Genomic DNA, 140,037 nt, shown 5'->3' on the forward strand with positions numbered 1-140,037 from the left:
GGGACCCACGTGCTTCCTCTCGAGTGGAGACGGGTATGTCGGGGAACTTCTTGAGTTGCAGCAATGGTGTGAAGGACCCTTTGAAAGTTCCAGTGGTTAGACGTGATTAGCCTCGAGAAGCCTCAGCGGAAATGGGCCTCATCTCGCCTGCAGGTCAAAACCTCGTGGATTTTCTCGAGTTGCGGCGGGTGCTCTCGACTTACGACGGGGACCTCAGGGACCCGCTCTGGTGGCCTCAGGAAAGGCCAGTCCCGATGCGAGTTCCTCGGGGGCCTCTCGGGATTCCTCTCCCGTCGATGCCGGGGCCTAAGACCTTGTGTGGAGTCGGGGCCGGAACCTGAGGATTCCTCTCCAGTGCTGACATGGATCTTGGGGTACTTCTGGAGTCTCCCCAGGGGAGTCAGTCCTCGTCTCGAATGCGGGCATGCACTTGCGCTTTCCTTCAGAGAGGTAGCAGCAGTGTCACGCAGTCCGCCGCGTGGATCAAAGGATCTATGATTTTCCCTCGCGTCTTTCCCACGAGGCTTTCCCACGAGGCTTTCCCACAGGGCTGTCCCACGTGCACACGTGGTGGAACTCGATCCTCGGCTTGAACGTCAAGGCAGTGCAGGGAAAACAGGTTCCTCTGGAATGGACTGACACATCTGGGGGACTCTTGGAATGGTGGCACGACCCTGGAGTTCCTCTCGCCTTTCCTGTGGAGAGCGCCTCCTCTTGAGATGCGACGGGAACGCCGGGAATTCTTTCCCTATGAAACAGGGAAAGGATCCCTCATCTCGAGCTAGGAGGCGGAAACGGGGCTCCCCTGGATGTGTGCGGGACCCACGTGCTTCCTCTCGAGTGGAGACGGGTATGTCGGGGAACTTCTTGAGTTGCAGCAAGGGTGTGAAGGACCCTTTGGAATTTTCAGTGGTTAGATGTGATTGGCCTCGAGAAGCCTCAGCGGAAATGGGCCTCATCTCGCCTGGAGGGCAAAACCTCCTGGATTTTCTCGAGTTGTGGCAGGTGCTCTCGACTTACGACGGGGACCTCAGGGAACCGCTCTGGTGGCCTCAGGAAAGGCCAGTCCCCATGGGAGTTCCTCGGGGGCCTCTCGGGATTCCTCTCCCGTCGATGCCGGGGCCTAAGACCTTGTGTGGAGTCGGGGCCGGAACCTGAGGATTCCTCTCCAGTGCTGATATGGATCTTGGGGTACGTCTGGAGTCTCCCCAGGGGAGTCAGTCCTCGTCTCGAATGCGGGCATGCATTGCGCTTTCCTCCAGAGCGGTAGCAGCAGTGTCACGCAGTCCGCCGCGTGGATCAAAGGATCTATGGTTTTCCCTCGAGTCTTTCCCACGAGGCTTTCCCACAGGGCTGTCCCACGTGCACACGTGGTGGGAGTCGATCCTCAGCTTGAACGTCAAGGCAGTGCAGGGAAAACAGGTTCCTCTGGAATGGACTGACACATCTGGGGGACTCTTGGAATGGTGGCACGACCCTGGAGTTCCTCTCGCCTTTCCTGTGGAGAGCGCCTCCTCTTGAGATGCGACGGGAACGCCGGGAATTCTTTCCCTACGAAACAGGGAAAGGATCCCTCATCTCGAGCAAGGAGGCGGAAACGGGGCTCCCCTGGATGTGTGCGGGACACCACGTGCTTCCTCTCGAGTGGAGACGGGTATGTCGGGGAACTTCTTGAGTTGCAGCAAGGGTGTGAAGGACCCTTTGGAAGTTCCAGTGGTTAGATGTGATTGGCCTCGAGAAGCCTCAGCGGAAATGGGCCTCATCTCGCCTGGAGGGCAAAACCTCCTGGATTTTCTCGAGTTGCGGCAGGTGCTCTCGACTTACGACGGGGACCTCAGGGACCCGCTCTGGTGGCCTCAGGAAAGGCCAGTCCCCATGCGAGTTCCTCGGGGGCCTCTCGGGATTCCTCTCCCGTCGATGCCGGGGCCTAAGACCTTGTGTGGAGTCGGGGCCGGAACCTGAGGATTCCTCTCCAGTGCTGACATGGATCTTGGGGTACGTCTGGAGTCTCCCCAGGGGAGTCAGTCCTCGTCTCGAATGCGGGCATGCATTGCGCTTTCCTCCAGAGCGGTAGCAGCAGTGTCACGCAGTCCGCCCCGTGGATCAAAGGATCTATGGTTTTCCCTCGAGTCTTTCCCACGAGGCTTTCCCACGAGGCTTTCCCAAAGGGCTGTCCCACGTGCACACGTGGTGGGAGTCGATCCTCGGCTTGAACGTCAAGGCAGTGCAGGGAAAACAGGTTCCTCTGGAATAGACTGACACATCTGGGGGACTCTTGGAATGGTGGCATGACCCTGGAGTTCCTCTCGCCTTTCCTGTGGAGAGCGCCTCCTCTTGAGATGCGACGGGAACGCCGGGAATTCTTTCCCTCCAAACAGGGAAAGGATCCCTCATCTCGAGCTAGGAGGCGGAAACGGGGCTACCCTGGATGTGTGCGGGACACCACGTGCTTCCTCTCGAGTGCAGACGGGTATGTCGGGGAACTTCTTGAGTTGCAGCAAGGGTGTGAAGGACCCTTTGGAAGTTCCAGTGGTTAGATGTGATTGGCCTCGAGAAGCCTCAGCGGAAATGGGCCTCATCTCGCCTGGAGGGCAAAACCTCCTGGATTTTCTCGAGTTGCGGCAGGTGCTCTCGACTTACGACGGGGACCTCAGGGACCCGCTCTGGTGGCCTCAGGAAAGGCCAGTCCCCATGCGAGTTCCTCGGGGCCTCTCGGGATTCCTCTCCCGTCGATGCCAGGGCCTAAGACCTTGTGTGGAGTCGGGGCCGGAACCTGAGGATTCCTCTCCAGTGCTGACATGGATCTTGGGGTACTTCTGGAGTCTCCCCAGGGGAGTCAGTCCTCGTCTCGAATTCGGGCATGCACTTGCCCTTTCCTCCAGAGCGGTAGCAGCAGTGTCACGCAGTCCGCCGCGTGGATCAAAGGATCTATGGTTTTCCCTCGAGTCTTTCCCATGAGGCTTTCCCACGAGGCTTTCCCACAGGGCTGTCCCACGTGCACACGTGGTGGGAGTCGATCCTCGGCTTGAACGTCAAGGCAGTGCAGGGAAAACAGGTTCCTCTGGAATGGACTGACCCATCTGGGGGACTCTTGGAATGGTGGCACGACCCTGGAGTTCCTCTCGCCTTTCCTGTGGAGAGCGCCTCCTCTTGAGATGCGATGGAAACGCCGGGAATTCTTTCCCTACGAAACAGGGAAAGGATCCCTCATCTCGAGCTAGGAGGCGGAAACGGGGCTCCCCTGGATGTGTGCGGGAACCACGTGCTTCCTCTCGAGTGGAGACGGGTATGTCGGGGAACTTCTTGAGTTGCAGCAAGGGTGTGAAGGACCCTTTGGAAGTTCCAGTGGTTAGATGTGATTGGCCTCGAGAAGCCTCAGCGGAAATGGGCCTCATCCCGCCTGGAGGGCAAAACCTCCTGGATTTTCTCGAGTTGCGGCAGGTGCTCTCGACTTACGACGGGGACCTCAGGGACCCGCTCTGGTGGCCTCAGGAAAGGCCAGTCCCCATGCGAGTTCCTCGGGGGCCTCTCGGGATTCCTCTCCCGTCGATGCCAGGGCCTAAGACCTTGTGTGGAGTCGGGGCCGGAACCTGAGGATTCCTCTCCAGTGCTGACATGGATCTTGGGGTACTTCTGGAGTCTCCCCAGGGGAGTCAGTCCTCGTCTCGAATGCGGGCATGCACTTGCGCTTTCCTCCAGAGCGGTAGCAGCAGTGTCACGCAGTCCGCCGCGTGGATCAAAGGATCTATGGTTTTCCCTGGAGTCTTTCCCACGAGGCTTTCCCACGAGGCTTTCCCACAGGGCTGTCCCACGTGCACACGTGGTGGGAGTCGATCCTCGGCTTGAACGTCAAGGCAGTGCAGGGAAAACAGGTTCCTCTGGAATGGACTGACACATCTGGGGGACTCTTGGAATGGTGGCACGACCCTGGAGTTCCTCTCGCCTTTCCTGTGGAGAGCGCCTCCTCTTGAGATGCGACGGGAACGCCGGGAATTCTTTCCCTAAGAAACAGGGAAAGGATCCCTCATCTCGAGCTAGGAGGCGGAAACGGGGCTCCCCTGGATGTGTGCGGGACCCACGTGCTTCCTCTCGAGTGGAGACGGGTATGTCGGGGAACTTCTTGAGTTGCAGCAAGGGTGTGAAGGACCCTTTGGAAGTTCCAGTGGTTAGATGTGATTGGCCTCGAGAAGCCTCAGCGGAAATGGGCCTCATCTCGCCTGGAGGGCAAAACCTCCTGGATTTTCTCGAGTTGCGGCAGGTGCTCTCGACTTACGACGGGGACCTCAGGGAACCGCTCTGGTGGCCTCAGGAAAGGCCAGTCCCCATGCGAGTTCCTCGGGGGCGTCTCGGAATTCCTCTCCCGTCGATGCCGGGGCCTAAGACCTTGTGTGGAGTCGGGGCCGGAACCTGAGGATTCCTCTCCAGTGCTGACATGGATCTTGGGGTACTTCTGGAGTCTCCCCAGGGCCGTCAGTCCTCGTCTCGAATGCGGGCATGCACTTGCGCTTTCCTCCAGAGCGGTAGCAGCAGTGTCACGCAGTCCGCCGCGTGGATCAAAGGATCTATGGTTTTCCCTCGAGTCTTTCCCACGAGGCATTCCCACGAGGCTTTCCCACAGGGCTGTCCCACGTGCACACGTGGTGGGAGTCGATCCTCGGCTTGAACGTCAAGGCAGTGCAGGGAAAACAGGTTCCTCTGGAATGGACTGACCCATCTGGGGGACTCTTGGAATGGTGGCACGACCCTGGAGTTCCTCTCGCCTTTCCTGTGGAGAGCGCCTCCTCTTGAGATGCGACGGGAACGCCGGGAATTCTTTCCCTACGAAACAGGGAAAGGATCCCTCATCTCGAGCTAGGAGGCGGAAACGGTGCTCCCCTGGATGTGTGCGGGACCCACGTGCTTCCTCTCGAGTGGAGACGGGTATGTCGGGGAACTTCTTGAGTTGCAGCAAGGGTGTGAAGGACCCTTTGGAAGTTCCAGTGGTTAGACGTGATTAGCCTCGAGAAGCCTCAGCGGAAATGGGCCTCATCTCGCCTGGAGGGCAAAACCTCCTGGATTTTCTCGAGTTGCGGCAGGTGCTCTCGACTTACGACGGGGACCTCAGGGACCCGCTCTGGTGACCTCAGGAAAGGCCAGTCCCCATGCGAGTTCCTCGGGGGCCTCTCGGGATTCCTCTCCCGTCGATGCCGGGGCCTAAGACCTTGTGTGGAGTCGGGGCCGGAACCTGAGGATTCCTCTCCAGTGCTGACATGGATCTTGGGGTACTTCTGGAGTCTCCCCAGGGGTGTCAGTCCTCGTCTCGAATGCGGGCATGCACTTGCGCTTTCCTCCAGAGCGGTAGCATCAGTGTCACGCAGTCCGCCGCGTGGATCAAAGGATCTATGGTTTTCCCTCGAGTCTTTCCCACGAGGCCTTCCCACGAGGCTTTCCCACAGGGCTGTCCCACGTGCACACGTGGTGGGAGTCGATCCTCGGCTTGAACGTCAAGGCAGTGCAGGGAAAACAGGTTCCTCTGGAATGGACTGACCCATCTGGGGGTCTCTGGGAATGGTGGCACGACCCTGGAGTTCCTCTCGCCTTTCCTGTGGAGAGCGCCTCCTCTTGAGATGCGACGGGAACGCCGGGAATTCTTTCCCTACGAAACAGGGAAAGGATCCCTCATCTCGAGCTAGGAGGCGGAAACGGGGCTCCCCTGGATGTGTGCGGGACACCACGTGCTTCCTCTCGAGTGCAGACGGGTATGTCGGGGAACTTCTTGAGTTGCAGCAATGGTGTGAAGGACCCTTTGGAAGTTCTAGTGGTTAGATGTGATTGGCCTCGAGAAGCCTCAGCGGAAATGGGCCTCATCTCGCCTGGAGGGCAAAACCTCCTGGATTTTCTCGAGTTGCGGCAGGTGCTCTCGACTTACGACGGGGACCTCAGGGACCCGCTCTGGTGGCCTCAGGAAAGGCCAGTCCCCATGCGAGTTCCTCGGGGGCCTCTCGGGATTCCTCACCCGTCGATGCCGGGGCCTAAGACCTTGCGTGGAGTCGGGGCCGGAACCTGAGGGTTCCTCTCCAGTGCTGACATGGATCTTGGGGTACTTCTGGAGTCTCCCCAGGGGAGTCAGTCCTCGTCTCGAATGCGGGCATGCACTTGCGCTTTCCTCCAGAGCGGTAGCAGCAGTGTCACGCAGTCCGCCGCGTGGATCAAAGGATCTATGGTTTTCCCTCGAGTCTTTCCCACGAGGCTTTCCCCCGAGGCTTTCCCACAGGGCTGTCCAACGTGCACACGTGGTGGGAGTCGATCCTCGGTTTGAACGTCAAGGCATTACAGGGAAAACAGGTTCCTCTGGAATGGACTGACACATCTGGGTGACTCTTGGAATGGTGTCACGACCCTGGAGTTCCTCTCGCCTTTCCTGTGGAGAGCGCCTCCTCTTGAGATGCGACGGGAACGCCGGGAATTCTTTCCCTACGAAACAGGGAAAGGATCCCTAATCTCGAGCTAGGAGGCAGAAACGGGGCTCCCCTGGATGTGTGCGGGAACCCACGTGCTTCCTCTGGAGTGCAGACGGTTATGTCGGGTGACTTCTTGAGTTTCAGCAAGGGTGTGAAGGACCCTTTGGAAGTTCCTGTGGTTAGACGTGATTAGCCTCGAGACGCCTCAGCGGAAATGGGCCTCATCTCGCCTGGAGGGCAAAACCTCCTGGATTTTCTCGAGTTGCGGCGGGTGCTCTTGACTTACGACGGGGACCTCAGGGACCCGCTCTGGTGGCCTCAGGAAAGGCCAGTCCCCATGCGAGTTCCTCGGGGGCGTCTCGGGATTCCTCTCCCGTCGATGCCGGGGCCTAAGACCTTGTGTGGAGTCGTGGCCGGAACCTGAGGATTCCTCTCCAGTGCTGACATGGATCTTGGGGTACTTCTGGAGTCTCCCCAGGGGAGTCAGTCCTCGTCTCGAATGCGGGCATGCACTTGCGCTTTCCTCCAGAGCGGTAGCAGCAGTGTCACGCAGTCCGCCGCGTGGATCAAAGGATCTATGGTTTTCCCTCGAGTCTTTCCCACGAGGCTTTCCCACGAGGCTTTCCCACAGGGCTGTCCCACGTGCACACGTGGTGGGAGTCGATCCTCGGCTTGAACATCAAGGCAGTGCAGGGAAAACAGGTTCCTCTGGAATAGACTGACACATCTGGGGGACTCTTGGAATGGTGGCATGACCCTGGAGTTCCTCTCGCCTTTCCTGTGGAGAGCGCCTCCTCTTGAGATGCGACGGGAACGCCGGGAATTCTTTCCCTCTAAACAGGGAAAGGATCCCTCATCTCGAGCTAGGAGGCGGAAACGGGGCTACCCTGGATGTGTGCGGGACACCACGTGCTTCCTCTCGAGTGCAGACGGGTATGTCGGGGAACTTCTTGATTTGCAGCAAGGGTGTGAAGGACCCTTTGGAAGTTCCAGTGGTTAGATGTGATTGGCCTCGAGAAGCCTCAGCGGAAATGGGCCTCATCTCGCCTGGAGGGCAAAACCTCCTGGATTTTCTCGAGTTGCGGCAGGTGCTCTCGACTTACGACGGGGACCTCAGGGACCCGCTCTGGTGGCCTCAGGAAAGGCCAGTCCCCATGCGAGTTCCTCGGGGGCCTCTCGGGATTCCTCTCCCGGCGATGCCAGGGCCTAAGACCTTGTGTGGAGTCGGGGCCGGAACCTGAGGATTCCTCTCCAGTGCTGACATGGATCTTGGGGTACTTCTGGAGTCTCCCCAGGGGAGTCAGTCCTCGTCTCGAATTCGGGCATGCACTTGCGCTTTCCTCCAGAGCGGTAGCAGCAGTGTCACGCAGTCCGCCGCGTGGATCAAAGGATCTATGGTTTTCCCTCGAGTCTTTCCCATGAGGCTTTCCCACGAGGCTTTCCCACAGGGCTGTCCCACGTGCACACGTGGTGGGAGTCGATCCTCGGCTTGAACGTCAAGGCAGTGCAGGGAAAACAGGTTCCTCTGGAATGGACTGACCCATCTGGGGGACTCTTGGAATGGTGGCACGACCCTGGAGTTCCTCTCGCCTTTCCTGTGGAGAGCGCCTCCTCTTGAGATGCGATGGGAACGCCGGGAATTCTTTCCCTACGAAACAGGGAAAGGATCCCTCATCTCGAGCTAGGAGGCGGAAACGGGGCTCCCCTGGATGTGTGCGGGAACCACGTGCTTCCTCTCGAGTGGAGACGGGTATGTCGGGGAACTTCTTGAGTTGCAGCAAGGGTGTGAAGGACCCTTTGGAAGTTCCAGTGGTTAGATGTGATTGGCCTCGAGAAGCCTCAGCGGAAATGGGCCTCATCCCGCCTGGAGGGCAAAACCTCCTGGATTTTCTCGAGTTGCGGCAGGTGCTCTCGACTTACGACGGGGACCTCAGGGACCCGCTCTGGTGGCCTCAGGAAAGGCCAGTCCCCATGCGAGTTCCTCGGGGGCCTCTCGGGATTCCTCTCCCGTCGATGCCAGGGCCTAAGACCTTGTGTGGAGTCGGGGCCGGAACCTGAGGATTCCTCTCCAGTGCTGACATGGATCTTGGGGTACTTCTGGAGTCTCCCCAGGGGAGTCAGTCCTCGTCTCGAATGCGGGCATGCACTTGCGCTTTCCTCCAGAGCGGTAGCAGCAGTGTCACGCAGTCCGCCGCGTGGATCAAAGGATCTATGGTTTTCCCTGGAGTCTTTCCCACGAGGCTTTCCCACGAGGCTTTCCCACAGGGCTGTCCCACGTGCACACGTGGTGGGAGTCGATCCTCGGCTTGAACGTCAAGGCAGTGCAGGGAAAACAGGTTCCTCTGGAATGGACTGACACATCTGGGGGACTCTTGGAATGGTGGCACGACCCTGGAGTTCCTCTCGCCTTTCCTGTGGAGAGCGCCTCCTCTTGAGATGCGACGGGAACGCCGGGAATTCTTTCCCTACGAAACAGGGAAAGGATCCCTCATCTCGAGCTAGGAGGCGGAAACGGGGCTCCCCTGGATGTGTGCGGGACCCACGTGCTTCCTCTCGAGTGGAGACGGGTATGTCGGGGAACTTCTTGAGTTGCAGCAAGGGTGTGAAGGACCCTTTGGAAGTTCCAGTGGTTAGATGTGATTGGCCTCGAGAAGCCTCAGCGGAAATGGGCCTCATCTCGCCTGGAGGGCAAAACCTCCTGGATTTTCTCGAGTTGCGGCAGGTGCTCTCGACTTACGACGGGGACCTCAGGGAACCGCTCTGGTGGCCTCAGGAAAGGCCAGTCCCCATGCGAGTTCCTCGGGGGCGTCTCGGAATTCCTCTCCCGTCGATGCCGGGGCCTAAGACCTTGTGTGGAGTCGGGGCCGGAACCTGAGGATTCCTCTCCAGTGCTGACATGGATCTTGGGGTACTTCTGGAGTCTCCCCAGGGGAGTCAGTCCTCGTCTCGAATGCGGGCATGCACTTGCGCTTTCCTCCAGAGCGGTAGCAGCAGTGTCACGCAGTCCGCCGCGTGGATCAAAGGATCTATGGTTTTCCCTCGAGTCTTTCCCACGAGGCTTTCCCACGAGGCTTTCCCACAGGGCTGTCCCACGTGCACACGTGGTGGGAGTCGATCCTCGGCTTGAACGTCAAGGCAGTGCAGGGAAAACAGGTTCCTCTGGAATGGACTGACCCATCTGGGGGACTCTTGGAATGGTGGCACGACCCTGGAGTTCCTCTCGCCTTTCCTGTGGAGAGCGCCTCCTCTTGAGATGCGATGGGAACGCCGGGAATTCTTTCCCTACGAAACAGGGAAAGGATCCCTCATCTCGAGCTAGGAAGCGGAAACGGGGCTCCCCTGGATGTGTGCGGGACCCACGTGCTTCCTCTCGAGTGGAGACGGGTATGTCGGGGAACTTCTTGAGTTGCAGCAAGGGTGTGAAGGACCCTTTGGAAGTTCCAGTGGTTAGACGTGATTAGCCTCGAGAAGCCTCAGCGGAAATGGGCCTCATCTCGCCTGGAGGGCAAAACCTCCTGGATTTTCTCGAGTTGCGGCAGGTGCTCTCGACTTACGACGGGGACCTCAGGGACCCGCTCTGGTGGCCTCAGGAAAGGCCAGTCCCCATGCGAGTTCCTCGGGGGCCTCTCGGGATTCCTCTCCCGTCGATGCCGGGGCCTAAGACCTTGTGTGGAGTCGGGGCCGGAACCTGAGGATTCCTCTCCAGTGCTGACATGGATCTTGGGGTACTTCTGGAGTCTCCCCAGTGGAGTCAGTCCTCGTCTCGAATGCGGGCATGCACTTGCGCTTTCCTCCAGAGCGGTAGCAGCAGTGTCACGCAGTCCGCCGCGTGGATCAAAGGATCTATGGTTTTCCCTCGAATCTTTCCCACGAGGCGTTCCCACGAGGCTTTCCCACAGGGCTGTCCCACGTGCACACGTGGTGGGAGTCGATCCTCGGCTTGAACGTCAAGGCAGTGCAGGGAAAACAGGTTCCTCTGGAATAGACTGACACATCTGGGGGACTCTTGGAATGGTGGCATGACACTGGAGTTCCTCTCGCCTTTCCTGTGGAGAGCGCCTCCTCTTGAGATGCGACGGGAACGCCGGGAATTCTTTCCCTCCAAACAGGGAAAGGATCCCTCATCTCGAGCTAGGAGGCGGAAACGGGGCTCCCCTGGATGTGTGCGGGACCCCACGTGCTTCCTCTCGAGTGGAGACGGGTATGTCGGGGAACTTCTTGAGTTGCAGCAAGGGTGTGAAGGACCCTTTGGAAGTTCCAGTGGTTAGATGTGATTGGCCTCGAGAAGCCTCAGCGGAAATGGGCCTCATCTCGCCTGGAGGGCAAAACCTCCTGGATTTTCTCGAGTTGCGGCAGGTGCTCTCGACTTACGACGGGGACCTCAGGGACCCGCTCTGGTGGCCTCAGGAAAGGCCAGTCCCCATGCGAGTTCCTCGGGGGCCTCTCGGGATTCCTCTCCCGTCGATGCCAGGGCCTAAGACCTTGTGTGGAGTCGGGGCCGGAACCTGAGGATTCCTCTCCAGTGCTGACATGGATCTTGGGGTACTTCTGGAGTCTCCCCAGGGGAGTCAGTCCTCGTCTCGAATGCGGGCATGCACTTGCGCTTTCCTCCAGAGCGGTAGCAGCAGTGTCACGCAGTCCGCCGCGTGGATCAAAGGATCTATGGTTTTCCCTCGAGTCTTTCCCATGAGGCTTTCCCACGAGGCTTTCCCACAGGGCTGTCCCACGTGCACACGTGGTGGGAGTCGATCCTCGGCTTGAACGTCAAGGCAGTGCAGGGAAAACAGGTTCCTCTGGAATGGACTGACCCATCTGGGGGACTCTTGGAATGGTGGCACGACCCTGGAGTTCCTCTCGCCTTTCCTGTGGAGAGCGCCTCCTCTTGAGATGCGATGGGAACGCCGGGAATTCTTTCCCTACGAAACAGGGAAAGGATCCCTCATCTCGAGCTAGGAGGCGGAAACGGGGCTCCCCTGGATGTGTGCGGGACCCACGTGCTTCCTCTCGAGTGGAGACGGGTATGTCGGGGAACTTCTTGAGTTGCAGCAAGGGTGTGAAGGACCCTTTGGAAGTTCCAGTGGTTAGACGTGATTAGCCTCGAGAAGCCTCAGCGGAAATGGGCCTCATCTCGCCTGGAGGGCAAAACCTCCTGGATTTTCTCGAGTTGCGGCAGGTGCTCTCGACTTACGACTGGGACCTCAGGGACCCGCTCTGGTGGCCTCAGGAAAGGCCAGTCCCCATGCGAGTTCCTCGGGGGCCTCTCGGGATTCCTCTCCCGTCGATGCCGGGGCCTAAGACCTTGTGTGGAGTCGGGGCCGGAACCTGAGGATTCCTCTCCAGTGCTGACATGGATCTTGGGGTACTTCTGGAGTCTCCCCAGGGGAGTCAGTCCTCGTCTCGAATGCGGGCATGCACTTGCGCTTTCCTCCAGAGCGGTAGCAGCAGTGTCACGCAGTCCGCCGCGTGGATCAAAGGATCTATGGTTTTCCCTCGAGTCTTTCCCACGAGGCTTTCCCACGAGGCTTTCCCACAGGGCTGTCCCACGTGCACACGTGGTGGGAGTCGATCCTCGGCTTGAACGTCAAGGCAGTGCAGGGAAAACATGTTCCTCTGGAATAGACTGACACATCTGGGGGACTCTTGGAATGGTGGCATGACCCTGGAGTTCCTCTCGCCTTTCCTGTGGAGAGCGTCTCCTCTTGAGATGCGACGGGAACGCCGGGAATTCTTTCCCTCCAAACAGGGAAAGGATCCCTCATCTCGAGCTAGGAGGCGGAAACGGGGCTCCCCTGGATGTGTGCGGGACCCCACGTGCTTCCTCTCGAGTGGAGACGGGTATGTCGGGGAACTTCTTGAGTTGCAGCAAGGGTGTGAAGGACCCTTTGGAAGTTCCAGTGGTTAGATGTGATTGGCCTCGAGAAGCCTCAGCGGAAATGGGCCTCATCCCGCCTGGAGGGCAAAACCTCCTGGATTTTCTCGAGTTGCGGCAGGTGCTCTCGACTTACGACGGGGACCTCAGGGACCCGCTCTGGTGGCCTCAGGAAAGGCCAGTCCCCATGCGAGTTCCTCGGGGGCCTCTCGGGATTCCTCTCCCGTCGATGCCAGGGCCTAAGACCTTGTGTGGAGTCGGGGCCGGAACCTGAGGATTCCTCTCCAGTGCTGACATGGATCTTGGGGTACTTCTGGAGTCTCCCCAGGGGAGTCAGTCCTCGTCTCGAATGCGGGCATGCACTTGCGCTTTCCTCCAGAGCGGTAGCAGCAGTGTCACGCAGTCCGCCGCGTGGATCAAAGGATCTATTGTTTTCCCTCGAGTCTTTCCCATGAGGCTTTCCCACGAGGCTTTCCCACAGGGCTGTCCCACGTGCACACGTGGTGGGAGTCGATCCTCGGCTTGAACGTCAAGGCAGTGCAGGGAAAACAGGTTCCTCTGGAATGGACTGACCCATCTGGGGGACTCTTGGAATGGTGGCACGACCCTGGAGTTCCTCTCGCCTTTCCTGTGGAGAGCGCCTCCTCTTGAGATGCGATGGGAACGCCGGGAATTCTTTCCCTACGAAACAGGGAAAGGATCCCTCATCTCGAGCTAGGAGGCGGAAACGGGGCTCCCCTGGATGTGTGCGGGACCCACGTGCTTCCTCTCGAGTGGATACGGGTATGTCGGGGAACTTCTTGAGTTGCAGCAAGAGTGTGAAGGACCCTTTGGAAGTTCCAGTGGTTAGACGTGATTAGCCTCGAGAAGCCTCAGCGGAAATGGGCCTCATCTCGCCTGGAGGGCAAAACCTCCTGGATTTTCTCGAGTTGCGGCAGGTGCTCTCGACTTACGACTGGGACCTCAGGGACCCGCTCTGGTGGCCTCAGGAAAGGCCAGTCCCCATGCGAGTTCCTCGGGGGCCTCTCGGGATTCCTCTCCCGTCGATGCCGGGGCCTAAGACCTTGTGTGGAGTCGGGGCCGGAACCTGAGGATTCCTCTCCAGTGCTGACATGGATCTTGGGGTACTTCTGGAGTCTCCCCAGGGGAGTCAGTCCTCGTCTCGAATGCGGGCATGCACTTGCGCTTTCCTCCAGAGCGGTAGCAGCAGTGTCACGCAGTCCGCCGCGTGGATCAAAGGATGTTTGGTTTTCCCTCGAGTCTTTCCCACGTGGCTTTCCCACGAGGCTGTCCCACGCGCACACGTGGTGGGAGTCGATCCTCGGCTTGAACGTCAAGGCTGTGCAGGGAAAACAGGTTCCTCTGGAATGGACTGACACATCTGGGGGACTCTTGGAATGGTGGCACGACCCTTCAGTTCCTCTCGCCTTTCCTGTGGAGAGCGCCTCCTCTTGAGATGCGACGGGAACGCCGGGAATTCTTTCCCTACGAAACAGGGAAAGGATCCCTCATCTCGAGCTAGGAGGCAGAAACGGGGCTCCCCTGGATGTGTGCGGGACACCACGTGCTTCCTCTCGAGTGGAGACGGGTATGTCGGGGAACTTCTTGAGTTGCAGCAAGGGTGTGAAGGACCCTTTGGAAGTTCCAGTGGTTAGACGTGATTAGCCTCGAGAAGCCTCAGCGGAAATGGGCCTCATCTCGCCTGCAGGTCAAAACCTCGTGGATTTTCTCGAGTTGAGGCAGGTGCTCTCGACTTACGACGGGGACCTCAGGGACCCGCTCTGGTGGCCTCAGGAAAGGCCAGTCCCCATGCGAGTTCCTCGGGGGCCTCTCGGGATTCCTCTCCCGTCGATGCCGGGGCCTAAGACCTTGTGTGGAGTCGGGGCCGGAACCTGAGGATTCCTCTCCAGTGCTGACATGGATCTTAGGGTACTTCTGGAGTCTCCCCAGGGGAGTCAGTCCTCGTCTCGAATGCGGGCATGCACTTGCGCTTTCCTCCAGAGCGGTAGCAACAGTGTCACGCAGTCCGCCGCGTGGATCAAAGGATCTATGGTTTTCCCTCGAGTCTTTCCCACGAGGCTTTCCCACAGGGCTGTCCCACGTGCACACGTGGTGGGAGTCGATCCTCGGCTTGAACGTCAAGGCAGTGCAGGGAAAACAGGTTCCTCTGGAATGGACTGACACCTCTGGGGGACTCTTGGAATGGTGGCATGACCCTGGAGTTCCTCTCGCCTTTCCTGTGAAGAGCGCCTCCTCTTGAGATGCGACGGGAACGCCGGGAATTCTTTCTCTACGAAACAGGGAAAGGATCCCTCATCTCGAGCTAGGAGGCGGAAACGGGGCTCCCCTGGTTGTGTGCGTGACACCACGTGCTTCCTCTCGAGTGCAGACGGGTATGTCGGGGAACTTCTTGAGTTGCAGCAAGGGTGTGAAGGACCCTTTGGAAGTTCCAGTGGTTAGATGTGATTGGCCTCGAGAAGCCTCAGCGGAAATGGGCCTCATCTCGCCTGCAGGTCAAAACCTCGTGGATTTTCTCGAGTTGGGGCAGGTGCTCTCGACTTACGACGGGGACCTCAGGGACCCGCTCTGGTGGCCTCAGGAAAGGCCAGTCCCCATGCGAGTTCCTCGGGGGCCTCTCGGGATTCCTCTCCCGTCGATGCCGGGGCCTAAGACCTTGTGTGGAGTCATGGCCGGAACCTGAGGATTCCTCTCCAGTGCTGACATGGATCTTGGGGTACTTCTGGAGTCTCCCCAGGGGAGTCAGTCCTCATCTCGAATGCGGGCATGCACTTGCGCTTTCCTCCAGAGCGGTAGCAGCAGTGTCACGCAGTCCGCCGCGTGGATCAAAGGATCTATGGTTTTCCCTCGAGTCTTTCCCACGAGGCTTTCCCACGAGGCTTTCCCACAGGGCTGTCCCACGTGCACACGTGGTGGGAGTCGATCCTCGGCTTGAACGTCAAGGCAGTGCAGGGAAAACAGGTTCCTCTGGAATGGACTGACACATCTGGGGGACTCTTGGAATGGTGGCATGACCCTGGAGTTCCTCTCGCCTTTCATGTGGAGAGCGCCTCCTCTTGAGATGCGACGGGAACGCCGGGAATTCTTTCCCTACGAAACAGGGAAAGGATCCCTCATCTCGAGCTAGGAGGCGGAAACGGGGCTCCCCTGGATGTGTGCGGGACCCCACGTGCTTCCCCTCGAGTGGAGACGGGTATGTCGGGGAACTTCTTGAGTTGCAGCAATGGTGTGAAGGACCCTTTGGAAGTTCCAGTGGTTAGATGTGATTGGCCTCGAGAAGCCTCTGCGGAAATGGGCCTCATCTCGCCTGGAGGGCAAAACCTCCTGGATTTTCTCGAGTTGCGGCAGGTGCTCTCGACTTACGATGGGGACCTCAGGGACCCGCTCTGGTGGCCTCAGGAAAGGCCAGTCCCCATGCGAGTTCCTCGGGGGCCTCTCGGGATTCCTCTCCCGTCGATGCCGGGGCCTAAGACCTTGTGTGGAGTCGGGGCCGGAACCTGAGGATTCCTCTCCAGTGCTGACATGGATCTTGGGGTACTTCTGGAGTCTCCCCAGGGGAGTCAGTCCTCGTCTCGAATGCGGTCATGCACTTGCGCTTTCCTCCAGAGCGGTAGCAGCAGTGTCACGCAGTCCGCCGCGTGGATCAAAGGATCTATGGTTTTCCCTCGAGTCTTTCCCACGAGGCTTTCCCACGAGGCTTTCCCACAGGGCTGTCCCACGTGCACACGTGGTGGGAGTCGATCCTCGGCTTGAATGTCAAGGCAGTGCAGGGAAAAGAGGTTCCTCTGGAATGGACTGACACATCTGGGGGACTCTTGGAATGGTGGCACGACCCTGGAGTTCCTCTCGCCTTTCCTGTGGAGAGCGCCTCCTCTTGAGATGCGACGGGAACGCCGGGAATTCTTTCCCTACGAAACAGGGAAAGGATCCCTCATCTCGAGCTAGGAGGTGGAAACGGGGCTCCCCTGGATGTGTGTGGGACACAACGTGCTTCCTCTCGAGTGCAGACGGCTATGTCGGGGAACTTCTTGAGTTGCAGCAAGGGTGTGAAGGACCCTTTGGAAGTTCCAGTGTTTAGATGTGATTGGCCTCGAGAAGCCTCAGAGGAAATGGGCCTCATCTCGCCTGGAGGGCAAAACCTCCTGGACTTTCTCGAGTTGCGGCAGGTGCTCTCGACTTACGAAGGGGACCTCAGGGACCCGCTCTGGTGGCCTCAGAAAGGCCAGTCCCCATGCGAGTTCCTCGGGGGCCTCACGGGATTCCTCTCCCGTCGATGCCGGGGCCTAAGACCTTGTGTGGAGTCGGGGCCGGAACCTGAGGATTCCTCTCCAGTGCTGACATGGATCTTGGGGTACTTCTGGAGTCTCCCCAGGGGAGTCAGTCCTCGTCTCGAATGCGGGCATGCACTTGCGCTTTCCTCCAGATCGGTAGCAGCGGTGTCACCCAGTCCGCCGCGTGGTTCAAAGGATCTATGGTTTTCCCTCGAGTCTTTCCCACGAGGCTTTCCCACGAGGCTTTCCCACAGGGCTGTCCCACGTGCACACGTGGTGGGAGTCGATCCTCGGCTTGAACGTCAAGGCAGTGCAGGGAAAACAGGTTCCTCTGGAATGGACTGACACATCTGGGTGACTCTTGGAATGGTGTCACGACCCTGGAGTTCCTCTCGACTTTCCTGTGGAGAGCGCCTCCTCTTGAGATGCGACGGGAACGCCGGGAATTCTTTCCCTACGAAACAGGGAAAGGATCCCTCATCTCGAGCTAGGAGGCGGAAACGGGGCTCTCCTGGATGTGTGCGGGACCCCACATGCTTCCTCTCGAGTGGAGACGGGTATGTCGGGGAACTTCTTGAGTTGCAGCAATGGTGTGAAGGACCCTTTGGAAGTCCAGTGGTTAGATGTGATTGGCTTCGAGAAGCCTCAGCGGAAATGGGCCTCATCTCGCCTGGAGGGGAAAACCTCCTGGATTTTCTCGAGTTGCGGCAGGTGCTCTCGACTTACGATGGGGACCTCAGGGAACCGCTCTGGTGGCCTCAGGAAAGGCCAGTCCCCATGCGAGTTCCTCGGGGGCGTCTCGGGATTCATCTCCAGTTGATGCCGGGGCCTAAGACCTTGTGTGGAGTCGGGGCCGGAACCTGAGGATTCCTCTCCAGTGCTGACATGGATCTTGGGGTACTTCTGGAGTCTTCCCAGGGGAGTCAGTCCTCGTCTCGAATGCGTGCATGCACTTGCGCTTTCCTCCAGAGCGGTAGCAGCAGTGTCACGCAGTCCGCCGCGTGGATCAAAGGATCTATGGTTTTCCCTCGAGTCTTTCCCACGAGGATTTCCCACGAGGCTTTCCCACAGGGCTGTCCCACGTGCACACGTGGTGGGAGTGGATCCTCGGCTTGAACGTCAAGGCAGTGCAGGGAAAACAGGTTCCTCTGGAATGGACTGACACATCTGGGGGACTCTAGGAATGGTGTCACGACCCTGGAGTTCCTCTCGCCTTTCCTGTGGAGAGCGCCTCCTCTTGAGATGCGACGGGAACACCGGGAATTCTTTCCCTACGAAACACGGAAAGGATCCCTCATCTCGAGCTAGGAGGCGGAAACGGGGCTCCCCTGGATGTGTGCGGGAACCCACGTGCTTCCTCTCGAGTGGAGACGGGTATGTCGGGGAACTTCTTGAGTTGCAGCAATGTTGTGAAGGACCCTTTTGAAGTTCCAGTGGTTAGATGTGATTGGCCTCGAGAAGCCTCAGCGGAAATGGGCCTCATCTCGCCTGGAGGGCAAAACCTCCTGGATTTTCTCGAGTTGCGGCAGGTGCTCTCGACTTACGACGGGGACCTCAGGGAACCGCTCTGGTGGCCTCAGGAAAGGCCAGTCCCCATGCGAGTTCCTCGGGGGCCTCTCGGGATTCCTCTCCCGTCGATGCCGGGGCCTAAGACCTTGTGTGGAGTCGGGGCCTGAACCTGAGGATTCCTCTCCAGTGCTGACATGGATCTTGGGGTACTTCTGGAGTCTCCCCAGGGGAGTCAGTCCTCGTCTCGAATGCGGGCATGCACTTGCGCTTTCCTCCAGAGCGGTAGCAGCAGTGTCACGCAGTCCGCCGCGTGGATCAAAGGATCTATGGTTTTCCCTCGAGTCTTTCCCACGAGGCTTTCCCACGAGGCTTTCCCACAGGGCTGTCCCACGTGCACACGTGGTGGGAGTCGATCCTCGGCTTGAACGTCAAGGCAGTGCAGGGAAAACAGGTTCCTCTGGAATGGACTGACCCATCTGGGGGACTCTTGGAATGGTGGCACGACCCTGGAGTTCCTCTCGCCTTTCCTGTGGAGAGCGCCTCCTCTTGAGATGCGACGGGAACGCCGGGAATTCTTTCCCTACGAAACAGGGAAAGGATCCCTCATCTCGAGCTAGGAGGCGGAAACGGGGCTCCCCTGGATTTGTGCGGGACCCACGTGCTTCCTCTCGAGTGGAGACGGGTATGTCGGGGAACTTCTTGAGTTGCAGCAAGGGTGTGAAGGACCCTTTGGAAGTTCCAGTGGTTAGACGTGATTAGCCTCGAGAAGCCTCAGCGGAAATGGGCCTCATCTCGCCTGGAGGGCAAAACCTCCTGGATTTTCTCGAGTTGCGGCAGGTGCTCTCGACTTACGACGGGGACCTCAGGGACCCGCTCTGGTGGCCTCAGGAAAGGCCAGTCCCCATGCGAGTTCCTCGGGGGCCTCTCGGGATTCCTCTCCCGTCGATGCCAGGGCCTAAGACCTTGTGTGGAGTCGGGGCCGGAACCTGAGGATTCCTCTCCAGTGCTGACATGGATCTTGGGGTACTTCTGGAGTCTCCCCAGGGGAGTCAGTCCTCGTCTCGAATGCGGGCATGCACTTGCGCTTTCCTCCAGAGCGGTAGCAGCAGTGTCACGCAGTCCGCCGCGTGGATCAAAGGATGTTTGGTTTTCCCTCGAGTCTTTCCCACGTGGCTTTCCCACGAGGCTGTCCCACGCGCACACGTGGTGGGAGTCGATCCTCGGCTTGAACGTCAAGGCTGTGCAGGGAAAACAGGTTCCTCTGGAATGGACTGACACATCTGGGGGACTCTTGGAATGGTGGCACGACCCTTCAGTTCCTCTCACCTTTCCTGTGGAGAGCGCCTCCTCTTGAGATGCGACGGGAACGCCGGGAATTCTTTCCCTACGAAACAGGGAAAGGATCCCTCATCTCGAGCTAGGAGGCAGAAACGGGGCTCCCCTGGATGTGTGCGGGACCCACGTGCTTCCTCTCGAGTGGAGACGGGTATGTCGGGGAACTTCTTGAGTTGCAGCAAGGGTGTGAAGGACCCTTTGGAAGTTCCAGTGGTTAGACGTGATTAGCCTCGAGAAGCCTCAGCGGAAATGGGCCTCATCTCGCCTGCAGGTCAAAACCTCGTGGATTTTCTCGAGTTGAGGCAGGTGCTCTCGACTTACGACGGGGACCTCAGGGACCCGCTCTGGTGGCCTCAGGAAAGGCCAGTCCCCATGCGAGTTCCTCGGGGGCCTCTCGGGATTCCTCTCCCGTCGATGCCGGGGCCTAAGACCTTGTGTGGAGTCGGGGCCGGAACCTGAGGATTCCTCTCCAGTGCTGACATGGATCTTAGGGTACTTCTGGAGTCTCCCCAGGGGAGTCAGTCCTCGTCTCGAATGCGGGCATGCACTTGCGCTTTCCTCCAGAGCGGTAGCAACAGTGTCACGCAGTCCGCCGCGTGGATCAAAGGATCTATGGTTTTCCCTCGAGTCTTTCCCACGAGGCTTTCCCACGAGGCTTTCCCACAGGGCTGTCCCACGTGCACACGTGGTGGGAGTCGATCCTCGGCTTGAACGTCAAGGCAGTGCAGGGAAAACAGGTTCCTCTGGAATGGACTGACACATCTGGGGGACTCTTGGAATGGTGGCACGACCCTGGAGTTCCTCTCGCCTTTCCTGTGGAGAGCGCCTCCTCTTGAGATGCGACGGGAACGCCGGGAATTCTTTCCCTACAAAACAGGGAAAGGATCCCTCATCTCGAGCTAGGAGGCGGAAACGGGGCTCCCCTGGATGTGTGTGGGACCCACGTGCTTCCTCTCGAGTGGAGACGGGTATGTCGGGGATCTTCGTGAGTTGCAGAAAGGGTGTGAAGGACCCTTTGGAAGTTCCAGTGGTTAAACGTGATTAGCCTCGAGAAGCCTCAGCGGAAATGGGCCTCATCTCGCCTGGAGGGCAAAACCTCCTGGAATTTCTCGAGTTGCGACAGGTGCTCTCGACGTACGACGGGGACCTCAGGGACCCGCTCTGGTGGCCTCAGGAAAGGCCAGTCCCCATGCGAGTTCCTCGGGGGCCTCTCGGGATTCCTCTCCCGTCGATACCGGGGCCTAAGACCTTGTGTGGAGTCGGGGCCGGAACCTGAGGATTCCTCTCCAGTTCTGACATGGATCTTGGGGTACTTCTGGAGTCTCCCCAGGGGAGTCAGTCCTCGTCTCGAATGCGGGCATGCACTTGCGCTTTCCTCTAGAGCGGTAGCAGCAGTGTCACGCAGTCCGCCGCGTGGATCAAAGGATCTATGGTTTTCCCTCGAGTCTTTCCCACGAGGCTTTCCCACAGGGCTGTCCCACGTGCACACGTGGTGGGAGTCGATCCTCGGCTTGAACGTCAAGGCAGTGCAGGGAAAACAGGTTCCTCTGGAATGGACTGACACATCTGGGGGACTCTTGGAATGGTGGCATGACCCTGGAGTTCCTCTCGCCTTTCCTGTGGAGAGCGCCTCCTCTTGAGATGCGACGGGAACGCCGGGAAATCTTTCTCTACGAAACAGGGAAAGGATCCCTCATCTCGAGCTAGGAGGCGGAAACGGGGCTCCCCTGGTTGTGTGCGTGACACCACGTGCTTCCTCTCGAGTGCAGACGGGTATGTCGGGGAACTTCTTGAGTTGCAGCAAGGGTGTGAAGGACCCTTTGGAAGTTCCAGTGGTTAGATGTGATTGGCCTCGAGAAGCCTCAGCGGAAATGGGCCTCATCTCGCCTGCAGGTCAAAACCTCGTGGATTTTCTCGAGTTGCGGCAGGTGCTCTCGACTTACGACGGGGACCTCAGGGACCCGCTCTGGTGGCCTCAGGAAAGGCCAGTCCCCATGCGAGTTCCTCGGGGGCCTCTCGGGATTCCTCTCCCGTCGATGCCGGGGCCTAAGACCTTGTGTGGAGTCGGGGCCGGAACCTGAGGATTCCTCTCCAGTGCAGACATGGATCTTGGGGTACTTCTGGAGTCTCCCCAGGGGAGTCAGTCCTCGTCTCGAATGCGGGCATGCACTTGCGCTTTCCTCCAGAGCGGTAGCAGCAGTGCCACGCAGTCCGCCGCGTGGATCAAAGGATCTATGATTTTCCCTCGAGTCTTTCCCACGAGGCTTTCCCACGAGGCTTTCCCACGAGGCTGTCCCACGTGCACACGTGGTGGGAGTCGATCCTCGGCTTGAACGTCAAGGCAGTGCAGGGAAAACAGGTTCCTCTGGAATGGACTTACACATCTGGGGGACTCTTGGAATGGTGGCACGACCCTGGAGTTCCTCTCGCCTTTCCTGTGGAGAGCGCCTCCTCTTGAGATGCGACGGGAACGCCGGGAATTCTTTCCCTATGAAACAGGGAAAGGATCCCTCATCTCGAGCTAGGAGGCAGAAACGGGGCTCCCCTGGATGTGTGCGGGACCCACGTGCTTCCTCTCGAGTGGAGACGGGTATGTCGGGGAACTTCTTGAGTTGCAGCAATGGTGTGAAGGACCCTTTGGAAGTTCCAGTGGTTAGACGTGATTAGCCTCGAGAAGCCTCAGCGGAAATGGGCCTCATCTCGCCTGCAGGTCAAAACCTCGTGGATTTTCTCGAGTTGCGGCGGGTGCTCTCGACTTACGACGGGGACCTCAGGGACCCGCTCTGGTGGCCTCAGGAAAGGCCTGTCCCCATGCGAGTTCCTCGGGGGCCTCTCGGGATTCCTCTCCCGTCGATGCCGGGGCCTAAGACCTTGTGTGGAGTCGGGGCGGGAACCTGAGGATTCCTCTCCAGTGCTGACATGGATCTTGGGGTACTTCTGGAGTCTCCCCAGGGGAGTCAGTCCTCGTCTCGAATGCGGGCATGCACTTGCGCTTTCCTCCAGAGCGGTAGCAGCAGTGTCACGCAGTCCGCCGCGTGGATCAAAGGATCTATGATTTTCCCTCGAGTCTTTCCCACGAGGCTTTCCCACGAGGCTTTCCCACAGGGCTGTCCCACGTGCACACGTGGTGGGACTCGATCCTCGGCTTGAACGTCAAGGCAGTGCAGGGAAAACAGGTTCCTCTGGAATGGACTGACCCATCTGGGGGACTCTTGGAATGGTGGCACGACCCTGGAATTCCTCTCGCCTTTCCTGTGGAGAGCGCCTCCTCTTGAGATGCGACGGGAACGCCGGGAATTCTTTCCCTACGAAACAGGGAAAGGATCCCTCATCTCGAGCTAGGAGGCGGAAACGGGGCTCCCCTGGATGTGTGCGGGACCCACGTGCTTCCTCTCGAGTGGAGACGGGTATGTCGGGGAACTTCTTGAGTTGCAGCATGGGTGTGAAGGACCCTTTGGAATTTTCAGTGGTTAGATGTGATTGACCTCGAGAAGCCTCAGCGGAAATGGGCCTCATCTCGCCTGGAGGGCAAAACCTCCTGGATTTTCTCGAGTTGCGGCAGGTGCTCTCGACTTACGACGGGGACCTCAGGGAACCGCTCTGGTGGCCTCAGGAAAGGCCAGTCCCCATGCGAGTTCCTCGGGGGCCGCTCGGGATTCCTCTCCCGTCGATGCCGGGGCCTAAGACCTTGTGTGGAGTCGGGGCCGGAACCTGAGGATTCCTCTCCAGTGCTGACATGGATCTTGGGGTACGTCTGGAGTCTCCCCAGGGGAGTCAGTCCTCGTCTCGAATGCGGGTATGCATTGCGCTTTCCTCCAGAGCGGTAGCAGCAGTGTCACGCAGTCCGCCGCGTGGATCAAAGGATCTATGGTTTTCCCTCGAGTCTTTCCCACGAGGCTTTCCCACAGGGCTGTCCCACGTGCACACGTGGTGGGAGTCGATCCTCGGCTTGAACGTCAAGGCAGTGCAGGGAAAACAGGTTCCTCTGGAATGGACTGACACATCTGGGGGACTCTTGGAATGGTGGCACGACCCTGGAGTTCCTCTCGCCTTTCCTGTTGAGAGCGCCTCCTCTTGAGATGCGACGGGAACGCCGGGAATTCTTTCCCTACGAAACAGGGAAAGGATCCCTCATCTCGAGCTAGGAGGCAGAAACGGGGCTCCCCTGGATGTGTGCGGGACCCACGTGCTTCCTCTCGAGTGGAGACGGGTATGTCGGGGAACTTCTTGAGTTGCAGCAATGGTGTGAAGGACCCTTTGGAAGTTCCAGTGGTTAGACGTGATTAGCCTCGAGAAGCCTCAGCGGAAATGGGCCTCATCTCGCCTGCAGGTCAAAACCTCGTGGATTTTCTCGAGTTGCGGCGGGTGCTCTCGACTTACGACGGGGACCTCAGGGACCCGCTCTGGTGGCCTCAGGAAAGGCCAGTCCCCATGCGAGTTCCTCGGGGGCCTCTCGGGATTCCTCTCCCGTCGATGCCGGGGCCTAAGACCTTGTGTGGAGTCGGGGCCGGAACCTGAGGATTCCTCTCCAGTGCTGACATGGATCTTGGGGTACTTCTGGAGTCTCCCCAGGGGAGTCAGTCCTCGTCTCGAATGCGGGCATGCACTTGCGCTTTCCTTCAGAGCGGTAGCAGCAGGGTCACGCAGTCCGCCGCTAGGATCAAAGGATCTATGATTTTCCCTCGAGTCTTTCACACGAGGCTTTCCCACGAGGCTTTCCCACAGGGCTGTCCCACGTGCACACGTGGTGGGACTCGATCCTCGGCTTGAACGTCAAGGCAGTGCAGGGAAAACAGGTTCCTCTGGAATGGACTGACCCATCTGGGGGACTCTTCGAATGGTGGTACGACCCTGGAGTTCCTCTCGCCTTTCCTGTGGAGAGCGCCTCCTCTTGAGATGCGACGGGAACGCCGGGAATTCTTTCCCTACGAAACAGGGAAAGGATCCCTCATCTCGAGCTAGGAGGCGGAAACGGGGCTCCCCTGAATGTGTGCGGGACCCACGTGCTTCCTCTCGAGTGGAGACGGGTATGTCGGGGAACTTCTTGAGTTTCAGCAAGGGTGTGAAGGACCCTTTGGAATTTTCAGTGGTTAGATGTGATTGGCCTCGAGAAGCCTCAGCGGAAATGGGCCTCATCTCGCCTGGAGGGCAAAACCTCCTGGATTTTCTCGAGTTGCGGCAGGTGCTCTCGACTTACGACGGGGACCTCAGGGAACCGCTCTGGTGGCCTCAGGAAAGGCCAGTCCCCATGCGAGTTCCTCGGGGGCCTCTCGGGATTCCTCTCCCGTCGATGCCGGGGCCTAAGACCTTGTGTGGAGTCGGGGCCGGAACCTGAGGATTCCTCTCCAGTGCTGACATGGATCTTGGGGTACGTCTGGAGTCTCCCCAGGGGAGTCAGTCCTCGTCTCGAATGCGGACATGCACTTGCGCTTTCCTCCAGAGCGGTCGCAGCAGTGTCACGCTGTCCGCCGCGTGGATCAAAGGATCTATGGTTTTCCCTCGAGTCTTTCCCACGAGGCTTTCCCCCGAGGCTTTCCCACAGGGCTGTCCAACGTGCACACGTGGTGGGAGTCGATCCTCGGTTTGAACGTCAAGGCAGTGCAGGGAAAACAGGTTCCTCTGGAATGGACTGACACATCTGGGGGACTCTTGGAATGGTGTCACGACCCTGGAGTTCCTCTCGCCTTTCCTGTGGAGAGCGCCTCCTCTTGAGATGCGACGTTAACGCCGGGAATTCTTTCCCTACGAAACAGGGAAAGGATCCCTAATCTCGAGCTAGGAGGCAGAAACGGGGCTCCCCTGGATGCGTGCGGGAACCCACGTGCTTCCTCTCGAGTGTAGACGGGTATGTCGGGGAACTTCTTGAGTTGCAGCAATGGTGTGAAGGACCCTTTGGAAGTTCCAGTGGTTAGATGTGATTGGCCTCGAGAAGCCTCAGCGGAAATGGGCCTCATCTCGCCTGGAGGGCAAAACCTCCTGGATTTTCTCGAGTTGCGGCAGGTGCTCTCGACTTACGACGGGGACCTCAGGGACCCGCTCTGGTGGCCTCAGGAAAGGCCAGTCCCCATGCGAGTTCCTCGGGGGCCTCTCGGGATTCCTCTCCCGTCGATGCCGGGGCCTAAGACCTTGTGTGGAGTCGGGGCCTGAACCTGAGGATTCCTCTCCAGTGCTGACATGGATCTTGGGGTACTTCTGGAGTCTCCCCAGGGGAGTCAGTCCTCGTCTCGAATGCGGGCATGCACTTGCGCTTTCCTCCAGAGCGGTAGCAGCAGTGTCACGCAGTCCGCCGCGTGGATCAAAGGATGTTTGGTTTTCCCTCGAGTCTTTCCCACGTGGCTTTCCCACGAGGCTGTCCCACGCGCACACGTGGTGGGAGTCGATCCTCGGCTTGAACGTCAAGGCTGTGCAGGGAAAACAGGTTCCTCTGGAATGGACTGACACATCTGGGGGACTCTTGGAATGGTGGCACGACCCTTCAGTTCCTCTCGCCTTTCCTGTGGAGAGCGCCTCCTCTTGAGATGCGACGGGAACGCCGGGAATTCTTTCCCTACGAAACAGGGAAAGGATCCCTCATCTCGAGCTAGGAGGCAGAAACGGGGCTCCCCTGGATGTGTGCGGGACCCACGTGCTTCCTCTCGAGTGGAGACGGGTATGTCGGGGAACTTCTTGAGTTGCAGCAAGGGTGTGAAGGACCCTTTGGAAGTTCCAGTGGTTAGACGTGATTAGCCTCGAGAAGCCTCAGCGGAAATGGGCCTCATCTCGCCTGCAGGTCAAAACCTCGTGGATTTTCTCGAGTTGAGGCAGGTGCTCTCGACTTACGACGGGGACCTCAGGGACCCGCTCTGGTGGCCTCAGGAAAGGCCAGTCCCCATGCGAGTTCCTCGGGGGCCTCTCGGGATTCCTCTCCCGTCGATGCCGGGGCCTAAGACCTTGTGTGGAGTCGGGGCCGGAACCTGAGGATTCCTCTCCAGTGCTGACATGGATCTTAGGGTACTTCTGGAGTCTCCCCAGGGGAGTCAGTCCTCGTCTCGAATGCGGGCATGCACTTGCGCTTTCCTCCAGAGCGGTAGCAACAGTGTCACGCAGTCCGCCGCGTGGATCAAAGGATCTATGGTTTTCCCTCGAGTCTTTCCCACGAGGCTTTCCCACGAGGCTTTCCCACAGGGCTGTCCCACGTGCACACGTGGTGGGAGTCGATCCTCGGCTTGAACGTCAAGGCAGTGCAGGGAAAACAGGTTCCTCTGGAATGGACTGACACATCTGGGGGACTCTTGGAATGGTGGCACGACCCTGGAGCTCCTCTCGCCTTTCCTGTGGAGAGCGCCTCCTCTTGAGATGCGACGGGAACGCCGGGAATTCTTTCCCTACAAAACAGGGAAAGGATCCCTCATCTCGAGCTAGGAGGCGGAAACGGGGCTCCCCTGGATGTGTGTGGGACCCACGTGCTTCCTCTCGAGTGGAGACGGGTATGTCGGGGATCTTCGTGAGTTGCAGAAAGGGTGTGAAGGACCCTTTGGAAGTTCCAGTGGTTAAACGTGATTAGCCTCGAGAAGCCTCAGCGGAAATGGGCCTCATCTCGCCTGGAGGGCAAAACCTCCTGGAATTTCTCGAGTTGCGACAGGTGCTCTCGACGTACGACGGGGACCTCAGGGACCCGCTCTGGTGGCCTCAGGAAAGGCCAGTCCCCATGCGAGTTCCTCGGGGGCCTCTCGGGATTCCTCTCCCGTCGATACCGGGGCCTAAGACCTTGTGTGGAGTCGGGGCCGGAACCTGAGGATTCCTCTCCAGTTCTGACATGGATCTTGGGGTACTTCTGGAGTCTCCCCAGGGGAGTCAGTCCTCGTCTCGAATGCGGGCATGCACTTGCGCTTTCCTCTAGAGCGGTAGCAGCAGTGTCACGCAGTCCGCCGCGTGGATCAAAGGATCTATGGTTTTCCCTCGAGTCTTTCCCACGAGGCTTTCCCACAGGGCTGTCCCACGTGCACACGTGGTGGGAGTCGATCCTCGGCTTGAACGTCAAGGCAGTGCAGGGAAAACAGGTTCCTCTGGAATGGACTGACACATCTGGGGGACTCTTGGAATGGTGGCATGACCCTGGAGTTCCTCTCGCCTTTCCTGTGGAGAGCGCCTCCTCTTGAGATGCGACGGGAACGCCGGGAATTCTTTCTCTACGAAACAGGGAAAGGATCCCTCATCTCGAGCTAGGAGGCGGAAACGGGGCTCCCCTGGTTGTGTGCGTGACACCACGTGCTTCCTCTCGAGTGCAGACGGGTATGTCGGGGAACTTCTTGAGTTGCAGCAAGGGTGTGAAGGACCCTTTGGAAGTTCCAGTGGTTAGATGTGATTGGCCTCGAGAAGCCTCAGCGGAAATGGGCCTCATCTCGCCTGCAGGTCAAAACCTCGTGGATTTTCTCGAGTTGCGGCAGGTGCTCTCGACTTACGACGGGGACCTCAGGGACCCGCTCTGGTGGCCTCAGGAAAGGCCAGTCCCCATGCGAGTTCCTCGGGGGCCTCTCGGGATTCCTCTCCCTTCGATGCCGGGGCCTAAGACCTTGTGTGGAGTCGGGGCCGGAACCTGAGGATTCCTCTCCAGTGCTGACATGGATCTTGGGGTACTTCTGGAGTCTCCCCAGGGGAGTCAGTCCTCGTCTCGAATGCGGGCATGCACTTGCGCTTTCCTCCAGAGCGGTAGCAGCAGTGCCACGCAGTCCGCCGCGTGGATCAAAGGATCTATGATTTTCCCTCGAGTCTTTCCCACGAGGCTTTCCCACGAGGCTTTCCCACGAGGCTGTCCCACGTGCACACGTGGTGGGAGTCGATCCTCGGCTTGAACGTCAAGGCAGTGCAGGGAAAACAGGTTCCTCTGGAATGGACTTACACATCTGGGGGACTCTTGGAATGTTGGCACGACCCTGGAGTTCCTCTCGCCTTTCCTGTGGAGAGCGCCTCCTCTTGAGATGCGACGGGAACGCCGGGAATTCTTTCCCTATGAAACAGGGAAAGGATCCCTCATCTCGAGCTAGGAGGCAGAAACGGGGCTCCCCTGGATGTGTGCGGGACCCACGTGCTTCCTCTCGAGTGGAGACGGGTATGTCGGGGAACTTCTTGAGTTGCAGCAATGGTGTGAAGGACCCTTTGGAAGTTCCAGTGGTTAGACGTGATTAGCCTCGAGAAGCCTCAGCGGAAATGGGCCTCATCTCGCCTGCAGGTCAAAACCTCGTGGATTTTCTCGAGTTGCGGCGGGTGCTCTCGACTTACGACGGGGACCTCAGGGACCCGCTCTGGTGGCCTCAGGAAAGGCCTGTCCCCATGCGAGTTCCTCGGGGGCCTCTCGGGATTCCTCTCCCGTCGATGCCGGGGCCTAAGACCTTGTGTGGAGTCGGGGCGGGAACCTGAGGATTCCTCTCCAGTGCTGACATGGATCTTGGGGTACTTCTGGAGTCTCCCCAGGGGAGTCAGTCCTCGTCTCGAATGCGGGCATGCACTTGCGCTTTCCTCCAGAGCGGTAGCAGCAGTGTCACGCAGTCCGCCGCGTTGATCAAAGGATCTATGGTTTTCCCTCGAGTCTTTCCCACGAGGCTTTCCCACAGGGCTGTCCCACGTGCACACGTGGTGGGAGTCGATCCTCGGCTTGAACGTCAAGGCAGTGCAGGGAAAACAGGTTCCTCTGGAATGGACTGACACATCTGGGGGAGTCTTGGAATGGTGGCACGACCCTGGAGTTCCTCTCGCCTTTTCTGTGGAGAGCGCCTCCTCTTGAGATGCGACGGGAACGCCGGGAATTCTTTCCCTACGAAACAGGGAAAGGATCCCTCATCTCGAGCTAGGAGGCAGAAACGGGGCTCCCCTGGATGTGTGCGGGACCCACGTGCTTCCTCTCGAGTGGAGACGGGTATGTCGGGGAACTTCTTGAGTTGCAGCAATGGTGTGAAGGACCCTTTGAAAGTTCCAGTGGTTAGACGTGATTAGCCTCGAGAAGCCTCAGCGGAAATGGGCCTCATCTCGCCTGCAGGTCAAAACCTCGTGGATTTTCTCGAGTTGCGGCGGGTGCTCTCGACTTACGACGGGGACCTCAGGGACCCGCTCTGGTGGCCTCAGGAAAGGCCAGTCCCCATGCGAGTTCCTCGGGGGCCTCTCGGGATTCCTCTCCCGTCGATGCCGGGGCCTAAGACCTTGTGTGGAGTCGGGGCCGGAACCTGAGGATTCCTCTCCAGTGCTGACATGGATCTTGGGGTACTTCTGGAGTCTCCCCAGGGGAGTCAGTCCTCGTCTCGAATGCGGGCATGCACTTGCGCTTTCCTTCAGAGCGGTAGCAGCAGGGTCACGCAGTCCGCCGCTTGGATCAAAGGATCTATGATTTTCCCTCGAGTCTTTCCCACGAAGCTTTCCCACGAGGCTTTCCCACAGGGCTGTCCCACGTGCACACGTGGTCGGACTCGATCCTCGGCTTGAACGTCAAGGCAGTGCAGGGAAAACAGGTTCCTCTGGAATGGACTGACCCATCTGGGGGACTCTTGGAATGGTGGTACGACCCTGGAGTTCCTCTCGCCTTTCCTGTGGAGAGCGCCTCCTCTTGAGAAGCGACGGGAACGCCGGGAATTCTTTCCCTACGAAACAGGGAAAGGATCCCTCATCTCGAGCTAGGAGGCGGAAACGGGGCTCCCCTGAATGTGTGCGGGACCCACGTGCTTCCTCTCGAGTGGAGACGGGTATGTCGGGGAACTTCTTGAGTTGCAGCAAGGGTGTGAAGGACCCTTTGGAATTTTCAGTGGTTAGATGTGATTGGCCTCGAGAAGCCTCAGCGGAAATGGGCCTCATCTCGCCGGGAGGGCAAAACCTCCTGGATTTTCTCGAGTTGCGGCAGGTGCTCTCGACTTACGACGGGGACCTCAGGGAACCGCTCTGGTGGCCTCAGGAAAGGCCAGTCCCCATGCGAGTTCCTCGGGGGCCTCTCGGGATTCCTCTCCCGTCGATGCCGGGGCCTAAGACCTTGTGTGGAGTCGGGGCCGGAACCTGAGGATTCCTCTCCAGTGCTGACATGGATCTTGGGGTACGTCTGGAGTCTCCCCAGGGGAGTCAGTCCTCGTCTCGAATGCGGGCATGCATTGCGCTTTCCTCCAGAGCGGTAGCAGCAGTGTCACGCAGTCCGCTGCGTGGATCAAAGGATCTATGGTTTTCCCTCGAGTCTTTCCCACGAGGCTTTCCCACAGGGCTGTCCCACGTGCACACGTGGTGGGAGTCGATCCTCGGCTTGAACGTCAAGGCAGTGCAGGGAAAACAGGTTCCTCTGGAATGGACTGACACATCTGGGGGACTCTTGGAATGGTGGCACGACCCTGGAGTTCCTCTCGCCTTTCCTGTGGAGAGCGCCTCCTCTTGAGATGTGACGGGAACGCCGGGAATTCTTTCCCTACGAAACAGGGAAAGGATCCCTCATCTCGAGCTAGGAGGCAGAAACGGGGCTCCCCTGGATGTGTGCGGGACCCACGTGCTTCCTCTCGAGTGGAGACGGGTATGTCGGGGAACTTCTTGAGTTGCAGCAATGGTGTGAAGGACCCTTTGAAAGTTCCAGTGGTTAGACGTGATTAGCCTCGAGAAGCCTCAGCGGAAATGGGCCTCATCTCGCCTGCAGGTCAAAACCTCGTGGATTTTCTCGAGTTGCGGCGGGTGCTCTCGACTTACGACGGGGACCTCAGGGACCCGCTCTGGTGGCCTCAGGAAAGGCCAGTCCCGATGCGAGTTCCTCGGGGGCCTCTCGGGATTCCTCTCCCGTCGATGCCGGGGCCTAAGACCTTGTGTGGAGTCGGGGCCGGAACCTGAGGATTCCTCTCCAGTGCTGACATGGATCTTGGGGTACTTCTGGAGTCTCCCCAGGGGAGTCAGTCCTCGTCTCGAATGCGGGCATGCACTTGCGCTTTCCTTCAGAGAGGTAGCAGCAGTGTCACGCAGTCCGCCGCGTGGATCAAAGGATCTATGATTTTCCCTCGCGTCTTTCCCACGAGGCTTTCCCACGAGGCTTTCCCACAGGGCTGTCCCACGTGCACACGTGGTGGAACTCGATCCTCGGCTTGAACGTCAAGGCAGTGCAGGGAAAACAGGTTCCTCTGGAATGGACTGACACATCTGGGGGACTCTTGGAATGGTGGCACGACCCTGGAGTTCCTCTCGCCTTTCCTGTGGAGAGCGCCTCCTCTTGAGATGCGACGGGAACGCCGGGAATTCTTTCCCTATGAAACAGGGAAAGGATCCCTCATCTCGAGCTAGGAGGCGGAAACGGGGCTCCCCTGGATGTGTGCGGGACCCACGTGCTTCCTCTCGAGTGGAGACGGGTATGTCGGGGAACTTCTTGAGTTGCAGCAAGGGTGTGAAGGACCCTTTGGAATTTTCAGTGGTTAGATGTGATTGGCCTCGAGAAGCCTCAGCGGAAATGGGCCTCATCTCGCCTGGAGGGCAAAACCTCCTGGATTTTCTCGAGTTGTGGCAGGTGCTCTCGACTTACGACGGGGACCTCAGGGAACCGCTCTGGTGGCCTCAGGAAAGGCCAGTCCCCATGGGAGTTCCTCGGGGGCCTCTCGGGATTCCTCTCCCGTCGATGCCGGGGCCTAAGACCTTGTGTGGAGTCGGGGCCGGAACCTGAGGATTCCTCTCCAGTGCTGATATGGATCTTGGGGTACGTCTGGAGTCTCCCCAGGGGAGTCAGTCCTCGTCTCGAATGCGGGCATGCATTGCGCTTTCCTCCAGAGCGGTAGCAGCAGTGTCACGCAGTCCGCCGCGTGGATCAAAGGATCTATGGTTTTCCCTCGAGTCTTTCCCACGAGGCTTTCCCACAGGGCTGTCCCACGTGCACACGTGGTGGGAGTCGATCCTCGGCTTGAACGTCAAGGCAGTGCAGGGAAAACAGGTTCCTCTGGAATGGACTGACACATCTGGGGGACTCTTGGAATGGTGGCACGACCCTGGAGTTCCTCTCGCCTTTCCTGTGGAGAGCGCCTCCTCTTGAGATGCGACGGGAACGCCGGGAATTCTTTCCCTACGAAACAGGGAAAGGATCCCTCATCTCGAGCAAGGAGGCGGAAACGGGGCTCCCCTGGATGTGTGCGGGACACCACGTGCTTCCTCTCGAGTGGAGACGGGTATGTCGGGGAACTTCTTGAGTTGCAGCAAGGGTGTGAAGGACCCTTTGGAAGTTCCAGTGGTTAGATGTGATTGGCCTCGAGAAGCCTCAGCGGAAATGGGCCTCATCTCGCCTGGAGGGCAAAACCTCCTGGATTTTCTCGAGTTGCGGCAGGTGCTCTCGACTTACGACGGGGACCTCAGGGACCCGCTCTGGTGGCCTCAGGAAAGGCCAGTCCCCATGCGAGTTCCTCGGGGGCCTCTCGGGATTCCTCTCCCGTCGATGCCGGGGCCTAAGACCTTGTGTGGAGTCGGGGCCGGAACCTGAGGATTCCTCTCCAGTGCTGACATGGATCTTGGGGTACTTCTGGAGTCTCCCCAGGGGAGTCAGTCCTCGTCTCGAATGCGGGCATGCACTTGCGCTTTCCTTCAGAGAGGTAGCAGCAGTGTCACGCAGTCCGCCGCGTGGATCAAAGGATCTATGATTTTCCCTCGCGTCTTTCCCACGAGGCTTTCCCACGAGGCTTTCCCACAGGGCTGTCCCACGTGCACACGTGGTGGAACTCGATCCTCGGCTTGAACGTCAAGGCAGTGCAGGGAAAACAGGTTCCTCTGGAATGGACTGACACATCTGGGGGACTCTTGGAATGGTGGCACGACCCTGGAGTTCCTCTCGCCTTTCCTGTGGAGAGCGCCTCCTCTTGAGATGCGACGGGAACGCCGGGAATTCTTTCCCTATGAAACAGGGAAAGGATCCCTCATCTCGAGCTAGGAGGCGGAAACGGGGCTCCCCTGGATGTGTGCGGGACCCACGTGCTTCCTCTCGAGTGGAGACGGGTATGTCGGGGAACTTCTTGAGTTGCAGCAAGGGTGTGAAGGACCCTTTGGAATTTTCAGTGGTTAGATGTGATTGGCCTCGAGAAGCCTCAGCGGAAATGGGCCTCATCTCGCCTGGAGGGCAAAACCTCCTGGATTTTCTCGAGTTGTGGCAGGTGCTCTCGACTTACGACGGGGACCTCAGGGAACCGCTCTGGTGGCCTCAGGAAAGGCCAGTCCCCATGGGAGTTCCTCGGGGGCCTCTCGGGATTCCTCTCCCGTCGATGCCGGGGCCTAAGACCTTGTGTGGAGTCGGGGCCGGAACCTGAGGATTCCTCTCCAGTGCTGATATGGATCTTGGGGTACGTCTGGAGTCTCCCCAGGGGAGTCAGTCCTCGTCTCGAATGCGGGCATGCATTGCGCTTTCCTCCAGAGCGGTAGCAGCAGTGTCACGCAGTCCGCCGCGTGGATCAAAGGATCTATGGTTTTCCCTCGAGTCTTTCCCACGAGGCTTTCCCACAGGGCTGTCCCACGTGCACACGTGGTGGGAGTCGATCCTCGGCTTGAACGTCAAGGCAGTGCAGGGAAAACAGGTTCCTCTGGAATGGACTGACACATCTGGGGGACTCTTGGAATGGTGGCACGACCCTGGAGTTCCTCTCGCCTTTCCTGTGGAGAGCGCCTCCTCTTGAGATGCGACGGGAACGCCGGGAATTCTTTCCCTACGAAACAGGGAAAGGATCCCTCATCTCGAGCAAGGAGGCGGAAACGGGGCTCCCCTGGATGTGTGCGGGACACCACGTGCTTCCTCTCGAGTGGAGACGGGTATGTCGGGGAACTTCTTGAGTTGCAGCAAGGGTGTGAAGGACCCTTTGGAAGTTCCAGTGGTTAGATGTGATTGGCCTCGAGAAGCCTCAGCGGAAATGGGCCTCATCTCGCCTGGAGGGCAAAACCTCCTGGATTTTCTCGAGTTGCGGCAGGTGCTCTCGACTTACGACGGGGACCTCAGGGACCCGCTCTGGTGGCCTCAGGAAAGGCCAGTCCCCATGCGAGTTCCTCGGGGGCCTCTCGGGATTCCTCTCCCGTCGATGCCGGGGCCTAAGACCTTGTGTGGAGTCGGGGCCGGAACCTGAGGATTCCTCTCCAGTGCTGACATGGATCTTGGGGTACGTCTGGAGTCTCCCCAGGGGAGTCAGTCCTCGTCTCGAATGCGGGCATGCATTGCGCTTTCCTCCAGAGCGGTAGCAGCAGTGTCACGCAGTCCGCCCCGTGGATCAAAGGATCTATGGTTTTCCCTCGAGTCTTTCCCACGAGGCTTTCCCACGAGGCTTTCCCACAGGGCTGTCCCACGTGCACACGTGGTGGGAGTCGATCCTCGGCTTGAACGTCAAGGCAGTGCAGGGAAAACAGGTTCCTCTGGAATAGACTGACACATCTGGGGGACTCTTGGAATGGTGGCATGACCCTGGAGTTCCTCTCGCCTTTCCTGTGGAGAGCGCCTCCTCTTGAGATGCGACGGGAACGCCGGGAATTCTTTCCCTCCAAACAGGGAAAGGATCCCTCATCTCGAGCTAGGAGGCGGAAACGGGGCTACCCTGGATGTGTGCGGGACACCACGTGCTTCCTCTCGAGTGCAGACGGGTATGTCGGGGAACTTCTTGAGTTGCAGCAAGGGTGTGAAGGACCCTTTGGAAGTTCCAGTGGTTAGATGTGATTGGCCTCGAGAAGCCTCAGCGGAAATGGGCCTCATCTCGCCTGGAGGGCAAAACCTCCTGGATTTTCTCGAGTTGCGGCAGGTGCTCTCGACTTACGACGGGGACCTCAGGGACCCGCTCTGGTGGCCTCAGGAAAGGCCAGTCCCCATGCGAGTTCCTCGGGGCCTCTCGGGATTCCTCTCCCGTCGATGCCAGGGCCTAAGACCTTGTGTGGAGTCGGGGCCGGAACCTGAGGATTCCTCTCCAGTGCTGACATGGATCTTGGGGTACTTCTGGAGTCTCCCCAGGGGAGTCAGTCCTCGTCTCGAATTCGGGCATGCACTTGCCCTTTCCTCCAGAGCGGTAGCAGCAGTGTCACGCAGTCCGCCGCGTGGATCAAAGGATCTATGGTTTTCCCTCGAGTCTTTCCCATGAGGCTTTCCCACGAGGCTTTCCCACAGGGCTGTCCCACGTGCACACGTGGTGGGAGTCGATCCTCGGCTTGAACGTCAAGGCAGTGCAGGGAAAACAGGTTCCTCTGGAATGGACTGACCCATCTGGGGGACTCTTGGAATGGTGGCACGACCCTGGAGTTCCTCTCGCCTTTCCTGTGGAGAGCGCCTCCTCTTGAGATGCGATGGAAACGCCGGGAATTCTTTCCCTACGAAACAGGGAAAGGATCCCTCATCTCGAGCTAGGAGGCGGAAACGGGGCTCCCCTGGATGTGTGCGGGAACCACGTGCTTCCTCTCGAGTGGAGACGGGTATGTCGGGGAACTTCTTGAGTTGCAGCAAGGGTGTGAAGGACCCTTTGGAAGTTCCAGTGGTTAGATGTGATTGGCCTCGAGAAGCCTCAGCGGAAATGGGCCTCATCCCGCCTGGAGGGCAAAACCTCCTGGATTTTCTCGAGTTGCGGCAGGTGCTCTCGACTTACGACGGGGACCTCAGGGACCCGCTCTGGTGGCCTCAGGAAAGGCCAGTCCCCATGCGAGTTCCTCGGGGGCCTCTCGGGATTCCTCTCCCGTCGATGCCAGGGCCTAAGACCTTGTGTGGAGTCGGGGCCGGAACCTGAGGATTCCTCTCCAGTGCTGACATGGATCTTGGGGTACTTCTGGAGTCTCCCCAGGGGAGTCAGTCCTCGTCTCGAATGCGGGCATGCACTTGCGCTTTCCTCCAGAGCGGTAGCAGCAGTGTCACGCAGTCCGCCGCGTGGATCAAAGGATCTATGGTTTTCCCTGGAGTCTTTCCCACGAGGCTTTCCCACGAGGCTTTCCCACAGGGCTGTCCCACGTGCACACGTGGTGGGAGTCGATCCTCGGCTTGAACGTCAAGGCAGTGCAGGGAAAACAGGTTCCTCTGGAATGGACTGACACATCTGGGGGACTCTTGGAATGGTGGCACGACCCTGGAGTTCCTCTCGCCTTTCCTGTGGAGAGCGCCTCCTCTTGAGATGCGACGGGAACGCCGGGAATTCTTTCCCTAAGAAACAGGGAAAGGATCCCTCATCTCGAGCTAGGAGGCGGAAACGGGGCTCCCCTGGATGTGTGCGGGACCCACGTGCTTCCTCTCGAGTGGAGACGGGTATGTCGGGGAACTTCTTGAGTTGCAGCAAGGGTGTGAAGGACCCTTTGGAAGTTCCAGTGGTTAGATGTGATTGGCCTCGAGAAGCCTCAGCGGAAATGGGCCTCATCTCGCCTGGAGGGCAAAACCTCCTGGATTTTCTCGAGTTGCGGCAGGTGCTCTCGACTTACGACGGGGACCTCAGGGAACCGCTCTGGTGGCCTCAGGAAAGGCCAGTCCCCATGCGAGTTCCTCGGGGGCGTCTCGGAATTCCTCTCCCGTCGATGCCGGGGCCTAAGACCTTGTGTGGAGTCGGGGCCGGAACCTGAGGATTCCTCTCCAGTGCTGACATGGATCTTGGGGTACTTCTGGAGTCTCCCCAGGGCCGTCAGTCCTCGTCTCGAATGCGGGCATGCACTTGCGCTTTCCTCCAGAGCGGTAGCAGCAGTGTCACGCAGTCCGCCGCGTGGATCAAAGGATCTATGGTTTTCCCTCGAGTCTTTCCCACGAGGCATTCCCACGAGGCTTTCCCACAGGGCTGTCCCACGTGCACACGTGGTGGGAGTCGATCCTCGGCTTGAACGTCAAGGCAGTGCAGGGAAAACAGGTTCCTCTGGAATGGACTGACCCATCTGGGGGACTCTTGGAATGGTGGCACGACCCTGGAGTTCCTCTCGCCTTTCCTGTGGAGAGCGCCTCCTCTTGAGATGCGACGGGAACGCCGGGAATTCTTTCCCTACGAAACAGGGAAAGGATCCCTCATCTCGAGCTAGGAGGCGGAAACGGTGCTCCCCTGGATGTGTGCGGGACCCACGTGCTTCCTCTCGAGTGGAGACGGGTATGTCGGGGAACTTCTTGAGTTGCAGCAAGGGTGTGAAGGACCCTTTGGAAGTTCCAGTGGTTAGACGTGATTAGCCTCGAGAAGCCTCAGCGGAAATGGGCCTCATCTCGCCTGGAGGGCAAAACCTCCTGGATTTTCTCGAGTTGCGGCAGGTGCTCTCGACTTACGACGGGGACCTCAGGGACCCGCTCTGGTGACCTCAGGAAAGGCCAGTCCCCATGCGAGTTCCTCGGGGGCCTCTCGGGATTCCTCTCCCGTCGATGCCGGGGCCTAAGACCTTGTGTGGAGTCGGGGCCGGAACCTGAGGATTCCTCTCCAGTGCTGACATGGATCTTGGGGTACTTCTGGAGTCTCCCCAGGGGTGTCAGTCCTCGTCTCGAATGCGGGCATGCACTTGCGCTTTCCTCCAGAGCGGTAGCATCAGTGTCACGCAGTCCGCCGCGTGGATCAAAGGATCTATGGTTTTCCCTCGAGTCTTTCCCACGAGGCCTTCCCACGAGGCTTTCCCACAGGGCTGTCCCACGTGCACACGTGGTGGGAGTCGATCCTCGGCTTGAACGTCAAGGCAGTGCAGGGAAAACAGGTTCCTCTGGAATGGACTGACCCATCTGGGGGTCTCTGGGAATGGTGGCACGACCCTGGAGTTCCTCTCGCCTTTCCTGTGGAGAGCGCCTCCTCTTGAGATGCGACGGGAACGCCGGGAATTCTTTCCCTACGAAACAGGGAAAGGATCCCTCATCTCGAGCTAGGAGGCGGAAACGGGGCTCCCCTGGATGTGTGCGGGACACCACGTGCTTCCTCTCGAGTGCAGACGGGTATGTCGGGGAACTTCTTGAGTTGCAGCAATGGTGTGAAGGACCCTTTGGAAGTTCTAGTGGTTAGATGTGATTGGCCTCGAGAAGCCTCAGCGGAAATGGGCCTCATCTCGCCTGGAGGGCAAAACCTCCTGGATTTTCTCGAGTTGCGGCAGGTGCTCTCGACTTACGACGGGGACCTCAGGGACCCGCTCTGGTGGCCTCAGGAAAGGCCAGTCCCCATGCGAGTTCCTCGGGGGCCTCTCGGGATTCCTCACCCGTCGATGCCGGGGCCTAAGACCTTGCGTGGAGTCGGGGCCGGAACCTGAGGGTTCCTCTCCAGTGCTGACATGGATCTTGGGGTACTTCTGGAGTCTCCCCAGGGGAGTCAGTCCTCGTCTCGAATGCGGGCATGCACTTGCGCTTTCCTCCAGAGCGGTAGCAGCAGTGTCACGCAGTCCGCCGCGTGGATCAAAGGATCTATGGTTTTCCCTCGAGTCTTTCCCACGAGGCTTTCCCCCGAGGCTTTCCCACAGGGCTGTCCAACGTGCACACGTGGTGGGAGTCGATCCTCGGTTTGAACGTCAAGGCATTACAGGGAAAACAGGTTCCTCTGGAATGGACTGACACATCTGGGGGACTCTTGGAATGGTGTCACGACCCTGGAGTTCCTCTCGCCTTTCCTGTGGAGAGCGCCTCCTCTTGAGATGCGACGGGAACGCCGGGAATTCTTTCCCTACGAAACAGGGAAAGGATCCCTAATCTCGAGCTAGGAGGCAGAAACGGGGCTCCCCTGGATGTGTGCGGGAACCCACGTGCTTCCTCTGGAGTGCAGACGGTTATGTCGGGTGACTTCTTGAGTTTCAGCAAGGGTGTGAAGGACCCTTTGGAAGTTCCTGTGGTTAGACGTGATTAGCCTCGAGACGCCTCAGCGGAAATGGGCCTCATCTCGCCTGGAGGGCAAAACCTCCTGGATTTTCTCGAGTTGCGGCGGGTGCTCTTGACTTACGACGGGGACCTCAGGGACCCGCTCTGGTGGCCTCAGGAAAGGCCAGTCCCCATGCGAGTTCCTCGGGGGCGTCTCGGGATTCCTCTCCCGTCGATGCCGGGGCCTAAGACCTTGTGTGGAGTCGTGGCCGGAACCTGAGGATTCCTCTCCAGTGCTGACATGGATCTTGGGGTACTTCTGGAGTCTCCCCAGGGGAGTCAGTCCTCGTCTCGAATGCGGGCATGCACTTGCGCTTTCCTCCAGAGCGGTAGCAGCAGTGTCACGCAGTCCGCCGCGTGGATCAAAGGATCTATGGTTTTCCCTCGAGTCTTTCCCACGAGGCTTTCCCACGAGGCTTTCCCACAGGGCTGTCCCACGTGCACACGTGGTGGGAGTCGATCCTCGGCTTGAACATCAAGGCAGTGCAGGGAAAACAGGTTCCTCTGGAATAGACTGACACATCTGGGGGACTCTTGGAATGGTGGCATGACCCTGGAGTTCCTCTCGCCTTTCCTGTGGAGAGCGCCTCCTCTTGAGATGCGACGGGAACGCCGGGAATTCTTTCCCTCTAAACAGGGAAAGGATCCCTCATCTCGAGCTAGGAGGCGGAAACGGGGCTACCCTGGATGTGTGCGGGACACCACGTGCTTCCTCTCGAGTGCAGACGGGTATGTCGGGGAACTTCTTGATTTGCAGCAAGGGTGTGAAGGACCCTTTGGAAGTTCCAGTGGTTAGATGTGATTGGCCTCGAGAAGCCTCAGCGGAAATGGGCCTCATCTCGCCTGGAGGGCAAAACCTCCTGGATTTTCTCGAGTTGCGGCAGGTGCTCTCGACTTACGACGGGGACCTCAGGGACCCGCTCTGGTGGCCTCAGGAAAGGCCAGTCCCCATGCGAGTTCCTCGGGGGCCTCTCGGGATTCCTCTCCCGGCGATGCCAGGGCCTAAGACCTTGTGTGGAGTCGGGGCCGGAACCTGAGGATTCCTCTCCAGTGCTGACATGGATCTTGGGGTACTTCTGGAGTCTCCCCAGGGGAGTCAGTCCTCGTCTCGAATTCGGGCATGCACTTGCGCTTTCCTCCAGAGCGGTAGCAGCAGTGTCACGCAGTCCGCCGCGTGGATCAAAGGATCTATGGTTTTCCCTCGAGTCTTTCCCATGAGGCTTTCCCACGAGGCTTTCCCACAGGGCTGTCCCACGTGCACACGTGGTGGGAGTCGATCCTCGGCTTGAACGTCAAGGCAGTGCAGGGAAAACAGGTTCCTCTGGAATGGACTGACCCATCTGGGGGACTCTTGGAATGGTGGCACGACCCTGGAGTTCCTCTCGCCTTTCCTGTGGAGAGCGCCTCCTCTTGAGATGCGATGGGAACGCCGGGAATTCTTTCCCTACGAAACAGGGAAAGGATCCCTCATCTCGAGCTAGGAGGCGGAAACGGGGCTCCCCTGGATGTGTGCGGGAACCACGTGCTTCCTCTCGAGTGGAGACGGGTATGTCGGGGAACTTCTTGAGTTGCAGCAAGGGTGTGAAGGACCCTTTGGAAGTTCCAGTGGTTAGATGTGATTGGCCTCGAGAAGCCTCAGCGGAAATGGGCCTCATCCCGCCTGGAGGGCAAAACCTCCTGGATTTTCTCGAGTTGCGGCAGGTGCTCTCGACTTACGACGGGGACCTCAGGGACCCGCTCTGGTGGCCTCAGGAAAGGCCAGTCCCCATGCGAGTTCCTCGGGGGCCTCTCGGGATTCCTCTCCCGTCGATGCCAGGGCCTAAGACCTTGTGTGGAGTCGGGGCCGGAACCTGAGGATTCCTCTCCAGTGCTGACATGGATCTTGGGGTACTTCTGGAGTCTCCCCAGGGGAGTCAGTCCTCGTCTCGAATGCGGGCATGCACTTGCGCTTTCCTCCAGAGCGGTAGCAGCAGTGTCACGCAGTCCGCCGCGTGGATCAAAGGATCTATGGTTTTCCCTGGAGTCTTTCCCACGAGGCTTTCCCACGAGGCTTTCCCACAGGGCTGTCCCACGTGCACACGTGGTGGGAGTCGATCCTCGGCTTGAACGTCAAGGCAGTGCAGGGAAAACAGGTTCCTCTGGAATGGACTGACACATCTGGGGGACTCTTGGAATGGTGGCACGACCCTGGAGTTCCTCTCGCCTTTCCTGTGGAGAGCGCCTCCTCTTGAGATGCGACGGGAACGCCGGGAATTCTTTCCCTACGAAACAGGGAAAGGATCCCTCATCTCGAGCTAGGAGGCGGAAACGGGGCTCCCCTGGATGTGTGCGGGACCCACGTGCTTCCTCTCGAGTGGAGACGGGTATGTCGGGGAACTTCTTGAGTTGCAGCAAGGGTGTGAAGGACCCTTTGGAAGTTCCAGTGGTTAGATGTGATTGGCCTCGAGAAGCCTCAGCGGAAATGGGCCTCATCTCGCCTGGAGGGCAAAACCTCCTGGATTTTCTCGAGTTGCGGCAGGTGCTCTCGACTTACGACGGGGACCTCAGGGAACCGCTCTGGTGGCCTCAGGAAAGGCCAGTCCCCATGCGAGTTCCTCGGGGGCGTCTCGGAATTCCTCTCCCGTCGATGCCGGGGCCTAAGACCTTGTGTGGAGTCGGGGCCGGAACCTGAGGATTCCTCTCCAGTGCTGACATGGATCTTGGGGTACTTCTGGAGTCTCCCCAGGGGAGTCAGTCCTCGTCTCGAATGCGGGCATGCACTTGCGCTTTCCTCCAGAGCGGTAGCAGCAGTGTCACGCAGTCCGCCGCGTGGATCAAAGGATCTATGGTTTTCCCTCGAGTCTTTCCCACGAGGCTTTCCCACGAGGCTTTCCCACAGGGCTGTCCCACGTGCACACGTGGTGGGAGTCGATCCTCGACTTGAACGTCAAGGCAGTGCAGGGAAAACAGGTTCCTCTGGAATGGACTGACCCATCTGGGGGACTCTTGGAATGGTGGCACGACCCTGGAGTTCCTCTCGCCTTTCCTGTGGAGAGCGCCTCCTCTTGAGATGCGATGGGAACGCCGGGAATTCTTTCCCTACGAAACAGGGAAAGGATCCCTCATCTCGAGCTAGGAAGCGGAAACGGGGCTCCCCTGGATGTGTGCGGGACCCACGTGCTTCCTCTCGAGTGGAGACGGGTATGTCGGGGAACTTCTTGAGTTGCAGCAAGGGTGTGAAGGACCCTTTGGAAGTTCCAGTGGTTAGACGTGATTAGCCTCGAGAAGCCTCAGCGGAAATGGGCCTCATCTCGCCTGGAGGGCAAAACCTCCTGGATTTTCTCGAGTTGCGGCAGGTGCTCTCGACTTACGACGGGGACCTCAGGGACCCGCTCTGGTGGCCTCAGGAAAGGCCAGTCCCCATGCGAGTTCCTCGGGGGCCTCTCGGGATTCCTCTCCCGTCGATGCCGGGGCCTAAGACCTTGTGTGGAGTCGGGGCCGGAACCTGAGGATTCCTCTCCAGTGCTGACATGGATCTTGGGGTACTTCTGGAGTCTCCCCAGTGGAGTCAGTCCTCGTCTCGAATGCGGGCATGCACTTGCGCTTTCCTCCAGAGCGGTAGCAGCAGTGTCACGCAGTCCGCCGCGTGGATCAAAGGATCTATGGTTTTCCCTCGAATCTTTCCCACGAGGCTTTCCCACGAGGCTTTCCCACAGGGCTGTCCCACGTGCACACGTGGTGGGAGTCGATCCTCGGCTTGAACGTCAAGGCAGTGCAGGGAAAACAGGTTCCTCTGGAATAGACTGACACATCTGGGGGACTCTTGGAATGGTGGCATGACACTGGAGTTCCTCTCGCCTTTCCTGTGGAGAGCGCCTCCTCTTGAGATGCGACGGGAACGCCGGGAATTCTTTCCCTCCAAACAGGGAAAGGATCCCTCATCTCGAGCTAGGAGGCGGAAACGGGGCTCCCCTGGATGTGTGCGGGACCCCACGTGCTTCCTCTCGAGTGGAGACGGGTATGTCGGGGAACTTCTTGAGTTGCAGCAAGGGTGTGAAGGACCCTTTGGAAGTTCCAGTGGTTAGATGTGATTGGCCTCGAGAAGCCTCAGCGGAAATGGGCCTCATCTCGCCTGGAGGGCAAAACCTCCTGGATTTTCTCGAGTTGCGGCAGGTGCTCTCGACTTACGACGGGGACCTCAGGGACCCGCTCTGGTGGCCTCAGGAAAGGCCAGTCCCCATGCGAGTTCCTCGGGGGCCTCTCGGGATTCCTCTCCCGTCGATGCCAGGGCCTAAGACCTTGTGTGGAGTCGGGGCCGGAACCTGAGGATTCCTCTCCAGTGCTGACATGGATCTTGGGGTACTTCTGGAGTCTCCCCAGGGGAGTCAGTCCTCGTCTCGAATGCGGGCATGCACTTGCGCTTTCCTCCAGAGCGGTAGCAGCAGTGTCACGCAGTCCGCCGCGTGGATCAAAGGATCTATGGTTTTCCCTCGAGTCTTTCCCATGAGGCTTTCCCACGAGGCTTTCCCACAGGGCTGTCCCACGTGCACACGTGGTGGGAGTCGATCCTCGGCTTGAACGTCAAGGCAGTGCAGGGAAAACAGGTTCCTCTGGAATGGACTGACCCATCTGGGGGACTCTTGGAATGGTGGCACGACCCTGGAGTTCCTCTCGCCTTTCCTGTGGAGAGCGCCTCCTCTTGAGATGCGATGGGAACGCCGGGAATTCTTTCCCTACGAAACAGGGAAAGGATCCCTCATCTCGAGCTAGGAGGCGGAAACGGGGCTCCCCTGGATGTGTGCGGGACCCACGTGCTTCCTCTCGAGTGGAGACGGGTATGTCGGGGAACTTCTTGAGTTGCAGCAAGGGTGTGAAGGACCCTTTGGAAGTTCCAGTGGTTAGACGTGATTAGCCTCGAGAAGCCTCAGCGGAAATGGGCCTCATCTCGCCTGGAGGGCAAAACCTCCTGGATTTTCTCGAGTTGCGGCAGGTGCTCTCGACTTACGACTGGGACCTCAGGGACCCGCTCTGGTGGCCTCAGGAAAGGCCAGTCCCCATGCGAGTTCCTCGGGGGCCTCTCGGGATTCCTCTCCCGTCGATGCCGGGGCCTAAGACCTTGTGTGGAGTCGGGGCCGGAACCTGAGGATTCCTCTCCAGTGCTGACATGGATCTTGGGGTACTTCTGGAGTCTCCCCAGGGGAGTCAGTCCTCGTCTCGAATGCGGGCATGCACTTGCGCTTTCCTCCAGAGCGGTAGCAGCAGTGTCACGCAGTCCGCCGCGTGGATCAAAGGATCTATGGTTTTCCCTCGAGTCTTTCCCACGAGGCTTTCCCACGAGGCTTTCCCACAGGGCTGTCCCACGTGCACACGTGGTGGGAGTCGATCCTCGGCTTGAACGTCAAGGCAGTGCAGGGAAAACATGTTCCTCTGGAATAGACTGACACATCTGGGGGACTCTTGGAATGGTGGCATGACCCTGGAGTTCCTCTCGCCTTTCCTGTGGAGAGCGTCTCCTCTTGAGATGCGACGGGAACGCCGGGAATTCTTTCCCTCCAAACAGGGAAAGGATCCCTCATCTCGAGCTAGGAGGCGGAAACGGGGCTCCCCTGGATGTGTGCGGGACCCCACGTGCTTCCTCTCGAGTGGAGACGGGTATGTCGGGGAACTTCTTGAGTTGCAGCAAGGGTGTGAAGGACCCTTTGGAAGTTCCAGTGGTTAGATGTGATTGGCCTCGAGAAGCCTCAGCGGAAATGGGCCTCATCCCGCCTGGAGGGCAAAACCTCCTGGATTTTCTCGAGTTGCGGCAGGTGCTCTCGACTTACGACGGGGACCTCAGGGACCCGCTCTGGTGGCCTCAGGAAAGGCCAGTCCCCATGCGAGTTCCTCGGGGGCCTCTCGGGATTCCTCTCCCGTCGATGCCAGGGCCTAAGACCTTGTGTGGAGTCGGGGCCGGAACCTGAGGATTCCTCTCCAGTGCTGACATGGATCTTGGGGTACTTCTGGAGTCTCCCCAGGGGAGTCAGTCCTCGTCTCGAATGCGGGCATGCACTTGCGCTTTCCTCCAGAGCGGTAGCAGCAGTGTCACGCAGTCCGCCGCGTGGATCAAAGGATCTATTGTTTTCCCTCGAGTCTTTCCCATGAGGCTTTCCCACGAGGCTTTCCCACAGGGCTGTCCCACGTGCACACGTGGTGGGAGTCGATCCTCGGCTTGAACGTCAAGGCAGTGCAGGGAAAACAGGTTCCTCTGGAATGGACTGACCCATCTGGGGGACTCTTGGAATGGTGGCACGACCCTGGAGTTCCTCTCGCCTTTCCTGTGGAGAGCGCCTCCTCTTGAGATGCGATGGGAACGCCGGGAATTCTTTCCCTACGAAACAGGGAAAGGATCCCTCATCTCGAGCTAGGAGGCGGAAACGGGGCTCCCCTGGATGTGTGCGGGACCCACGTGCTTCCTCTCGAGTGGAGACGGGTATGTCGGGGAACTTCTTGAGTTGCAGCAAGAGTGTGAAGGACCCTTTGGAAGTTCCAGTGGTTAGACGTGATTAGCCTCGAGAAGCCTCAGCGGAAATGGGCCTCATCTCGCCTGGAGGGCAAAACCTCCTGGATTTTCTCGAGTTGCGGCAGGTGCTCTCGACTTACGACTGGGACCTCAGGGACCCGCTCTGGTGGCCTCAGGAAAGGCCAGTCCCCATGCGAGTTCCTCGGGGGCCTCTCGGGATTCCTCTCCCGTCGATGCCGGGGCCTAAGACCTTGTGTGGAGTCGGGGCCGGAACCTGAGGATTCCTCTCCAGTGCTGACATGGATCTTGGGGTACTTCTGGAGTCTCCCCAGGGGAGTCAGTCCTCGTCTCGAATGCGGGCATGCACTTGCGCTTTCCTCCAGAGCGGTAGCAGCAGTGTCACGCAGTCCGCCGCGTGGATCAAAGGATCTATGGTTTTCCCTCGAGTCTTTCCCACGAGGCTTTCCCACGAGGCTTTCCCACAGGGCTGTCCCACGTGCACACGTGGTGGGAGTCGATCCTCGGCTTGAACGTCAAGGCAGTGCAGGGAAAACATGTTCCTCTGGAATAGACTGACACATCTGGGGGACTCTTGGAATGGTGGCATGACCCTGGAGTTCCTCTCGCCTTTCCTGTGGAGAGCGTCTCCTCTTGAGATGCGACGGGAACGCCGGGAATTCTTTCCCTCCAAACAGGGAAAGGATCCCTCATCTCGAGCTAGGAGGCGGAAACGGGGCTCCCCTGGATGTGTGCGGGACCCCACGTGCTTCCTCTCGAGTGGAGACGGGTATGTCGGGGAACTTCTTGAGTTGCAGCAAGGGTGTGAAGGACCCTTTGGAAGTTCCAGTGGTTAGATGTGATTGGCCTCGAGAAGCCTCAGCGGAAATGGGCCTCATCCCGCCTGGAGGGCAAAACCTCCTGGATTTTCTCGAGTTGCGGCAGGTGCTCTCGACTTACGACGGGGACCTCAGGGACCCGCTCTGGTGGCCTCAGGAAAGGCCAGTCCCCATGCGAGTTCCTCGGGGGCCTCTCGGGATTCCTCTCCCGTCGATGCCAGGGCCTAAGACCTTGTGTGGAGTCAGGGCCGGAACCTGAGGATTCCTCTCCAGTGCTGACATGGATCTTGGGGTACTTCTGGAGTCTCCCCAGGGGAGTCAGTCCTCGTCTCGAATGCGGGCATGCACTTGCGCTTTCCTCAAGAGCGGTAGCAGCAGTGTCACGCAGTCCGCCGCGTGGATCGAAGGATCTATGGTTTTCCCTGGAGGCTTTCCCACGAGGCTTTCCCACGAGGCTTTCCCACAGGGCTGTCCCACGTGCACACGTGGTGGGAGTCGATCCTCGGCTTGAACGTCAAGGCAGTGCAGGGAAAACAGGTTCCTCTGGAATGGACTGACCCATCTGGGGGACTCTTGGAATGGTGGCACGACCCTGGAGTTCCTCTCGCCTTTCCTGTGGAGAGCGCCTCCTCTTGAGATGCGATGGGAACGCCGTGAATTCTTTCCCTACGAAACAGGGAAAGGATCCCTCATCTCGAGCTAGGAGGCGGAAACGGGGCTCCCCTGGATGTGTGCGGGACCCACGTGCTTCCTCTCGAGTGGAGACGGGTATGTCGGGGAACTTCTTGAGTTGCAGCAAGGGTGTGAAGGACCCTTTGGAAGTTCCAGTGGTTAGACGTGATTAGCCTCGAGAAGCCTCAGCGGAAATGGGCCTCATCTCGCCTGGAGGGCAAAACCTCCTGGATTTTCTCGAGTTGCGGCAGGTGCTCTCGACTTACGACGGGGACCTCAGGGACCCGCTCTGGTGGCCTCAGGAAAGGCCAGTCCCCATGCGAGTTCCTCGGGGGCCTCTCGGGATTCCTCTCCCGTCGATGCCGGGGCCTAAGACCTTGTGTGGAGTCGGGGCCGGAACCTGAGGATTCCTCTCCAGTGCTGACATGGATCTTGGGGTACTTCTGGAGTCTCCCCAGGGGAGTCAGTCCTCGTCTCGAATGCGGGCATGCACTTGCGCTTTCCTCCAGAGCGGTAGCAGCAGTGTCACACAGTCCGCCGCGTGGATCAAAGGATCTATGGTTTTCCCTCGAGTCTTTCCCACGAGGCTTTCCCACGAGGCTTTCCCACAGGGCTGTCCCACGTGCACACGTGGTGGGGGTCGATCCTCGGCTTGAACGTCAAGGCAGTGCAGGGAAAACAGGTTCCTCTGGAATAGACTGACACATCTGGGGGACTCTTGGAATGGTGGCATGACACTGGAGTTCCTCTCGCCTTTCCTGTGGAGAGCGCCTCCTCTTGAGATGCGACGGGAACGCCGGGAATTCTTTCCCTCCAAACAGGGAAAGGATCCCTCATCTCGAGCTAGGAGGCGGAAACGGGGCTCCCCTGGATGTGTGCGGGACCCCACGTGCTTCCTCTCGAGTGGAGACGGGTATGTCGGGGAACTTCTTGAGTTGCAGCAAGGGTGTGAAGGACCCTTTGGAAGTTCCAGTGGTTAGATGTGATTGGCCTCGAGAAGCCTCAGCGGAAATGGGCCTCATCTCGCCTGGAGGGCAAAACCTCCTGGATTTTCTCGAGTTGCGGCAGGTGCTCTCGACTTACGACGGGGACCTCAGGGACCCGCTCTGGTGGCCTCAGGAAAGGCCAGTCCCCATGCGAGTTCCTCGGGGGCCTCTCGGGATTCCTCTCCCGTCGATGCCGGGGCCTAAGACCTTGTGTGGAGTCGGGGCCTGAACCTGAGGATTCCTCTCCAGTGCTGACATGGATCTTGGGGTACTTCTGGAGTCTCCCCAGGGGAGTCAGTCCTCGTCTCGAATGCGGGCATGCACTTGCGCTTTCCTCCAGAGCGGTAGCAGCAGTGTCACGCAGTCCGCCGCGTGGATCAAAGGATGTTTGGTTTTCCCTCGAGTCTTTCCCACGTGGCTTTCCCACGAGGCTGTCCCACGCGCACACGTGGTGGGAGTCGATCCTCGGCTTGAACGTCAAGGCTGTGCAGGGAAAACAGGTTCCTCTGGAATGGACTGACACATCTGGGGGACTCTTGGAATGGTGGCACGACCCTTCAGTTCCTCTCGCCTTTCCTGTGGAGAGCGCCTCCTCTTGAGATGCGACGGGAACGCCGGGAATTCTTTCCCTACGAAACAGGGAAAGGATCCCTCATCTCGAGCTAGGAGGCAGAAACGGGGCTCCCCTGGATGTGTGCGGGACCCACGTGCTTCCTCTCGAGTGGAGACGGGTATGTCGGGGAACTTCTTGAGTTGCAGCAAGGGTGTGAAGGACCCTTTGGAAGTTCCAGTGGTTAGACGTGATTAGCCTCGAGAAGCCTCAGCGGAAATGGGCCTCATCTCGCCTGCAGGTCAAAACCTCGTGGATTTTCTCGAGTTGAGGCAGGTGCTCTCGACTTACGACGGGGACCTCAGGGACCCGCTCTGGTGGCCTCAGGAAAGGCCAGTCCCCATGCGAGTTCCTCGGGGGCCTCTCGGGATTCCTCTCCCGTCGATGCCGGGGCCTAAGACCTTGTGTGGAGTCGGGGCCGGAACCTGAGGATTCCTCTCCAGTGCTGACATGGATCTTAGGGTACTTCTGGAGTCTCCCCAGGGGAGTCAGTCCTCGTCTCGAATGTGGGCATGCACTTGCGCTTTCCTCCAGAGCGGTAGCAACAGTGTCACGCAGTCCGCCGCGTGGATCAAAGGATCTATGGTTTTCCCTCGAGTCTTTCCCACGAGGCTTTCCCACGAGGCTTTCCCACAGGGCTGTCCCACGTGCACACGTGGTGGGAGTCGATCCTCGGCTTGAACGTCAAGGCAGTGCAGGGAAAACAGGTTCCTCTGGAATGGACTGACACATCTGGGGGACTCTTGGAATGGTGGCACGACCCTGGAGCTCCTCTCGCCTTTCCTGTGGAGAGCGCCTCCTCTTGAGATGCGACGGGAACGCCGGGAATTCTTTCCCTACAAAACAGGGAAAGGATCCCTCATCTCGAGCTAGGAGGCGGAAACAGGGCTCCCCTGGATGTGTGTGGGACCCACGTGCTTCCTCTCGAGTGGAGACGGGTATGTCGGGGATCTTCGTGAGTTGCAGAAAGGGTGTGAAGGACCCTTTGGAAGTTCCAGTGGTTAAACGTGATTAGCCTCGAGAAGCCTCAGCGGAAATGGGCCTCATCTCGCCTGGAGGGCAAAACCTCCTGGAATTTCTCGAGTTGCGACAGGTGCTCTCGACGTACGACGGGGACCTCAGGGACCCGCTCTGGTGGCCTCAGGAAAGGCCAGTCCCCATGCGAGTTCCTCGGGGGCCTCTCGGGATTCCTCTCCCGTCGATACCGGGGCCTAAGACCTTGTGTGGAGTCGGGGCCGGAACCTGAGGATTCCTCTCCAGTTCTGACATGGATCTTGGGGTACTTCTGGAGTCTCCCCAGGGGAGTCAGTCCTCGTCTCGAATGCGGGCATGCACTTGCGCTTTCCTCTAGAGCGGTAGCAGCAGTGTCACGCAGTCCGCCGCGTGGATCAAAGGATCTATGGTTTTCCCTCGAGTCTTTCCCACGAGGCTTTCCCACAGGGCTGTCCCACGTGCACACGTGGTGGGAGTCGATCCTCGGCTTGAACGTCAAGGCAGTGCAGGGAAAACAGGTTCCTCTGGAATGGACTGACACATCTGGGGGACTCTTGGAATGGTGGCATGACCCTGGAGTTCCTCTCGCCTTTCCTGTGGAGAGCGCCTCCTCTTGAGATGCGACGGGAACGCCGGGAATTCTTTCTCTACGAAACAGGGAAAGGATCCCTCATCTCGAGCTAGGAGGCGGAAACGGGGCTCCCCTGGATGTGTGCGGGACACCACGTGCTTCCTCTCGAGTGCAGACGGGTATGTCGGGGAACTTCTTGAGTTGCAGCAAGGGTGTGAAGGACCCTTTGGAAGTTCCAGTGGTTAGATGTGATTGGCCTCGAGAAGCCTCAGCGGAAATGGGCCTCATCTCGCCTGCAGGTCAAAACCTCGTGGATTTTCTCGAGTTGCGGCAGGTGCTCTCGACTTACGACGGGGACCTCAGGGACCCGCTCTGGTGGCCTCAGGAAAGGCCAGTCCCCATGCGAGTTCCTCGGGGGCCTCTCGGGATTCCTCTCCCGTCGATGCCGGGGCCTAAGACCTTGTGTGGAGTCGGGGCCGGAACCTGAGGATTCCTCTCCAGTGCTGACATGGATCTTGGGGTACTTCTGGAGTCTCCCCAGGGGAGTCAGTCCTCGTCTCGAATGCGGGCATGCACTTGCGCTTTCCTCCAGAGCGGTAGCAGCATTGCCACGCAGTCCGCCGCGTGGATCAAAGGATCTATGATTTTCCCTCGAGTCTTTCCCACGAGGCTTTCCCACGAGGCTTTCCCACGAGGCTGTCCCACGTGCACACGTGGTGGGAGTCGATCCTCGGCTTGAACGTCAAGGCAGTGCAGGGAAAACAGGTTCCTCTGGAATGGACTTACACATCTGGGGGACTCTTGGAATGTTGGCACGACCCTGGAGTTCCTCTCGCCTTTCCTGTGGAGAGGGCCTCCTCTTGAGATGCGACGGGAACGCCGGGAATTCTTTCCCTATGAAACAGGGAAAGGATCCCTCATCTCGAGCTAGGAGGCAGAAACGGGGCTCCCCTGGATGTGTGCGGGACCCACGTGCTTCCTCTCGAGTGGAGACGGGTATGTCGGGGAACTTCTTGAGTTGCAGCAATGGTGTGAAGGACCCTTTGGAAGTTCCAGTGGTTAGACGTGATTAGCCTCGAGAAGCCTCAGCGGAAATGGGCCTCATCTCGCCTGCAGGTCAAAACCTCGTGGATTTTCTCGAGTTGCGGCGGGTGCTCTCGACTTACGACGGGGACCTCAGGGACCCGCTCTGGTGGCCTCAGGAAAGGCCTGTCCCCATGCGAGTTCCTCGGGGGCCTCTCGGGATTCCTCTCCCGTCGATGCCGGGGCCTAAGACCTTGTGTGGAGTCGGGGCGGGAACCTGAGGATTCCTCTCCAGTGCTGACATGGATCTTGGGGTACTTCTGGAGTCTCCCCAGGGGAGTCAGTCCTCGTCTCGAATGCGGGCATGCACTTGCGCTTTCCTCCAGAGCGGTAGCAGCAGTGTCACGCAGTCCGCCGCGTGGATCAAAGGATCTATGGTTTTCCCTCGAGTCTTTCCCACGAGGCTTTCCCACAGGGCTGTCCCACGTGCACACGTGGTGGGAGTCGATCCTCGGCTTGAACGTCAAGGCAGTGCAGGGAAAACAGGTTCCTCTGGAATGGACTGACACATCTGGGGGACTCTTGGAATGGTGGCACGACCCTGGAGTTCCTCTCGCCTTTTCTGTGGAGAGCGCCTCCTCTTGAGATGCGACGGGAACGCCGGGAATTCTTTCCCTACGAAACAGGGAAAGGATCCCTCATCTCGAGCTAGGAGGCAGAAACGGGGCTCCCCTGGATGTGTGCGGGACCCACGTGCTTCCTCTCGAGTGGAGACGGGTATGTCGGGGAACTTCTTGAGTTGCAGCAATGGTGTGAAGGACCCTTTGGAAGTTCCAGTGGTTAGACGTGATTAGCCTCGAGAAGCCTCAGCGGAAATGGGCCTCATCTCGCCTGCAGGTCAAAACCTCGTGGATTTTCTCGAGTTGCGGCGGGTGCTCTCGACTTACGACGGGGACCTCAGGGACCCGCTCTGGTGGCCTCAGGAAAGGCCAGTCCCCATGCGAGTTCCTCGGGGGCCTCTCGGGATTCCTCTCCCGTCGATGCCGGGGCCTAAGACCTTGTGTGGAGTCGGGGCCGGAACCTGAGGATTCCTCTCCAGTGCTGACATGGATCTTGGGGTACTTCTGGAGTCTCCCCAGGGGAGTCAGTCCTCGTCTCGAATGCGGGCATGCACTTGCGCTTTCCTTCAGAGCGGTAGCAGCAGGGTCACGCAGTCCGCCGCTTGGATCAAAGGATCTATGATTTTCCCTCGAGTCTTTCCCACGAGGCTTTCCCACGAGGCTTTCCCACAGGGCTGTCCCACGTGCACACGTGGTCGGACTCGATCCTCGGCTTGAACGTCAAGGCAGTGCAGGGAAAACAGGTTCCTCTGGAATGGACTGACCCATCTGGGGGACTCTTGGAATGGTGGTATGACCCTGGAGTTCCTCTCGCCTTTCCTGTGGAGAGCGCCTCCTCTTGAGATGCGACGGGAACCCCGGGAATTCTTTCCCTACGAAACAGGGAAAGGATCCCTCATCTCGAGCTAGGAGGCGGAAACGGGGCTCCCCTGAATGTGTGCGGGACCCACGTGCTTCCTCTCGAGTGGAGACGGGTATGTCGGGGAACTTCTTGAGTTGCAGCAAGGGTGTGAAGGACCCTTTGGAATTTTCAGTGGTTAGATGTGATTGGCCTCGAGAAGCCTCAGCGGAAATGGGCCTCATCTCGCCGGGAGGGCAAAACCTCCTGGATTTTCTCGAGTTGCGGCAGGTGCTCTCGACTTACGACGGGGACCTCAGGGAACCGCTCTGGTGGCCTCAGGAAAGGCCAGTCCCCATGCGAGTTCCTCGGGGGCCTCTCGGGATTCCTCTCCCGTCGATGCCGGGGCCTAAGACCTTGTGTGGAGTCGGGGCCGGAACCTGAGGATTCCTCTCCAGTGCTGACATGGATCTTGGGGTACGTCTGGAGTCTCCCCAGGGGAGTCAGTCCTCGTCTCGAATGCGGGCATGCATTGCGCTTTCCTCCAGAGCGGTAGCAGCAGTGTCACGCAGTCCGCCGCGTGGATCAAAGGATCTATGGTTTTCCCTCGAGTCTTTCCCACGAGGCTTTCCCACAGGGCTGTCCCACGTGCACACGTGGTGGGAGTCGATCCTCGGCTTGAACGTCAAGGCAGTGCAGGGAAAACAGGTTCCTCTGGAATGGACTGACACATCTGGGGGACTCTTGGAATGGTGGCACGACCCTGGAGTTCCTCTCGCCTTTCCTGTGGAGAGCGCCTCCTCTTGAGATGCGACGGGAACGCCGGGAATTCTTTCCCTACGAAACAGGGAAAGGATCCCTCATCTCGAGCAAGGAGGCGGAAACGGGGCTCCCCTGGATGTGTGCGGGACACCACGTGCTTCCTCTCGAGTGGAGACGGGTATGTCGGGGAACTTCTTGAGTTGCAGCAAGGGTGTGAAGGACCCTTTGGAAGTTCCAGTGGTTAGATGTGATTGGCCTCGAGAAGCCTCAGCGGAAATGGGCCTCATCTCGCCTGGAGGGCAAAACCTCCTGGATTTTCTCGAGTTGCGGCAGGTGCTCTCGACTTACGACGGGGACCTCAGGGACCCGCTCTGGTGGCCTCAGGAAAGGCCAGTCCCCATGCGAGTTCCTCGGGGGCCTCTCGGGATTCCTCTCCCGTCGATGCCGGGGCCTAAGACCTTGTGTGGAGTCGGGGCCGGAACCTGAGGATTCCTCTCCAGTGCTGACATGGATCTTGGGGTACGTCTGGAGTCTCCCCAGGGGAGTCAGTCCTCGTCTCGAATGCGGGCATGCATTGCGCTTTCCTCCAGAGCGGTAGCAGCAGTGTCACGCAGTCCGCCCCGTGGATCAAAGGATCTATGGTTTTCCCTCGAGTCTTTCCCACGAGGCTTTCCCACGAGGCTTTCCCACAGGGCTGTCCCACGTGCACACGTGGTGGGAGTCGATCCTCGGCTTGAACGTCAAGGCAGTGCAGGGAAAACAGGTTCCTCTGGAATAGACTGACACATCTGGGGGACTCTTGGAATGGTGGCATGACCCTGGAGTTCCTCTCGCCTTTCCTGTGGAGAGCGCCTCCTCTTGAGATGCGACGGGAACGCCGGGAATTCTTTCCCTCCAAACAGGGAAAGGATCCCTCATCTCGAGCTAGGAGGCGGAAACGGGGCTACCCTGGATGTGTGCGGGACACCAAGTGCTTCCTCTCGAGTGCAGACGGTTATGTCGGGGAACTTCTTGAGTTGCAGCAAGGGTGTGAAGGACCCTTTGGAAGTTCCAGTGGTTAGATGTGATTGGCCTCGAGAAGCCTCAGCGGAAATGGGCCTCATCTCGCCTGGAGGGCAAAACCTCCTGGATTTTCTCGAGTTGCGGCAGGTGCTCTCGACTTACGACGGGGACCTCAGGGACCCGCTCTGGTGGCCTCAGGAAAGGCCAGTCCCCATGCGAGTTCCTCGGGGCCTCTCGGGATTCCTCTCCCGTCGATGCCAGGGCCTAAGACCTTGTGTGGAGTCGGGGCCGGAACCTGAGGATTCCTCTCCAGTGCTGACATGGATCTTGGGGTACTTCTGGAGTCTCCCCAGGGGAGTCAGTCCTCGTCTCGAATTCGGGCATGCACTTGCCCTTTCCTCCAGAGCGGTAGCAGCAGTGTCACGCAGTCCGCCGCGTGGATCAAAGGATCTATGGTTTTCCCTCGAGTCTTTCCCATGAGGCTTTCCCACGAGGCTTTCCCACAGGGCTGTCCCACGTGCACACGTGGTGGGAGTCGATCCTCGGCTTGAACGTCAAGGCAGTGCAGGGAAAACAGGTTCCTCTGGAATGGACTGACCAATCTGGGGGACTCTTGGAATGGTGGCACGACCCTGGAGTTCCTCTCGCCTTTCCTGTGGAGAGCGCCTCCTCTTGAGATGCGATGGAAACGCCGGGAATTCTTTCCCTACGAAACAGGGAAAGGATCCCTCATCTCGAGCTAGGAGGCGGAAACGGGGCTCCCCTGGATGTGTGCGGGAACCACGTGCTTCCTCTCGAGTGGAGACGGGTATGTCGGGGAACTTCTTGAGTTGCAGCAAGGGTGTGAAGGACCCTTTGGAAGTTCCAGTGGTTAGATGTGATTGGCCTCGAGAAGCCTCAGCGGAAATGGGCCTCATCCCGCCTGGAGGGCAAAACCTCCTGGATTTTCTCGAGTTGCGGCAGGTGCTCTCGACTTACGACGGGGACCTCAGGGACCCGCTCTGGTGGCCTCAGGAAAGGCCAGTCCCCATGCGAGTTCCTCGGGGGCCTCTCGGGATTCCTCTCCCGTCGATGCCAGGGCCTAAGACCTTGTGTGGAGTCGGGGCCGGAACCTGAGGATTCCTCTCCAGTGCTGACATGGATCTTGGGGTACTTCTGGAGTCTCCCCAGGGGAGTCAGTCCTCGTCTCGAATGCGGGCATGCACTTGCGCTTTCCTCCAGAGCGGTAGCAGCAGTGTCACGCAGTCCGCCGCGTGGATCAAAGGATCTATGGTTTTCCCTGGAGTCTTTCCCACGAGGCTTTCCCACGAGGCTTTCCCACAGGGCTGTCCCACGTGCACACGTGGTGGGAGTCGATCCTCGGCTTGAACGTCAAGGCAGTGCAGGGAAAACAGGTTCCTCTGGAATGGACTGACACATCTGGGGGACTCTTGGAATGGTGGCACGACCCTGGAGTTCCTCTCGCCTTTCCTGTGGAGAGCGCCTCCTCTTGAGATGCGACGGGAACGCCGGGAATTCTTTCCCTAAGAAACAGGGAAAGGATCCCTCATCTCGAGCTAGGAGGCGGAAACGGGGCTCCCCTGGATGTGTGCGGGACCCACGTGCTTCCTCTCGAGTGGAGACGGGTAGGTCGGGGAACTTCTTGAGTTGCAGCAAGGGTGTGAAGGACCCTTTGGAAGTTCCAGTGGTTAGATGTGATTGGCCTCGAGAAGCCTCAGCGGAAATGGGCCTCATCTCGCCTGGAGGGCAAAACCTCCTGGATTTTCTCGAGTTGCGGCAGGTGCTCTCGACTTACGACGGGGACCTCAGGGAACCGCTCTGGTGGCCTCAGGAAAGGCCAGTCCCCATGCGAGTTCCTCGGGGGCGTCTCGGAATTCCTCTCCCGTCGATGCCGGGGCCTAAGACCTTGTGTGGAGTCGGGGCCGGAACCTGAGGATTCCTCTCCAGTGCTGACATGGATCTTGGGGTACTTCTGGAGTCTCCCCAGGGCCGTCAGTCCTCGTCTCGAATGCGGGCATGCACTTGCGCTTTCCTCCAGAGCGGTAGCAGCAGTGTCACGCAGTCCGCCGCGTGGATCAAAGGATCTATGGTTTTCCCTCGAGTCTTTCCCACGAGGCATTCCCACGAGGCTTTCCCACAGGGCTGTCCCACGTGCACACGTGGTGGGAGTCGATCCTCGGCTTGAACGTCAAGGCAGTGCAGGGAAAACAGGTTCCTCTGGAATGGACTGACCCATCTGGGGGACTCTTGGAATGGTGGCACGACCCTGGAGTTCCTCTCGCCTTTCCTGTGGAGAGCGCCTCCTCTTGAGATGCGACGGGAACGCCGGGAATTCTTTCCCTACGAAACAGGGAAAGGATCCCTCATCTCGAGCTAGGAGGCGGAAACGGTGCTCCCCTGGATGTGTGCGGGACCCACGTGCTTCCTCTCGAGTGGAGACGGGTATGTCGGGGAACTTCTTGAGTTGCAGCAAGGGTGTGAAGGACCCTTTGGAAGTTCCAGTGGTTAGACGTGATTAGCCTCGAGAAGCCTCAGCGGAAATGGGCCTCATCTCGCCTGGAGGGCAAAACCTCCTGGATTTTCTCGAGTTGCGGCAGGTGCTCTCGACTTACGACGGGGACCTCAGGGACCCGCTCTGGTGACCTCAGGAAAGGCCAGTCCCCATGCGAGTTCCTCGGGGGCCTCTCGGGATTCCTCTCCCGTCGATGCCGGGGCCTAAGACCTTGTGTGGAGTCGGGGCCGGAACCTGAGGATTCCTCTCCAGTGCTGACATGGATCTTGGGGTACTTCTGGAGTCTCCCCAGGGGTGTCAGTCCTCGTCTCGAATGCGGGCATGCACTTGCGCTTTCCTCCAGAGCGGTAGCATCAGTGTCACGCAGTCCGCCGCGTGGATCAAAGGATCTATGGTTTTCCCTCGAGTCTTTCCCACGAGGCCTTCCCACGAGGCTTTCCCACAGGGCTGTCCCACGTGCACACGTGGTGGGAGTCGATCCTCGGCTTGAACGTCAAGGCAGTGCAGGGAAAACAGGTTCCTCTGGAATGGACTGACCCATCTGGGGGTCTCTGGGAATGGTGGCACGACCCTGGAGTTCTTCTCGCCTTTCCTGTGGAGAGCGCCTCCTCTTGAGATGCGACGGGAACGCCGGGAATTCTTTCCCTACGAAACAGGGAAAGGATCCCTCATCTCGAGCTAGGAGGCGGAAACGGGGCTCCCCTGGATGTGTGCGGGACACCACGTGCTTCCTCTCGAGTGCAGACGGGTATGTCGGGGAACTTCTTGAGTTGCAGCAATGGTGTGAAGGACCCTTTGGAAGTTCTAGTGGTTAGATGTGATTGGCCTCGAGAAGCCTCAGCGGAAATGGGCCTCATCTCGCCTGGAGGGCAAAACCTCCTGGATTTTCTCGAGTTGCGGCAGGTGCTCTCGACTTACGACGGGGACCTCAGGGACCCGCTCTGGTGGCCTCAGGAAAGGCCAGTCCCCATGCGAGTTCCTCGGGGGCCTCTCGGGATTCCTCACCCGTCGATTCCGGGGCCTAAGACCTTGCGTGGAGTCGGGGCCGGAACCTGAGGGTTCCTCTCCAGTGCTGACATGGATCTTGGGGTACTTCTGGAGTCTCCCCAGGGGAGTCAGTCCTCGTCTCGAATGCGGGCATGCACTTGCGCTTTCCTCCAGAGCGGTAGCAGCAGTGTCACGCAGTCCGCCGCGTGGATCAAAGGATCTATGGTTTTCCCTCGAGTCTTGCCCACGAGGCGTTCCCCCGAGGCTTTCCCACAGGGCTGTCCAACGTGCACACGTGGTGGGAGTCGATCCTCGGTTTGAACGTCAAGGCATTACAGGGAAAACAGGTTCCTCTGGAATGGACTGACACATCTGGGGGACTCTTGGAATGGTGTCACGACCCTGGAGTTCCTCTCGCCTTTCCTGTGGAGAGCGCCTCCTCTTGAGATGCGACGGGAACGCCGGGAATTCTTTCCCTACGAAACAGGGAAAGGATCCCTAATCTCGAGCTAGGAGGCAGAAACGGGGCTCCCCTGGATGTGTGCGGGAACCCACGTGCTTCCTCTGGAGTGCAGACGGTTATGTCGGGTGACTTCTTGAGTTTCAGCAAGGGTGTGAAGGACCCTTTGGAAGTTCCTGTGGTTAGACGTGATTAGCCTCGAGACGCCTCAGCGGAAATGGGCCTCATCTCGCCTGGAGGGCAAAACCTCCTGGATTTTCTCGAGTTGCGGCGGGTGCTCTTGACTTACGACGGGGACCTCAGGGACCCGCTCTGGTGGCCTCAGGAAAGGCCAGTCCCCATGCGAGTTCCTCGGGGGCGTCTCGGGATTCCTCTCCCGTCGATGCCGGGGCCTAAGACCTTGTGTGGAGTCGTGGCCGGAACCTGAGGATTCCTCTCCAGTGCTGACATGGATCTTGGGGTACTTCTGGAGTCTCCCCAGGGGAGTCAGTCCTCGTCTCGAATGCGGGCATGCACTTGCGCTTTCCTCCAGAGCGGTAGCAGCAGTGTCACGCAGTCCGCCGCGTGGATCAAAGGATCTATGGTTTTCCCTCGAGTCTTTCCCACGAGGCTTTCCCACGAGGCTTTCCCACAGGGCTGTCCCACGTGCACACGTGGTGGGAGTCGATCCTCGGCTTGAACATCAAGGCAGTGCAGGGAAAACAGGTTCCTCTGGAATAGACTGACACATCTGGGGGACTCTTGGAATGGTGGCATGACCCTGGAGTTCCTCTCGCCTTTCCTGTGGAGAGCGCCTCCTCTTGAGATGCGACGGGAACGCCGGGAATTCTTTCCCTCCAAACAGGGAAAGGATCCCTCATCTCGAGCTAGGAGGCGGAAACGGGGCTACCCTGGATGTGTGCGGGACACCACGTGCTTCCTCTCGAGTGCAGACGGGTATGTCGGGGAACTTCTTGATTTGCAGCAAGGGTGTGAAGGACCCTTTGGAAGTTCCAGTGGTTAGATGTGATTGGCCTCGAGAAGCCTCAGCGGAAATGGGCCTCATCTCGCCTGGAGGGCAAAACCTCCTGGATTTTCTCGAGTTGCGGCAGGTGCTCTCGACTTACGACGGGGACCTCAGGGACCCGCTCTGGTGGCCTCAGGAAAGGCCAGTCCCCATGCGAGTTCCTCGGGGGCCTCTCGGGATTCCTCTCCCGGCGATGCCAGGGCCTAAGACCTTGTGTGGAGTCGGGGCCGGAACCTGAGGATTCCTCTCCAGTGCTGACATGGATCTTGGGGTACTTCTGGAGTCTCCCCAGGGGAGTCAGTCCTCGTCTCGAATTCGGGCATGCACTTGCGCTTTCCTCCAGAGCGGTAGCAGCAGTGTCACGCAGTCCGCCGCGTGGATCAAAGGATCTATGGTTTTCCCTCGAGTCTTTCCCATGAGGCTTTCCCACGAGGCTTTCCCACAGGGCTGTCCCACGTGCACACGTGGTGGGAGTCGATCCTCGGCTTGAACGTCAAGGCAGTGCAGGGAAAACAGGTTCCTCTGGAATGGACTGACCCATCTGGGGGACTCTTGGAATGGTGGCACGACCCTGGAGTTCCTCTCGCCTTTCCTGTGGAGAGCGCCTCCTCTTGAGATGCGATGGGAACGCCGGGAATTCTTTCCCTACGAAACAGGGAAAGGATCCCTCATCTCGAGCTAGGAGGCGGAAACGGGGCTCCCCTGGATGTGTGCGGGAACCACGTGCTTCCTCTCGAGTGGAGACGGGTATGTCGGGGAACTTCTTGAGTTGCAGCAAGGGTGTGAAGGACCCTTTGGAAGTGCCAGTGGTTAGATGTGATTGGCCTCGAGAAGCCTCAGCGGAAATGGGCCTCATCCCGCCTGGAGGGCAAAACCTCCTGGATTTTCTCGAGTTGCGGCAGGTGCTCTCGACTTACGACGGGGACCTCAGGGACCCGCTCTGGTGGCCTCAGGAAAGGCCAGTCCCCATGCGAGTTCCTCGGGGGCCTCTCGGGATTCCTCTCCCGTCGATGCCAGGGCCTAAGACCTTGTGTGGAGTCGGGGCCGGAACCTGAGGATTCCTCTCCAGTGCTGACATGGATCTTGGGGTACTTCTGGAGTCTCCCCAGGGGAGTCAGTCCTCGTCTCGAATGCGGGCATGCACTTGCGCTTTCCTCCAGAGCGGTAGCAGCAGTGTCACGCAGTCCGCCGCGTGGATCAAAGGATCTATGGTTTTCCCTGGAGTCTTTCCCACGAGGCTTTCCCACGAGGCTTTCCCACAGGGCTGTCCCACGTGCACACGTGGTGGGAGTCGATCCTCGGCTTGAACGTCAAGGCAGTGCAGGGAAAACAGGTTCCTCTGGAATGGACTGACACATCTGGGGGACTCTTGGAATGGTGGCACGACCCTGGAGTTCCTCTCGCCTTTCCTGTGGAGAGCGCCTCCTCTTGAGATGCGACGGGAACGCCGGGAATTCTTTCCCTACGAAACAGGGAAAGGATCCCTCATCTCGAGCTAGGAGGCGGAAACGGGGCTCCCCTGGATGTGTGCGGGACCCACGTGCTTCCTCTCGAGTGGAGACGGGTATGTCGGGGAACTTCTTGAGTTGCAGCAAGGGTGTGAAGGACCCTTTGGAAGTTCCAGTGGTTGGATGTGATTGGCCTCGAGAAGCCTCAGCGGAAATGGGCCTCATCTCGCCTGGAGGGCAAAACCTCCTGGATTTTCTCGAGTTGCGGCAGGTGCTCTCGACTTACGACGGGGACCTCAGGGAACCGCTCTGGTGGCCTCAGGAAAGGCCAGTCCCCATGCGAGTTCCTCGGGGGCGTCTCGGAATTCCTCTCCCGTCGATGCCGGGGCCTAAGACCTTGTGTGGAGTCGGGGCCGGAACCTGAGGATTCCTCTCCAGTGCTGACATGGATCTTGGGGTACTTCTGGAGTCTCCCCAGGGGAGTCAGTCCTCGTCTCGAATGCGGGCATGCACTTGCGCTTTCCTCCAGAGCGGTAGCAGCAGTGTCACGCAGTCCGCCGCGTGGATCAAAGGATCTATGGTTTTCCCTCGAGTCTTTCCCACGAGGCTTTCCCACGAGGCTTTCCCACAGGGCTGTCCCACGTGCACACGTGGTGGGAGTCGATCCTCGGCTTGAACGTCAAGGCAGTGCAGGGAAAACAGGTTCCTCTGGAATGGACTGACCCATCTGGGGGACTCTTGGAATGGTGGCACGACCCTGGAGTTCCTCTCGCCTTTCCTGTGGAGAGCGCCTCCTCTTGAGATGCGATGGGAACGCCGGGAATTCTTTCCCTACGAAACAGGGAAAGGATCCCTCATCTCGAGCTAGGAAGCGGAAACGGGGCTCCCCTGGATGTGTGCGGGACCCACGTGCTTCCTCTCGAGTGGAGACGGGTATGTCGGGGAACTTCTTGAGTTGCAGCAAGGGTGTGAAGGACCCTTTGGAAGTTCCAGTGGTTAGACGTGATTAGCCTCGAGAAGCCTCAGCGGAAATGGGCCTCATCTCGCCTGGAGGGCAAAACCTCCTGGATTTTCTCGAGTTGCGGCAGGTGCTCTCGACTTACGACGGGGACCTCATGGACCCGCTCTGGTGGCCTCAGGAAAGGCCAGTCCCCATGCGAGTTCCTCGGGGGCCTCTCGGGATTCCTCTCCCGTCGATGCCGGGGCCTAAGACCTTGTGTGGAGTCGGGGCCGGAACCTGAGGATTCCTCTCCAGTGCTGACATGGATCTTGGGGTACTTCTGGAGTCTCCCCAGTGGAGTCAGTCCTCGTCTCGAATGCGGGCATGCACTTGCGCTTTCCTCCAGAGCGGTAGCAGCAGTGTCACGCAGTCCGCCGCGTGGATCAAAGGATCTATGGTTTTCCCTCGAATCTTTCCCACGAGGCTTTCCCACGAGGCTTTCCCACAGGGCTGTCCCACGTGCACACGTGGTGGGAGTCGATCCTCGGCTTGAACGTCAAGGCAGTGCAGGGAAAACAGGTTCCTCTGGAATAGACTGACACATCTGGGGGACTCTTGGAATGGTGGCATGACACTGGAGTTCCTCTCGCCTTTCCTGTGGAGAGCGCCTCCTCTTGAGATGCGACGGGAACGCCGGGAATTCTTTCCCTCCAAACAGGGAAAGGATCCCTCATCTCGAGCTAGGAGGCGGAAACGGGGCTCCCCTGGATGTGTGCGGGACCCCACGTGCTTCCTCTCGAGTGGAGACGGGTATGTCGGGGAACTTCTTGAGTTGCAGCAAGGGTGTGAAGGACCCTTTGGAAGTTCCAGTGGTTAGATGTGATTGGCCTCGAGAAGCCTCAGCGGAAATGGGCCTCATCCCGCCTGGAGGGCAAAACCTCCTGGATTTTCTCGAGTTGCGGCAGGTGCTCTCGACTTACGACGGGGACCTCAGGGACCCGCTCTGGTGGCCTCAGGAAAGGCCAGTCCCCATGCGAGTTCCTCGGGGGCCTCTCGGGATTCCTCTCCCGTCGATGCCAGGGCCTAAGACCTTGTGTGGAGTCGGGGCCGGAACCTGAGTATTCCTCTCCAGTGCTGACATGGATCTTGGGGTACTTCTGGAGTCTCCCCAGGGGAGTCAGTCCTCGTCTCGAATGCGGGCATGCACTTGCGCTTTCCTCCAGAGCGGTAGCAGCAGTGTCACGCAGTCCGCCGCGTGGATCAAAGGATCTATGGTTTTCCCTCGAGTCTTTCCCATGAGGCTTTCCCACGAGGCTTTCCCACAGGGCTGTCCCACGTGCACACGTGGTGGGAGTCGATCCTCGGCTTGAACGTCAAGGCAGTGCAGGGAAAACAGGTTCCTCTGGAATGGACTGACCCATCTGGGGGACTCTTGGAATGGTGGCACGACCCTGGAGTTCCTCTCGCCTTTCCTGTGGAGAGCGCCTCCTCTTGAGATGCGATGGGAACGCCGGGAATTCTTTCCCTACGAAACAGGGAAAGGATCCCTCATCTCGAGCTAGGAGGCGGAAACGGGGCTCCCCTGGATGTGTGCGGGACCCACGTGCTTCCTCTCGAGTGGAGACGGGTATGTCGGGGAACTTCTTGAGTTGCAGCAAGGGTGTGAAGGACCCTTTGGAAGTTCCAGTGGTTAGACGTGATTAGCCTCGAGAAGCCTCAGCGGAAATGGGCCTCATCTCGCCTGGAGGGCAAAACCTCCTGGATTTTCTCGAGTTGCGGCAGGTGCTCTCGACTTACGACTGGGACCTCAGGGACCCGCTCTGGTGGCCTCAGGAAAGGCCAGTCCCCATGCGAGTTCCTCGGGGGCCTCTCGGGATTCCTCTCCCGTCGATGCCGGGGCCTAAGACCTTGTGTGGAGTCGGGGCCGGAACCTGAGGATTCCTCTCCAGTGCTGACATGGATCTTGGGGTACTTCTGGAGTCTCCCCAGGGGAGTCAGTCCTCGTCTCGAATGCGGGCATGCACTTGCGCTTTCCTCCAGAGCGGTAGCAGCAGTGTCACGCAGTCCGCCGCGTGGATCAAAGGATCTATGGTTTTCCCTCGAGTCTTTCCCACGAGGCTTTCCCACGAGGCTTTCCCACAGGGCTGTCCCACGTGCACACGTGGTGGGAGTCGATCCTCGGCTTGAACGTCAAGGCAGTGCAGGGAAAACATGTTCCTCTGGAATAGACTGACACATCTGGGGGACTCTTGGAATGGTGGCATGACCCTGGAGTTCCTCTCGCCTTTCCTGTGGAGAGCGTCTCCTCTTGAGATGCGACGGGAACGCCGGGAATTCTTTCCCTCCAAACAGGGAAAGGATCCCTCATCTCGAGCTAGGAGGCGGAAACGGGGCTCCCCTGGATGTGTGCGGGACCCCACGTGCTTCCTCTCGAGTGGAGACGGGTATGTCGGGGAACTTCTTGAGTTGCAGCAAGGGTGTGAAGGACCCTTTGGAAGTTCCAGTGGTTAGATGTGATTGGCCTCGAGAAGCCTCAGCGGAAATGGGCCTCATCCCGCCTGGAGGGCAAAACCTCCTGGATTTTCTCGAGTTGCGGCAGGTGCTCTCGACTTACGACGGGGACCTCAGGGACCCGCTCTGGTGGCCTCAGGAAAGGCCAGTCCCCATGCGAGTTCCTCGGGGGCCTCTCGGGATTCCTCTCCCGTCGATGCCAGGGCCTAAGACCTTGTGTGGAGTCAGGGCCGGAACCTGAGGATTCCTCTCCAGTGCTGACATGGATCTTGGGGTACTTCTGGAGTCTCCCCAGGGGAGTCAGTCCTCGTCTCGAATGCGGGCATGCACTTGCGCTTTCCTCAAGAGCGGTAGCAGCAGTGTCACGCAGTCCGCCGCGTGGATCGAAGGATCTATGGTTTTCCCTGGAGGCTTTCACACGAGGCTTTCCCACGAGGCTTTCCCACAGGGCTGTCCCACGTGCACACGTGGTGGGAGTCGATCCTCGGCTTGAACGTCAAGGCAGTGCAGGGAAAACAGGTTCCTCTGGAATGGACTGACCCATCTGGGGGACTCTTGGAATGGTGGCACGACCCTGGAGTTCCTCTCGCCTTTCCTGTGGAGAGCGCCTCCTCTTGAGATGCGATGGGAACGCCGTGAATTCTTTCCCTACGAAACAGGGAAAGGATCCCTCATCTCGAGCTAGGAGGCGGATACGGGGCTCCCCTGGATGTGTGCGGGACCCACGTGCTTCCTCTCGAGTGGAGACGGGTATGTCGGGGAACTTCTTGAGTTGCAGCAAGGGTGTGAAGGACCCTTTGGAAGTTCCAGTGGTTAGACGTGATTAGCCTCGAGAAGCCTCAGCGGAAATGGGCCTCATCTCGCCTGGAGGGCAAAACCTCCTGGATTTTCTCGAGTTGCGGCAGGTGCTCTCGACTTACGACGGGGACCTCAGGGACCCGCTCTGGTGGCCTCAGGAAAGGCCAGTCCCCATGCGAGTTCCTCGGGGGCCTCTCGGGATTCCTCTCCCGTCGATGCCAGGGCCTAAGACCTTGTGTGGAGTCGGGGCCGGAACCTGAGGATTCCTCTCCAGTGCTGACATGGATCTTGGGGTACTTCTGGAGTCTCCCCAGGGGAGTCAGTCCTCGTCTCGAATGCGGGCATGCACTTGCGCTTTCCTCCAGAGCGGTAGCAGCAGTGTCACACAGTCCGCCGCGTGGATCTAAGGATCTATGGTTTTCCCTCGAGTCTTTCCCACGAGGCTTTCCCACGAGGCTTTCCCACAGGGCTGTCCCACGTGCACACGTGGTGGGGGTCGATCCTCGGCTTGAACGTCAAGGCAGTGCAGGGAAAACAGGTTCCTCTGGAATAGACTGACACATCTGGGGGACTCTTGGAATGGTGGCATGACACTGGAGTTCCTCTCGCCTTTCCTGTGGAGAGCGCCTCCTCTTGAGATGCGACGGGAACGCCGGGAATTCTTTCCCTCCAAACAGGGAAAGGATCCCTCATCTCGAGCTAGGAGGCGGAAACGGGGCTCCCCTGGATGTGTGCGGGACCCCACGTGCTTCCTCTCGAGTGGAGACGGGTATGTCGGGGAACTTCTTGAGTTGCAGCAAGGGTGTGAAGGACCCTTTGGAAGTTCCAGTGGTTAGATGTGATTGGCCTCGAGAAGCCTCAGCGGAAATGGGCCTCATCTCGCCTGGAGGGCAAAACCTCCTGGATTTTCTCGAGTTGCGGCAGGTGCTCTCGACTTACGACGGGGACCTCAGGGACCCGCTCTGGTGGCCTCAGGAAAGGCCAGTCCCCATGCGAGTTCCTCGGGGGCCTCTCGGGATTCCTCTCCCGTCGATGCCAGGGCCTAAGACCTTGTGTGGAGTCGGGGCCGGAACCTGAGGATTCCTCTCCAGTGCTGACATGGATCTTGGGGTACTTCTGGAGTCTCCCCAGTGGAGTCAGTCCTCGTCTCGAATGCGGGCATGCACTTGCGCTTTCCTCCAGAGCGGTAGCAGCAGTGTCACGCAGTCCGCCGCGTGGATCAAAGGATCTATGGTTTTCCCTCGAGTCTTTCCCATGAGGCTTTCCCACGAGGCTTTCCCACAGGGCTGTCCCACGTGCACACGTGGTGGGAGTCGATCCTCGGCTTGAACGTCAAGGCAGTGCAGGGAAAACAGGTTCCTCTGGAATGGACTGACCCATCTGGGGGACTCTTGGAATGGTGGCACGACCCTGGAGTTCCTCTCGCCTTTCCTGTGGAGAGCGCCTCCTCTTGAGATGCGATGGGAACGCCGGGAATTCTTTCCCTACGAAACAGGGAAAGGATCCCTCATCTCGAGCTAGGAGGCGGAAACGGGGCTCCCCTGGATGTGTGCGGGACCCACGTGCTTCCTCTCGAGTGTAGACGGGTATGTCGGGGAACTTCTTGAGTTGCAGCAAGGGTGTGAAGGACCCTTTGGAAGTTCCAGTGGTTAGCCGTGATTACCCTCGAGAAGCCTCAGCGGAAATGGGCCTCATCTCGCCTGGAGGGCAAAACCTCCTGGATTTTTTCGAGTTGAGGCAGGTGCTCTCGACTTACGACGGGGACCTCAGGGACCCGCTCTGGTGGCCTCAGGAAAGGCCAGTCCCCATGCGAGTTCCTCGGGGGCCTCTCGGGATTCCTCTCCCGTCGATGCCGGGGCCTAAGACCTTGTGTGAAGTCGGGGCCGGAACCTGAGGATTCCTCTCCAGTGCTGACATGGATCTTGGGGTACTTCTGGAGTCTCCCCAGGGGAGTCAGTCCTCGTCTCGAATGCGGGCATGCACTTGCGCTTTCCTCCAGAGCGGTAGCTGCAGTGTCACGCAGTCCGCCGCGTGGATCAAAGGATCTATGGTTTTCCCTCGAGTCTTTCCCACGAGGCTTTCCCACGAGGCTTTCCCACAGGGCTGTCCCACGTGCACACGTGGTGGGAGTCGATCCTCGGCTTGAACGTCAAGGCAGTGCAGGGAAAACAGGTTCCTCTGGAATGGACTGACCCATCTGGGGGACTCTTGGAATGGTGGCACGACCCTGGAGTTCCTCTCGCCTTTCCTGTGGAGAGCGCCTCCTCTTGAGATGCGACGGGAACGCCGGGAATTCTTTCCCTACGAAACAGGGAAAGGATCCCTCATCTCGAGCTAGGAGGCGGAAACGGGGCTCCCCTGGATGTGTGCGGGACCCACGTGCTTCCTCTCGAGTGGAGACGGGTATGTCGGGGAACTTCTTGAGTTGCAGCAAGGGTGTGAAGGACCCTTTGGATGTTCCAGTGGTTAGACGTGATTAGCCTCGAGAAGCCTCAGCGGAAATGGGCCTCATCTCGCCTGGAGGGCAAAACCTCCTGGATTTTCTCGAGTTGCGGCAGGTGCTCTCGACTTACGACGGGGACCTCAGGGACCCGCTCTGGTGGCCTCAGGAAAGGCCAGTCCCCATGCGAGTTCCTCGGGGGCCTCTCGGGATTCCTCTCCCGTCGATGCCGGGGCCTAAGACCTTGTGTGGAGTCGGGGCCGGAACCTGAGGATTCCTCTCCAGTGCTGCCATGGATCTTGGGGTAATTCTGGAGTCTCCCCAGGGGAGTCAGTCCTCGTCTCGAATGCGGGCATGCACTTGCGCTTTCCACCAGAGCGGTAGCAGCAGTGTCACGCAGTCCGCCGCGTGGATCAAAGGATCTATGGTTTTCCCTCGAGTCTTTCCCACGAGGCTTTCCCACGAGGCTTTCCCACAGGGCTGTCCCACGTGCACACGTGGTGGGAGTCGATCCTCGGCTTGAACGTCAAGGCAGTGCAGGGAAAACAGGTTCCTCTGGAATAGACTGACACATCTGGGGGGCTCTTGGAATGGTGGCATGACCCTGGAGTTCCTCTCGCCTTTCCTGTGGAGAGCGCCTCCTCTTGAGATGCGACGGGAACGCCGGGAATTCTTTCCCTACGAAACAGGGAAAGGATCCCTCATCTCGAGCTAGGAGGCGGAAACGGGGCTCCCCTGGATGTGTGCGGGAAAACACGTGCTTCCTATCGAGTGCAGACGGGTATGTCGGGGAACTTCTTGAGTTGCAGCAAGGGTGTGAAGGACCCTTTGAAAGTTCCAGTGGTTAGATGTGATTGGCCTCGAGAAGCCTCAGCGGAAATGGGACTCATCTCGCCTGGAGGTCAAAACCTCCTGGATTTTCTCGAGTTGCGGCAGGTGCTCTCGACTAACGAAGGGGACCTCAGGGACCCGCTCTGGTGGCCTCAGGAAAGGCCAGTCCCCATGCTAGTTCCTCGGGGGCCACTCGGGATTCCTCTCCCGTCGATGCCAGGGCCTAAGACCTTGTGTGGAGTCGGGGCCGGAACCTGAGGATTCCTCTCCAGTGCTGACATGGATCTTGGGGTACTTCTGGAGTCTCCCCAGGGGAGTCAGTCCTCGTCTCGAATGCGGGCATGCACTTGCGCTTTCCTCCAGAGCGGTAGCAGCAGTGTCACGCAGTCCGCCGCGTGGATCAAAGGATCTATGGTTTTCCCTCGAGTCTTTCCCACGAGGCTTTCCCCCGAGGCTTTCCCACAGGGCTGTCCAAAGTGCACACGCGGTGGGAGTCGATCCTCGGCTTGAACGTCAAGGCAGTGCAGGGAAAAGATGTTCCTCTAGAATGGACTGACACATCTGGGGGACTCTTGGAATTGTGGCACGACCCTGAAGTTCCTCTCGCCTTTCCTGCGGAGAGCGCCTCCTCTTGAGATGCGACGGGAACGCCGGGAATTCTTTCCCTACGAAACAGGGAAAGGATCCCTCATCTCGAGCTAGGAGGCGGAAACGGGGCTCCCCTGGATGTGTGCGGGACCCACGTGCTTCCTCTCGAGTGGAGACGTGTATGTCGGGGAACTTCTTGAGTTGCAGCAATGGTGGAAAGGACCCTTTGGAAGTTCCAGTGGTTAGATGTGATTGGCCTCGAGAAGCCTCAGCGGAAATGGGCCTCATCTCGCCTGGAGGGCAAAACCTCCTGGATTTTCTCGAGTTGCGGCAGGTGCTCTCGACTTACGACGGGGACCTCAGGGAACCGCTCTGGTGGCCTCAGGAAAAGCCAGTCCCCATACGAGTTCCAAGGGGGCCTCTCGGGATTCCTCTCCCGTCGATGCCAGGGCCTAAGACCTTGTGTGGAGTCGGGGCCGGAACCTGAGGATTCCTCTCCAGTGCTGACATGGATCTTGGGGTACTTCTGGAGTCTCCCCAGGGGAGTCAGTCCTCGTCTCGAATGCGGGCATGCACTTGCGCTTTCCTCCAGAGCGGTAGCAGCAGTGTCACGCAGTCCGCCGCGTGGATCAAAGGATCTATGGTTTTCCCTCGAGTCTTTCCCACGAGGCTTTCCCACGAGGCTTTCCCACAGGGCTGTCCCACGTGCACACGTGGTGGGAGTCGATCCTCGGCTTGAACGTCAAGGCAGTGCAGGGAAAACAGGTTCCTCTGGAATGGACTGACACATCTGGGGGACTCTTGGAATGGTGGCACGACCCTGGAGTTCCTCTCGCCTTTCCTGTGGAGAGCGCCTCCTCTTGAGATGCGACGAGAACGCCGGGAATTCTTTCCCTTCGAAACAGGGAAAGGATCCCTCATCTCGAGCTAGGAGGTAGAAACGGGGCTCCCCTGGATGTGTGCGGGACCCACGTGCTTCCTCTCGAGTGGAGACGGGTATGTCGGGGAACTTCTTGAGTTGCAGCAAGGGTGTGAAGGACCCTTTGGAAGTTCCAGTGGTTAGACGTGATTAGCCTCGAGAAGCCTCAGTGGAAATGGGCCTCATCTCGCCTGGAGTTCAAAACCTCCTGGATTTTCTCGAGTTGCGGCAGGTGCTCTAGACTTACGACGGGGACCTCAGGGACCCGCTCTGGTGGCCTCAGGAAAGGCCAGTCCCCATGCGAGTTCCTCGGGGTCCTCTCGGGATTCCTCTCCCGTCGATGCCGGGGCCTAAGACCTTTTGTGGAGTCGGGGCCGGAACCTGAGGATTCCTCTGCAGTGCTGACATGGATCTTGGGGTACTTCTCGAGTCTCCCCAGGGGAGTCAGTCCTCGTCTCGAATGCGGGCATGCACTTGCACTTTCCTCCAGAGCGGTAGCAGCAGTTTCACGCAGTCCGCCGCGTGGATCAAAGGATCTATGGTTTTCCCTCGAGTCTTTCCCACGAGACTTTCCCACGAGGCTTTCCCACAGGGCTGTCCCACGTGCACACGTGGTGGGAGTCGATCCTCGGCTTGAACGTCAAGGCAGTGCAGGGAAAACAGGTTCCTCTGGAATGGACTAACACATCTGGGGGACTCTTGGAATGGTGTCTCGACCCTGGAGTTCCTCTCGCCTTTCCTGTGGAGAGCGCTTCCTCTTGAGATGCGACGGGAACGCCGGGAATTCTTTCCCTACGAAACAGGGAAAGGATCCCTCATCTCGAGCTAGGAGGCGGAAACGGGTCTCCCCTGGATGTGTGCGGGACCCCACGTGCTTCCTCTCGAGTGGAGACGGGTATGTCGGGGAACTTCTTGAGTTGCAGCAATGGTGTGAAGGACCCTTTGGAAGTTCCAGTGGTTAGATGTGATTGGCCTCGAGAAGCCTCAGCGGAAATGGGCCTCATCTCGCCTGGAGGGCAAAACCTCCTGGATTTTCTCGAGTTGCGGCAGGTGCTCTCGACTTACGACGGGGACCTAAGGGAACCGCTCTGGTGGGTCAGGAAAGGCCAGTCCCCATGCGAGTTCTTCGGGGGCGTCTCGGGATTCCTCTCCTGTCGATGCCGGGGCCTAAGACCTTGTGTGGAGTCGGGGCTGGAACCTGAGGATTCCTCTCCAGTGCTGACATGGATCTTGGGGTACTTCTGGAGTCTCCCCAGGGGAGTCAGTCCTCGTCTCGAATGCGGGCATGCACTTGCGCTTTCCTCCAGAGCGGTAGCAGCAGTGTCACGCAGTCCGCCGCGTGGATCAAAGGATCTATGGTTTTCCCTCGAGTCTTCCCCACGAGGCTTTCCCACGAGGCTTTCCCTCAGGGCTGTCCCACGTGCACACGTGGTGGGAGTCGATCCTCGGCTTGAATGTCAAGGCAGTGCAGGGAAAACAGGTTCCTTTGGAATGGACTGACACATCTGGGGGACTCTTGGAATGGTGGCACGACCCTGACGTTCCTCTCGCCTTTCCTGTGGAGAGCGCCTCCTCTTGAGATGCGACGGGAACGCCGGGAATTCTTTCCCTACGAAAAAGGGAAAGGATCCCTCATCTCGAGCTATGAGGCTGAAACGGGGCTCCCCTGGATGTGTGCGGGACACCACGTGCTTCCTCTCGAGTGCAGACGCGTATGTCGGGGAACTTCTTGAGTTGCAGCAAGGGTGTGAAGGACCCTTTGGAAGTTCCAGTGGTTAGATGTGATTGGCCTCGAGAAGCCTCTGCGGAAATGGGCCTCATCTCGCCTGGAGGGCAAAACCTCCTGGATTTTCTCGAGTTGCGGCAGGTGCTCTCGACTTACGACGGGGACTTCAGGGAACCGCTCTGGTGGCCTCAGGAAAGGCCAGTCCCCATGCGAGTTCCTCGGGGGCCTCTCGGGATTCCTCTCCCGTCGATGCCGGGGCCTAAGACCTTGTGTGGAGTCGGGGCCGGAACCTGAGGATTCCTCTCCAGTGCTGACATGGATCTTGGGGTACTTCTGGAGTCTCCCCAGGGGAGTCAGTCCTCGTCTCGAATGCGGGCATGCACTTGCGCTTTCCTCCAGGGCGGTAGCAGCAGTGTCACGCAGTCCGCCGCGTGGATCAAAGGATCTATGGTTTTCCCTCGAGTCTTTCCCACGAGGCTTTCCCACGAGGCTTTCCCAGAGGGCTGTCCCACGTGCACACGTGGTGGGAGTCGATCCTCGGCTTTAAAGTCAAGGCAGTGCAGGGAAAACAGGTTCCTCTGGAATGGACTGACACATCTGGGGGACTCTTGGAATGGTGTCACGACCCTGGAGTTCCTCTCGCCTTTCCTGTGGAGAGCGCCTCCTCTTGAGATGCGACGGGAACGCCGGGAATTCTTTCCCTACGAAACAGGGAAAGGATCCCTCATCTCGAGCTAGGAGGCGAAACGGGGCTCCCCTGGATGTGTGCGGGACCCACGTGCTTCCTCTCGAGTGGAGACGTGTATGTCGGGGAACTTCTTGAGTTGCAGCAATGGTGGAAAGGACCCTTTGGAAGTTCCAGTGGTTAGATGTGATTGGCCTCGAGAAGCCTCAGCGGAAATGGGCCTCATCTCGCCTGGAGGGCAAAACCTCCTGGATTTTCTCGAGTTGCGGCAGGTGCTCTCGACTTACGACGGGGACCTCAGGGAACCGCTCTGGTGGCCTCAGGAAAGGCCAGTCCCCATGCGAGTTCCTCGGGGGCGTCTCTGGATTCCTCTCCCGTCGATGCCGGGGCCTAAGACCTTGTGTGGAGTCGGGGCCGGAACCTGAGGATTCCTCTCCAGTGCTGACATGGATCTTGGGGTACTTCTGGAGTCTCCCCAGGGGAGTCAGTCCTCGTCTCGAATGCGGGCATGCACTTGCACTTTCCTCCAGAGCGGTAGCAGCAGTGTCACGCAGTCCGCCGCGTGGATCAAAGGATCTATGGTTTTCCCTCGAGTCTTTCCCACGAGGCTTTCCCACGAGGCTTTCCCACAGGGCTGTCCCACGTGCACACGTGGTGGGAGTCGATCCTCGGCTTGAACGTCAAGGCAGTGCAGGGAAAACAGGTTCCTCTGGAATGGACTGACACATCTGGGGGACTCTTGGAATGGTGGCATGACCCTGGAGTTCCTCTCGCCTTTCCTGTGGAGAGCGCCTCCTCTTGAGATGCGACGGGATCGCCGGGAATTCTTTCCCTACGAAACAGGGAAAGGATCCCTCATCTCGAGCTAGGAGGCGGAAACGGGGCTCCCCTGGATGTGTGCGGGACACCACGTGCTTTCTCTCGAGTGCAGACGGGTATGTCGGGGAACTTCTTGAGTTGCAGCAAGGGTGTGAAGGACCCTTTGGAAGTTCCAGTGGTTAGATGTGATTGGCCTCGAGAAGCCTCAGCGGAAATGGGCCTCATCTCCCCTGGAGGGCAAAACCTCCTGGATTTTCTCGAGTTGCGGCAGGTGCTCTCGACTTACGATGGGGACCTCAGGGACCCGCTCTGGTGGCCTCAGGAAAGGCCAGTCCCCATGCGAGTTCCCCGGGGGCCTCTCGGGATTCCTCTCCCGTCGATGCCGGGGCTAAGACCTTGTGTGGAGTCGGGGCCGGAACCTGAGGATTCCTCTCCAGTGCTGACATGGATCTTGGGGTACTTCTGGAGTCTCCCCAGGGGAGTCAGTCCTCGTCTCGAATGCGGGCATGCACTTGCGCTTTCCTCCAGAGCGGTAGCAGCAGTTTCACCCAGTCCGCCGCGTGGATCAAAGGATCTATGGTTTTCCCTCGAGTCTTTCCCACGAGACTTTCCCACGAGGCTTTCCCACAGGGCTGTCCCACGTGCACACGTGGTGGGAGTCGATCCTCGGCTTGAACGTCAAGGCAGTGCATGGAAAACAGGTTCCTCTGGAATGGACTGACACATCTGGGGGACTCTTGGAATGGTGGCATGACCCTGGAGTTCCTCTCGCCTTTCCTGTGGAGAGCGCCTCCTCTTGAGATGCGACGGGATCGCCGGGAATTCTTTCCCTACGAAACAGGGAAAGGATCCCTCATCTCGAGCTAGGAGGCGGAAACGGGGCTCCCCTGGATGTCTGCGGGACACCACGTGTTCCTCTCGAGTGCAGACGGGTATGTCGGGAAACTTCTTGAGTTGCAGCAAGGGTGTGAAGGACCCTTTGGAAGTTCCAGTGGTTAGATGTGATTGGCCTCGAGAAGCCTCAGCGGAAATGGGCCTCATCTCGCCTGGAGGGCAAAACCTCCTGGATTTTCTCGAGTTGCGGCAGGTGCTCTCGACTTACGACGGGGACCTCAGGGACCCGCTCTGGTGGCCTCAGGAAAGGCCAGTCCCCATGCGAGTTCCTCGGGGGCCTCTCGGGATTCCTCTCCCGTCGATGCCGGGGCCTAAGACCTTGTGTGGAGTCATGGCCGGAACCTTAGGATTCCTCTCCAGTGCTGACATGGATCTTGGGGTACTTCTGGAGTCTCCCCAGGGGAGTCAGTCCTCGTCTCGAATGCGGGCATGCACTTGCGCTTTCCTCCAGAGCGGTAGCAGCAGTGTCACGCAGTCCGCCGCGTGGATCAAAGGATCTATGGTTTTCCCTCGAGTCTTTCCCACGAGGCTTTCCCACGAGGCTTTCCCACAGGGCTGTCCCACGTGCACACGTGGTGGGAGTCGATCCTCGGCTTGAACGTCAAGGCAGTGCAGGGAAAACAGGTTCCTCTGGAATGGACTGACACATCTGGGGGACTCTTGGAATGGTGGCACGACCCTGGAGTTCCTCTCGCCTTTCCTGTGGAGAGCGCCTCCTCTTGAGATGCGACGGGAACGCCGGGAATTCTTTCCCTACGAAACAGGGAAAGGATCCCTCATCTCGAGCTAGGAGGCGGAAACGGGGCTCCCCTGGATGTGTGCGGGACCCACGTGCTTCCTCTCGAGTGGAGACGGGTATGTCGGGGATCTTCGTGAGTTGCAGAAAGGGTGTGAAGGACCCTTTGGAAGTTCCAGTGGTTAGACGTGATTAGCCTCGAGAAGCCTCAGCGGAAATGGGCCTCATCTCGCCTGGAGGGCAAAACCTCCTGGATTTTCTCGAGTTGCGACAGGTGCTCTCGACTTACGACGGGGACCTCAGGGACCCGCTCTGGTGGCCTCAGGAAAGGCCAGTCCCCATGCGAGTTCCTCGGGGGCCTCTCGGGATTCCTCTCCCGTCGATACCGGGGCCTAAGACCTTGTGTGGAGTCGGGGCCGGAACCTGAGGATTCCTCTCCAGTTCTGACATGGATCTTGGGGTACTTCTGGAGTCTCCCCAGGGGAGTCAGTCCTCGTCTCGAATGCGGGCATGCACTTGCGCTTTCCTCTAGAGCGGTAGCAGCAGTGTCACGCAGTCCGCCGCGTGGATCAAAGGATCTATGGTTTTCCCTCGAGTCTTTCCCACGAGGCTTTCCCACAGGGCTGTCCCACGTGCACACGTGGTGGGAGTCGATCCTCGGCTTGAACGTCAAGGCAGTGCAGGGAAAACAGGTTCCTCTGGAATGGACTGACACATCTGGGGGACTCTTGGAATGGTGGCATGACCCTGGAGTTCCTCTCGCCTTTCCTGTGGAGAGCGCCTCCTCTTGAGATGCGACGGGAACGCCGGGAATTCTTTCTCTACGAAACAGGGAAAGGATCCCTCATCTCGAGCTAGGAGGTGGAAACGGGGCTCCCCTGGTTGTGTGCGTGACACCACGTGCTTCCTCTCGAGTGCAGACGGGTATGTCGGGGAACTTCTTGAGTTGCAGCAAGGGTGTGAAGGACCCTTTGGAAGTTCCAGTGGTTAGATGTGATTGGCCTCGAGAAGCCTCAGCAGAAATGGGCCTCATCTCGCCTGGAGGGCAAAACCTCCTGGATTTTCTCGAGTTGCGGCAGGTGCTCTCGACTTACGACGGGGACCTCAGGGACCCGCTCTGGTGGCCTCAGGAAAGGCCAGTCCCCATGCGAGTTCCTCGGGGGCCTCTCGGGATTCCTCTCCCGTCGATGCCGGGGCCTAAGACCTTGTGTGGAGTCGGGGCCGGAACCTGAGGATTCCTCTCCAGTGCTGACATGGATCTTGGGGTACTTCTGGAGTCTCCCCAGGGGCGTCAGTCCTCGTCTCGAATGCGGGCATGCACTTGCGCTTTCCTCCAGAGCGGTAGCAGCAGTGTCACGCAGTCCCCCGCGTGGATCAAAGCATCTATGGTTTTCCCTCGAGTCTTTCCCACGAGGCTTTCCCACGAGGCTTTCCCACAGGGCTGTCCCACGTGCACACGTGGTGGGAGTCGATCCTCGGCTTGAACGTCAATGCAGTGCAGGGAAAACAGGTTCCTCTGGAATGGACTGACACATCTGGGGGACTCTTGGAATGGTGGCCCGACCCTGGAGTTCCTCTCGCCTTTCCTGTGGAGAGCGCCTCCTCTTGAGATGCGACGGGAACGCCGGGAATTCTTTCCCTACGAAACAGGGAAAGGATCCCTCATCTCGAGCAAGGAGGCGGAAACGGGGCTCCCCTGGATGTGTGCGGGACACCACGTGCTTCCTCTCGAGTGGAGACGGGTATGTCGGGGAACTTCTTGAGTTGCAGCAAGGGTGTGAAGGACCCTTTGGAAGTTCCAGTGGTTAGATGTGATTGGCCTCGAGAAGCCTCAGCAGAAATGGGCCTCATCTCGCCTGGAGGGCAAAACCTCCTGGATTTTCTCGAGTTGCGGCAGGTGCTCTCGACTTACGACGGGGACCTCAGGGAACCGCTCTGGTGGCCTCAGGAAAGGCCAGTCCCCATGCGAGTTCCTCGGGGGCCTCTCGGGATTCCACTCCCGTCGATGCCGGGGCCTAAGACCTTGTGTGGAGTCGGGGCCGGAACATGAGGATTCCTCTCCAGTGCTGACATGGATCTTGGGGTACGTCTGGAGTCTCCCCAGGGGAGTCAGTCCTCGTCTCGAATGCGGGCATGCATTGCGCTTTCCTCCAGAGCGGTAGCAGCAGTGTCACGCAGTCCGCCGCGTGGATCAAAGGATCTATGGTTTTCCCTCGAGTCTTTCCCACGAGGCTTTCCCACAGGGCTGTCCCACGTGCACACGTGGTGGGAGTCGATCCTCGGCTTGAACGTCAAGGCAGTGCAGGGAAAACAGGTTCCTCTGGAATGGACTGACACATCTGGGGGACTCTTGGAATGGTGGCACGACCCTGGAGTTCCTCTCGCCTTTCCTGTGGAGAGCGCCTCCTCTTGAGATGCGACGGGAACGCCGGGAATTCTTTCCCTACGAAACAGGGAAAGGATCCCTCATCTCGAGCTAGGAGGCGGAAACGGGGCTCCCCTGGATGTGGGCGGGACACCACGTGCTTCCTCTCGAGTGGAGACGGGTATGTCGGGGAACTTCTTGAGTTTCAGCAAGGGTGTGAAGGACCCTTTGGAAGTTCCAGTGGTTAGACGTGATTAGCCTCGAGAAGCCTCAGCGGAAATGGGCCTCATCTCGCCTGGAGGGCAAAACCTCCTTGATTTTCTCGAGTTGCGGCAGGTGCTCTCGACTTACGACGGGGACCTCAGGGACCCGCTCTGGTGGCCTCAGGAAAGGCCAGTCCCCATGCGAGTTCCTCGGGGGCCTCTCGGGATTCCTCTCCCGTCGATGCCGGGGCATAAGACCTTGTGTGGAGTCGGGGCCGGAACCTGAGGATTCCTCTCCAGTGCTGACATGGATCTTGGGGTACTTCTGGAGTCTCCCCAGGGGAGTCAGTCCTCGTCTCGAATGCGGGCATGCACTTGCGCTTTCCTCCAGAGCGGTAGCAGCAGTGTCACGCAGTCCGCCTCGTGGATCAAAGGATCTATGGTTTTCCCTCGAGTCTTTCCCCCGAGGCTTTCCCACGAGGCTTTCCCACAGGGCTGTCCCCCGTGCAAACGTGGTGGGAGTCGATCCTCGGCTTGAACGTCTAGACAGTGCAGGGAAAACAGGTTCCTCTGGAATGGACTGACACATCTGGGGGACTCTTGGAATGGTGGCACGACCCTGGAGTTCCTCTCGCCTTTCCTGTGGAGAGCGCCTCCTCTTGAGATGCGACGGGAACGCCGGGAATTCTTTCCCTACGAAACAGGGAAAGGATCCCTCATCTCGAGCTAGGAGGCGGAAACGGGGCTCCCCTGGATGTGTGCGGGACCCACGTGCTTCCTCTCGAGTGGAGACGGGTATGTCGGGGAACTTCTTGAGTTGCAGCAAGGGTGTGAAGGACCCTTTGGAAGTTCCAGTGGTTAGACGTGATTAGCCTCGAGAACCCTCAGCGGAAATGGGCCTCATCTCGCCTGGAGGGCAAAACTTCCTGGATTTTCTCGAGTTGCGGCAGGTGCTCTCGACTTACGACGGGGACCTCAGGGACCCGCTCTGGTGGCCTCAGGAAAGGCCAGTCCCCATGCTAGTTACTCGGGGGCCTCTCGGGATTCCTCTCCCGTCGATGCCGGGGCCTAAGACCTTGTGTGGAGTCGTGGCCGGAACCTGAGGATTCCTCTCCAGTGCTGACATGGATCTTGGGGTACTTCTGGAGTCTCCCCAGGGGAGTCAGTCCTCGTGTCGAATGCGGGCATGCACTTGCGCTTTCCTCCAGAGCGGTAGCAGCAGTGTCACGCAGTCCGCCGCGTGGATCAAAGGATCTATGGTTTTCCCTCGAGTCATTCCCACGAGGCTTTCCCACAAGGCTTTCCCACAGTGCTGTCCCACGTGCACACGTGGTAGGCGTCGAACCTTGGCTTGAACGTCAAGGCAGTTCAGGGAAAACAGATTCCTCTGGAATGGACTGACACATCTGGGGGACTCTTGGAATGGTGTCACGACCCTGGAGTTCCTCTCGCCTTTCCTGTAGAGAGCGCCTCCTCTTGAGATGCGACGGGAACGCCGGGAATTCTTTCCCTACGAAACAGGGAAAGGATCCCTCATCTCGAGCTAGGAGGCGGAAACGGGGCTCCCCTGGATGTGTGCGGGACCCCACGTGCTTCCTCTCGAGTGGAGACGGGTATGTCGGGGAACTTCTTGAGTTGCAGCAATGGTGTGAAGGACCCTTTGGAAGTTCGAGTGGTTAGATGTGATTGGCCTCGAGAAGCCTCAGCGGAAATGGGCCTCATCTCGCCTGGAGGGCAAAACCTCCTGGATGTTCTCGAGTTGCGGCAGGTGCTCTCGACTTACGACGGGGACCTCAGGGACCCGCTCTGGTGGCCTCAGGAAAGGCCAGTCCCCATGCGAGTTCCTCGGGGGCCTCTCGGGATTCCTCACCCGTCGATGCCGGGGCCTAAGACCTTGTGTGGAGTCGGGGCCGGAACCTGAAGATTCCTCTCCAGTGCTGACATGGATCTTGGGGTACTTCTGGAGTCTCCCCAGGGGAGTCAGTCCTCGTCTCGAATGCGGGCATGCACTTGCGCTTTCCTCCAGAGCGGTAGCAGCAGTGTCACGCAGTCCGCCGCGTGGATCAAAGGATCTATGGTTTTCCCTCGAGTCTTTCCCACGAGGCTTTCCCACAGGGCTGTCCCACGTGCACACGTGGTGGGAGTCGATCCTCGGCTTGAACGTCAAGGCAGTGCAGGGAAAACAGGTTCCTCTGGAATGGACTGACACATCTGGGGGACTCTTGGAATGGTGGCACGACCCTGGAGTTCCTCTCGCCTTTCCTGTGGAGAGCGCCTCCTCTTGAGATGCGACGGGAAGGCCGGGAATTCTTTCCCTACGAAACAGGGAAAGGATCCCTCATCTCGAGCTAGGAGGCGGAAACGGGGCTCCCCTGGATGTGTGCGGGACCCACGTGCTTCCTCTCGAGTGGAGACGGGTATGTCGGGGAACTTCTTGAGTTGCAGCAAGGGTGTGAAGGACCCTTTGGAAGTTCCAGTGGTTAGATGTGATTGGCCTCGAGAAGCCTCAGCGGAAATGGGCCTCATCTCGCCTGGAGGGCAAAACCGCCTGGATTTTCTCGAGTTGCGGCAGGTGCTCTCGACTTACGACGGGGACCTCAGGGACCCGCTCTGGTGGCCTCAGGAAAGGCCAGTGCCCATGCGAGTTCCTCGGGGGCCTCTCGGGATTCCTCTCCCGTCGATGCCGGGGCCTAAGACCTTGTGTGGAGTCGGGGCCGGAACCTGAGGATTCCTCTCCAGTGCTGACATGGATCTTGGGGTACTTCTGGAGTCTCCCCAGGGGAGTCAGTCCTCGTCTCGAATGCGGGCATGCACTTGCGCTTACCTCCAGATCGGTAGCAGCAGTGTCACGCAGTCCGCCGCGTGGATCAAAGGATCTATGGTTTTCCCTCGAGTCTTTCCCACGAGGCTTTCCCACGAGGCTTTCCCACAGGGCTGTCCCACGTGCACACGTGGTGGGTGTCGATCCTCGGCTTGAACGTCAAGGCAGTGCAGGGAAAACAGGTTCCTCTGGAATGGACTGACACATCTGGGGGACTCTTGGAATGGTGTCTCGACCCTGGAGTTCCTCTCGCCTTTCCTGTGGAGAGCGCCTCCTCTTGAGATGCGACGGGAACGCCGGGAATTCTTTCCCTACGAAACAGGGAAAGGATCCCTCATCTCGAGCTAGGAGGCGGAAACGGGGCTCCCCTGGATGTGTGCGGGACACCACGTGCTTCCTCTCGAGTGCAGACGGGTATGTCGGGGAACTTCTTGAGTTGCAGCAATGGTGTGAAGGACCCTTTGGAAGTTCCAGTGGTTAGATGTGATTGGCCTCGTGAAGCCTCAGCGGAAATGGGCCTCATCTCGCCTGGAGGGCAAAACCTCCTGGATTTTCTCGAGTTGCGGCAGGTGCTCTCGAGTTACGACGGGGACCTCAGGGACCCGCTGTGGTGGCCTCAGGAAAGGCCAGTTCCCATGCGAGTTCCTCGGGGGCCTCTCGGGATTCCTCTCCCGTCGATGCCGGGGCCTAAGACCTTGTGTGGAGTCGGGGCCGGAACCTGAGGATTCCTCTCCAGTGCTGACATGGATCTTGGGGTACTTCTGGAGTCTCCCCAGGGGAGTCAGTCCTCGTCTCGAATGCGGGCATGCACTTGAGCTTTCCTCCAGAGCGGTAGAAGCAGTGTCACGCAGTCCGCCGCGTGGATCAAAGGATCTATGGTTTTCCCTCGAGTCTTTCCCACGAGGCTTTCCCACGAGGCTTTCCCACAGGGCTGTCCCACGTGCACACGTGGTGGGAGTCGATCCTCGGCTTGAACGTCAAGGCAGTGCAGGGAAAAGAGGTTCCTCTGGAATGGACTGACACATCTGGGGGACTCTTGGAATGGTGTCACGACCCTGGAGTTCCTCTCGCCTTTCCTGTGGAGAGCGCCTCCTCTTGAGATGCGACGGGAACGCCGGGAATTCTTTCCCTACGAAACAGGGAAAGGATCCCTCATCTCGAGCTAGGATGCGGAAACGGGGCTCCCCTGGATGTGTGCGGGACACCACGTGCTTCCTCTCGAGTGGAGACGGGAATGTCGGGGAACTTCTTGAGTTGCAGCAAGGGTGTGAAGGACCCTTTGGAAGTTCCAGTGGTTAGACGTGATTGGCCTCGAGAAGCCTCAGCGGAAATGGGCCTCATCTCGCCTGGAGGGCAAAACCTCCTGGATTTTCTCGAGTTGCGGCAGGTGCTCTCGACTTACGACGGGGACCTCAGGGACCCGCTCTGGTGGCCTCAGGAAAGGCCAGTCCCCATGCGAGTTCCTCGGGGGCGTCTCGGGATTCCTCTCCCGTCGATGCCGGGGCCTAAGACCTTGTGTGGAGTCGGGGCCGGAACCTGAGGATTCCTCTCCAGTGCTGACATGGATCTTGGGGTACTTCTGGAGTCTCCCCAGGGGAGTCAGTCCTCGTCTCGAATGCGGGCATGCACTTGCGCTTTCCTCCAGAGCGGTAGCAGCAGTGTCACGCAGTCCTCCGCGTGGATCAAAGGATCTATGGTTTTCCCTCGAGTCTTTCCCACGAGGTTTTCCCACGAGGCTTTCCCACAGGGCTGTCCCACGTGCACACGTGGTGGGAGTCGATCCTCGGCTTGAACGTCAAGGCAGTGCAGGGAAAACAGGTTCCTCTTGAATGGACTGACACATCTGGGGGACTCTTGGAATGGTGCCACGACCCTGGAGTTCCTCTCGCCTTTCCTGTGGAGAGCGCCTCCTCTTGAGATGCGACGGGAACGCCGGGAATTCTTTCCCTACGAAACAGGGAAAGGATCCCTCATCTCGAGCTAGGAGGCGGAAACGGGGCTCCCCTGGATGTGTGCGGGACCCCACGTGCTTCCTCTCGAGTGGAGACGGGTATGTCGGGGAACTTCTTGAGTTGCAGCAATGGTGTGAAGGACCCTTTGGAAGTTCCAGTGGTTAGATGTGATTGGCCTCGAGAAGCCTCAACGGAAATGGGCCTCATCTCGCCTGGAGGGCAAAACCTCCGGGATTTTCTCGAGTTGCGGCAGGTGCTCTCGACTTACGACGGGGACCTCAGGGACCCGCTCTGGTGGCCTCAGGCAAGGCCAGCCCCATGCGAGTTCCTCGGGGGCGTCTCGGGATTAGTCTCCCGTCGGTGCCGGGGCCTAAGACCTTGTGTGGAGTCGGGGCCGGAACCTGAGGTTTCCTCTCCAGTGCTGACATGGATCTTGGGGTACTTCTGGAGTCTCCCCAGGGGAGTCAGTCCTCGTCTCGAATGCGGGCATGCACTTGCGCTTTCCTCCAGAGCGGTAGCAGCAGTGTCACGCAGTCCGCCGCGTGGATCAAAGGATCTATGGTTTTCCCTCGAGTCTTTCCCACGAGGCTTTCCCACGAGGCTTTCCCACAGGGCTGTCCCACGTGCACACGTGGTGGGACTCGATCCTCGGCTCCAACGTCAAGGCAGTGCAGGGAAAACAGGTTCCTCTGGAATGGACTGACACATCTGGGGGACTCTTGGAATGGTGTCACGACCCTGGAGTTCCTATCGCCTTTCCTGTGGAGAGCGCCTCCTCTTGAGATGCGACGGGAACGCCGGGAATTCTTTCCCTACGAAACAGGGAAGGATCCCTCATCTCGAGCTAGGAGGGGGAAACGGGGCTCCACTGGATGTGTGAGAGACCCCACGTGCTTCCTCTCGAGTGGAGACAGGTATGTCGGGGAACTTCTTGAGTTGCAGCAATGGTGTGAAAGACCCTTTGGAAGTTCCAGTGGTTAGATGTGATTGGCCTCGAGAAGCCTCAGCAGAAATGGGCCTCATCTCGCCTGGAGGGCAAAACCTCCTGGATTTTCTCGAGTTGCGGCAGGTGCTCTCGACTTTCGACGGGGACCTCAGGGAACCGCTCTGGTGGCCTCAAGAAAGGCCAGTCCCCATGCGAGTTCCTCGGGGGTCTCTCGGGATTCCTCTCCCGTCGATGCTAGGGCCTAAGACCTTGTGTGGAGTCGGGGCCGGAACCTGAGGATTCCTCTCCAGTGCTGACATGGATCTTGGGGTACTTCTGGAGTCTCCCCAGGGGAGTCAGTCCTCGTCTCGAATGCGGGCATGCACTTGCGCTTTCCTCCAGAGCGGTAGCAGCATTGTCACGCAGTCTGCCGCGTGGATCAAAGGATCTATGGTTTTCCCTCGAGTCTTTCCCACGAGGCTTTCCCACGAGGCTTTCCCACAGGGCTGTCCCACGTGCACACGTGGTGGGAGTCGATCCTCGGCTTGAACGTCAAGGCAGTACAGGGAAAACAGGTTCCTCTGGAATGGACTGACACATCTGGGGGACTCTTGGAATGGTGTCACGACCCTGGAGTTCCTCTCGCCTTTACTGTGGAGAGCGCCTCCTCTTGAGATGCGACGGGAATGCCGGGAATTCTTTCCCTACGAAACAGGGAAAGGATCCCTCATCTCGAGCTAGGAGGCGGAAACGGGGCTCCCCTGGATGTGTGCGGGACACCACGTGCTTCCTCTCGAGTGCAGACGGGTATGTCGGGGAACTTCTTGAGTTGCAGCAAGGGTGTGAAGGACCCTTTGGAAGTTCCAGTGGTTAGATGTGATTGGCCTCGAGAAGCCTCAGCGGAAATATGCCTCATCTCGCCTGGAGGGCAAAACCTCCTGGATTTTCTCGAGTTGCGGCAGGTGCTCTCGACATACGACGGGGACCTCAGGTACCCGCTCTGGTGGCCTCAGGAAAGGCCAGTCCCCATGCGAGTTCCTCGGGGGCCTCTCGGGATTCCTCTCCCGTCGATGCCGGGGCCTAAGACCTTGTGTGGAGTCGGGGCCGGAACCTGAGGATTCCTCTCCAGTGCTGACATGGATCTTGGGGTACTTCTGGAGTCTCCCCAGGGGAGTCAGTCCTCGTCTCGAATGCGGGCATGCACTTGCGCTTTCCTCCAGAGCGGTAGCAGCAGTGTCACGCAGTCCGCCGCGTGGATCAAAGGATCTATGGTTGTCCCTCGAGTCTTTCCCACGAGGCTTTCCCACGAGGCTTTCCCACAGGGCTGTCCCACGTGCACACGTGGTGGGAGTCGATCCTCGGCTTGAACGTCAAGGCAGTGCAGGGAAAACAGGTTCCTCTGGAATGGACTGACACATCTGGGGGACTCTTGGAATGGTGTCACGACCCTGCAGTTCCTCTCGCCTTTCCTGTGGAGAGCGCCTCCTCTTGAGATGCGACGGGAACGCCGGGAATTCTTTCCCTACGAAACAGGGAAAGGATCCCTCATCTCGAGCTGGGAGGCGGAAACGGGGCTCCCCTGGATGTGTGCGGGACACCACGTGCTTCCTCTCGAGTGCAGACGGGTATGTCGGGGAACTTCTTGAGTTGCAGCAAGGGTGTGAAGGACCCTTTGGAAGTTCAAGTGGTTAGATGTGATTGGCCTCGAGAAGCCTCAGCGGAAATGGGACTCATCTCGCCTGGAGGGCAAAACCTCCTGGATTTTCTCGAGTTGCGGCAGGTGCTCTCGACTTACGACGGGGACCTCAGGGACCCGCTCTGGTGGCCTCAGGAAAGGCCAGTCCCCATGCGCGTTCCTCGGGGGCCTCTCGGGATTCCTCTCCCGTCTATGCCGGGGCCTAAGACCTTGTGTGGAGTCGGGGCCGGAACCTGAGGATTCCTCTCCAGTGCTGACATGGATCTTGGGGTACTTCTGGAGTCTCCCCAGGGGAGTCAGTCCTCGTCTCGAATGCGGGCATGCACTTGCGCTTTCCTCCAGAGCGGTAGCAGCAGTGTCACGCAGTCCGCCGCGTGGATCAAAGGATCTATGGTTTTCCCTCGAGTCTTTCCCACGAGGCTTTCCCACGAGGCTTTCCCACAGGGCTGTCCCACGTGCACACGTGGTGGGAGTTGATCCTCGGCTTGAACGTCAAGGCAGTGCAGGGAAAACAGGTTCCTCTTGAATGGACTGACACATCTGGGGGACTCTTGGAATGGTGTCACGACCCTGCAGTTCCTCTCGCCTTTCCTGTGAAGAGCGCCTCCTCTTGAGATGCGACGGGAACGCCGGGAATTCTTTCCCTACGAAACAGGGAAAGGATCCCTCATCTCGAGCTAGGAGGCGGAAACGGGGCTCCCCTGGATGTGTGCGGGACACCACGTGCTTCCTCTTGAGTGCAGACGGGTATGTCGGGGAACTTCTTGAGTTGCAGCAAGGGTGTGAAGGACCCGTTGGAAGTTCCAGTGGTTAGATGTGATTGGCCTCGAGAAGCCTCAGCGGAAATGGGCCTCATCTCGCCTGGAGGGCAAAACCTCCTGGATTTTGTCGAGTTGCGGCAGGTGCTCTCGACTTACGAGGGGACCTCATGGACCCGCTCTGGTGGCCTCAGGAAAGGCCAGTCCCCATGCGAGTTCCTCGGGGGCCTCTCGGGATTCCTCTCCCGTCGATGCCGGGGCCTAAGACCTTGTGTGGAGTCGGGGCCGGAACCTGAGGATTACTCTCCAGTGCTGACATGGATCTTGGGGTACTTCTGGAGTCTCCCCAGGGGAGTCAGTCCTCGTCTCGAATGCGGGCATGCACTTGCGCTTTCCTCCAGAGCGGTAGTAGCAGTGTCACGCAGTCCGCCGCGTGGATCAAAGGATCTATGGTTTTCCCTCGAGTCTTTCCCACGAAGCTTTCCCACGAGGCTTTCCCACAGGGCTGTCCCACGTGCACACGTGGTGGGAGTCGATCCTCGGCTTGAACGTCAAGGCAGTGCAGGGAAAACAGGTTCCTCTGGAATGGACTGACACATCTGGGGGACTCTTGGAATGGTGGCACGACCCTGGAGTTCCTCTCGCCTTTCCTGTGGAGAGCGCCTCCTCTTGAGATGCGACGGGAACGCCGGGAATTCTTTCCCTACGAAACAGGGAAAGGATCCCTCATCTCGAGCTAGGAGGCGGAAACGGGGCTCCCCTGGATGTGTGCGGGACACCACATGCTTACTCTCGAGTGGAGACGGGTATGTCGGGGAACTTCTTGAGTTGCAGCAAGGGTGTGAAAGACCCTTTGGAAGTTCCAGTGGTTAGACGTGATTGGCCTCGAGAAGCCTCAGCGGAAATGGGCCTCATCTCGCCTGGAGGGCAAAACCTCCTGGATTTTCTCGAGTTGCGGCAGGTGCTCTCGACTTACGACGGGGACCTCAGGGACCCGCTCTGGTGGCCTCAGGAAAGGCCAGTCCCCATGCGAGTTCTTCGGGGGCCTCTCGGGATTCCTCTCCCGTCGATGCCGGGGCCGAAGACCTTGTGTGGAGTCGGGGCCGGAACCTGAGGATTCCTCTCCAGTGCTGACATGGATCTTGGGGTACTTCTGGAGTCTCCCCAGGGGAGTAAGTCCTCGTCTCGAATGCGGGCATGCACTTGCGCTTTCCTCCAGAGCGGTAGCAGCAGTGTCACGCAGTCCGCCGCGTGGATCAAAGGATCTATGGTTTTCCCTCGAGTCTTTCCCACGAGGCTTTCCCACGAGGCTTTCCCACAGGGCTGTCCCACGTGCACACGTGGTGGGAGTCGATCCTCGGCTTGAACGTCAAGGCAGTGCAGGGAAAACAGGTTCCTCTGGAATGGACTGACACATCTGGGGGACTCTTGGAATGGTGGCACGACCCTGGAGTTCCTCTCGCCTTTCCTGTGGAGAGCGCCTCCTCTTGAGATGCGACGGGAACGCCGGGAATTCTTTCCCTACGAAACAGGGAAAGGATCCCTCATCTCGAGCTAGGAGGCGGAAACGGGGCTCCCCTGGATGTGTGCGGGACACCACGTGCTTCCTCTCGAGTGCAGACGGGTATGTCGGGGAACTTCTTGATTTGCAGCAAGGGTGTGAAGGACCCTTTGGAAGTTCCAGTGGTTAAACGTGATTGGCCTCGAGAAGCCTCAGCGGAAATGGGCCTCATCTCGCCTGGAGGGCAAAACCTCCTGGATTTTCTCGAGTTGCGGCAGGTGATCTCGACTTACGACGGGGACCACAGGGACCCGCTTTGGTGGCCTCAGGAAAGGCCAGTCCCCATGCGAGTTCCTCGGGGGCCTCTCGGGATTCCTCTCCCGTCGATGCTGGGGCCTAAGACCTTGTGTGGAGTCGGGGCCGGAACCTGAGGATTCCTCTCCAGTGCTGACATGGATCTTGGGGTACTTCTGGAGTCTCCCCAGGGGAGTCAGTCCTCGTCTCGAATGCGGGCATGCACTTGAGCTTTCCTCCAGAGCGGTAGCAGCAGTGTCACGCAGTCCGCCGCGAGGATCATAGGATCTATGGTTTTCCCTCGAGTCTTTCCCACGAGGCTTTCCCACGAGGCTTTCCCACAGGGCTGTCCCACGTGCACACGTGGTGGGACTCGATCCTCGGCTTGAACGTCAAGGCAGTGCAGGGAAAACAGGTTCCTCTGGAATGGACTGACACATCTGGGGGACTCTTGGAATGGTGGCACGACCCTGGAGTTCCTCTCGCCTTTCCTGTGGAGAGCGCCTCGTCTTGAGATGCGACGGGAACGCCGGGAATTCTTTCCCTACGAAACAGGGAAAGGATCCCTCATCTCGAGCTAAGAGGCGGAAACGGGGCTCCCCTGGATGTGTGCGGGACACCACGTGCTTCCTCTCGAGTGCAGACGGGTATGTCGGGGAACTTCTTGAGTTGCAGCAAGGGTGTGAAGGACCCTTTGGAAGTTCCAGTGGTTAGATGTGATTGGCCTCGAGAAGCCTCAGCGGAAATGGGCCTCATCTCGCCTGGAGGGCAAAACCTCCTGGATTTTCTCGAGTTGCGGCAGGTGCTCTCGACTTACGACGGGGACCTCAGGTACCCGCTCTGGTGGCCTCAGGAAAGGCCAGTCCCCATGCGAGTTCCTCGGGGGCCTCTCGGGATTCCTCTCCCGTCGATGCCGGGGCCTAAGACCTTGTGTGGAGTCGGGGCCGGAACCTGAGGATTCCTCTCCAGTGCTGACATGGATCTTGGGGTACTTCTGGAGTCTCCCCAGGGGAGTCAGTCCTCGTCTCGAATGCGGGCATGCACTTGCGCTTTCCTCCAGAGCGGTAGCAGCAGTGTCACGCAGTCCGCCGCGTGGATCAAAGGATCTATGGTTGTCCCTCGAGTCTTTCCCACGAGGCTTTCCCACGAGGCTTTCCCACAGGGCTGTCCCACGTGCACACGTGGTGGGAGTCGATCCTCGGCTTGAACGTCAAGGCAGTGCAGGGAAAACAGGTTCCTCTGGAATGGACTGACACATCTGGGGGACTCTTGGAATGGTGTCACGACCCTGCAGTTCCTCTCGCCTTTCCTGTGGAGAGCGCCTCGTCTTGAGATGCGACGGGAACGCCGGGAATTCTTTCCCTACGAAACAGGGAAAGGATCCCTCATCTCGAGCTAGGAGGCGGAAACGGGGCTCCCCTGGATGTGTGCGGGACACCACGTGCTTCCTCTCGAGTGCAGACGGGTATGTCGGGGAACTTCTTGAGTTGCAGCAAGGGTGTGAAGGACCCTTTGGAAGTTCCAGTGGTTAGATGTGATTGGCCTCGAGAAGCCTCAGCGGAAATGGGCCTCATCTCGCCTGGAGGGCAAAACCTCCTGGATTTTCTCGAGTTGCGGCAGGTGCTCTCGACTTACGACGGGGACCTCAGGGACCCGCTCTGGTGGCCTCAGGAAAGGCCAGTCCCCATGCGAGTTCCTCGGGGGCCTCTCGGGATTCCTCTCCCGTCTATGCCGGGGCCTAAGACCTTGTGTGGAGTCGGGGCCGGAACCTGAGGATTCCTCTCCAGTGCTGACATGGATCTTGGGGTACTTCTGGAGTCTCCCCAGGGGAGTCAGTCCTCGTCTCGAATGCGGGCATGCACTTGCGCTTTCCTCCAGAGCGGTAGCAGCAGTGTCACGCAGTCCGCCGCGTGGATCAAAGGATCTATGGTTTTCCCTCGAGTCTTTCCCACGAGGCTTTCCCACGAGGCTTTCCCACAGGGCTGTCCCACGTGCACACGTGGTGGGAGTTGATCCTCGGCTTGAACGTCAAGGCAGTGCAGGGAAAACAGGTTCCTCTGGAATGGACTGACACATCTGGGGGACTCTTGGAATGGTGTCACGACCCTGCAGTTCCTCTCGCCTTTCCTGTGAAGAGCGCCTCCTCTTGAGATGCGACGGGAACGCCGGGAATTCTTTCCCTACGAAACAGGGAAAGGATCCCTCATCTCGAGCTAGGAGGCGGAAACGGGGCTCCCCTGGATGTGTGCGGGACCCCACATGCTTCCTCTCGAGTGGAGACGGGTATGTCGGGGAACTTCTTGAGTTGCAGCAAGGGTGTGAAGGACCCTTTGGAAATTCCAGTGGTTAGATGTGATTGGCCTCGAGAAGCCTCAGCGGAAATGGGCCTCATCTCGCCTGGAGGGCAAAACCTCCTGGATTTTCTCGAGTTGCGGCAGGTGCTCTCGACTTACGACGGGGACCTCAGGAACCCGCTCTGGTGGCCTCAGGAAAGGCCAGTCCCCATGCGAGTTCCTCGGGGGCCTCTCGGGATTCCTCTCCCGTCGATGCCGGGGCCTAAGACCTTGTGTGGAGTCGGGGCCGGAAACTGAGGATTCCTCTCCAGTGCTGACATGGATCTTGGGGTACTTCTGGAGTCTCCCCAGGGGAGTCAGTCCTCGTCTCGAATGCGGGCATGCACTTGCGCTTTCCTCCAGAGCGGTAGCAGCAGTGTCACGCAGTCCGCCGCGTGGGTCAAAGGATCTATGGTTTTCCCTCGAGTCTTTCCCACGAGGCTTTCCCACGAGGCTTTCCCACAGGGCTGTCCCACGTGCACACGTGGTGGGACTCGATCCTCGGCTTGAACGTCAAGGCAGTGCAGGGAAAAAAGGTTCCTCTGGAATGGACTGACACATCTGGGGGACTCTTGGAATGGTGGCACGACCCTGGAGTTCCTCTCGCCTTTCCTGTGGATAGCGCCTCCTCTTGAGATGCGACGGGAACGCCGGGAATTCTTTCCCTACGAAAGAGGGAAAGGATCCCTCATCTCGAGCTAGGAGGCGGAAACAGGGCTCCCCTGGATGTGTGCGGGACACCACGTGCTTCCTCTCGAGTGGAGACGGGTATGTCGGGGAACTTCTTGATTTGCAGCAAGGGTGTGAAGGACCCTTTGGAAGTTCCAGTGGTTAAACGTGATTGGCCTCGAGAAGCCTCAGCGGAAATGGGCCTCATCTCGCCTGGAGGGCAAAACCTCCTGGATTTTCTCGAGTTGCGGCAGGTGATCTCGACTTACGACGGGGACCACAGGGACCCGCTTTGGTGGTCTCAGGAAAGGCCAGTCCCCATGCGAGTTCCTCGGGGGCCTCTCGGGATTCCTCTCCCGTCGATGCTGGGGCCTAAGACCTTGTGTGGAGTCGGGGCCGGAACCTGAGGATTCCTCTCCAGTGCTGACATGGATCTTGGGGTACTTCTGGAGTCTCCCCAGGGGAGTCAGTCCTCGTCTCGAATGCGGGCATGCACTTGAGCTTTCCTCCAGAGCGGTAGCAGCAGTGTCACGCAGTCCGCCGCGAGGATCATAGGATCTATGGTTTTCCCTCGAGTCTTTCCCACGAGGCTTTCCCACGAGGCTTTCCCACAGGGCTGTCCCACGTGCACACGTGGTGGGACTCGATCCTCGGCTTGAACGTCAAGGCAGTGCAGGGAAAACAGGTTCCTCTGGAATGGACTGACACATCTGGGGGACTCTTGGAATGGTGGCACGACCCTGGAGTTCCTCTCGCCTTTCCTGTGGAGAGCGCCTCGTCTTGAGATGCGACGGGAACGCCGGGAATTCTTTCCCTACGAAACAGGGAAAGGATCCCTCATCTCGAGCTAGGAGGCGGAAACGGGGCTCCCCTGGATGTGTGCGGGACCCACGTGCTTCCTCTCGAGTGGAGACGGGTATGTCGGGGAACTTCTTGAGTTGCAGCAAGGGTGTGAATGACCCTTTGGAAGTTCCAGTGGTTAGATGTGATTGGCCTCGAGAAGCCTCAGCGGAAATGGGCCTCATCTCGCCTGGAGGGCAAAACCTCCTGGATTTTCTCGAGTTGCGGCAGGTGCTCTCGACTTACGACGGGGACCTCAGGGAACCGCTCTGGTGGCCTCAGGAAAGGCCAGTCCCCATGCGAGTTCCTCGGGGGCCTCTCGGGATTACTCTCCCGTCGATGCTAGGGCCTAAGACCTTGTGTGGAGTCGGGGCCGGAACCTGAGGATTCCTCTCCAGTGCTGACATGGATCTTGGGGTACTTCTGGAGTCTCCCCAGGGGAGTCAGTCCTCGTCTCGAATGCGGGCATGCACTTGCGCTTTCCTCCAGAGCGGTAGTGCAGTGTCACGCAGTCCGCCGTGTGGATCAAAGGATCTATGGTTTTCCCTCGAGTCTTTCCCACGAGGCTTTCCCACGAGGCTTTCCCACAGGGCTGTCCCAGGTGCACACGTGGTGGGAGTCGATCCTCGGCTTGAACGTCAAGGCAGTGCAGGGAAAACAGGTTCCTCTGGAATGGACTGACACATCTGGGGGACTCTTGGAATGGTGCCACGACCCTGGAGTTCCTCTCGCCTTTCCTGTGGAGAGCGCCTCCTCTTGAGATGCGACGGGAACTCCGGGAATTCTTTACCTACGAAACAGGGAAAGGATCCCTCATCTTGAGCTAGGAGGCGAAACGGGGCTCCCCTGGATGTGTGCGGGACACCACGTGCTTCCTCTCGAGTGGAGACGGGTATGTCGGGGAACTTCTTGAGTTGCAGCAAGGGAGTGAAGGACCCTTTGGAAGTTCCAGTGGTTAGATGTGATTGGCCTCGAGAAGCCTCAGCGGAAATGGGCCTCATCTCGCCTGGAGGGCAAAACCTCCTGGATTTTCTCGAGTTGCGGCAGGTGCTCTCGACTTATGACGGGGACCTCAGGGACCCGCTCTGGTGGCCTCAGGAAAGGCCAGTCCCCATGCGAGTTCCTCGGGGGCCTCTCGGGATTCCTCTCCCGTCTATGCTGGGGCCTAAGACCTTGCGTGGAGTCGGGGCCGGAACCTGAGGATTCCTCTCCAGTGCTGACATGGATCTTGGGGTACTTCTGGAGTCTCCCAAGGGGAGTCAGTCCTCGTCTCGAATGCGGGCATGCACTTGCGCTTTCCTCCAGAGCGGTAGCAGCAGTGTCACGCAGTCTGCCGCGTGGATCAAAGGATCTATGGTTTTCCCTCGAGTCTTCCCACGAGGCTTTCCCACGAGGCTTTCCCACAGGGCTGTCCCACGTGCAAACGTGGTGGGAGTCGATCCTCGGCTTGAACGTCAAGGCAGTACAGGGAAAACAGGTTCCTCTGGAATGGACTGACACATCTGGGGGACTCTTGGAATGGTGTCACGACCCTGGAGTTCCTCTCGCCTTTCCTGTGGAGAGCGCCTCCTCTTGAGATGCGATGGGAACGCCGGGAATTCTTTCCCTACGAAACAGGGAAAGGATCCCTCATCTCGAGCTAGGAGGCGGAAACGGGGCTCCCCTGGATGTGTGCGGGACACCACGTGCTTCCTCTCGAGTGCAGACGGGTATGTCGGGGAACTTCTTGAGTTGCAGCAAGGGTGTGAAGGACCCTTTGGAAGTTCCAGTGGTTAGATGTGATTGGCCTCGAGAAGCCTCAGCGGAAATGGGCCTCATCTCGCCTGGAGGGCAAAACCTCCTGGATTTTCTCGAGTTGCGGCAGGTGCTCTCGACTTACGACGGGGACCTCAGGGAACCGCTATGGTGGCCTCAGGAAAGGCCAGTCCCCATGCGAGTTCCTCGGGGGCGTCTCGGGATTCCTCTCCCGTCGATGCCGGGGCCTAAGACCTTGTGTGGAGCCGGGGCCGGAACCTGAGGATTCCTCTCCAGTGCTGACATGGATCTTGGGGTACTTCTGGAGTCTCCCCAGGGGAGTCAGTCCTCGTCTCGAATGCGGGCATGCACTTGCGCTTTCCTCCAGAGCGGTAGCAGCAGTGTCACGCAGTCCGCCGCGAGGATCAAAGGATCTATGGTTTTCCCTCGAGTCTTTCCCACGAGGCTTTCCCACGAGGCTTTCCCACAGGGCTGTCCCACGTGCACACGTGGTGGGAGTCGATCCTCGGCTTGAACGTCAAGGCAGTGCAGGGAAAACAGGTTCCTCTGGAATGGACTGACAAATCTGGGGGACTCTTGGAATGGTGGCACGACCCTGGAGTTCCTCTCGCCTTTCCTATGGAGAGCGCCTCCTCTTGAGATGCGACGGGAACGCCGGGAATTCTTTCCCTACGAAACAGGGAAAGGATCCCTCATCTCCAGCTAGGAGGCGGAAACGGGGCTCCCCTGGATGTGTGAGGGAACCCACGTGCTTCCTCTCGAGTGGAGACGGGTATGTCGGGGAACTTCTTGAGTTGCAGCAAGGGTGTGAAGGACCCTTTGGAAGTTCCAGTGGTTAGATGCGATTGGCCTCGAGAAGCCTCAGCGGAAATGGGCCTCATCTCGCCTGGAGGGCAAAACCTCCTGGATTTTCTCGAGTTGCGGCAGGTGCTCTCGACTTACGACGGGGACCTCAGGGACCCGCTCTGGTGGCCTCAGGAAAGGCCAGTCCCCATGCGAGTTCCTCGGGGGCCTCTCGGGATTCCTCTCCCGTCGATGCCGGGGCCTAAAACCTTGTGTGGAGTCGGGGCCGGAACCTGAGGATTCCTCTCCAGTGCTGACATGGATCTTGGGGTACTTCTGGAGTCTCCCCAGGGGAGTCAGTCCTCGTCTCGAATGCGGGCATGCACTTGCGCTTTCCTCCAGAGCGGTAGCAGCAGTGTCACGCAGTCCGCCGCGTGGATCAAAGGATCTATGGTTGTCCCTCGAGTCTTTCCCACGAGGCTTTCCCACGAGGCTTTCCCACAGGGCTGTCCCACGTGCACACGTGGTGGGAGTCGATCCTCGGCTTGAACGTCAAGGCAGTGCAGGGAAAACAGGTTCCTCTGGAATGGACTGACACATCTGGGGGACTCTTGGAATGGTGTCACGACCCTGGAGTTCCTCTCGCCTTTCCTGTGGAGAGCGCCTCCTCTTGAGATGCGACGGGAACGCCGGGAATTCTTTCCCTACGAAACAGGGAAAGAATCCCTCATCTCGAGCTAGGAGGCGGAAACGGGGCTCCCCTGGATGTGTGCGGGACACCACGTGGTTCCTCTCGAGTGCAGACGGGTATGTCGGGGAACTTCTGAGTTGTAGCAATGGTGCGAAGGACCCTTTGGAAGTTCCAGTGCTTAGATGTGATTCGCCTCGAGAAGCCTCAGCGGAAATGGGCCTCATCTCGCCTGAAGGGCAAAACCTCCTGGATTTTCTCGAGTTGCGGCAGGTGCTCTCGACTTACGACGGGGACCTCAGGGACCCGCTCTGGTGGCCTCAGGACAGGCCAGTCCCCATGCGAGTTCCTCGGGGGACTCTCGGGATTCCTCTCCCGTCGATGCCGGGGCCTAAGACCTTGTGTGGAGTCGGGGCCGGAACCTGAGGATTCCTCTCCAGTGCTGACATGGATCTTGGGGTACTTCTGGAGTCTCCCCAGGGGAGTCAGTCCTCGTCTCAAATGCGGGCATGCACTTGCGCTTTCCTCCAGAGCGGTAGCAGCAGTGTCACCTAGTCCGCCGCGTGCATCAAAGGATCTATGGTTTTCCCTCGAGTCTTTCCAACGAGGCTTTCCCACGAGGCTTTCCCACAGGGCTGTCCCACGTGCACACGTGGTGGGAGTCGATCCTCAGCTTGAACGTCAAGGCAGTGCAGGGAAAACAGGTTCCTCTGGAATGGACTGACTCATCTGGGGGACTCTTGGAATGGTGTCACGACCCTGGAGTTCCTCTCGCCTTTCCTGTGGAGAGCGCCTCATCTTGAGATGCGACGGGAACGCCGGGAATTCTTTCCCTACGAAACAGGGAAAGGATCCCTCATCTCGTGCTAGGAGGCGGAAACGGGGCTCCCCTGGATGTGTGCGGGACCCCACGTGCTTCCTCTCGAGTGGAGACGGGTATGTCGGGGAACTTCTTGAGTTGCAGCAATGGTGTGAAGGACCCTTTGGAAGTTCCAGTGGTTAGATGTGATTGGCCTCGAGAAGCCTCAACGGAAATGGGCCTCATCTCGCCTGGAGGGCAAAACCTCCTGGATTTTCTCGAGTTGCGGCAGGTGCTCTCGACTTACGACGGGGACCTCAGGGACCCGCTCTGGTGGCCTCAGGAAAGGCCAGTCCCCATGCGAGTTCCTCGGGGGCGTCTCGGGATTCCTCTCCCGTCGATGCCGGGGCCTAAGACCTTGTGTGGAGTCGGGGCCGGAACCTGAGGATTCTTCTCCAGTGCTGACATGGATCTTGGGGTACTTCTGGAGTCTCCCCAGGGGAGTCAGTCCTCGTCTCGAATGAGGGCATGCATTGCGCTTTCCTCCAGAGCGGTAGCAGCAGTGTCACGCAGTCCGCCGCGTGAATCAATGGATCTATGGTTTTCCCTCGAGTCATTCCCACGAGGCTTTCCCACGAGGCTTTCCCACAGGGCTGTCCCACGTGCACACGTGGTGGGAGTCGATCCTCGGCTTGAACGTCAAGGCAGTGCAGGGAAAACAGGTTCATCTGGAATGGACTGACACATCTGGGGGACTCTTGGAATGGTGGCACGACCCTGGAGTTCCTCTCGCCTTTCCTGTGGAGAGCGCCTTCTCTTGAGATGCGACGGGAACGCCGGGAATTCTTTCCCTACGAAACAGGGAAAGGATCCCTCATCTCGAGCTAGGAGGCGGAAACGGGGCTCCCCTGGATGTGTGCGGGACACCACGTGCTTCCTCTCGAGTGGAGACGGGTATGTCGGGGAACTTCTTGAGTTGCAGCAAGGGTGTGAAGGACCCTTTGGAAGTTCCAGTGGTTAGACGTGATTGGCCTCGAGAAGCCTCAGCGGAAATGGGCCTCATCTCGCCAGGAGGGCAAAACCTCCTGGATTTTCTCGAGTTGCGGCAGGTGCTCTCGACTTACGACGGGGACCTCAGGGACCCGCTCTGGTGGCCTCAGGAAAGGCCAGTCCCCATGCGAGTTCCACGGGGGCCTTTCGGGATTCCTCTCCCGTCGATGCCGGGGCCTAAGACCTTGTGTTGAGTCGGGGCCGGAAACTGAGGATTCCTCTCCAGTGCTGACATGGATCTTAGGGTACTTCTGGAGTCTCCCCAGGGGAGTCAGTCCTCGTCTCGAATGCGGGCATGCACTTGCGCTTTCCTCCAGAGCGGTAGCAGCAGTGTCACGCAGTCCGCCGCGTGGATCAAAGGATCTATGTTTTTCCCTCGAGTCTTTCCCATGAGGCTTTCCCACGAGGCTTTCTCACAGGGCTGTCCCACGTGCACACGTGGTGGGAGTCAATCCTCGGCTTGAACGTCAAGGCAGTGCAGGGAAAACAGTTTCCTCTGGAATGGACTGACACATCTGGGGGACTCTTGGAATGGTGTCACGACCATGCAGTTCCTCTCGCATTTCCTGTGGAGAGCGCCTCCTCTTGAGATGCGACGTGAACGCCGGGAATTCTTTCCCTACGAAAAAGGGAAAGGATCCCTCATCTCGAGCTAGGAGGCGGAAACGGGGCTCCCCTGGATGTGTGCGGGACCCACGTGCTTCCTCTCGAGTGGAGACGGGTATGTCGGGGAACTTCTTGAGTTGCAGCAAGGGTGTGAATGACCCTTTGGAAGTTCCAGTGGTTAGATGTGATTGGCCTCGAGAAGCCTGAGCGGAAATGGGCCTCATCTCGCCTGGAGGGCAAAACCTCCTGGATTTTCTCGAGTTGCGGCAGGTGCTCTCGACTTACGACGGGGACCTCAGGGAACCGCTCTGGTGGCCTCAGGAAAGGCCAGTCCCCATGCGAGTTCCTCGGGGGCCTCTCGGGATTACTCTCCCGTCGATGCTAGGGCCTAAGACCTTGTGTGGAGTCGGGGCCGGAACCTGAGGATTCCTCTCCAGTGCTGACATGGATCTTGGGGTACTTCTGGAGTCTCCCCAGGGGAGTCAGTCCTCGTCTCGAATGCGGGCATGCACTTGCGCTTTCCTCCAGAGCGGTAGTGCAGTGTCACGCAGTCCGCCGTGTGGATCAAAGGATCTATGGTTTTCCCTCGAGTCTTTCCCACGAGGCTTTCCCACGAGGCTTTCCCACAGGGCTGTCCCAGGTGCACACGTGGTGGGAGTCGATCCTCGGCTTGAACGTCAAGGCAGTGCAGGGAAAACAGGTTCCTCTGGAATGGACTGACACATCTGGGGGACTCTTGGAATGGTGCCACGACCCTGGAGTTCCTCTCGCCTTTCCTGTGGAGAGCGCCTCCTCTTGAGATGCGACGGGAACTCCGGGAATTCTTTACCTACGAAACAGGGAAAGGATCCCTCATCTTGAGCTAGGAGGCGAAACGGGGCTCCCCTGGATGTGTGCGGGACACCACGTGCTTCCTCTCGAGTGGAGACGGGTATGTCGGGGAACTTCTTGAGTTGCAGCAAGGGAGTGAAGGACCCTTTGGAAGTTCCAGTGGTTAGATGTGATTGGCCTCGAGAAGCCTCAGCGGAAATGGGCCTCATCTCGCCTGGAGGGCAAAACCTCCTGGATTTTCTCGAGTTGCGGCAGGTGCTCTCGACTTACGACGGGGACCTCAGGGACCCGCTCTGGTGGCCTCAGGAAAGGCCAGTCCCCATGCGAGTTCCTCGGGGGCCTCTCGGGATTCCTCTCCCGTCTATGCTGGGGCCTAAGACCTTGCGTGGAGTCGGGGCCGGAACCTGAGGATTCCTCTCCAGTGCTGACATGGATCTTGGGGTACTTCTGGAGTCTCCCAAGGGGAGTCAGTCCTCGTCTCGAATGCGGGCATGCACTTGCGCTTTCCTCCAGAGCGGTAGCAGCAGTGTCACGCAGTCTGCCGCGTGGATCAAAGGATCTATGGTTTTCCCTCGAGTCTTCCCACGAGGCTTTCCCACGAGGCTTTCCCACAGGGCTGTCCCACGTGCAAACGTGGTGGGAGTCGATCCTCGGCTTGAACGTCAAGGCAGTACAGGGAAAACAGGTTCCTCTGGAATGGACTGACACATCTGGGGGACTCTTGGAATGGTGTCACGACCCTGGAGTTCCTCTCGCCTTTCCTGTGGAGAGCGCCTCCTCTTGAGATGCGATGGGAACGCCGGGAATTCTTTCCCTACGAAACAGGGAAAGGATCCCTCATCTCGAGCTAGGAGGCGGAAACGGGGCTCCCCTGGATGTGTGCGGGACACCACGTGCTTCCTCTCGAGTGCAGACGGGTATGTCGGGGAACTTCTTGAGTTGCAGCAAGGGTGTGAAGGACCCTTTGGAAGTTCCAGTGGTTAGATGTGATTGGCCTCGAGAAGCCTCAGCGGAAATGGGCCTCATCGCGCCTGGAGGGCAAAACCTCCTGGATTTTCTCGAGTTGCGGCAGGTGCTCTCGACTTACGACGGGGACCTCAGGGAACCGCTATGGTGGCCTCAGGAAAGGCCAGTCCCCATGCGAGTTCCTCGGGGGCGTCTCGGGATTCCTCTCCCGTCGATGCCGGGGCCTAAGACCTTGTGTGGAGCCGGGGCCGGAACCTGAGGATTCCTCTCCAGTGCTGACATGGATCTTGGGGTACTTCTGGAGTCTCCCCAGGGGAGTCAGTCCTCGTCTCGAATGCGGGCATGCACTTGCGCTTTCCTCCAGAGCGGTAGCAGCAGTGTCACGCAGTCCGCCGCGAGGATCAAAGGATCTATGGTTTTCCCTCGAGTCTTTCCCACGAGGCTTTCCCACGAGGCTTTCCCACAGGGCTGTCCCACGTGCACACGTGGTGGGAGTCGATCCTCGGCTTGAACGTCAAGGCAGTGCAGGGAAAACAGGTTCCTCTGGAATGGACTGACAAATCTGGGGGACTCTTGGAATGGTGGCACGACCCTGGAGTTCCTCTCGCCTTTCCTATGGAGAGCGCCTCCTCTTGAGATGCGACGGGAACGCCGGGAATTCTTTCCCTACGAAACAGGGAAAGGATCCCTCATCTCCAGCTAGGAGGCGGAAACGGGGCTCCCCTGGATGTGTGAGGGAACCCACGTGCTTCCTCTCGAGTGGAGACGGGTATGTCGGGGAACTTCTTGAGTTGCAGCAAGGGTGTGAAGGACCTTTTGGAAGTTCCAGTGGTTAGATGCGATTGGCCTCGAGAAGCCTCAGCGGAAATGGGCCTCATCTCGCCTGGAGGGCAAAACCTCCTCGATTTTCTCGAGTTGCGGCAGGTGCTCTCGACTTACGACGGGGACCTCAGGGACCCGCTCTGGTGGCCTCAGGAAAGGCCAGTCCCCATGCGAGTTCCTCGGGGGCCTCTCGGGATTCCTCTCCCGTCGATGCCGGGGCCTAAAACCTTGTGTGGAGTCGGGGCCGGAACCTGAGGATTCCTCTCCAGTGCTGACATGGATCTTGGGGTACTTCTGGAGTCTCCCCAGGGGAGTCAGTCCTCGTCTCGAATGCGGGCATGCACTTGCGCTTTCCTCCAGAGCGGTAGCAGCAGTGTCACGCAGTCCGCCGCGTGGATCAAAGGATCTATGGTTGTCCCTCGAGTCTTTCCCACGAGGCTTTCCCACGAGGCTTTCCCACAGGGCTGTCCCACGTGCACACGTGGTGGGAGTCGATCCTCGGCTTGAACGTCAAGGCAGTGCAGGGAAAACAGGTTCCTCTGGAATGGACTGACACATCTGGGGGACTCTTGGAATGGTGTCACGACCCTGGAGTTCCTCTCGCCTTTCCTGTGGAGAGCGCCTCCTCTTGAGATGCGACGGGAACGCCGGGAATTCTTTCCCTACGAAACAGGGAAAGAATCCCTCATCTCGAGCTAGGAGGCGGAAACGGGGCTCCCCTGGATGTGTGAGGGAACCCACGTGCTTCCTCTCGAGTGCAGACGGGTATGTCGGGGAACTTCTGAGTTGTAGCAATGGTGCGAAGGACCCTTTGGAAGTTCCAGTGCTTAGATGTGATTCGCCTCGAGAAGCCTCAGCGGAAATGGGCCTCATCTCGCCTGAAGGGCAAAACCTCCTGGATTTTCTCGAGTTGCGGCAGGTGCTCTCGACTTACGACGGGGACCTCAGGGACCCGCTCTGGTGGCCTCAGGACAGGCCAGTCCCCATGCGAGTTCCTCGGGGGACTCTCGGGATTCCTCTCCCGTCGATGCCGGGGCCTAAGACCTTGTGTGGAGTCGGGGCCGGAACCTGAGGATTCCTCTCCAGTGCTGACATGGATCTTGGGGTACTTCTGGAGTCTCCCCAGGGGAGTCAGTCCTCGTCTCAAATGCGGGCATGCACTTGCGCTTTCCTCCAGAGCGGTAGCAGCAGTGTCACCTAGTCCGCCGCGTGCATCAAAGGATCTATGGTTTTCCCTCGAGTCTTTCCAACGAGGCTTTCCCACGAGGCTTTCCCACAGGGCTGTCCCACGTGCACACGTGGTGGGAGTCGATCCTCGGCTTGAACGTCAAGGCAGTGCAGGGAAAACAGGTTCCTCTGGAATGGACTGACACATCTGGGGGACTCTTGGAATGGTGGCACGACCCTGGAGTTCCTCTCGCCTTTCCTGTGGAGAGCGCCTCCTCTTGAGATGCGACGGGAACGCCGGGAATTCTTTCCCTACGAAACAGGGAAAGGATCCCTCATCTCGATCTAGGAGGCGGAAACGGGGCTCCCCTGGATGTGTGAGGGACCCCACGTGCTTCCTCTCGAGTGGAGACGGGTATGTCGGGGAACTTCTTGAGTTGCAGCAATGGTGTGAAGGACCCTTTGGAAGTTCCAGTGGTTAGATGTGATTGGCCTCGAGAAGCCTCAGCGGAAATGGGCCTCATCTACCCTGGAGGGCAAAACCTCCTGGATTTTCTCGAGTTGCGGCAGGTGCTCTCGACTTACGACGGGTACCTCAGGGACCCGCTCTGGTGGCCTCAGGAAAGGCCAGTCCCCATGCGAGTTCCTCGGGGGCCTCTCGGGGTTCCTCTCCCGTCGATGCCGGGGCCTAAGACCTTGTGTGGAGTCGGGGCCGGAACCTGAGGATTCCTCTCCAGTGCTGACATGGATCTTGGGGTACTTCTGGAGTCTCCCCAGGGGAGTCAGTCCTCGTCTCGAATGCGGGCATGCACTTGCGCTTTCCTTCAGAGCGGTAGCAGCAGTGTCACGCAGAGCGCCGCGTGGATCAAAGGATCTATGGTTTTCCCTCGAGTCTTTCCCACGAGGCTTTCCAACGAGGCTTTCCCACAGGGCTGTCCCACGTACACACGTGGTGGGAGTCGAACCTCAGCTTGAACGTCAAGGCAGTGCAGGGAAAACAGGTTCCTCTGGAATGGACTGACTCATCTGGGGGACTCTTGGAATGGTGTCACGACCCTGGAGTTCCTCTCGCCTTTCCTGTGGAGAGCGCCTCATCTTGAGATGCGACGGGAACGCCGGGAATTCTTTCCCTACGAAACAGGGAAAGGATCCCTCATCTCGTGCTAGGAGGCGGAAACGGGGCTCCCCTGGATGTGTGCGGGACCCCACGTGCTTCCTCTCGAGTGGAGACGGGTATGTCGGGGAACTTCTTGAGTTGCAGCAATGGTGTGAAGGACCCTTTGGAAGTTCCAGTGGTTAGATGTGATTGGCCTCGAGAAGCCTCAACGGAAATGGGCCTCATCTCGCCTGGAGGGCAAAACCTCCTGGATTTTCTCGAGTTGCGGCAGGTGCTCTCGACTTACGACGGGGACCTCAGGGACCCGCTCTGGTGGCCTCAGGAAAGGCCAGTCCCCATGCGAGTTCCTCGGGGGCGTCTCGGGATTCCTCTCCCGTCGATGCCGGGGCCTAAGACCTTGTGTGGAGTCGGGGCCGGAACCTGAGGATTCTTCTCCAGTGCTGACATGGATCTTGGGGTACTTCTGGAGTCTCCCCAGGGGAGTCAGTCCTCGTCTCGAATGAGGGCATGCATTGCGCTTTCCTCCAGAGCGGTAGCAGCAGTGTCACGCAGACCGCCGCGTGAATCAATGGATCTATGGTTTTCCCTCGAGTCATTCCCACGAGGCTTTCCCACGAGGCTTTCCCACAGGGCTGTCCCACGTGCACACGTGGTGGGAGTCGATCCTCGGCTTGAACGTCAAGGCAGTGCAGGGAAAACAGGTTCATCTGGAATGGACTGACACATCTGGGGGACTCTTGGAATGGTGGCACGACCCTGGAGTTCCTCTCGCCTTTCCTGTGGAGAGCGCCTTCTCTTGAGATGCGACGGGAACGCCGGGAATTCTTTCCCTACGAAACAGGGAAAGGATCCCTCATCTCGAGCTAGGAGGCGGAAACGGGGCTCCCCTGGATGTGTGCGGGACACCACGTGCTTCCTCTCGAGTGGAGACGGGTATGTCGGGGAACTTCTTGAGTTGCAGCAAGGGTGTGAAGGACCCTTTGGAAGTTCCAGTGGTTAGACGTGATTGGCCTCGAGAAGCCTCAGCGGAAATGGGCCTCATCTCGCCAGGAGGGCAAAACCTCCTGGATTTTCTCGAGTTGCGGCAGGTGCTCTCGACTTACGACGGGGACCTCAGGGACCCGCTCTGGTGGCCTCAGGAAAGGCCAGTCCCCATGCGAGTTCCTCGGGGGCCTTTCGGGATTCCTCTCCCGTCGATGCCGGGGCCTAAGACCTTGTGTGGAGTCGGGGCCGGAACCTGAGGATTCCTCTCCAGTGCTGACATGGATCTTGGGGTACTTCTGGAGTCTCCCCAGGGGAGTCAGTCCTCGTCTCGAATGCGGGCATGCACTTGCGCTTTCCTCCAGAGCGGTAGCAGCAGTGTCACGCAGTCCGCCGCGTGGATCAAAGGATCTATGGTTGTCCCTCGAGTCTTTCCCACGAGGCTTTCCCACGAGGCTTTCCCACAGGGCTGTCCCACGTGCACACGTGGTGGGAGTCGATCCTCGGCTTGAACGTCAAGGCAGTGCAGGGAAAACAGGTTCCTCTGGAATGGACTGACACATCTGGGGGACTCTTGGAATGGTGTCACGACCCTGGAGTTCCTCTCGCCTTTCCTGTGGAGAGCGCCTCCTCTTGAGATGCGACGGGAACGCCGGGAATTCTTTCCCTACGAAACAGGGAAAGGATCCCTCATCTCGAGCTAGGAGGCGGAAACGGGGCTCCCCTGGATGTGTGCGGGACCCCACGTGCTTCCTCTCGAGTGCAGACGGGTATGTCGGGGAACTTCTTGAGTTGCAGCAAGGGTGTGAAGGACCATTTGGAAGTTCCAGTGGTTAGATGTGATTGGCCTTGAGAAGCCTCAGCGGAAATGGGCCTCATCTCGCCTGGAGGGCAAAACCTCCTGGATTTTCTCGAGTTGCGGCAGGTGCTCTCGACTTACGACGGGGACCTCCGGGAACCGCTCTGGTGGCCTCAGGACAGGCCAGTCCCCATGCGAGTTCCTCGGGGGCCTCTCGGGATTCCTCTCCCGTCGATGCCGGGGCCTAAGACCTTGTGTGGAGTCGGGGCCGGAACCTGAGGATTCCTCTCCAGTGCTGACATGGATCTTGGGGTACTTCTGGAGTCTCCCCAGGGGAGTCAGTCCTCGTCTCGAATGCGGGCATGCACTTGCGCTTTCCTCCAGAGCGGTAGCAGCAGTGTCACGCAGTCCGCCGCGTGGATCAAAGGATCTATGGTTTTCCCTCGAGTCTTTCCCACGAGGCTTTCCCACGAGGCTTTCCCACAGGGCTGTCCCACGTGCACACGTGGTGGGAGTCGATCCTCGGCTTGAACGTCAAGGCAGTGCAGGGAAAACAGGTTCCTCTGGAATGGACTGACACATCAGGGGGACTCTTGGAATGGTGGCATGACCCTGGAGTTCCTCTCGCCTTTCCTGTGGAGAGCGCCTCCTCTTGAGATGCGACGGGAACGCCGGGAATTCTTTCCCTACGAAACAGGGAAAGGATCCCTCATCTCGAGCTAGGAGGCGGAAACGGGGCTCCCCTGGAAATGTGAGGGACCCCACGTGCTTCCTCTCGAGTGCAGACGGGTAGTCGAGGAACTTCTTGAGTTGCAGCAATGGTGTGAAGGACCCTTTGGAAGTTCCAGTGGTTAGATATGATTGGCCTCGAGAAGCCTCAGCGGAAATGGGCCTCATCTCGCCTGGAGGGCAAAACCTCCTGGATTTTCTCGAGTTGCGGCAGGTGCTCTCGACTTACGACGGGGACCTCAGGGAACCGCTCTGGTGGCCTCAGGAAAGGCCAGTCCCCATGCGAGTTCCTCGGGGGCGTCTCGGGATTCCTCTCCCGTGGATGCCGGGGCCTAAGACCTTGTGTGGAGTCGGGGCCGGAACCTGAGGATTCCTCTCCAGTGCTGACATGGATCTTGGGGTACTTCTGGAGTCTCCCCAGGGGAGTCAGTCCTCGTCTCGAATGCGGGCATGCACTTGCGCTTTCCTCCAGAGCGGTAGCAGCAGTGTCACGCAGTCCGCCGCGTGGATCAAAGGATCTATGGTTTTCCCTCGAGTCTTTGCCACGAGGCTTTCCCACGAGGCTTTCCCACAGGGCTGTCCCAGGTGCACACGTGGTGGGAGTCGATCCTCGGCTTGAACGTCAAGGCAGTGCAGGGAAAACAGGTGTCTCTGGAATGGACTGACACATCTGGGGGACTCTTGGAATGGTGGCACGACCCTGGAGTTCCTCTCGCCTTTCCTGTGGAGAGCGCCTCCTCTTGAGATGCGACGGGAACGCCGGGAATTCTTTCCCTACGAAACAGGGAAAGGATCCCTCATCTCGAGCTAGGAGGAGGAAACGGGGCTCCCCTGGAAATGTGAGGGACCCCACGTGCTTCCTCTCGAGTGCAGACGGGTATGTCGGGGAACTTCTTGAGTTGCAGCAATGGTGTGAAGGACCCTTTGGAAGTTCCAGTGGTTAGATATGATTGGCCTCGAGAAGCCTCAGCGGAAATGGGCCTCATCTCGCCTGGAGGGCAAAACCTCCTGGATTTTCTCGAGTTGCGGCAGGTGCTCTCGACTTACGACGGGGACCTCCGGGAACCGCTCTGGTGGCCTCAGGAGAGGCCAGTCCCCATGCGAGTTCCACGGGGGCCTCTCGGGATTCCTCTCCCGTCGATGCCGGGGCCTAAGACCTTGTGTGGAGTCGGGGCCGGAACCTGAGGATTCCTCTCCAGTGCTGACATGGATCTTGGGGTACTTCTGGAGTCTCCCCAGGGGAGTCAGTCCTCGTCTCGAATGCGGGCATTCACTTGCGCTTTCCTCCAGAGCGGTAGCAGCAGTGTCACGCAGTCCGCCGCGTGGATCAAAGGATCTATGGTTTTCCCTCGTGTCTTTCCCACGAGGCTTTCCCACGAGGCTTTCCCACAGGGCTGTCCCAGGTGCACACGTGGTGGGAGTCGATCCTCGGCTTGAACGTCAAGGCAGTGCAGGGAAAACAGGTTCCTCTGGAATGTACTGACACATCAGGGGGACTCTTGGAATGGTGGCATGACCCTGGAGTTCCTCTCGCCTTTCCTGTGGATAGCGCCTCCTCTTGAGATGCGACGGGAACGCCGGGAATTCTTTCCCTACGAAACAGGGAAAGGATCCCTCATCTCGAGCTAGGAGGCGGAAACGGGGCTCCCCTGAAAATGTGAGGGACCCCACGTGCTTCCTCTCGAGTGCAGACGGGTAGTCGGGGAACTTCTTGAGTTGCAGCAATGGTGTGAAGGACCCTTTGGAAGTTCCAGTGGTTAGATATGATTGGCCTCGAGAAGCCTCAGCGGAAATGGGCCTCATCTCGCCTGGAGGGCAAAACCTCCTGGATTTTCTCGAGTTGCGGCAGGTGCTCTCGACTTACGACGGGGACCTCAGGGAACCGCTCTGGTGGCCTCAGGAAAGGCCAGTCCCCATGCGAGTTCCTCGGGGGCCTCTCGGGATTCCTCTCCCGTGGATGCCGGGGCCTAAGACCTTGTGTGGAGTCGGGGCCGGAACCTGAGGATTCCTCTCCAGTGCTGACATGGATCTTGGGGTACTTCTGGAGTCTCCCCAGGGGAGTCAGTCCTCGTCTCGAATGCGGGCATGCACTTGCGCTTTTCTCCAGAGCGGTAGCAGCAGTGTCACGCAGTCCGCCGCGTGGATCAAAGGATCTATGGTTTTCCCTCGAGTCTTTGCCACGAGGCTTTCCCACGAGGCTTTCCCACAGGGCTGTCCCAGGTGCACACGTGGTGGGAGTCGATCCTCGGCTTGAACGTCAAGGCAGTGCAGGGAAAACAGGTGTCTCTGGAATGGACTGACACATCTGGGGGACTCTTGGAATGGTGGCACGACCCTGGAGTTCCTCTCGCCTTTCCTGTGGAGAGCGCCTCCTCTTGAGATGCGACGGGAACGCCGGGAATTCTTTCCCTACGAAACAGGGAAAGGATCCCTCATCTCGAGCTAGGAGGCGGAAACGGGGCTCCCCTGGATGTGTGCGGGACACCACATGCTTACTCTCGAGTGGAGACGGGTATGTCGGGGAACTTCTTGAGTTGCAGCAAGGGTCTGAAGGACCCTTTGGAAGTTCCAGTGGTTAGAAGTGATTGGCCTCGAGAAGCCTCAGCGGAAATGGTCCTCATCTCGCCTGGAGGGCAAAACCTCCTGGATTTTCTCGAGTTGCGGCAGGTGCTCTCGACTTACGACGGGGACCTCAGGGACCCGCTCTGGTGGCCTCAGGAAAGGCCAGTCCCCATGCGAGTTCCTCGGGGGCCTCTCGGGATTCCTCTCCCGTCGATGCCGGGGCCTAAGACCTTGTGTGGAGTCGGGGCCGGAACCTGAGGATTCCTCTCCAGTGCTGACATGGATCTTGGGGTACTTCTGGAGTCTCCCCAGGGGAGTAAGTCCTCGTCTCGAATGCGGGCATGCACTTGTGCTTTCCTCCAGAGCGGTAGCAGCAGTGTCACGCAGTCCGCCGCGTGGATCAAAGGATCTATGGTTTTCCCTCGAGTCTTTCCCAAGAGGCTCTCCCACGAGGCTTTCCCACAGGGCTGTCCCAGGTGCACACGTGGTGGGAGTCGATCCTCGGCTTGAACGTCAAGGCAGTGCAGGGAAAACAGGTTCCTCTGGAATGGACTGACCCATCTGGGGGACTCTTGGAATGGTGGCATGACCCTGGAGTTCCTCTCGCCTTTCCTGTGGAGAGCGCCTCCTCTTGAGATGCGACGGGAACGCCGGGAATTCTTTCCCTACGAAACAGGGAAAGGATCCCTCATCTCGAGCTAGGAGGCGGAAACGGGGCTCCCCTGGAAATGTGAGGGACCCCACGTGCTTCCTCTCGAGTGCAGACGGGTAGTCGGGGAACTTCTTGAGTTGCAGCAATGGTGTGAAGGACCCTTTGGAAGTTCCAGTGGTTAGATATGATTGGCCTCGAGAAGCCTCAGCGGAAATGGGCCTCATCTCGCCTGGAGGGCAAAACCTCCTGGATTTTCTCGAGTTGCGGCAGGTGCTCTCGACTTACGACGGGGACCTCAGGGAACCGCTCTGGTGGCCTCAGGAAAGGCCAGTCCCCATGCGAGTTCCTCGGGGGCGTCTCGGGATTCCTCTCCCGTGGATGCCGGGGCCTAAGACCTTGTGTGGAGTCGGGGCCGGAACATGAGGATTCCTCTCCAGTGCTGACATGGATCTTGGGGTACTTCTGGAGTCTCCCCAGGGGAGTCAGTCCTCGTCTCGAATGCGGGCATGCACTTGCGCTTTCCTCCAGAGCGGTAGCAGCAGTGTCACGCAGTCCGCCGCGTGGATCAAAGGATCTATGGTTTTCCCTCGAGTCTTTGCCACGAGGCTTTCCCACGAGGCTTTCCCACAGGGCTGTCCCAGGTGCACACCTGGTGGGAGTCGATCCTCGGCTTGAACGTCAAGGCAGTGCAGGGAAAACAGGTGTCTCTGGAATGGACTGACACATGTGGGGGACTCTTGGAATGGTGGCACGACCCTGGAGTTCCTCTCGCCTTTCCTGTGGAGAGCGCCTCCTCTTGAGATGCGACGGGAACGCCGGGAATTCTTTCCCTACGAAACAGGGAAAGGATCCCTCATCTCGAGCTAGGAGGCGGAAACGGGTCTCCCCTGGATGTGTGCGGGACACCACATGCTTACTCTCGAGTGGAGACGGGTATGTCGGGGAACTTCTTGAGTTGCAGCAAGGGTCTGAAGGACCCTTTGGAAGTTCCAGTGGTTAGAAGTGATTGGCCTCGAGAAGCCTCAGCGGAAATGGTCCTCATCTCGCCTGGAGGGCAAAACCTCCTGGATTTTCTCGAGTTGCGGCAGGTGCTCTCGACTTACGACGGGGACCTCAGGGACCCGCTCTGGTGGCCTCAGGAAAGGCCAGTCCCCATGCGAGTTCCTCGGGGGCCTCTCGGGATTCCTCTCCCGTCGATGCCGGGGCCTAAGACCTTGTGTGGAGTCGGGGCCGGAACCTGAGGATTCCTCTCCAGTGCTGACATGGATCTTGGGGTACTTCTGGAGTCTCCCCAGGGGAGTAAGTCCTCGTCTCGAATGCGGGCATGCACTTGTGCTTTCCTCCAGAGCGGTAGCAGCAGTGTCACGCAGTCCGCCGCGTGGATCAAAGGATCTATGGTTTTCCCTCGAGTTTTTCCCACGAGGCTCTCCCACGAGGCTTTCCCACAGGGCTGTCCCAGGTGCACACGTGGTGGGAGTCGATCCTCGGCTTGAACGTCAAGGCAGTGCAGGGAAAACAGGTTCCTCTGGAATGGACTGACACATCAGGGGGACTCTTGGAATGGTGGCATGACCCTGGAGTTCCTCTCGCCTTTCCTGTGGAGAGCGCCTCCTCTTGAGATGCGACGGGAACGCCGGGAATTCTTTCCCTACGAAACAGGGAAAGGATCCCTCATCTCGAGCTAGGAGGCGGAAACGGGGCTCCCCTGGAAATGTGAGGGACCCCACGTGCTTCCTCTCGAGTGCAGACGGGTATGTCGGGGAACTTCTTGAGTTGCAGCAATGGTGTGAAGGACCCTTTGGAAGTTCCAGTGGTTAGATATGATTGGCCTCGAGAAGCCTCAGCGGAAATGGGCCTCATCTCGCCTGGAGGGCAAAACCTCCTGGATTTTCTCGAGTTGCGGCAGGTGCTCTCGACTTACGACGGGGACCTCCGGGAACCGCTCTGGTGGCCTCAGGAGAGGCCAGTCCCCATGCGAGTTCCTCGGGGGCCTCTCGGGATTCCTCTCCCGTCGATGCCGGGGCCTAAGACCTTGTGTGGAGTCGGGGCCGGAACCTGAGGATTCCTCTCCAGTGCTGACATGGATCTTGGGGTACTTCTGGAGTCTCCCCAGGGGAGTCAGTCCTCGTCTCGAATGCGGGCATTCACTTGCGCTTTCCTCCAGAGCGGTAGCAGCAGTGTCACGCAGTCCGCCGCGTGGATCAAAGGATCTATGGTTTTCCCTCGAGTCTTTCCCACGAGGCTTTCCCACGAGGCTTTCCCACAGGGCTGTCCCAGGTGCACACGTGGTGGGAGTCGATCCTCGGCTTGAACGTCAAGGCAGTGCAGGGAAAACAGGTTCCTCTGGAATGGACTGACACATCAGGGGGACTCTTGGAATGGTGGCATGACCCTGGAGTTCCTCTCGCCTTTCCTGTGGAGAGCGCCTCCTCTTGAGATGCGACGGGAACGCCGGGAATTCTTTCCCTACGAAACAGGGAAAGGATCCCTCATCTCGAGCTAGGAGGCGGAAACGGGGCTCCCCTGGAAATGTGAGGGACCACACGTGCTTCCTCTCGAGTGCAGACGGGTAGTCGGGGAACTTCTTGAGTTGCAGCAATGGTGTGAAGGACCCTTTGGAAGTTCCAGTGGTTAGATATGATTGGCCTCGAGAAGCCTCAGCGGAAATGGGCCTCATCTCGCCTGGAGGGCAAAACCTCCTGGATTTTCTCGAGTTGCGGCAGGTGCTCTCGACTTACGACGGGGACCTCAGGGAACCGCTCTGGTGGCCTCAGGAAAGGCCAGTCCCCATGCGAGTTCCTCGGGGGCGTCTCGGGATTCCTCTCCCGTGGATGCCGGGGCCTAAGACCTTGTGTGGAGTCGGGGCCGGAACCTGAGGATTCCTCTCCAGTGCTGACATGGATCTTGGGGTACTTCTGGAGTCTCCCCAGGGGAGTCAGTCCTCGTCTCGAATGCGGGCATGCACTTGCGCTTTCCTCCAGAGCGGTAGCAGCAGTGTCACGCAGTCCGCCGCGTGGATCAAAGGATCTATGGTTTTCCCTCGAGTCTTTGCCACGAGGCTTTCCCACGAGGCTTTCCCACAGGGCTGTCCCAGGTGCACACGTGGTGGGAGTCGATCCTCGGCTTGAACGTCAAGGCAGTGCAGGGAAAACAGGTGTCTCTGGAATGGACTGACACATCTGGGGGACTCTTGGAATGGTGGCACGACCCTGGAGTTCCTCTCGCCTTTCCTGTGGAGAGCGCCTCCTCTTGAGATGCGACGGGAACGCCGGGAATTCTTTCCCTACGAAACAGGGAAAGGATCCCTCATCTCGAGCTAGGAGGCGGAAACGGGGCTCCCCTGGATGTGTGCGGGACACCACATGCTTACTCTCGAGTGGAGACGGGTATGTCGGGGAACTTCTTGAGTTGCAGCAAGGGTCTGAAAGACCCTTTGGAAGTTCCAGTGGTTAGAAGTGATTGGCCTCGAGAAGCCTCAGCGGAAATGGTCCTCATCTCGCCTGGAGGGCAAAACCTCCTGGATTTTCTCGAGTTGCGGCAGGTGCTCTCGACTTACGACGGGGACCTCAGGGACCTGCTCTGGTGGCCTCAGGAAAGGCCAGTCCCCATGCGAGTTCCTCGGGGGCCTCTCGGGATTCCTCTCCCGTCGATGCCGGGGCCTAAGACCTTGTGTGGAGTCGGGGCCGGAACCTGAGGATTCCTCTCCAGTGCTGACATGGATCTTGGGGTACTTCTGGAGTCTCCCCAGGGGAGTAAGTCCTCGTCTCGAATGCGGTCATGCACTTGTGCTTTCCTCCAGAGCGGTAGCAGCAGTGTCACGCAGTCCGCCGCGTGGATCAAAGGATCTATGGTTTTCCCTCGAGTTTTTCCCACGAGGCTCTCCCACGAGGCTTTCCCACAGGGCTGTCCCAGGTGCACACGTGGTGGGAGTCGATCCTCGGCTTGAACGTCAAGGCAGTGCAGGGAAAACAGGTTCCTCTGGAATGGACTGACACATCAGGGGGACTCTTGGAATGGTGGCATGACCCTGGAGTTCCTCTCGCCTTTCCTGTGGAGAGCGCCTCCTCTTGAGATGCGACGGGAACGCCGGGAATTCTTTCCCTACGAAACAGGGAAAGGATCCCTCATCTCGAGCTAGGAGGCGGAAACGGGGCTCCCCTGGATGTGTGCGGGACACCACATGCTTACTCTCGAGTGGAGACGGGTATGTCGGGGAACTTCTTGAGTTGCAGCAAGGGTCTGAAGGACCCTTTGGAAGTTCCAGTGGTTAGAAGTGATTGGCCTCGAGAAGCCTCAGCGGAAATGGTCCTCATCTCGCCTGGAGGGCAAAACCTCCTGGATTTTCTCGAGTTGCGGCAGGTGCTCTCGACTTACGACGGGGACCTCAGGGACCCGCTCTGGTGGCCTCAGGAAAGGCCAGTCCCCATGCGAGTTCCTCGGGGGCCTCTCGGGATTCCTCTCCCGTCGATGCCGGGGCCTAAGACCTTGTGTGGAGTCGGGGCCGGAACCTGAGGATTCCTCTCCAGTGCTGACATGGATCTTGGGGTACTTCTGGAGTCTCCCCAGGGGAGTAAGTCCTCGTCTCGAATGCGGGCATGCACTTGTGCTTTCCTCCAGAGAGGTAGCAGCAGTGTCACGCAGTCCGCCGCGTGGATCAAAGGATCTATGGTTTTCCCTCGAGTCTTTCCCACGAGGCTCTCCCACGAGGCTTTCCCACAGGGCTGTCCCAGGTGCACACGTGGTGGGAGTCGATCCTCGGCTTGAACGTCAAGGCAGTGCAGGGAAAACAGGTTCCTCTGGAATGGACTGACACATCAGGGGGACTCTTGAAATGGTGGCATGACCCTGGAGTTCCTCTCGCCTTTCCTGTGGAGAGCGCCTCCTCTTGAGATGCGACGGGAACGCCGGGAATTCTTTCCCTACGAAACAGGGAAAGGATCCCTCATCTCGAGCTAGGAGGCGGAAACGGGGCTCCCCTGGAAATGTGAGGGACCCCACGTGCTTCCTCTCGAGTGCAGACGGGTATGTCGGGGAACTTCTTGAGTTGCAGCAATGGTGTGAAGGACCCTTTGGAAGTTCCAGTGGTTAGATATGATTGGCCTCGAGAAGCCTCAGCGGAAATGGGCCTCATCTCGCCTGGAGGGCAAAACCTCCTGGATTTTCTCGAGTTGCGGCAGGTGCTCTCGACTTACGACGGGGACCTCCGGGAACCGCTCTGGTGGCCTCAGGAGAGGCCAGTCCCCATGCGAGTTCCTCGGGGGCCTCTCGGGATTCCTCTCCCGTCGATGCCGGGGCCTAAGACCTTGTGTGGAGTCGGGGCCGGAACCTGAGGATTCCTCTCCAGTGCTGACATGGATCTTGGGGTACTTCTGGAGTCTCCCCAGGGGAGTCAGTCCTCGTCTCGAATGCGGGCATGCACTTACGCTTTCCTCCAGAGCGGTAGCAGCAGTGTCACGCAGTCCGCCGCGTGGATCAAAGGATCTATGGTTTTCCCTCGAGTCTTTCCCACGAGGCTTTCCCACGAGGCTTTCCCACAGGGCTGTCCCACGTGCACACGTGGTGGGAGTCGATCCTCGGCTTGAACGTCAAGGCAGTGCAGGGAAAACAGGTTCCTCTGGAATGGACTGACACATCTGGGGGACTCTTGGAATGGTGGCACGACCCTGGAGTTCCTCTCGCCTTTCCTGTGGAGAGCGCCTCCTCTTGAGATGCGACGGGAACGCCGGGAATTCTTTCCCTACGAAACAGGGAAAGGATCCCTCATCTCGAGCTAGGAGGCGGAAACGGGGCTCCCCTGGATGTGTGCGGGACCCCACATGCTTCCTCTCGAGTGGAGACTGGTATGTCGGGGAACTTCTTGAGTTGCAGCAAGGGTGTGAAGGACCCTTTGGAAGTTCCAGTGGTTAGATGTGATTGGCCTCGAGAAGCCTCAGCGGAAATGGGCCTCATCTCGCCTGGAGGGCAAAACCTCCTGGATTTTCTCGAGTTGCGGCAGGTGCTCTCGACTTACGACGGGGACCTCAGGAACCCGCTCTGGTGGCCTCAGGAAAGGCCAGTCCCCATGCGAGTTCCTCGGGGGCCTCTCGGGATTCCTCTCCCGTCTATGCCGGGGCCTAAGACCTTGTGTGGAGTCGAGGCCGGAACCTGAGGATTCCTCTCCAGTGCTGACATGGATCTTGGGGTACTTCTGGAGTCTCCCCAGGGGAGTCAGTCCTCGTCTCGAATGCGGGCATGCACTTGCGCTTTCCTCCAGAGCGGTAGCAGCAGTGTCACGCAGTCCGCCGCGTGGATCAAAGGATCTATGGTTTTCCCTCGAGTCTTTCCCACGAGGCTTTCCCACGAGGCTTTGCCACAGGGCTGTTTTACGTGCACACGTGGTGGGAGTCGATCCTCGGCTTGAACGTCAAGGCAGTGCAGGGAAAACAGGTTCCTCTGGAATGGACTGACACATCTGGGGGACTCTTGGAATGGTGGCACGACCCTGGAGTTCCTCTCGCCTTTCCTGTGGAGAGCGCCTCCTCTTGAGATGCGACGGGAACGCCGGGAATTCTTCCCTACGAAACAGGGAAAGGATCCCTCATCTCGAGCTAGGAGGCGGAAACGGGGCTCCCCTGGATGTGTGCGGGACACCACGTGCTTCCTCTCCAGTGGAGACGGGTATGTCGGGGAACTTCTTGATTTGCAGCAAGGGTGTGAAGGACCCTTTGGAAGTTCCAGTGGTTAAACGTGATTGGCCTCGAGAAGCCTCAGCGGAAATGGGCCTCATCTCGCCTGGAGGGCAAAACCTCCTGGATTTTCTCGAGTTGCGGCAGGTGATCTCGACTTACGACGGGGACCTCAGGGACCCGCTCTGGTGGCCTCAGGAAAGGCCAGTCCCCATGCGAGTTCCTCGGGGGCCTCTCGGGATTCCTCTCCCGTCGATGCCGGGGCCTAAGACCTTGTGTGGAGTCGGGGCCGGAACCTGAGGATTCCTCTCCAGTGCTGACATGGATCTTGGGGTACTTCTGGAGTCTCCCCAGGGGAGTCAGTCCTCGTCTCGAATGCGGGCATGCACTTGCGCTTTCCTCCAGAGCGGTAGCAGCAGTGTCACGCAGTCCGCCGCGTGGATCAAAGGATCTATGGTTTTCCCTCGAGTCTTTCCCACGAGGCTTTCCCACGAGGCTTTCCCACAGGGCTGTCCCACGTGCACACGTGGTGGGACTCGATCCTCGGCTTGAACGTCAAGGCAGTGCAGGGAAAACAGGTTCCTCTGGAATGGACTGACACATCTGGGGGACTCTTGGAATGGTGGCACGACCCTGGAGTTCCTCTCGCCTTTCCTGTGGAGAGCGCCTCGTCTTGAGATGCGACGGGAACGCCGGGAATTCTTTCCCTACGAAACAGGGAAAGGATCCCTCATCTCGAGCTAGGAGGCGAAACGGGGCTCCCCTGGATGTGTGCGGGACCCCACGTGCTTCCTCTCGAGTGGAGACGGGTATGTCGGGGAAGTTCTTGAGTTGCAGCAAGGGTGTGAAGGACCCTTTGGAAGTTCCAGTGGTTAGATGTGATTGGCCTCGAGAAGCCTCAGCGGAAATGGGCCTCATCTCGCCTGGAGGGCAAAACCTCCTGGATTTTCTCGAGTTGCGGCAGGTGCTCTCGACTTACGACGGGGACCTCAGGGAACCGCTCTGGTGGCCTCAGGCAAGGCCAGTCCCCATGCGAGTTCCTCGGGGGCGTCTCGGGATTCCTCTCTCGTCGATGCCGGGGCCTAAGACCTTGTGTGGAGTCGGGGCCGGAACCTGAGGATTCCTCTCCAGTGCTGACATGGATCTTGGGGTACTTCTGGAGTCTCCCCAGGGGAGTCAGTCATAGTCTCGAATGCGGGCATGCATTGTGCTTTCCTCCAGAGCGGTAGCAGCAGTGTCACGCAGTCCGCCGCGTGGATCAAAGGATCTATGGTTTTCCCTCGAGTCATTCCCACGAGGCTTTCCCACGAGGCCTTCCCACAGGGCTGTCCCACGTGCACACGTGGTGGGAGTCGATCCTTGGCTTGAACGTCAACGCAGTGCAGGGAAAACAGGTTCCTCTGGAATGGACTGACACACCTGGGGGACTCTTGGAATGGTGGCACGACCCTGGAGTTCCTCTCGCCTTTCCTGTGGAGAGCGCCTCCTCTTGAGATGCGACGGGAACGCCGGGAATTCTTTCCCTACGAAACAGGGAAAGGATCCCTCATCTCGAGCTAGGAGGCGGAAACGGGGCTCCCCTGGATGTGTGCGGGACCCCACGTGCTTCCATTCGAGTGGAGACGGGTATGTCGGGGAAGTTCTTGAGTTGCAGCAAGGGTGTGAAGGACCCTTTGGATGTTCCAGTGGTTAGACGTGATTAGCCACGAGAAGCCTCAGCGGAAATGGGCCTCATCTCGCCTGGAGGGCAAAACCTCCTGGATTTTCTCGAGTTGCGGCAGGTGCTCTCGACTTACGACGGGGACCTCAAGGACCCGCTCTGGTGGCCTCAGGAAAGGCCAGTCCCCATGCGAGTTCCTCGGGGGCCTCTGGGGATTCCTCTCCCGTCGATGCCGGGGCCTAAGTCCTTGTGTGGAGTCGGGGCCGGAACCTGAGGATTCCTCTCCAGTGCTGACATGGATCTTGGGGTACTTCTGGAGTCTCCCCAGGGGAGTCAGTCCTCGTGTCGAATGCGGGCATGCACTTGCGCTTTCCTCCAGAGCGGTAGCAGAAGTGTCACGCAATCCGCCGCGTGGATCAAAGGATCTATGGTTTTCCCTCGAGTCTTTCCCACGAGGCTTTCCCACGAGGCTTTCCCACAGGGCTGTCCCACGTGCACACGTGGTGGGACTCGATCCTCGGCTTGAACGTCAAGGCAGTGCAGGGAAAACAGGTTCCTCTGTAATGGACTGACATATCTGGGGGTCTCTTGGAATGGTGGCACGACCCTGGACTTCCTCTCCCCTTTCCTGTGGAGAGCACCTCCTCTTGAGATGCGACGGGAACGCCGGGAATTCTTTCCCTACGAAACAGGGAAAGGATGCCTCATCTCGAGCTAGGAGGCGGAAACGGGGCTCCCCTGGATGTGTGCGGGACCCCACGTGCTTCCTCTCGAGTGGAGACGGGTATGTCGGGGATCTTCTTGAGTTGCAGCAAGGGTGTGAAGGACCCTTTGGAAGTTCCAGTGGTTAGATGTGATTGGCCTCGAGAAGCCTCAGCGGAAATGGGCCTCATCTCGTCTGGAGGGCAAAACCGCCTGGATTTTCTCGAGTTGCGGCAGGTGCTCTCGACTTACGACGAGGACCTCAGGGACCCGCTCTGGTGGCTTCAGGAAAGGCCAGTCCCCATGCGAGTTCCTCTGGGGATTCCTCTCCCGTCGATGCCGGGACCTAAGACCTTGTGTGGAGTCGGGGCCGGAACCTGAGGATTCCTCTCCAGTGCTGACATGGATCTTGGGGTACTTCTGGAGTCTCCCCAGGGGAGTCAGTCCTCGTCTCGAATGCGGGCATGCACTTGCGCTTTCCTCCAGAGCGGTAGCAGCAGTGTCACGCAGTCCGCCGCGTGGATCAAAGGATCTATGGTTTTCCCTCGAGTCTTTCCCACGAGGCTCTCCCACGAGGCTTTCCCACAGGGCTGTCCCAGGTGCACACGTGGTGGGAGTCGATCCTCGGCTTGAACGTCAAGGCAGTGCAGGGAAAACAGGTTCCTCTGGAATGGACTGACACATCAGGGGGACTCTTGGAATGGTGGCATGACCCTGGAGTTCCTCTCGCCTTTCCTGTGGAGAGCGCCTCCTCTTGAGATGCGACGGGAACGCCGGGAATTCTTTCCCTACGAAACAGGGAAAGGATCCCTCATCTCGAGCTAGGAGGCGGAAACGGGGCTCCCCTGGAAATGTGAGGGACCCCACGTGCTTCCTCTCGAGTGCAGACGGGTATGTCGGGGAACTTCTTGAGTTGCAGCAATGGTGTGAAGGACCCTTTGGAAGTTCCAGTGGTTAGATATGATTGGCCTCGAGAAGCCTCAGCGGAAATGGGCCTCATCTCGCCTGGAGGGCAAAACCTCCTGGATTTTCTCGAGTTGCGGCAGGTGCTCTCGACTTACGACGGGGACCTCCGGGAACCGCTCTGGTGGCCTCAGGAGAGGCCAGTCCCCATGCGAGTTCCTCGGGGGCCTCTCGGGATTCCTCTCCCGTCGATGCCGGGGCCTAAGACCTTGTGTGGAGTCGGGGCCGGAACCTGAGGATTCCTCTCCAGTGCTGACATGGATCTTGGGGTACTTCTGGAGTCTCCCCAGGGGAGTCAGTCCTCGTCTCGAATGCGGGCATTCACTTGCGCTTTCCTCCAGAGCGGTAGCAGCAGTGTCACGCAGTCCGCCGCGTGGATCAAAGGATCTATGGTTTTCCCTCGAGTCTTTCCCACGAGGCTTTCCCACGAGGCTTTCCCACAGGGCTGTCCCAGGTGCACACGTGGTGGGAGTCGATCCTCGGCTTGAACGTCAAGGCAGTGCAGGGAAAACAGGTTCCTCTGGAATGGACTGACACATCAGGGGGACTCTTGGAATGGTGGCATGACCCTGGAGTTCCTCTCGCCTTTCCTGTGGAGAGCGCCTCCTCTTGAGATGCGACGGGAACGCCGGGAATTCTTTCCCTACGAAACAGGGAAAGGATCCCTCATCTCGAGCTAGGAGGCGGAAACGGGGCTCCCCTGGAAATGTGAGGGACCCCACGTGCTTCCTCTCGAGTGCAGACGGGTAGTCGGGGAACTTCTTGAGTTGCAGCAATGGTGTGAAGGACCCTTTGGAAGTTCCAGTGGTTAGATATGATTGGCCTCGAGAAGCCTCAGCGGAAATGGGCCTCATCTCGCCTGGAGGGCAAAACCTCCTGGATTTTCTCGAGTTGCGGCAGGTGCTCTCGACTTACGACGGGGACCTCAGGGAACCGCTCTGGTGGCCTCAGGAAAGGCCAGTCCCCATGCGAGTTCCTCGGGGGCGTCTCGGGATTCCTCTCCCGTGGATGCCGGGGCCTAAGACCTTGTGTGGAGTCGGGGCCGGAACCTGAGGATTCCTCTCCAGTGCTGACATGGATCTTGGGGTACTTCTGGAGTCTCCCCAGGGGAGTCAGTCCTCGTCTCGAATGCGGGCATGCACTTGCGCTTTCCTCCAGAGCGGTAGCAGCAGTGTCACGCAGTCCGCCGCGTGGATCAAAGGATCTATGGTTTTCCCTCGAGTCTTTGCCACGAGGCTTTCCCACGAGGCTTTCCCACAGGGCTGTCCCAGGTGCACACGTGGTGGGAGTCGATCCTCGGCTTGAACGTCAAGGCAGTGCAGGGAAAACAGGTGTCTCTGGAATGGACTGACACATCTGGGGGACTCTTGGAATGGTGGCACGACCCTGGAGTTCCTCTCGCCTTTCCTGTGGAGAGCGCCTCCTCTTGAGATGCGACGGGAACGCCGGGAATTCTTTCCCTACGAAACAGGGAAAGGATCCCTCATCTCGAGCTAGGAGGCGGAAACGGGGCTCCCCTGGATGTGTGCGGGACACCACATGCTTACTCTCGAGTGGAGACGGGTATGTCGGGGAACTTCTTGAGTTGCAGCAAGGGTCTGAAGGACCCTTTGGAAGTTCCAGTGGTTAGAAGTGATTGGCCTCGAGAAGCCTCAGCGGAAATGGTCCTCATCTCGCCTGGAGGGCAAAACCTCCTGGATTTTCTCGAGTTGCGGCAGGTGCTCTCGACTTACGACGGGGACCTCAGGGACCTGCTCTGGTGGCCTCAGGAAAGGCCAGTCCCCATGCGAGTTCCTCGGGGGCCTCTCGGGATTCCTCTCCCGTCGATGCCGGGGCCTAAGACCTTGTGTGGAGTCGGGGCCGGAACCTGAGGATTCCTCTCCAGTGCTGACATGGATCTTGGGGTACTTCTGGAGTCTCCCCAGGGGAGTAAGTCCTCGTCTCGAATGCGGTCATGCACTTGTGCTTTCCTCCAGAGCGGTAGCAGCAGTGTCACGCAGTCCGCCGCGTGGATCAAAGGATCTATGGTTTTCCCTCGAGTCTTTCCCACGAGGCTCTCCCACGAGGCTTTCCCACAGGGCTGTCCCAGGTGCACACGTGGTGGGAGTCGATCCTCGGCTTGAACGTCAAGGCAGTGCAGGGAAAACAGGTTCCTCTGGAATGGACTGACACATCAGGGGGACTCTTGGAATGGTGGCATGACCCTGGAGTTCCTCTCGCCTTTCCTGTGGAGAGCGCCTCCTCTTGAGATGCGACGGGAACGCCCGGAATTCTTTCCCTACGAAACAGGGAAAGGATCCCTCATCTCGAGCTAGGAGGCGGAAACGGGGCTCCCCTGGATGTGTGCGGGACACCACATGCTTACTCTCGAGTGGAGACGGGTATGTCGGGGAACTTCTTGAGTTGCAGCAAGGGTCTGAAGGACCCTTTGGAAGTTCCAGTGGTTAGAAGTGATTGGCCTCGAGAAGCCTCAGCGGAAATGGTCCTCATCTCGCCTGGAGGGCAAAACCTCCTGGATTTTCTCGAGTTGCGGCAGGTGCTCTCGACTTACGACGGGGACCTCAAGGACCCGCTCTGGTGGCCTCAGGAAAGGCCAGTCCCCATGCGAGTTCCTCGGGGGCCTCTGGGGATTCCTCTCCCGTCGATGCCGGGGCCTAAGTCCTTGTGTGGAGTCGGGGCCGGAACCTGAGGATTCCTCTCCAGTGCTGACATGGATCTTGGGGTACTTCTGGAGTCTCCCCAGGGGAGTCAGTCCTCGTGTCGAATGCGGGCATGCACTTGCGCTTTCCTCCAGAGCGGTAGCAGAAGTGTCACGCAATCCGCCGCGTGGATCAAAGGATCTATGGTTTTCCCTCGAGTCTTTCCCACGAGGCTTTCCCACGAGGCTTTCCCACAGGGCTGTCCCACGTGCACACGTGGTGGGACTCGATCCTCGGCTTGAACGTCAAGGCAGTGCAGGGAAAACAGGTTCCTCTGTAATGGACTGACATATCTGGGGGTCTCTTGGAATGGTGGCACGACCCTGGACTTCCTCTCCCCTTTCCTGTGGAGAGCACCTCCTCTTGAGATGCGACGGGAACGCCGGGAATTCTTTCCCTACGAAACAGGGAAAGGATGCCTCATCTCGAGCTAGGAGGCGGAAACGGGGCTCCCCTGGATGTGTGCGGGACCCCACGTGCTTCCTCTCGAGTGGAGACGGGTATGTCGGGGATCTTCTTGAGTTGCAGCAAGGGTGTGAAGGACCCTTTGGAAGTTCCAGTGGTTAGATGTGATTGGCCTCGAGAAGCCTCAGCGGAAATGGGCCTCATCTCGTCTGGAGGGCAAAACCGCCTGGATTTTCTCGAGTTGCGGCAGGTGCTCTCGACTTACGACGAGGACCTCAGGGACCCGCTCTGGTGGCTTCAGGAAAGGCCAGTCCCCATGCGAGTTCCTCTGGGGATTCCTCTCCCGTCGATGCCGGGACCTAAGACCTTGTGTGGAGTCGGGGCCGGAACCTGAGGATTCCTCTCCAGTGCTGACATGGATCTTGGGGTACTTCTGGAGTCTCCCCAGGGGAGTCAGTCCTCGTCTCGAATGCGGGCATGCACTTGCGCTTTCCTCCAGAGCGGTAGCAGCAGTGTCACGCAGTCCGCCGCGTGGATCAAAGGATCTATGGTTTTCCCTCGAGTCTTTCCCAAGAGGCTCTCCCACGAGGCTTTCCCACAGGGCTGTCCCAGGTGCACACGTGGTGGGAGTCGATCCTCGGCTTGAACGTCAAGGCAGTGCAGGGAAAACAGGTTCCTCTGGAATGGACTGACACATCAGGGGGACTCTTGGAATGGTGGCATGACCCTGGAGTTCCTCTCGCCTTTCCTGTGGAGAGCGCCTCCTCTTGAGATGCGACGGGAACGCCGGGAATTCTTTCCCTACGAAACAGGGAAAGGATCCCTCATCTCGAGCTAGGAGGCGGAAACGGGGCTCCCCTGGAAATGTGAGGGACCCCACGTGCTTCCTCTCGAGTGCAGACGGGTATGTCGGGGAACTTCTTGAGTTGCAGCAATGGTGTGAAGGACCCTTTGGAAGTTCCAGTGGTTAGATATGATTGGCCTCGAGAAGCCTCAGCGGAAATGGGCCTCATCTCGCCTGGAGGGCAAAACCTCCTGGATTTTCTCGAGTTGCGGCAGGTGCTCTCGACTTACGACGGGGACCTCCGGGAACCGCTCTGGTGGCCTCAGGAGAGGCCAGTCCCCATGCGAGTTCCTCGGGGGCCTCTCGGGATTCCTCTCCCGTCGATGCCGGGGCCTAAGACCTTGTGTGGAGTCGGGGCCGGAACCTGAGGATTCCTCTCCAGTGCTGACATGGATCTTGGGGTACTTCTGGAGTCTCCCCAGGGGAGTCAGTCCTCGTCTCGAATGCGGGCATTCACTTGCGCTTTCCTCCAGAGCGGTAGCAGCAGTGTCACGCAGTCCGCCGCGTGGATCAAAGGATCTATGGTTTTCCCTCGAGTCTTTCCCACGAGGCTTTCCCACGAGGCTTTCCCACAGGGCTGTCCCAGGTGCACACGTGGTGGGAGTCGATCCTCGGCTTGAACGTCAAGGCAGTGCAGGGAAAACAGGTTCCTCTGGAATGGACTGACACATCAGGGGGACTCTTGGAATGGTGGCATGACCCTGGAGTTCCTCTCGCCTTTCCTGTGGAGAGCGCCTCCTCTTGAGATGCGACGGGAACGCCGGGAATTCTTTCCCTACGAAACAGGGAAAGGATCCCTCATCTCGAGCTAGGAGGCGGAAACGGGGCTCCCCTGGAAATGTGAGGGACCCCACGTGCTTCCTCTCGAGTGCAGACGGGTAGTCGGGGAACTTCTTGAGTTGCAGCAATGGTGTGAAGGACCCTTTGGAAGTTCCAGTGGTTAGATATGATTGGCCTCGAGAAGCCTCAGCGGAAATGGGCCTCATCTCGCCTGGAGGGCAAAACCTCCTGGATTTTCTCGAGTTGCGGCAGGTGCTCTCGACTTACGACGGGGACCTCAGGGAACCGCTCTGGTGGCCTCAGGAAAGGCCAGTCCCCATGCGAGTTCCTCGGGGGCGTCTCGGGATTCCTCTCCCGTGGATGCCGGGGCCTAAGACCTTGTGTGGAGTCGGGGCCGGAACCTGAGGATTCCTCTCCAGTGCTGACATGGATCTTGGGGTACTTCTGGAGTCTCCCCAGGGGAGTCAGTCCTCGTCTCGAATGCGGGCATGCACTTGCGCTTTCCTCCAGAGCGGTAGCAGCAGTGTCACGCAGTCCGCCGCGTGGATCAAAGGATCTATGGTTTTCCCTCGAGTCTTTGCCACGAGGCTTTCCCACGAGGCTTTCCCACAGGGCTGTCCCAGGTGCACACGTGGTGGGAGTCGATCCTCGGCTTGAACGTCAAGGCAGTGCAGGGAAAACAGGTGTCTCTGGAATGGACTGACACATCTGGGGGACTCTTGGAATGGTGGCACGACCCTGGAGTTCCTCTCGCCTTTCCTGTGGAGAGCGCCTCCTCTTGAGATGCGACGGGAACGCCGGGAATTCTTTCCCTACGAAACAGGGAAAGGATCCCTCATCTCGAGCTAGGAGGCGGAAACGGGGCTCCCCTGGATGTGTGCGGGACACCACATGCTTACTCTCGAGTGGAGACGGGTATGTCGGGGAACTTCTTGAGTTGCAGCAAGGGTCTGAAGGACCCTTTGGAAGTTCCAGTGGTTAGAAGTGATTGGCCTCGAGAAGCCTCAGCGGAAATGGTCCTCATCTCGCCTGGAGGGCAAAACCTCCTGGATTTTCTCGAGTTGCGGCAGGTGCTCTCGACTTACGACGGGGACCTCAGGGACCTGCTCTGGTGGCCTCAGGAAAGGCCAGTCCCCATGCGAGTTCCTCGGGGGCCTCTCGGGATTCCTCTCCCGTCGATGCCGGGGCCTAAGACCTTGTGTGGAGTCGGGGCCGGAACCTGAGGATTCCTCTCCAGTGCTGACATGGATCTTGGGGTACTTCTGGAGTCTCCCCAGGGGAGTAAGTCCTCGTCTCGAATGCGGTCATGCACTTGTGCTTTCCTCCAGAGCGGTAGCAGCAGTGTCACGCAGTCCGCCGCGTGGATCAAAGGATCTATGGTTTTCCCTCGAGTCTTTCCCACGAGGCTCTCCCACGAGGCTTTCCCACAGGGCTGTCCCAGGTGCACACGTGGTGGGAGTCGATCCTCGGCTTGAACGTCAAGGCAGTGCAGGGAAAACAGGTTCCTCTGGAATGGACTGACACATCAGGGGGACTCTTGGAATGGTGGCATGACCCTGGAGTTCCTCTCGCCTTTCCTGTGGAGAGCGCCTCCTCTTGAGATGCGACGGGAACGCCCGGAATTCTTTCCCTACGAAACAGGGAAAGGATCCCTCATCTCGAGCTAGGAGGCGGAAACGGGGCTCCCCTGGATGTGTGCGGGACACCACATGCTTACTCTCGAGTGGAGACGGGTATGTCGGGGAACTTCTTGAGTTGCAGCAAGGGTCTGAAGGACCCTTTGGAAGTTCCAGTGGTTAGAAGTGATTGGCCTCGAGAAGCCTCAGCGGAAATGGTCCTCATCTCGCCTGGAGGGCAAAACCTCCTGGATTTTCTCGAGTTGCGGCAGGTGCTCTCGACTTACGACGGGGACCTCAGGGACCCGCTCTGGTGGCCTCAGGAAAGGCCAGTCCCCATGCGAGTTCCTCGGGGGCCTCTCGGGATTCCTCTCCCGTCGATGCCGGGGCCTAAGACCTTGTGTGGAGTCGGGGCCGGAACCTGAGGATTCCTCTCCAGTGCTGACATGGATCTTGGGGTACTTCTGGAGTCTCCCCAGGGGAGTAAGTCCTCGTCTCGAATGCGGGCATGCACTTGTGCTTTCCTCCAGAGAGGTAGCAGCAGTGTCACGCAGTCCGCCGCGTGGATCAAAGGATCTATGGTTTTCCCTCGAGTCTTTCCCACGAGGCTCTCCCACGAGGCTTTCCCACAGGGCTGTCCCAGGTGCACACGTGGTGGGAGTCGATCCTCGGCTTGAACGTCAAGGCAGTGCAGGGAAAACAGGTTCCTCTGGAATGGACTGACACATCAGGGGGACTCTTGAAATGGTGGCATGACCCTGGAGTTCCTCTCGCCTTTCCTGTGGAGAGCGCCTCCTCTTGAGATGCGACGGGAACGCCGGGAATTCTTTCCCTACGAAACAGGGAAAGGATCCCTCATCTCGAGCTAGGAGGCGGAAACGGGGCTCCCCTGGAAATGTGAGGGACCCCACGTGCTTCCTCTCGAGTGCAGACGGGTATGTCGGGGAACTTCTTGAGTTGCAGCAATGGTGTGAAGGACCCTTTGGAAGTTCCAGTGGTTAGATATGATTGGCCTCGAGAAGCCTCAGCGGAAATGGGCCTCATCTCGCCTGGAGGGCAAAACCTCCTGGATTTTCTCGAGTTGCGGCAGGTGCTCTCGACTTACGACGGGGACCTCCGGGAACCGCTCTGGTGGCCTCAGGAGAGGCCAGTCCCCATGCGAGTTCCTCGGGGGCCTCTCGGGATTCCTCTCCCGTCGATGCCGGGGCCTAAGACCTTGTGTGGAGTCGGGGCCGGAACCTGAGGATTCCTCTCCAGTGCTGACATGGATCTTGGGGTACTTCTGGAGTCTCCCCAGGGGAGTCAGTCCTCGTCTCGAATGCGGGCATGCACTTACGCTTTCCTCCAGAGCGGTAGCAGCAGTGTCACGCAGTCCGCCGCGTGGATCAAAGGATCTATGGTTTTCCCTCGAGTCTTTCCCACGAGGCTTTCCCACGAGGCTTTCCCACAGGGCTGTCCCACGTGCACACGTGGTGGGAGTCGATCCTCGGCTTGAACGTCAAGGCAGTGCAGGGAAAACAGGTTCCTCTGGAATGGACTGACACATCTGGGGGACTCTTGGAATGGTGGCACGACCCTGGAGTTCCTCTCGCCTTTCCTGTGGAGAGCGCCTCCTCTTGAGATGCGACGGGAACGCCGGGAATTCTTTCCCTACGAAACAGGGAAAGGATCCCTCATCTCGAGCTAGGAGGCGGAAACGGGGCTCCCCTGGATGTGTGCGGGACCCCACATGCTTCCTCTCGAGTGGAGACTGGTATGTCGGGGAACTTCTTGAGTTGCAGCAAGGGTGTGAAGGACCCTTTGGAAGTTCCAGTGGTTAGATGTGATTGGCCTCGAGAAGCCTCAGCGGAAATGGGCCTCATCTCGCCTGGAGGGCAAAACCTCCTGGATTTTCTCGAGTTGCGGCAGGTGCTCTCGACTTACGACGGGGACCTCAGGAACCCGCTCTGGTGGCCTCAGGAAAGGCCAGTCCCCATGCGAGTTCCTCGGGGGCCTCTCGGGATTCCTCTCCCGTCTATGCCGGGGCCTAAGACCTTGTGTGGAGTCGAGGCCGGAACCTGAGGATTCCTCTCCAGTGCTGACATGGATCTTGGGGTACTTCTGGAGTCTCCCCAGGGGAGTCAGTCCTCGTCTCGAATGCGGGCATGCACTTGCGCTTTCCTCCAGAGCGGTAGCAGCAGTGTCACGCAGTCCGCCGCGTGGATCAAAGGATCTATGGTTTTCCCTCGAGTCTTTCCCACGAGGCTTTCCCACGAGGCTTTGCCACAGGGCTGTTTTACGTGCACACGTGGTGGGAGTCGATCCTCGGCTTGAACGTCAAGGCAGTGCAGGGAAAACAGGTTCCTCTGGAATGGACTGACACATCTGGGGGACTCTTGGAATGGTGGCACGACCCTGGAGTTCCTCTCGCCTTTCCTGTGGAGAGCGCCTCCTCTTGAGATGCGACGGGAACGCCGGGAATTCTTCCCTACGAAACAGGGAAAGGATCCCTCATCTCGAGCTAGGAGGCGGAAACGGGGCTCCCCTGGATGTGTGCGGGACACCACGTGCTTCCTCTCCAGTGGAGACGGGTATGTCGGGGAACTTCTTGATTTGCAGCAAGGGTGTGAAGGACCCTTTGGAAGTTCCAGTGGTTAAACGTGATTGGCCTCGAGAAGCCTCAGCGGAAATGGGCCTCATCTCGCCTGGAGGGCAAAACCTCCTGGATTTTCTCGAGTTGCGGCAGGTGATCTCGACTTACGACGGGGACCTCAGGGACCCGCTCTGGTGGCCTCAGGAAAGGCCAGTCCCCATGCGAGTTCCTCGGGGGCGTCTCGGGATTCCTCTCTCGTCGATGCCGGGGCCTAAGACCTTGTGTGGAGTCGGGGCCGGAACCTGAGGATTCCTCTCCAGTGCTGACATGGATCTTGGGGTACTTCTGGAGTCTCCCCAGGGGAGTCAGTCATAGTCTCGAATGCGGGCATGCATTGTGCTTTCCTCCAGAGCGGTAGCAGCAGTGTCACGCAGTCCGCCGCGTGGATCAAAGGATCTATGGTTTTCCCTCGAGTCATTCCCACGAGGCTTTCCCACGAGGCCTTCCCACAGGGCTGTCCCACGTGCACACGTGGTGGGAGTCGATCCTTGGCTTGAACGTCAACGCAGTGCAGGGAAAACAGGTTCCTCTGGAATGGACTGACACACCTGGGGGACTCTTGGAATGGTGGCACGACCCTGGAGTTCCTCTCGCCTTTCCTGTGGAGAGCGCCTCCTCTTGAGATGCGACGGGAACGCCGGGAATTCTTTCCCTACGAAACAGGGAAAGGATCCCTCATCTCGAGCTAGGAGGCGGAAACGGGGCTCCCCTGGATGTGTGCGGGACCCCACGTGCTTCCATTCGAGTGGAGACGGGTATGTCGGGGAAGTTCTTGAGTTGCAGCAAGGGTGTGAAGGACCCTTTGGATGTTCCAGTGGTTAGACGTGATTAGCCACGAGAAGCCTCAGCGGAAATGGGCCTCATCTCGCCTGGAGGGCAAAACCTCCTGGATTTTCTCGAGTTGCGGCAGGTGCTCTCGACTTACGACGGGGATCTCAAGGACCCTCTCTGGTGGCCTCAGGAAAGGCCAGTCCCCATGCGAGTTCCTCGGGGGCCTCTGGGGATTCCTCTCCCGTCGATGCCGGGGCCTAAGTCCTTGTGTGGAGTCGGGGCCGGAACCTGAGGATTCCTCTCCAGTGCTGACATGGATCTTGGGGTACTTCTGGAGTCTCCCCAGGGGAGTCAGTCCTCGTGTCGAATGCGGGCATGCACTTGCGCTTTCCTCCAGAGCGGTAGCAGAAGTGTCACGCAATCCGCCGCGTGGATCAAAGGATCTATGGTTTTCCCTCGAGTCTTTCCCACGAGGCTTTCCCACGAGGCTTTCCCACAGGGCTGTCCCACGTGCACACGTGGTGGGACTCGATCCTCGGCTTGAACGTCAAGGCAGTGCAGGGAAAACAGGTTCCTCTATAATGGACTGACATATCTGGGGGTCTCTTGGAATGGTGGCACGACCCTGGAGTTCCTCTCCCCTTTCCTGTGGAGAGCACCTCCTCTGGAGATGCGACGGGAACGCCGGGAATTCTTTCCCGACGAAACAGGGAAAGGATGCCTCATCTCGAGCTAGGAGGCGGAAACGGGGCTCCCCTGGATGTGTGCGGGACCCCACGTGCTTCCTCTCGAGTGGAGACGGGTATGTCGGGGATCTTCTTGAGTTGCAGCAAGGGTGTGAAGGACCCTTTGGAAGTTCCAGTGGTTAGATGTGATTGGCCTCGAGAAGCCTCAGCGGAAATGGGCCTCATCTCGTCTGGAGGGCAAAACCGCCTGGATTTTCTCGAGTTGCGGCAGGTGCTCTCGACTTACGACGAGGACCTCAGGGACCCGCTCTGGTGGCTTCAGGAAAGGCCAGTCCCCATGCGAGTTCCTCTGGGGATTCCTCTCCCGTCGATGCCGGGACCTAAGACCTTGTGTGGAGTCGGGGCCGGAACCTGAGGATTCCTCTCCAGTGCTGACATGGATCTTGGGGTACTTCTGGAGTCTCCCCAGGGGAGTCAGTCCTCGTCTCGAATGCGGGCATGCACTTGCGCTTTCCTCTAGAGCGGTAGCAGCAGTGTCACGCAGTCCGCCGCGTGGATCAAAGGATCTATGGTTTTCCCTCGAGTCATTCCCACGAGGCTTTCCCACGAGGCTTTCCCACAGGGCTGTCCCACGTGCACACGTTGTGGGAGTCGATCCTTGGCTTGAACGTCAAGGCAGTGCAGGGAAAACAGGTTCCTCTGGAATGGACTGACACATCTGGGGGACTCTTGGAATGGTGTCACGACCCTGGAGTTCCTCTCGCCTTTCCTGTGGAGAGTGCCTCCTCTTGAGATGCGACGGGAACGCCGGGAATTCTTTCCCTACGAAACAGGGAAAGGATCCCTCATCTCGAGCTAGGAGGTGGAAACGGGGCTCCCCTGGATGTGTGCGGGACACCACGTGCTTCCTCTCGAGTGCAGACGGGTATGTCGGGGAACTTCTTGAGTTGCAGCAAGGGTGTGAAGGACCATTTGGAAGTTCCAGTGGTTAGATGTGATTGGCCTTGAGAAGCCTCAGCGGAAATGGGCCTCATCTCGCCTGGAGGGCAAAACCTCCTGGATTTTCTCGAGTTGCGGCAGGTGCTCTCGACTTACGACGGGGACCTCAGGGAACCGCTCTGGTGGCCTCAGGAAAGGCCAGTCCCCATGCGAGTTCCTAGGGGGCCTCTCGGGATTCCTCTCCCGTCGATGCCGGGGCCTAAGACCTTGTGTGGAGTCGGGGCCGGAACCTGAGGATTCCTCTCCAGTGCTGACATGGATCTTGGGGTACTTCTGGAGTCTCCCCAGGGGAGTCAGTCCTCGTCTCGAATGCGGGCATGCACTTGTGCTTTCCTCCAGAGCGGTAGCAGCAGTGTCACGCAGTCCGCCGTGTGGATCAAAGGATCTATGGTTTTCCCTCGAGTCTTTGCCACAAGGCTTTCCCACGAGGCTTTCCCACAGGGCTGTCCCAGGTGCACACGTGGTGGGAGTCGATCCTCGGCTTGAACGTCAAGGCAGTGCAGGGAAAACAGGTTCCTCTGGAATGGACTGACACATCAGGGGGACTCTTGGAATGGTGGCATGACCCTGGAGTTCCTCTCGCCTTTCCTGTGGAGAGCGCCTCCTCGTGAGATGCGACGGGAACGCCGGGAATTCTTTCCCTACGAATCAGGGAAAGGATCCCTCATCTCGAGCTAGGAGGCGGAAACGGGGCTCCCCTGGAAATGTGAGGGACCCCACGTGCTTCCTCTCGAGTGCAGACGGGTATGTCGGGGAACTTCTTGAGTTGCAGCAATGGTGTGAAGGACCCTTTGGAAGTTCCAGTGGTTAGATGTGATTGGCCTCGAGAAGCCTCAGCGGAAATGGGCCTCATCTCGCCTGGAGGGCAAAACCTCCTGGATTTTCTCGAGTTGCGGCAGGTGCTCTCGACTTACGACGGGGACCTCAGGGAACCGCTCTGGTGGCCTCAGGAAAGGCCAGTCCCCATGCGAGTTCCTCGGGGGCGTCTCGGGATTCCTCTCCCGTGGATGCCGGGGCCTAAGACCTTGTGTGGAGTCGGGGCCGGAACCTGAGGATTCCTCTCCAGTGCTGACATGGATCTTGGGGTACTTCTGGAGTCTCCCCAGGGGAGTCAGTCCTCGTCTCGAATGCGGGCATGCACTTGCGCTTTCCTCCAGAGCGGTAGCAGCAGTGTCACGTAGTCCGCCGCGTGGATCAAAGGATCTATGGTTTTCCCTCGAGTCTTTGCCACGAGGCTTTCCCACGAGGCTTTCCCACAGGGCTGTCCCAGGTGCACACGTGGTGGGAGTCGATCCTCGGCTTGAACGTCAAGGCAGTGCAGGGAAAACAGGTGTCTCTGGAATGGACTGACACATCTGGGGGACTCTTGGAATGGTGGCACGACCCTGGAGTTCCTCTCGCCTTTCCTGTGGAGAGCGCCTCCTCTTGAGATGCGACGGGAACGCCGGGAATTCTTTCCCTACGAAACAGGGAAAGGATCCCTCATCTCGAGCTAGGAGGCGGAAACGGGGCTCCCCTGGATGTGTGCGGGACACCACATGCTTACTCTCGAGTGGAGACGGGTATGTCGGGGAACTTCTTGAGTTGCAGCAAGGGTGTGAAGGACCCTTTGGAAGTTCCAGTGGTTAGAAGTGATTGGCCTCGAGAAGCCTCAGCGGAAATGGTCCTCATCTCGCCTGGAGGGCAAAACCTCCTGGATTTTCTCGAGTTGCGGCAGGTGCTCTCGACTTACGACAGGGACCTCAGGGACCCGCTCTGGTGGCCTCAGGAAAGGCCAGTCCCCATGCGAGTTCCTCGGGGGCCTCTCGGGATTCCTCTCCCGTCGATGCCGGGGCCTAAGACCTTGTGTGGAGTCGGGGCCGGAACCTGAGGATTCCTCTCCAGTGCTGACATGGATCTTGGGGTACTTCTGGAGTCTCCCCAGGGGAGTAAGTCCTCGTCTCAAATGCGGGCATGCACTTGTGCTTTCCTCCAGAGCGGTAGCAGCAGTGTCACGCAGTCCGCCGCGTGGATCAAAGGATCTATGATTTTCCCTCGAGTCTTTCCCACGAGGCTCTCCCACGAGGCTTTCCCACAGGTCTGTCCCAGGTGCACACGTGGTGGGAGTCGATCCTCGGCTTGAACGTCAAGGCAGTGCAGGGAAAACAGGTTCCTCTGGAATGGACTGACACATCAGGGGGACTCTTGGAATGGTGGCATGACCCTGGAGTTCCTCTCGCCTTTCCTGTGGAGAGCGCCTCCTCTTGAGATGCGACGGGAACGCCGGGAATTCTTTCCCTACGAAACAGGGAAAGGATCCCTCATCTCGAGCTAGGAGGCGGAAACGGGGCTCCCCTGGAAATGTGAGGGACCCCACGTGCTTCCTCTCGAGTGCAGACGGGTATGTCGGGGAACTTCTTGAGTTGCAGCAATGGTGTGAAGGACCCTTTGGAAGTTCCAGTGGTTAGATATGATTGGCCTCGAGAAGCCTCAGCGGAAATGGGCCTCATCTCGCCTGGAGGGCAAAACCTCCTGGATTTTCTCGAGTTGCGGCAGGTGCTCTCGACTTACGACGGGGACCTCAGGAACCGCTCTGGTGGCCTCAGGAAAGGGCAGTCCCCATGCGAGTTCCTCGGGGGCCTCTCGGGATTCCTCTCCCGTCTATGCCGGGGACTAAGACCTTGTGTGGAGTCGGGGCCGGAACCTGAGGATTCCTCTCCAGTGCTGACATGGATCTTGGGGTACTTCTGGAGTCTCCCCAGGGGAGTCAGTCCTCGTCTCGAATGCGGGCATGCACTTGCGCTTTCCTCCAGAGCGGTAGCAGCAGTGTCACGCAGTCCGCCGCGTGGATCAAAGGATCTATGGTTTTCCCTCGAGTCTTTCCCACGAGGCTTTCCCACGAGGCTTTCCCACAGGGCTGTCCCACGTGCACACGTGTTGAGAGTCGATCCTCGGCTTGAACGTCAAGGCAGTGCAGGGAAAACAGGTTCCTCTGGAATGGACTGACACATCTGGGGGACTCTTGGAATGGTGGCACGACCCTGGAGTTCCTCTCGCCTTTCCTGTGGAGAGCGCCTCCTCTTGAGATGCGACGGGAACGCCGGGAATTCTTTCCCTACGAAACAGGGAAAGTATCCCTCATCTCGAGCTAGGAGGCGGAAACGGGGCTCCCCTGGATGTGTGCGGGACACCACGTGCTTCCTCTCCAGTGGAGACGGGTATGTCGGGGAACTTCTTGATTTGCAGCAAGGGTGTGAAGGACCCTTTGGAAGTTCCAGTGGTTAAACGTGATTGGCCTCGAGAAGCCTCAGCGGAAATGGGCCTCATCTCGCCTGGAGGGCAAAACCTCCTGGATTTTCTCGAGTTGCGGCAGGTGATCTCGACTTACGACGGGGACCTCAGGGACCCGCTCTGGTGGCCTCAGGAAAGGCCAGTCCCCATGCGAGTTCCTCGGGGGCCTCTCGGGATTCCTCTCCCGTCGATGCCGGGGCCTAAGACCTTGTGTGGAGTCGGGGCCGGAACCTGAGGATTCCTCTCCAGTGCTGACATGGATCTTGGGGTACTTCTGGAGTCTCCCCAGGGGAGTCAGTCCTCGTCTCGAATGCGGGCATGCACTTGCGCTTTCCTCCAGAGCGGTAGCAGCAGTGTCACGCAGTCCGCCGCGTGGATCAAAGGATCTATGGTTTTCCCTCGAGTCTTCCCCACGAGGCTTTCCCACGAGGCTTTCTCACAGGGCTGTCCCACGGGCACACGTGGTGGGAGTCAATCCTCGGCTTGAACGTCAAGGCAGTGCAGGGAAAACAGGTTCCTCTGGAATGGACTGACACATCTGGGGGACTCTTGGAATGGTGTCATGACCATGCAGTTCCTCTCGCATTTCCTGTGGAGAGCGCCTCCTCTTGAGATGCGACGTGAACGCCGGGAATTCTTTCCCTACGAAACAGGGAAAGGATCCCTCATCTCGAGCTAGGAGGCGGAAACGGGGCTCCCCTGGATGTGTGCGGGACCCCACGTGCTTCCTCTCGAGTGGAGACGGGTATGTCGGGGAACTTCTTGAGTTGCAGCAATGGTGTGAAGGACCCTTTGGAAGTTCCAGTGGTTAGATGTGATTGGCCTCGAGAAGCGTCAGCGGAAATGGGCCTCATCTCGCCTGGAGGGCAAAACCTCCTGGATTTTCTCGAGTTGCGGCAGGTGCTCTCGACTTACGACGGGGACCTCAGGGACCCGCTCTGGTGGCCTCAGGAAAGGCCAGTCCCCATGCGAGTTCCTAGGGGGCCTTTCGGGATTCCTCTCCCTTCTTTGCCGGGGCCTAAGACCTTGTGTGGAGTCGGGGCCGGAACCTGAGGATTCCTCTCCAGTGCTGACATGGATCTTGGGGTACTTCTGGAGTCTCCCCAGGGGAGTCAGTCCTCGTCTCGAATGCGGGCATGCACTTGCGCTTTACTCCAGAGCGGTAGCAGCAGTGTCACGCAGTCCGCCGCGTGGATTAAAGGATCTATGGATTTCCCTCGAGTCTTTCCCACGAGTCTTTCCCACGCGGCTTTCCCACAGGGCTGTCCCACGTGCACACGTGGTGGGAGTCAATCCTCGGCTTGAACGTCAAGGCAGTGCAGGGAAAACAGGTTCCTCTGGAATGGACTGACACATCTGGGGGACTCTTGGAATGGGGTCACGACCCTGGAGTTCCTCTCGCCTTTCCTGTGGAGAGCGCCTCGTCTTGAGATGCGACGGGAACGCCGGGAATTCTTTCCCTACGAAACAGGGAAAGGATCCCTCATCTCGAGCTAGGAGGCGGAAACGGGGCTCCCCTGGATGTGTGCGGGACCCCACGTGCTTCCTCTCGAGTGCAGACGGGTATGTCGGGGAAGTTCTTGAGTTGCAGCAAGGGTGTGAAGGACCCTTTGGAAGTTCCAGTGGTTAGATGTGATTGGCCTCGAGAAGCCTCAGCGGAAATGGGCCTCATCTCGCCTGGAGGGCAAAACCTCCTGGATTTTCTCGAGTTGCGGCAGGTGCTCTCGACTTACGACGGGGACCTCAGGGAACCGCTCTGGTGGCCTCAGGCAAGGCCAGTCCCCATGCGAGTTCCTCGGGGGCGTCTCGGGATTCCTCTCTCGTCGATGCCGGGGCCTAAGACCTTGTGTGGAGTCGGGGCCGGAACCTGAGGATTCCTCTCCAGTGCTGACATGGATCTTGGGGTACTTCTGGAGTCTCCCCAGGGGAGTCAGTCCTAGTCTCGAATGCGGGCATGCATTGTGCTTTCCTCCAGAGCGGTAGCAGCAGTGTCACGCAGTCCGCCGCGTGGATCAAAGGATCTATGGTTTTCCCTCGAGTCATTCCCACGAGGCTTTCCCACGAGGCCTTCCCACAGGGCTGTCCCACGTGCACACGTGGTGGGAGTCGATCCTTGGCTTGAACGTCAACGCAGTGCAGGGAAAACAGGTTCCTCTGGAATGGACTGACACACCTGGGGGACTCTTGGAATGGTGGCACGACCCTGGAGTTCCTCTCGCCTTTCCTGTGGAGAGCGCCTCCTCTTGAGATGCGACGGGAACGCCGGGAATTCTTTCCCTACGAAACAGGGAAAGGATCCCTCATCTCGAGCTAGGAGGCGGAAACGGGGCTCCCCTGGATGTGTGCGGGACCCCACGTGCTTCCATTCGAGTGGAGACGGGTATGTCGGGGAAGTTCTTGAGTTGCAGCAAGGGTGTGAAGGACCCTTTGGATGTTCCAGTGGTTAGACGTGATTAGCCACGAGAAGCCTCAGCGGAAATGGGCCTCATCTCGCCTGGAGGGCAAAACCTCCTGGATTTTCTCGAGTTGCGGCAGGTGCTCTCGACTTACGACGGGGACCTCAAGGACCCGCTCTGGTGGCCTCAGGAAAGGCCAGTCCCCATGCGAGTTCCTCGGGGGCCTCTGGGGATTCCTCTCCCGTCGATGCCGGGGCCTAAGTCCTTGTGTGGAGTCGGGGCCGGAACCTGAGGATTCCTCTCCAGTGCTGACATGGATCTTGGGGTACTTCTGGAGTCTCCCCAGGGGAGTCAGTCCTCGTGTCGAATGCGGGCATGCACTTGCGCTTTCCTCCAGAGCGGTAGCAGCAGTGTCACGCAGTCCGCCGCGTGGATCAAAGGATCTATGGTTTTCCCTCGAGTCTTTCCCACGAGGCTCTCCCACGAGGCTTTCCCACAGGTCTGTCCCAGGTGCACACGTGGTGGGAGTCGATCCTCGGCTTGAACGTCAAGGCAGTGCAGGGAAAACAGGTGTCTCTGGAATGGACTGACACATCTGGGGGACTCTTGGAATGGTGGCACGACCCTGGAGTTCCTCTCGCCTTTCCTGTGGAGAGCGCCTCCTCTTGAGATGCGACGGGAACGCCGGGAATTCTTTCCCTACGAAACAGGGAAAGGATCCCTCATCTCGAGCTAGGAGGCGGAAACGGGGCTCCCCTGGATGTGTGCGGGACACCACATGCTTACTCTCGAGTGGAGACGGGTATGTCGGGGAACTTCTTGAGTTGCAGCAAGGGTGTGAAGGACCCTTTGGAAGTTCCAGTGGTTAGAAGTGATTGGCCTCGAGAAGCCTCAGCGGAAATGGTCCTCATCTCGCCTGGAGGGCAAAACCTCCTGGATTTTCTCGAGTTGCGGCAGGTGCTCTCGACTTACGACAGGGACCTCAGGGACCCGCTCTGGTGGCCTCAGGAAAGGCCAGTCCCCATGCGAGTTCCTCGGGGGCCTCTCGGGATTCCTCTCCCGTCGATGCCGGGGCCTAAGACCTTGTGTGGAGTCGGGGCCGGAACCTGAGGATTCCTCTCCAGTGCTGACATGGATCTTGGGGTACTTCTGGAGTCTCCCCAGGGGAGTAAGTCCTCGTCTCGAATGCGGGCATGCACTTGTGCTTTCCTCCAGAGCGGTAGCAGCAGTGTCACGCAGTCCGCCGCGTGGATCAAAGGATCTATGTTTTTCCCTCGAGTCTTTCCCACGAGGCTCTCCCACGAGGCTTTCCCACAGGTCTGTCCCAGGTGCACACGTGGTGGGAGTCGATCCTCGGCTTGAACGTCAAGGCAGTGCAGGGAAAACAGGTTCCTCTGGAATGGACTGACACATCAGGGGGACTCTTGGAATGGTGGCATGACCCTGGAGTTCCTCTCGCCTTTCCTGTGGAGAGCGCCTCCTCTTGAGATGCGACGGGAACGCCGGGAATTCTTTCCCTACGAAACAGGGAAAGGATCCCTCATCTCGAGCTAGGAGGCGGAAACGGGGCTCCCCTGGAAATGTGAGGGACCCCACGTGCTTCCTCTCGAGTGCAGACGGGTATGTCGGGGAACTTCTTGAGTTGCAGCAATGGTGTGAAGGACCCTTTGGAAGTTCCAGTGGTTAGATATGATTGGCCTCGAGAAGCCTCAGCGGAAATGGGCCTCATCTCGCCTGGAGGGCAAAACCTCCTGGATTTTCTCGAGTTGCGGCAGGTGCTCTCGACTTACGACGGGGACCTCAGGAACCGCTCTGGTGGCCTCAGGAAAGGGCAGTCCCCATGCGAGTTCCTCGGGGGCCTCTCGGGATTCCTCTCCCGTCTATGCCGGGGACTAAGACCTTGTGTGGAGTCGGGGCCGGAACCTGAGGATTCCTCTCCAGTGCTGACATGGATCTTGGGTACTTCTGGAGTCTCCCCAGGGGAGTCAGTCCTCGTCTCGAATGCGGGCATGCACTTGCGCTTTCCTCCAGAGCGGTAGCAGCAGTGTCACGCAGTCCGCCGCGTGGATCAAAGGATCTATGGTTTTCCCTCGAGTCTTTCCCACGAGGCTTTCCCACGAGGCTTTCCCACAGGGCTGTCCCACGTGCACACGTGTTGAGAGTCGATCCTCGGCTTGAACGTCAAGGCAGTGCAGGGAAAACAGGTTCCTCTGGAATGGACTGACACATCTGGGGGACTCTTGGAATGGTGGCACGACCCTGGAGTTCCTCTCGCCTTTCCTGTGGAGAGCGCCTCCTCTTGAGATGCGACGGGAACGCCGGGAATTCTTTCCCTACGAAACAGGGAAAGGATCCCTCATCTCGAGCTAGGAGGCGGAAACGGGGCTCCCCTGGATGTGTGCGGGACACCACGTGCTTCCTCTCCAGTGGAGACGGGTATGTCGGGGAACTTCTTGATTTGCAGCAAGGGTGTGAAGGACCCTTTGGAAGTTCCAGTGGTTAAACGTGATTGGCCTCGAGAAGCCTCAGCGGAAATGGGCCTCATCTCGCCTGGAGGGCAAAACCTCCTGGATTTTCTCGAGTTGCGGCAGGTGATCTCGACTTACGACGGGGACCTCAGGGACCCGCTCTGGTGGCCTCAGGAAAGGCCAGTCCCCATGCGATTTCCTCGGGGGCCTCTCGGGATTCCTCTCCCGTCGATGCCGGGGCCTAAGACCTTGTGTGGAGTCGGGGCCGGAACCTGAGGTTTCCTCTCCAGTGCTGACATGGATCTTGGGGTACTTCTGGAGTCTCCCCAGGGGAGTCAGTCCTCGTCTCGAATGCGGGCATGCACTTGCGCTTTCCTCCAGAGCGGTAGCAGCAGTGTCACGCAGTCCGCCGCGTGGATCAAAGGATCTATGGTTTTCCCTCGAGTCTTTCCCACGAGGCTTTCCCACGAGGCTTTCCCACAGGGCTGTCCCACGTGCACACGTGGTGGAACTCGATCCTCGGCTTGAACGTCAAGGCAGTGCAGGGAAAACAGGTTCCTCTGGAATGGACTGACACATCTGGGGGACTCTTGGAATGGTGGCACGACCCTGGAGTTCCTCTCGCCTTTCCTGTGGAGAGCGCCTCCTCTTGAGATGCGACGGGAACGCCGGGAATTCTTTCCCTACGAAACAGGGAAAGGATCCCTCATCTCGAGCTAGGAGGCGGAAACGGGTCTCCCCTGGATGTGTGCGGGACCCACGTGCTTCCTCTCGAGTGGAGACGGGTATGTCGGGGAACTTCTTGAGTTGCAGCAAGGGTGTGAATGACCCTTTGGAAGTTCCAGTGGTTACATGTGATTGGCCTCGAGAAGCCTCAGCGGAAATGGGCCTCATCTCGCCTGGAGGGCAAAACCTCCTGGATTTTCTCAAGTTGCGGCAGGTGCTCTCGACTTATGACGGGGACCTCAGGGACCCGCTCTGGTGGCCCCAGGAAAGGCCAGTCCCCATGCGAGTTCCTCGGGGGCCTCTCGGGATTCCTCTCCCGTCGATGCCGGGGCCTAAGACCTTGTGTGGAGTCGGGGCCGGAACCTGAGGATTCCTCTCCAGTGCTGACATGGATCTTGGGGTACTTCTGGAGTCTCCCCAGGGGAGTCTGTCCTCGTCTCGAATGCGGGCATGCACTTGCGCTTTCCTCCAGAGCGGTAGCAGCAGTGTCACGCAGTCCGCCGCGTGGATCAAAGGATCTATGGTTTTCCCTCGAGTCTTCCCCACGAGGCTTTCCCACGAGGCTTTCTCACAGGGCTGTCCCACGGGCACACGTGGTGGGAGTCAATCCTCGGCTTGAACGTCAAGGCAGTGCAGGGAAAACAGGTTCCTCTGGAATGGACTGACACATCTGGGGGACTCTTGGAATGGTGTCACGACCATGCAGTTCCTCTCGCATTTCCTGTGGAGAGCGCCTCCTCTTGAGATGCGACGTGAACGCCGGGAATTCTTTCCCTACGAAACAGGGAAAGGATCCCTCATCTCGAGCTAGGAGGCGGAAACGGGGCTCCCCTGGATGTGTGCGGGACCCCACGTGCTTCCTCTCGAGTGGAGACGGGTATGTCGGGGAACTTCTTGAGTTGCAGCAATGGTGTGAAGGACCCTTTGGAAGTTCCAGTGGTTAGATGTGATTGGCCTCGAGAAGCGTCAGCGGAAATGGGCCTCATCTCGCCTGGAGGGCAAAACCTCCTGGATTTTCTCGCGTTGCGGCAGGTGCTCTCGACTTACGACGGGGACCTCAGGGACCCGCTCTGGTGGCCTCAGGAAAGGCCAGTCCCCATGCGAGTTCCTAGGGGGCCTTTCGGGATTCCTCTCCCTTCTTTGCCGGGGCCTAAGACCTTGTGTGGAGTCGGGGCCGGAACCTGAGGATTCCTCTCCAGTGCTGACATGGATCTTGGGGTACTTCTGGAGTCTCCCCAGGGGAGTCAGTCCTCGTCTCGAATGCGCTCATGCACTTGCGCTTTACTCCAGAGCGGTAGCAGCAGTGTCACGCAGTCCGCCGCGTGGATTAAAGGATCTATGGATTTCCCTCGAGTCTTTCCCACGAGTCTTTCCCACGCGGCTTTCCCACAGGGCTGTCCCACGTGCACACGTGGTGGGAGTCAATCCTCGGCTTGAACGTCAAGGCAGTGCAGGGAAAACTGGTTCCTCTGGAATGGACTGACACATCTGGGGGACTCTTGGAATGGGGTCACGACCCTGGAGTTCCTCTCGCCTTTCCTGTGGAGAGCGCCTCGTCTTGAGATGCGACGGGAACGCCGGGAATTCTTTCCCTACGAAACAGGGAAAGGATCCCTCATCTCGAGCTAGGAGGCGGAAACGGGGCTCCCCTGGATGTGTGCGGGACCCCACGTGCTTCCTCTCGAGTGCAGACGGGTATGTCGGGGAAGTTCTTGAGTTGCAGCAAGGGTGTGAAGGACCCTTTGGAAGTTCCAGTGGTTAGATGTGATTGGCCTCGAGAAGCCTCAGCGGAAATGGGCCTCATCTCGCCTGGAGGGCAAAACCTCCTGGATTTTCTCGAGTTGCGGCAGGTGCTCTCGACTTACGACGGGGACCTCAGGGAACCGCTCTGGTGGCCTCAGGCAAGGCCAGTCCCCATGCGAGTTCCTCGGGGGCGTCTCGGGATTCCTCTCTCGTCGATGCCGGGGCCTAAGACCTTGTGTGGAGTCGGGGCCGGAACCTGAGGATTCCTCTCCAGTGCTGACATGGATCTTGGGGTACTTCTGGAGTCTCCCCAGGGGAGTCAGTCCTAGTCTCGAATGCGGGCATGCATTGTGCTTTCCTCCAGAGCGGTAGCAGCAGTGTCACGCAGTCCGCCGCGTGGATCAAAGGATCTATGGTTTTCCCTCGAGTCATTCCCACGAGGCTTTCCCACGAGGCCTTCCCACAGGGCTG

This window comes from Ovis canadensis, chromosome 22, assembly GCF_042477335.2.
Source record: "Ovis canadensis isolate MfBH-ARS-UI-01 breed Bighorn chromosome 22, ARS-UI_OviCan_v2, whole genome shotgun sequence".
NCBI lineage: Eukaryota > Metazoa > Chordata > Mammalia > Artiodactyla > Bovidae > Ovis > Ovis canadensis.